Source organism: Epinephelus moara, chromosome 22 (assembly GCF_006386435.1).
Source record: "Epinephelus moara isolate mb chromosome 22, YSFRI_EMoa_1.0, whole genome shotgun sequence".
Classification (NCBI taxonomy): Eukaryota; Metazoa; Chordata; class Actinopteri; order Perciformes; family Serranidae; genus Epinephelus; species Epinephelus moara.
This window is the reverse complement of record NC_065527.1, coordinates 18,961,563-19,081,806: the sequence shown is the minus strand read 5'-3', so window position 1 is coordinate 19,081,806 and position 120,244 is coordinate 18,961,563. Positions and strand designations below refer to the sequence as shown.

General features: G+C 40.1%; 8 protein-coding genes across 22 annotated transcripts in view; 5 read left to right on the top strand and 3 right to left on the bottom strand.

Annotated features, from left to right (window-relative positions):
* The first annotated feature begins 7,721 nt into the window (after positions 1-7,721).
* On the top strand, positions 7,722-26,827 carry zgc:136493 (uncharacterized protein LOC692276 homolog). Of its 12 annotated transcripts, none has more exons than XM_050034686.1 (9): positions 7,722-7,778; positions 7,894-8,023; positions 10,452-10,507; positions 10,831-10,952; positions 13,527-13,905; positions 14,206-14,377; positions 15,218-15,396; positions 15,509-15,605; positions 16,092-16,456. In XM_050034686.1, the coding sequence occupies exons 4-9, from the start codon at positions 10,836-10,838 to the stop codon at positions 16,246-16,248; spliced, it is 1,101 nt and encodes a 366-aa protein (XP_049890643.1). In that variant the 5' UTR covers positions 7,722-7,778; positions 7,894-8,023; positions 10,452-10,507; positions 10,831-10,835; the 3' UTR covers positions 16,249-16,456. The 12 variants fall into 12 exon arrangements, with proteins under 12 accessions (XP_049890643.1, XP_049890642.1, XP_049890641.1 ...); XM_050034685.1 differs by having other exon boundaries at positions 7,734-7,817; XM_050034684.1 differs by having other exon boundaries at positions 7,743-8,023.
* A 2,105-nt stretch (positions 26,828-28,932) lies between these two features.
* Positions 28,933-32,901, top strand: psmg2 (proteasome (prosome, macropain) assembly chaperone 2). The gene is made up of 7 exons (XM_050034355.1): positions 28,933-29,143; positions 29,749-29,920; positions 30,012-30,070; positions 30,236-30,354; positions 30,433-30,612; positions 32,248-32,368; positions 32,545-32,901. Exons 1-7 carry the CDS (start codon positions 29,087-29,089, stop codon positions 32,623-32,625), a joined length of 789 nt encoding a protein of 262 aa, XP_049890312.1. The 5' UTR covers positions 28,933-29,086; the 3' UTR covers positions 32,626-32,901.
* Positions 32,902-34,808: 1,907 nt separating this feature from the next.
* ptpn2b (protein tyrosine phosphatase non-receptor type 2b) lies at positions 34,809-52,490 on the bottom strand. Of its 2 annotated transcripts, XR_007569189.1 has the most exons (11): positions 52,254-52,490; positions 51,625-51,715; positions 51,413-51,513; positions 47,184-47,282; positions 44,125-44,262; positions 43,216-43,425; positions 41,477-41,638; positions 40,544-40,752; positions 40,324-40,419; positions 38,806-38,967; positions 34,809-35,732 (listed from the first exon to the last, which is right to left on the bottom strand). XR_007569189.1 is itself a non-coding variant. In XM_050034481.1 (10 exons), exons 1-10 carry the CDS (start codon positions 52,308-52,310, stop codon positions 35,711-35,713), a joined length of 1,185 nt encoding a protein of 394 aa, XP_049890438.1. In that variant the 5' UTR covers positions 52,311-52,490; the 3' UTR covers positions 34,809-35,710. The 2 variants fall into 2 exon arrangements, 1 of the variants encoding a protein (XP_049890438.1); XM_050034481.1 differs by lacking the exon at positions 38,806-38,967.
* Positions 52,491-56,613: 4,123 nt separating this feature from the next.
* LOC126383624 (E3 ubiquitin-protein ligase RNF19A-like) lies at positions 56,614-83,764 on the top strand. 2 transcript variants are annotated; one of them, XM_050034190.1, is made up of 10 exons: positions 56,614-56,772; positions 70,226-71,096; positions 76,339-76,547; positions 76,697-76,841; positions 77,169-77,331; positions 77,575-77,689; positions 77,951-78,109; positions 79,182-79,401; positions 79,533-79,676; positions 80,368-83,764. In XM_050034190.1, the coding sequence occupies exons 2-10, from the start codon at positions 70,489-70,491 to the stop codon at positions 81,182-81,184; spliced, it is 2,580 nt and encodes an 859-aa protein (XP_049890147.1). In that variant the 5' UTR covers positions 56,614-56,772; positions 70,226-70,488; the 3' UTR covers positions 81,185-83,764. The 2 variants fall into 2 exon arrangements, with proteins under 2 accessions (XP_049890147.1, XP_049890148.1); XM_050034191.1 differs by having other exon boundaries at positions 56,620-56,772; positions 70,230-71,096.
* A 1,596-nt stretch (positions 83,765-85,360) lies between these two features.
* Positions 85,361-100,014, bottom strand: spag1a (sperm associated antigen 1a). The gene is made up of 8 exons (XM_050034218.1): positions 99,555-100,014; positions 97,119-97,218; positions 95,484-95,636; positions 94,350-94,507; positions 91,702-91,843; positions 90,315-90,441; positions 90,096-90,233; positions 85,361-88,481 (listed from the first exon to the last, which is right to left on the bottom strand). Exons 1-8 carry the CDS (start codon positions 99,922-99,924, stop codon positions 88,476-88,478), a joined length of 1,194 nt encoding a protein of 397 aa, XP_049890175.1. The 5' UTR covers positions 99,925-100,014; the 3' UTR covers positions 85,361-88,475.
* A 2,068-nt stretch (positions 100,015-102,082) lies between these two features.
* polr2k (RNA polymerase II, I and III subunit K) lies at positions 102,083-104,192 on the bottom strand. Its single transcript, XM_050034219.1, has 4 exons — positions 104,077-104,192; positions 103,786-103,854; positions 102,452-102,544; positions 102,083-102,340 (listed from the first exon to the last, which is right to left on the bottom strand). The coding sequence occupies exons 2-4, from the start codon at positions 103,844-103,846 to the stop codon at positions 102,318-102,320; spliced, it is 177 nt and encodes a 58-aa protein (XP_049890176.1). The 5' UTR covers positions 103,847-103,854; positions 104,077-104,192; the 3' UTR covers positions 102,083-102,317.
* Positions 104,193-104,367: 175 nt separating this feature from the next.
* Positions 104,368-111,921, top strand: stk3 (serine/threonine kinase 3 (STE20 homolog, yeast)). The gene is made up of 11 exons (XM_050034217.1): positions 104,368-104,554; positions 106,189-106,269; positions 106,459-106,587; positions 106,845-106,959; positions 107,406-107,570; positions 107,709-107,876; positions 108,082-108,219; positions 108,384-108,509; positions 108,592-108,796; positions 109,046-109,239; positions 110,985-111,921. Exons 1-11 carry the CDS (start codon positions 104,532-104,534, stop codon positions 111,141-111,143), a joined length of 1,503 nt encoding a protein of 500 aa, XP_049890174.1. The 5' UTR covers positions 104,368-104,531; the 3' UTR covers positions 111,144-111,921.
* Positions 111,922-115,714: 3,793 nt separating this feature from the next.
* The window catches only part of rida (reactive intermediate imine deaminase A homolog), a 7,065-nt gene continuing 2,535 nt past the window's right edge, over positions 115,715-120,244 (top strand). Inside the window, exons 1-4 of one of the 2 annotated variants that reach the window (XM_050035067.1) lie at positions 115,715-115,875; positions 118,064-118,169; positions 118,256-118,310; positions 118,412-118,480. In XM_050035067.1, coding sequence (XP_049891024.1) covers positions 115,811-115,875; positions 118,064-118,169; positions 118,256-118,310; positions 118,412-118,480 — 295 coding nt within the window. In that variant the 5' untranslated portion in view covers positions 115,715-115,810. Of the gene's footprint in view, positions 115,876-116,027; positions 116,189-118,063; positions 118,170-118,255; positions 118,311-118,411; positions 118,481-120,244 lie in introns of those variants that run through there. The other variant, XM_050035066.1, reaches the window with a different exon arrangement.

The window sequence follows — 120,244 nt, the reverse complement described above, 5'->3', positions numbered from 1 at the left end:
AATGTTTTAAATACCTCAGGAATGTGAAGAAATTGTGACACTTAATAGTGAAACCGGTTTGTTTTGGCACATACCACCTACAATACTGCACATACAATAGGCCTACATTGTATATAGCTTCCCTTTTTCTGTTTATCTTATATATTTTTTTCTACATATACTGCATAATGTCCTGTATTTAATTTATATCTCTATGTCTTTCTCTTTAATTGTGATTCATGGTGCACATCTCCCCATTTCCTTTGCTGTTTTATCCCTTTTGCACCTTGAGGATCAATTAAGTGTTATTTTTTTATGTTGTCTTTACTACTTACTTTTATTTTGATGCAAATGTAATTTGATGCAAATGCAATTTTTAGCCATAGTTTTGCATGCATTATGTGTATTTATCCGCCTTGCTGTTTTTCCCTAATGAGGAGTATTTGCAACTTAATCCTTTGCAGGGATTCAAATGATAAAGATAAATAGTTGTAGACTTTGTTTAGTTTTTTTTTCTTCTACATTATCTCAAATTACCTCTGGTTGATATGTTCTGTTGGACTGACAACATAATAAGCTTATTCATTTCTGAGTACTGCATGATAATGATGATGAAAGAGATTATGGTGATGATAACCATGCATTTGCAGTGGCCCAGTACAGTACAGGTGTTCCCTTACAGGCACATTGGGAGCCACGCTTTGCCTAAGATGATTAGTGGAAGTCAAAGCCACGGGGCTTATTCAGGCGGTGTTCCAGGGAGCATTTTCTTAATGGCCTTATAAAGTACACTGAGAACCCCTCCAGCCAGCTGAGTCAGCAAACTCCTCCTGACCTCAAAAACTAAAATTTAAAAAAACTAAACATACTGTAATAAAGAAGTTATAAATGTCTGAAAAGCATTCAGGACACATGCAGACAGGCATCATCTTACCTTATGTCAGATAAAATTTCATGCTGCACTTCTCTGTAATACCGCAGTCCAAATTAATGACCGCTATAACATTGTCCCTTAAAATTTTGGTGGTAAATGATCTTATATAATCCCTGATATTGCCACAGTGAGTTGAAATGCATGTATGAATGCATACACCAATGGTGACACATGCAACATCATACTAAGGTCAGCATGCAGCAAGCAGTCATGCTTCACCAATATGAAAACAAATCTCATCATAATTAGTCAGAGGTGGAATGTGTGTGCATCCAACCCAAAGTGAATATGGGTGCAAAAGCATTTTTTAGGGAGTCATGTCAGGCCTTTATTATAGACAGTAGGTCTATAGAGAGATAAGAAGAAATGAGGGGGAGAGTGATGCATTTGTACTTTAAATTTTAATATTGTGCCAGAGTGAATAAAAAAACCTAAAAATAGAGCTTGTTTTTCAAAAGACAGGCCAGGGGAGGATCCTCCGAACCCCCCAACAGAGGTCTGTGCTAAGGCACGAATGTTCCCGATCCTAGAAGCACCTTTGCGTACACCTGACCTGTGCTGCAACTCAGTTTGCCTCTTAGCAAAGATGAGTGAAGACAGCAAACTTGGAAACGTGAAAACAGACAATTAATTTACTGAACTGGCCCCTGGCCTCCTGTCATTTTGCAAAAGTGACCACCGGGCCAAGTAAGTTGAGTATCCCCACCTTTAAACATAGTCCTGCATTCAGAGAAAACATCAAGTTCTCAAAATATTGTAGAGTGTGGCATGCAATTTGTGATCATAACAATACAAACCTTAAAGGAACAGTGTGAAAGGTTTAGGGGGTTTAGTGGCATCTAGTGGTGAGGATTGCAGACTGCAACCAGCTGAAACTTCTCCTGCTTAGAATTCCTTCAGGAGGTTTTTACCAGGAGCCGAATTATCTGCAGAAGTCTCCTCGTCTCCAAAACAAGGAGACCCAGTGATAAAAACCAGTAACAACACTGAATTAGCTGTTTCACATTTCAAATCAGTGTTTCTCCTACGCTGTTCGGCATGTTGCAGACGGGCTGCTAACCCAGCACCTGCTAATCTGTGCTCACATATGTTCTTCGATAAATTAATATGCTCACCTTATTTCTGATCCAGACGTTCAGGAGGTTTTTAGCGGGAGCCAAATTATCCTCAGAGGTCTCTTCCTCTCCAAAAGCGGGCCCAGTGATTTAAACCGGTAAAAACAATGAACAAAGCAGTTTTATGTTAAAAGTCAGTGTTTCTCCAACACTGTCATTGCTGATGGTCTACAGAAACATGCTGGTGCAACACAGCAATCTCCATGGCTGAGGACCTGCTCGCTATATTGATATAAACAGCTCATTCTGAGGTAATGACAACACAGCAAGTCTTATTTTCAGGTCATTAAACACAAGAGAAAACATGCTTATTATATATATTTCAATTCTGCCAATATATGCTCCTAAACCCTACACACTGTACCTTTGAATTTACAAATAATTTTGTCTTGTCCTGTCTCATTTAGGCCATCTATATGTTTTTATTCCACATTGTTGTAATTAAAATTACACTAAGAAAACTTGCATGTTTTACACAATAGCTTATGAAATGTCAGTGACTCAATTTTCAATCAATCAACTTGGTATCATGATTCTCTGACGCCAGCACCAGTGCAGTTTGAGGGTGAGCCATTCAGCGTCATGGTAGCATTATTTGGTATTGTAATGCTGTAATCCACTGTCATTGGCTGTAACCAGCAGACAACATTTGTATTCACTCTTACCAGAAGTGAGAGAGCTCATCAGTGAGTTTGACCCTGAGGGAGAGTCCCTGAGTACTGTGGAGCTAGCACTGCAACCTCTCACTAATAGGTTTGCATAACATTGATCTGACTGGAGAGCAATCCCCAACTCTGCGCGCGCACACACACACACACACACAAACACACACACACACACACACACACACACACACACACACACACACACGCCAGTGAGTTCTGGTTCGCCACAGCTCAAACACCAAGAGGCTTTGAACTGAAGAGCCACCTTCTAAATCAGCCGGCCCATGGCTCTACACGGGCTCTGTCATTAGGTAACAACGGCTTTAGAGACGAGCCTAAGTAGCTGGTGCTGGATGGAGAAGTACAGTAGAGGACCAAACACCTCTTCTCACTGATTATCTGTTATCTAACAACACACAGCGCTAACCTTGTACTGCTTTGAACCCGCTGAGGAGTGTGGCCAAAAGTTCTAAGGTGAGCTAAGCTCTCTGGCAGCCATCCCTGAGGCTGAGGACTGTGATCTTATGAGGAAAGGTCTCTGAAAGTTACACTTTCTGAAAAGTTCTCCACAACAAAAGTAGAAGTCTGCATCATAATGACTTTGTTACTGTCTCTGTTACGATTTTGTTTTCAAAGTTTCCACTGACTTTCCACTGAAAAGTACTGAACAATATGTGATATCACGATCTGCTGAGTGGTTACAGTTGTTTAGTGAATATTATAGTGTTCCCTGTACCAGAGGACAAAGCACTGGACATCAGTGAGGAGTAGGTGATCCTCCAGCAGTCAGAGAACAGGGCCAGCTCTACTGAGTCGACCTGTGCGTCATGAGCAGCAGACTTATGCTCAGGCTGACTGGATTACCCAAAGGGTGAATTTATTCTCAACCAGGACATGCTGAGCACTGTGTGTTGAGCCTCTTCAGAACCTCAGAAGGGAAACAAATGTGAACTCCCTGTTGTATTCCTGCGAGACAACAGCACCTACAGGAGGGGATATCCTCTAAACTTGTTCAGGAACATCCCGGGCAGAAAACCCTGTGGGGGAAGCCTGAGTCACTAAAGACATGCGCTTTTTTATTTAGCACAGAATCGGTCAGAACAATGACCTGCAGATGTCTGCTAACAAGTTCAGCAGGATTTGGACACAAGAAGTTAGCTCAGACATGAAAACAGCAGCAGATACACAGTGAAGGGAACGGAGATGTTTTTTCACAAGACAGCACAACCACTTACATTATATTTTCAATGTCTAGAGAGCTTAACTGGAGTTAAATGCATGCAACACACCCGTGCAAATCCTCCGTTTTCCTCAATGCAATCACACATGTGCTAAAAGGGTCAAATTAGACACACTCTTTATAATATTCCCTGCTGTTTCACTATACACCAGGATCATGAATGACACATGATTGGAGGACTGCCAGTTATTAATATCAGTTTTAAAAGGAGACCAAATGTAAGAAAATAGGTTTTGCAAGACTGCGATAATGTACTTAAAAGTAACATGATAATATATCACTCACAGCGGCCATTTTCTGCATAATTAATACTTTTTCTTCAGCTACATTAAGAGCATTTTGCTGACAATACATTCTTGTAGTGAGATCTTGTATTTCTCCCATCACTGTTTAGTGGCACCAGGGTCTGGAAATATGTGTAATACTTTGGGAAGTGCCAGCTATTGCTTACAGTTTTAAAAAGATGCAGCAACATGAAAAAAAGTAAAAATGCTTGCACAAAGTAAGTTAAATCTAGCCATAAGGTTCATTCATTCATTTCCCGCTGTCTCTATGTGTCAGCCCTGTGATAGTCTGGTGACCTGTTCAAGGTGTACCCTGCCTCTCGCCCAATGTCAGCTGGGATAGGCTCCAGCCCCCCCCATGACCCTCAAGAGGATAAGCGGTTAGAAAATGGATGGATGGATAGATCCCCCTAAATCCTACACACTGGACCTTTAAATTACATTCATACAATGATGAATGTAAGCACCCCAAACAAGTCACCATACAGGACTCTTTCTGGTCCAGTTTGATAACCCATTTAATTTGCTGATTGTTTGCAAATATAACCAGCATTTACCTGCATCATTTCTGACTCTTAACAGATCATTTTTATCATTCTGTCTCTGGGAGTGACAGCAGAAAACAATTTTATATATATATATATATAGAGAGAGAGAGAGAGAGAGAGAGAGAATTTCTCCTGTCTTGTTTCTTGTTTCACTGCAATTTCCTTCTGCCAGAAAACACAAGAAAGCAGATACCACAGCCCTAACACCATTTATAAATCCTACAAAGTCATGTGCATTGTTTGGGAGTTTTATTTATATCTGCTCTGAGGAGGCACAGTGAAAAGCAGCTACACCTTGACTTCAAAGAGCTCTGCGGCGCCGATAAGCTGAGTCAGGATGAAGCTGTGGACGCACGTCAGCAAGTCTCCTCTGGGCTGTACCGTGACAACTGTGACACCACAGGTCAGGTATAAGTCCTCACCTGTCTGCTGACATGAGACCATGACACGCAGCACAATAAGTTTGTACTGAGCCACCATGTGAAGTGTTTATAAGGAGGGGTGGTACTGACACTTTCAACTCGATAAAATGTGTGATGCATTACTCTTAAAATGCAAAAAAAGAACCTGCCCTTTGACCTCCTGCTATGACATGTATCATAATTCCATGTTTGCTTATTGATCAGAGCATTGTCAACAATATCCAAAATGCTGTGTGATGGCGTAGATATAATATTGCTGTGTCTAACATGTGAGTCAGCACTTTGCTCCAAGGCCACCTGCTGTATGGCGGCAAATCAAACTGGAGATCTGAACTGGCTTAATGAAAGCCTTAATGACTCCTGGCCAGAAGAGATAAAACAAAGATGAAGGTTGCAGCTTCAGATGCTTGAAGGAGAGACAAATAGAGGGGGCTGGTAAACATACCAAAGAAAATGAGAAGAAGATGGAGAAGACACAAAAAAAGGTAGATGAGAAAATGTGGAGTGTGGATGGGAAGGTTTGGTGGAGTGCCCAGATGACAGAGTAGAGACAGGGTAGAGTGAGAAGGGAGAGACTGAAGGAGGTGAAAAGGAGCAACAGACACAAGGGTGGAGGAGCTGTGAAATGACAGAGGGAGGTATAAGGAGCTGCAGGGAGGAGAAGAGGAGCAGATTTAAGTTCAGGTGGTTTCAGATTACATAACGGTGAAAAGCAGGTAAGCTGCTGATCTGCAGCTGCCTCGCACACATGGCCTCCCCTGATGCTCTGGCTTGTTGCAAGAACACACACACACACATTCACAGCTAACTTTGAATTACCAACTTTTCACAAATCTAGTGGGAAGCTGCATTTTAAAAGTTTGACAAGTGACCTTGTGACGGTGCAGAGTCTCTCGTCTGTTTTTATTTACAGACCATGTGAATGCAAACTTTGCTGAGCACCAGTGAGTCACCTTATTGAGAAACAGTGAGTCGTCAAAAAGTGGCAATAACAGATTTCAGATGCAGATGTTTGCACCTGAATGTAAACAGCATGTGCAGCTTGAACACAACAAATGTTCCACTAAAAAGATTCTGGAAAGAACCCTGATCATCTTAAAGGCTTTAAATTCACATAAACAGCCAATTCAACCTGCTCTAATCAAAGATAAAGAAGCTACATTCAAAATTATAATACATTGTTTATTAATATCAGAAGTATTATAAACAATTACTGTTTCCATAATGTTTACAACATGACAACAAACAAACTAGACATTATATAATAATACATTCAGTAAATCACTGTTAAAATGTGTTAAGTGTGTTCAGGGTTCAGTGTGTAGGATATAGTGACATCTAGCGGTGAGTCTGCAAAACTGAGCTGCTATTCACTTTATCATGTATGACAGACAGATTTCTGATTTAAGAGCACTTGAAAGTCATCACAGATTTAAATAGATTGCACTTAAAATGTATTTTCAACACATTTTACTTTAATTATGAACATATTTATTGTATATTGTTAGTGTATTAACAGCTTTCTTTAAAAAGATTTTAAAGTTTTAGTAATAAAAGATGTTTAGGCTATGTTTAAGTGCATCTCAGTGGTGCCAATATGGTATCATGTCACACTTATCCATCTGTCTGTCTGTCTGTCTGTCTGTCTGTCCTTCATATTACTCCCCCCTTTCATAATATTCAAATCTAACATTATCTTTTACCTTTCGACATTGTGTTGATGCAAGGGTCCATACTTTTGCACATGCATGGTCAAAAATTAAGTTAGTTAACTGCCAGTGTGCATCTGCTTAGTAAACTGCATTTACTCCTTTTAAAAATATCCTCCTGAGACCCTGTGTCCTCATATGAGGACATCACATTTTGGATTTACTTGACCTTTATACTTTATTCTACTTAACTTAGACCTGTTGTCCTCGTCCGTGGGCACTTTTTTGTGCCATCTAGTGGCAATAGGATCACAATACACCAATCCATGTAAAAACAAGATGGCAGCCATCTCTGCCAAGTCAGGCTGCAGCCCATCCTGACACAAAAGTGGACAAGGTCCAAAACCTGATCACATTTTATGGTAGAAACTTGTTAATTTGATTGTTAATGTTTGTAGTTTGATATGGCAACAAATTAGACCAACAGTAATAAGCTGAGACACAGTAAATTGTGAAGTACTTGTTTGAAGACATTGGGACTTATTGTTGACAGTGTTTAGGTTTTTATACTTATTGGGTCCTACTGATCCCAAATGGCTAGGAGAAATTAAAAATGCATACCAGACAAAAGTTTGGGTCTCAAGAGGTTATTATTCTCTTCCAATTATTATGTGCTGCAACAGCTTAACTTGCCCTTAGAGGAAAATTTGTTTCCTCAGATCAAATCAGAATTTTCCAGTGAACTGGGGGGACACCTGGATGACACTGACAAGCAGATACAATAGGAGGAGAACTGATTTGAAAAGTACGTTTTTTTTTCTGTGTACTGTCTCTTTATGGGTGGTGGGGAGATTTGTGACCATTGGTTGCTGTGTTCAGTCTTGTGCAATCACCGCCCCTCTGCCTGCCCGGTCAATGTACCCAGTGACTTCCCTCTCTCAGGTTGTTCTCATGCACCGTTCATAAGTTTTGCTGTGGAGGGTAATGCACCAAAACTCATACATATTCCACGTAATATCGCGGCAGTAATTCATGCATAACCCCTGTATTTTGGAAGGCTGCGACCACGTGCGCTGACGGGAAGGAAACGGCCCCTAAAGGTGCGGTTAGGAGGGAAGTTTTCATGGTGGACGGGTCACAAAACACAGACCGTCTCTGGAGCTGTGTGAGCTTGACGTCATCATAAGGTACGTCCTCACCCTGTTTCTTTTCCTAAACCTAACCTCAGTAACTTCACATGCCAAAACCTTTTTTTCTCAACTTTATTGAAACAAGCTAAATGCTACAGTCAGACATGGCAGAAATCACATATTGTCATACAGACATCCCAGTCAACATCTGTAAGTGGGCCCCGTGTGGTTAGTAAATGAGCCCTGTATGGGATTGTCAGTGGGTTCCAAAATGGCCACATGCCAACTGGCCACATTAAGCCAAGTGGGCCTCACATGGGTTATGCTACAACTATCTGGGTACTAAGTGGGTATGAGCCCAAAATGGGCATATTATCATCAACCCACTTGGTTAAAAACACCCATGTAGGCAATATGCATGGGGCCATTATGGAACCCTTGGACAATCCCATACAGGGCCCATTTTTCAGCTCATTTACTACTCACATGGGGCCCACATGCACATTTAATACTAAGTAAATAGTAGACAAAACTACAGACATAAAAACAGCCTTTTAAAATCATTTAGAAGAGAAAGTACCAAATAGCTGGTTATAATATTGTATAGTAGATACACTTTTCTTGTTCCACATGTTCCAGAAACTGCATTAGACTACAAAAAAATCAATCCAGAAACCTTTTAAACAGGGGGATGATTTGGCAAATTTAGATTTGTGTATATGAAATTTACCTATACAGGATCATGAGGTTTATCATAAAATTAAATGCATTAACATTGCTTTCAAAATGAACAATAACATCTTTAAAACTGATTTTAACAGAGTGATCACTGTTCTTTAGAACACGTGTTTTCAAATCAGTCCAAAATTGAATAGAGTGTGAGCAGCTGTAAAACAAATGTATTCGTGTTTCAGGTTTATTATTGCAAAATGTACATTTTCATCCAAGTCCAAGTAAACCTTGACACCATTGTGTTAGAAGGGTTGTAATTGTGCAAAATTTTAAAATGAATATCTCTAATCTTGTTAGAAATGCAGACTTTGAGGGACAAAGCCGTGCCCTCTGCCATACAATGTCAAACCCTAACCTCTGTTGCTTTAAGTTAATCACGTAACTAACTGCTAATTCGTGGGATATCATTCGTAAGGTAATATTCTTACACCTACTTTCCTTATTACACAGTAAAATACAACAGTGCACTGTTTGAATTCATGTTTCTCTCCTTTACCAAACTAAGACGAGGTTAATTGCCTTCCCAAACTGTTACTCTTGTTAGTCTTTTAGTTAATTAGTTTAATGTTCCAACAATAAATAAAACCTTAATTCACCGAGTTAGATGTGAAAATGAGCTGTCATGTTATCTCCATCACTTGTGGTCAGCTCAGCTGTCTGTTGCACTGGAGTGACATCTGGTGATTTGTGATATGTACTACAAAAAAAAAATCCTCATTACAGCCTCTCTAGTTTGAGGTTAACCTGAGCAAATTGGCTTTATTTTTTTTAAAACATGGGAAGAGGGCAATGAGCAACAGAAGAGGAAATCGCCCAAAGAATTAGCAAGTAATTAATAAAAAGTGAAAATTAAAAACAAGAAAATTAGTTAGAAAATAAAAAAAAAAAGAAGTTAAAAACAAACAAGGAATTGACCTGGAATACATGCTTAAAAATTCTAATAATTCTGCAACAAAATTTTAAAGTTTAAAAATGATAATTATTGCTATTATTTGAAATATAGCCTTTCTTTTTACCTATTTTTTTATAAAAATAATAATTTTCTAATTTTTTATTTTTTTTTTAATTTGTAGGACATTTCTTACCAAGTTACTCAACGCCTTTGCCTGGTTTTTTAAAGAAATCACACAAATTTGCTCAGGGTTAAAAAGTTTAAATACTTGTGAAAGGCATCTGAAAGCAGCAAAAAAGTGATGTTGCTCCACGTTTCAATTAATAGAAAGATGAACCTCCGTATTTGTGATGGTATTCAAAATCATATCATCCAGATATCTCAGTTTCCCGGTATACCATAATACCATGATACCGCCCAAGCCTGTTCTCAAGTTCCAGGTTCCCACGGTCATGGAAAACCTGGAAAAGGTCATGGAATTTCACAATCACAATTTCCAGGCCTGGAAATATTATGGAGTTAATAAAAATCATTGAAAGTTTTGGAAAAGTTGTGGCATTTTGGTGTGTGTAATGAAATTGTTGCAGTAATCTACAATGCACATGTAACATACCAGCTAATTTATTTTCTGTAGCTGCCAACGTAACATAGCTCTAATATTCCTCTATGTGTGACGTAACTCATGGCAAGTGGGGCAAGAAAAAAAATGATTAAAGGTCCTTGAAATGTCGTGGAAAACTTTTGAAATTTTGTCCATGAAAATGGATAACTCTGGTTTAATCTTCATCTAAAGCACATAGGAGGTTGAATATTGTTAAAGAACAGCTATGTCTTCCATCACCCCCTCCCTCTTAACCTCAGGTTTGACTCCTTATAGCTGAGAGGTTAGACGAAAACTCCTCCAGCTCCAGCTGAAGGTGAGAACTCAACTAACATGAAGTGAAATTGATGCTATTTGAAAGAATTTACAGCAACATGCATATAAAATTCTCAATTCTTTCTGAGCACCCATATGCTTTTTTGTGATTGTGCAGTTGACACACAAGTTAATAATCTATCACAATTTGACCTGTGGACTTTCACTGCATGCTCATTTTTACATACATGACACATACTTTGCTTCACACGTTGCATTTTGCTGTTTCTTGTTGACTCTCTTGAGGATTATTTGCACATTAGATCAGCAGTAATTATTGATTATTGATAAAACTTTAAATTGACAATATCATTAACCTGCCAGCTGGAATGCAGAGCATCAGCTATGTCCGGTGTGTGAGGAGACTGTGGGGTCCAGCACAAGCATCCCGGCTTCTTAAAGTCACAAACCTGCACAGATCTGTACGTCAACTGCAACACAAAAAGGTATTGTCCAATTTGCAATTCACAGATTAGACATTTAGCAGATGTGACTTTGGTCGGGGTAAGAAGACAGGCTTGGGTGCAGGTATTTCAAGTACTTAATTCAGCTGGATCAAATCAGTGCAACCAAAGACAACTTTAAGGTTAAGTGCCTGTGAAAACAGTTGCATTAGGTCCTCTGTGGCTCTGAATGTGGCTTTCAGAAGTCTCAGAAAATAACCTCAATGAAGTCTTGGGCAAAGCAGGGATAGGTCAGTGAAAAACACGTTTCAGTGGTTCAAGCGCTGATGGGAAACGCCACAAAAAGTTAGTAAAGATACACGGGATTGGTGGCTCAAACAGCACTTATGTGGTTTTGGAATTTAGGCCTAAAGACATGTGTTATGACTAGGGGTGTAACGATACATCGATCCACATCGATACATCGATTCATTGATTAACGATCCGATTATATCGATGCAAAATGAAAACATCGATCCATATCGTCATCTTAAAGATACACATTTATTTTGAAATTCACATAGCACGTCTGTGTCACCATTTCTGGGCAAGCGCGCCTCCGCTCAAACAACAAACAGAGCTCAGAAATAAAATGGTCAAATCATATTCTAGTTGTTTTTGTGAGTTGATGTAAATGATTGTGTTAGATGGGCATATGATATCGCGTCATATCGATCGCAGGCTCTTGAATCGAATCAAATCAAAATCGTATCGTGACAGACTTTGTGATATCGGCAAACATCGTATCGTCATCCAAACAAATCGATATAATATCGTATCGTGATGAAGCTGGTGATTTACACCCCTAGTTATGTCCCAGGCCTGGAAGAACCTGGGCCACACACGATTAGTACCCCCAGTACCCCCCCTCTTCCCACTCCCTAGAAGGTCAGCCAACTTCAATGTCAAAGTTCAAAGTAGCAGTTTTATTTTTGTGTTCAGAGGAGAGCAATGCCAAAATAACAAACAAAACTAAACCAAGATCCCTACCTTACCTGCAAGAAAATAAATGGGGAAACAAAAGACAATGAAGCTAACCTAACTCCTGACTGAACAACAGGAGAAAAAGGAATGATCAACTAAAATGGCCTCTCCCTCCTCTTGTAGTGCTGCTACTGGATTAGGAAGGCCATTTACAATATTTACAAATGGTATAATCTACTAAGCTCAGTTCCTTAATCAAAGTTGCAATTAACCTTTATACAAGAACCAAAGCTGCTAAAAGCTTCTACACAAAGATGCTCTAGTTCACAGAATGCTATTGTAACACACAAAAGATCACTATCACAGAATATGTTACACACAGGCTGCTGACAGGTTGGGCATGGGAGAGTGAGAGGGGCCAAGTTTAAAACTCAGCAGCCAGCCAATCAGCCTGCAGCAACCCGGTCACATGGTCAGTTGGTAAATCACACACCTGCAGCTCATCTCACACACACACACACACTTACACGGACTCTGATTGCCACAGCAGAGGAGGGGAGGTGAGAGAGAGCTGTCAGTACAGAAAACGAACATAAATGACCACAGTCAACACATGGCACAGAGCACACATCCCCTGGGCTAAGGAGCAAGTCATTTATGAACACAAATCCTCTCTATGTCATTATTGTTGTTATTATTATTTTCAGTAGTAGTACTAGTGTTATTATTGTATCATAGTGGTAATAATAGTAGAAACAATCAATCTAGGAGTATTAGTAATGGTAGAAGTAGTAGTAGTTGATGTGCTAAGGAAAAACAAAGCTCTTATTTTGAAATCCTCCACATAGCTCAAGTAGCCCTTCCTTCCTGGTTCAACTGCAGAGAAAACAAGGATCACTTGTGAGTGCTGCACATTGTGTTTCCAAGTTTTGCAAGTTTTAAACTTCCTGCTCATTTTCTTGTTATACATAATATGTGACCTTCTAATGTGTCACTGGTTATTATTGATAACAGTCTATTCATGTGTGTAATTAATGAGTTACTAGAGGCAAACCTGTGCAACCGGTCCTGGTTTTAAGTGATCAGTAATTGCGAAGGATGCAATACTGTGACGTCATATGTAATGCCCCTTGTCATATCAATCTCATGTCTGTGTAGTAAATATGCAGCACCAGCCAGCAGCTGGTTAGCTTAGCTTAGCATAAAGACTGGAAACAGGGAAACAGCTACCCTTTTTCTGTTCACAGGGAGCAGTCACTGCCTGAAATCTCTGCAGGTTGCCTGCCAAGAAATAGTGTGACACAAAACCTCCCATATAACAGTGAAATGTATTTTTACAGTTCAGTTTTTCTATGGATACAACAAACAATGTGATTTTTAGTGAGATTTCTTTCTTTTAGACCGAGCCAGGATAGCTGATTCCCCCTTTTTCTGGTCTTTATGCTAAGCTAAGCTAAGCTAAGCTAATTGGCTGATGGACACAAGTGGTATAAATTTCTCTCATTTAACTCTCCTCCAGAAAGTGAGTAAGCATATTTCCTAACATGTCAAACTTTCGCTATAAGGAGTATTTTTTGAGTTTATAATGTGATTTAGTTTATACAGTAGGGGAGACCAAGGTTAGTCCTTTTAACTTTTGTTTCGTCCTTCCAGGTAATGGAGGACAACAAGCCATGGGCTCTGATCTCAGAGGTGGGAGAACAAGGTTACCTTGAAGAGTTCGTTGACATAATAAAACAGCGCTTTCAAATCATCTGCCTCAAAGACTTCCTTCAAAACCCTCAGCTGCACGGCCCTAAAATCCAGGCCATGCTTGTGTGGGCTGCCTGCCCTGCAGCCGAGCCATCGCTGCTCAGTTTGCTTCCCTCGCTAAAGGTGGTTGCCAACGGAGGAGTGGGCATCGACCACCTGGATGTGCCGTACATCAGCAGTCTGGGAGTGAAGGTGACCAACACGCCTGGTGTGGTGAGCGATGCCACTGCAGATATGGCGATGGGTCTGCTTCTGGCATCGGCACGCAAGATCGTTGAAGGTGAGTCAAGACCATAATCAGGAATTTTCTCAAAGAGCTTTACAATCTATATGACACCATGTCTCCAAGACTCTCGAGGTCAAAGGTTAACTGAATCCTTTCAATTACAAAACCAAGACCTGCATCTTTTCCACCTGGATTTGACAGCAAGTCTGACAAAAATTAAAACATAATGTGCTCATAAATTGTTTGTTGCTGAAGGCAAAACAAGAGGCAGTATAACATTTTGAAGAACAATCCACATTGTGGTACTGGTCTTAAAGAATAAATAAATTTGTAATAAATCTGTTTTTCTTGTAGGTCACCAAATAGCTGTTAACCCCAATAGCACCCACATGTCACTAGACCTGATGGGAGATGAAGTCACAGGGTCGACGATGGGGATCATTGGAATGGGAGATATTGGCTGCAAAATTGCAAAAAGAGGCAACGGATTTGACATGAAGATCCTGTATCACAACAGGAACAGGAGGTAAAGGTTTGATAGTTAATTTGGTTAATTTAGAAAATCCCGAGTTCTTAGTCATTACATTTTCAGACTAATTCACAGTGTTGTAGTGGTTGAGTTCAGTCTCGGTTTCAAGACCACTTTTTGAGGAGTCAGAATTTCCTTTCAGGGATAGGCTCCGGCCCCCCCGCGACCCTCAAGAGGAAAAGCGGTGACGGTTACTTATTCAGTCTCACGTTAAACTCGATGCCAACTAATTTGGAAACATGTCTGAGTGCTGCTTGCACGGAGATGTACAGTATTTAGTGGTGGCACATCATTACATTCTGTTGGAAGAGGGACAAAAATTTGCACTTCCACCTGGTGTTCCACCTTGTTGTAAATTTTGTTGGTACCGAGTTTGAAAGAGAGACTGAACAAGTAATAGGTATAAAAAAGTAGTAACCACCATAACATTTTCACTGGCCTCCACACTGCTTTCTGCTGTTAACTAACCTGTTTGCTGGCTCGTCTGTGACATTGAATGTGACGCATCAGAGAAAAAAAAAGCAAAACAGAAAGGTATACTGATCTACTGCAGAGCTATGAACTCGGCTCTGGTCTACTGGTAATGGGAAAGGAGATTATCCCATAATTTTAATGAATTTTCCCATGTTTAAAAAAACCTGCATACACATGCTAATCTTGGTGGAACAGGGGTAGGCGGGTCTTGGGTCTTGGCTCGGTCTTAACCCCTTAAAATCTTGGTCTTGTCTCGGTCTTGACACACTGGTCATGTACTCACTACTATAACCAGATATTTCAGAGCAATGAATCATGAGAGAGTGTTAATGGTGAGCTTCATGTTTTCTCTCTGCTGTCCAGGAGCGTTGAAGATGAGCAGGCGGTGGGTGCCAGTTACTGTGAGAACATGGACGACCTGCTGAAAGAGTCGGACTTTGTCGTGCTGGCTGTCAACCTCACCCCTGAAACCACAGGACTGATTAGCCACAGAGAGCTGGCCCTCATGAAACCCACAGCAACACTGGTCAACATCAGCAGAGGTGAGGTTAATGTGTCTCCTTGTCTTTACTAATCTTGGTTAAAGAATTATTAAGGTTTCTGTGAGGTCATAATGAAACACTGATGTCTGATTTTTTACCTTTCATGCCTCAGGTCTGGTTGTGGACCAGGATGCTTTAGTCAAAGCTCTGCAGTCGGGAACAATCCGTGCGGCGGCATTAGACGTGACTTACCCTGAACCTTTACCGAGGTCTCACTACACTCTTAAACCACAATCACAACTTTTTAAACTGAGACTATGTCACCTCTAAAAATATTCCTCCTCCTTAAATTTAACTTTGTACCCATGAGCAATAAAACACACTGCTTGACATTACTTAGTCAGTTCCCAGTCAAAGTTACATCATCTCACTTTTACTGAAAAATGAGCCTTGTCACATCAACAGATCAGAAGAGCACAGTATGTACTGATACATGAGGTAATCAGGGACCTCAGCACCTTACATACAGTGTAAAAGGACAGTGCAGTTATTGTGTTAAAGGGACAGTCCACCCCAAAAATCCAAAATACATATTTTTCCTCTTATCTGTAGTATTGTTTATCAGTCTAGATTGTTTTAGTGTGAGTTGGTGAATGTTGGAGATATCAGCTATATTCAGCAATAGCCTATATAATAGTTACAATCAACCAACTCTTTGCTGGCTCCTAACATCTCCTCTTCTTCATCTTGTGCAGGGATCATCCTCTCCTTGGCCTTCCTAACGTGGTGATCACACCCCACTATGGCACCAACACCTACACTACAACAAGAAAGATGGTGCAGAGGATGGTAGAAAACGCCATGGCTGCAGTGAACGGCCAGTCTGTTCCTAATGAAGTCAAACCAAAATGACTTCACTGATGGTGCTTCATCTGTCTGCAGTTAGGAGTGTTTTCCTGCTCTAAGATGATGTACATAAAGTTAACCTGTTAGGTTGTTTGATAAACATGATAATTATTGTTACATCAGGATAACTAATGCACCAAATGCATTTCATTGTGCAACTCTGTCTTGTAGAATGAGTGTTGAGTTTGTAAATAAATTTTCACTTTTACACTTCTACTCTGACTCCTTCAATTATTTGATTGTTGTGTTTTTGTCGTCTTCTGTCTCCCATCTTCAACAGTGATCATAGCTTACAGCATTAAGTGTTCAACTCCAGTGTTACACATTAAATTGTACGAGGGAGATGAAAACCCAGATATAATACACCTTATTTGTTTTTATCAGATGTAATTTTATCAGTTTTTTGAGAGCTCATAATAGCTGTCTTGTTTGTTGTTATGTTAGAAACACAGTCAAAGAGTAACTCAACACAAAACAGATCTTTGGTGTAATCTGAAACGCTTGAGCATCATGGATGTGATATTTGCCAGCAAGACATATAAGCTTTAGAACATTGTTAGTAGGTTGTGAGCCTGACCATGTCTTCTGATATTGGTGTTAATCTATTGAAAGATAAAGAGAAATTAACAGAGAAGCTTCTAAACCTTTAGTTGAACTTCTTATCTTTGCGATGAGGAATTAATTGTGGTCTGACCAAACTTTCTCTGCAAAGATTTCCAGAAAATTTAGTTTCCATAAAAGAGTTCACTTTGGAAAGTAACTGATCTGAGGTCAACATTTTTCTGATATGGTGATTATAACGTGTATGATCAAATAGGTCTTTCTTTTCTTTGTCCCTTTATGTATCACGGGAGAAGGTACAGAACAAGTCGGGGAATACAAGTACACAAGTTCAAGGATGGAAGAAATTGGCAGCAGTGGTCAAGAGCAAGGACCAAGATGTGTAAAAACAAACTAGAAAGCTGGGGAGCGTGCCTATGTTCCCACAGCCCTATGTTCCCACAGCTCTATGTTCCCACATTTCCTTTTTGCGTATGTATGTATATATACATAGCCGAAACCCTTTTTGATCAGCCTATTTTATTTTTTCTTGTAATGATTGTGATTGTGATGATTTCTGCTGCTGCTGATGGAAATAAATTTACTCAGTCATTCATTTATTATAAAGTGCTTCCAAAAAATCTTGTGGGAGGATAGGGCTTAAATTGAAGGGAAATGTAGGAACACGACCTAATTTTGAAAATGTCCTAGAGATGTGGGAACATAGGGCCTAATTTTAAGAAAAATCTTAGAAATGTGGGAACATAGGGCTGTGGGAACATAGGGCTGACCCCGAAAGCTACCGAGTGTGTAAGTGTGGAGTAGATGGCTGTGCGCTAACGTTAGGCTCTACACCCAGTGCTTAGCTCAAGGCCTCAGCTAACTGGCTAACCAAAGCTACTGTTTTAAACTGCTTTTGCTATGCGGTGTACAGTAACTTAAACTGCTGGTCTCAGTAAGATGAATTTAACAGTTAAACTGTGGATAATCTAACAGAGCTAACAATGTGCAGCAGGTTCATATTGACAAAAGTTGACACATTACTGATGCCCGAGCTAAGCAGCTACTGCCGCTAGCTCGCTAGTTAAGCAGCTACTGCCGTTAGCATGAGCGATTAGCTGACAGGCAACAGTCAGACCTTGGGAGGAAGTAAGAGCGCATTTATTTGTCAAAATGTGTAGCTGTACTCAGAGTTTGATTGTGAATTGGCTTTTGAGGAGGACCTTTTATGCTTTCTCCCTTTTCCTCTGTGTTTTACACAGAGTTATAGCTGTAGGTCTCGGCTAACCAGCTAACCAATGCTATTGTTTTGAAATGCTGCTATGTGGTGTACAGTAGGTTAAACTGCCAGTCTCAGTAAGATGAATTTAACAGTTAAATTGTGGAGAATCTAACAGAGCTAACAATGTGCAGATATTGACAAAAGTTTCAACATGTCTTTCTGTGATGCCTGATCTGAGCAGTTAACTGCTGCTAGCTCAAGCGATTAGCAGACAGGCAGCAATCAGACCTGCATTTATTTGTCAAAATGTGTGGCTGTACTCTGAGTTTGATTGTGATTTGGCTTTAAGTATACGTTTTATGGCAAATGTACAACTCACCCGTATGTTAAATAACCTCTCTGCTGAGAAATTCTCATTCGCTTTTAACAGTGTGGCGCAGCCTGTTAATAGTTTTAATGTTGACGTTGACTCCCAAGTTTTAACTTTTAACTCACACTGCTCTGCTATTCTTGATAAGATAAAGCCTCGAACTATCCCCGCAGCTAATCCCACTCCCTGGCTGAACGACGACATCCGCTGCCTTCTTCGTAAATGTCGGAGAGCTGAGCGCTTGTGGAAATCAAGCAAGCTTCATGTACATCGTCTTTATTTTAAAGAACTGTTAGCTGAATTCAATTCTGTTGTTAGGGTAGCCAGAGCCTCTTATTTTAAAAATCTCATCATCTCCAACAAGAGAAATCCCAGGGTCATTTTTGACACTATAAGTAGCATTACTGGTGCGCAACCGCCTGCTCTACCTGTGTCCTCTGATGAGGACTGTAGCAATTTTTTAATGTATTTTGTGAATAAGGTTGCCAGTGTCAAGGCCAGTATAACACCCTCCTCCTCCTCCCTTCCTGATCCTCCCAAACAACAGTCAATTATTGACAATTTCTCACCTGTCTCCTTACAAGACTTAGCAGATCTTGTGTGCACTATGAAGATCTCTTCTAGTCCGCTGGATATCCTGCCCACAACTTTGCTGAAAAATGTTTTCAGCACTATTGGTCCATCTCTGCTCTCCATAATCAATAGCTCACTGGTTTCTGGTCGTGTCCCGTCCCATTTCAAGCAAGCGGTTGTTCAGCCGCTTCTCAAAAAGCCCAATCTGGACCCCGATGTTCTTAGTAACTACCGGCCCATTTCCAAGCTGCCCTTTGTATCTAAGATTCTAGAAAAAGCAGTTGCAAACCAGTTAGTGACAGCGTTGAACAGTTACAATATCTTAGATAAATTTCAGTCCGGTTATCGTCAGTTACATTCCACAGAAACTGCTCTTCTCAGGGTCTCCAATGACATCATGATGGCCTCCGATGCCGGTAAATCCACTATCCTGGTTCTGCTTGATCTCAGTGCAGCCTTTGACACTGTTGATCACCACATCCTTTTAGACAGGCTGAGGGACAGGGTAGGAATCTCAGGGACCGCTCTTCATTGGTTTAAATCCTATCTGTCTGATCGATCCTTTTCTGTGGCTGTTGGCCCTCATAAATCAGAGTTTGCCCCCCTTTCTTGCGGGGTGCCCCAAGGTTCAGTGCTTGGGCCTATCCTCTTTACGCTATACATGCTCCCTCTCAGAGATGTCATCAGCAATTTTGAAGGTATCTCATACCATATGTATGCAGATGACCTCCAGTTATATTTTTCTTTTAACCCTGATAGGACCGATGGAATTGACTCACTGTACGATTGTATGAATGTAATTAAGGACTGGATGTCTTCTAACTCCCTTCAGTTGAACGCAGCTAAAACTGAGATTTTAATTATTGCACCTGATGCCTCAGCATCTAAAGTGGCCAGCTGCTTAGGGTCCCTCAGTGCAAATGTGCGCCCCAAGTTGAGAAACCTTGGGGTCACATTTGATCAGGCCATGCTCTTCGATGACCACATCAAAACTGTCACTCGCTCCTGCTTTTTCCACCTCAAAAACATTTCCAAACTCAGATCCATGTTAACTTATTCCGAGCTAGAAATGATCATCCATGCTTTTATTTCCTCACGTCTGGATTACTGTAATTCTCTTTTCACCTGTCTCAATAAAACTTCATTAGACCGCCTCCAACTAGTCCAGAACGCTGCCGCCAGGCTTCTGTCCAGATCTCATAAGTTCACTCACATCACTCCAGTCCTGGCATCCCTGCACTGGCTCCCTGTTAATTTCAGGATCCAGCACAAGATTCTAACCATCACTTACAGAGCCCTCCATGGTCAAGCACCTGCATACTTGACGGATCTGGTGTCCTTTCACTGTCCTGTCAGGTCACTGCGGTCCGCTGAAGGCCACCTACTTACTGTCCCTCACACAAGATTAAAGACGAAAGGTGATAGAGCCTTTAAGGCTGTTGCACCGAAATGGTGGAATGCACTACCTCATGAGCTGAGAGCGGCCTCTTCCGTGGACATTTTTAAAAAGCAGTTAAAAACACATCTGTTTAGGCTTGCATTCCATTAATTGTCCATTGTATCATCTCTGTATTTTGCTGCACTTTGCTTTTTATTTGTTTTTGTGTATTTTGCATTGTTTCTGTTATTGTATTTTTTGTATTTTATCTTGTGAAGCACTTTGTGAGTCCTCTCTGTGAGAAGTGCTATATAAATAAATTTACTTACTTACTTACAACGTGTTTGATTACTTGGAGCTCTGTTACATGGAGGCCGTTCACTATATCGTTACTAAACATGTTAGTCTGATTTATACAGCCGAGGAGATCGTCCTAATACCATGATACCACCCAAGCCTGTTCTCAAGTTTCGGGTTCCCACGTTCATGGAATACCTGGAAAACTCATGGAATTTCACAATTTCCAGGCCTGGAAAGTTATGGAATTAATACAAATCATTGAAAGTTTTGGAAAAGTCACGGCATTTTCTTCTGTGTAATTAAGTTGTTGCAGTAATCTTCAATGCATTACCTTCCAGATAATATAACATACCAGCAAGTATTTTCTGTAGCTGCCAATGTAACATAGCTCTAATATTCCTGTGACGTTTGTTTACCATCAAGTATGTTTCTTCATTTTCTCCCCACTAGCTAAAATTATGTTTGAATAGAGTTTGAATCTGATCTGTGTGAAAAACACCTGGCAAGTGGGGCAAGAAAAAAAAAATCAAAGGTCTTTGAAAGGTAAAATTTTGTCCATGAAAATGTGTGGGAATCCTGGTTTAATGTTCATCTAAAGCACATAGGAGGTTGGATATTGTTAAAGAACAGCTTACTGTTTTCTTTCACCCCCTCCCTCTTAACCCTCAGGTTCGACTCCTCATAACTGAGAGCTAGACGAAAACTCCAGCTCCAGCTGAAGGTGAGAACTCAGCTAATGTGAAGTGACATTGATGCCATTTGAAAATTTTCATAACATGCATATAATATTCTTGATTAATTTGATGCATTTTCTATCTAAACACCCATATGCTTTTTTGTGATTGTGCAGTTGACACACAAGTTAAGAATTTATAGCAATTTGACCTGTGGACTTTCAATGCATGCACATTTTTATATAGCTACATGACACATATACTTTGCTTCACACATTGCTTTTCATCTGTTTTATGTTGAACCTCTTCTGTGTGACATACAACTCTACACTGACAATGTCTTTAACTTGCCAGCTAGAATGCAGAGTGTCAGCTACGTCCGCTGTGTGAAGAGACTGGGGGGTCTAGCACAAGCATCCTGGCTGCAGAGATCTGTATGTCAACTGCAACACAAAAAGGTATTGTCCAATTTTCAATTCACAGATTAGACATTTAGCAGATGTCCTTATCGGGAATTATAGGTAGAGTATTTTTGGGTGACATGCAGGAGACAAACTTTGGTTGGTGTAAGAAGACAGGGTTGGGTGCAGGTATTTCAAGTACTTAATTCAAATCAGTGGACACTCCACCAATCATGACCAGTTAATGATATCATGGTAATGTCATCAGGGTTATCTTAGATTTGGCTTTACATTTAAAATTTTTAGCAAAATATCTTTGTTGCAAACTTTGTGGATAGTGATGTTAGACTCATGAACGAGTCATTCTTTTTGAACAACTCTTGAAGAGGAACGAGTAAACTCAAATCACAAATGGTAGTAAATCCAAAGTCCTGATTCTGTACAGTGCATGTGCCGTTGTGCATAACAGTCAGGTTAGCTCTTGTTTCTGTGACTTTCAAAGGACCAGAAAATAGCTGTGTGCCAACCAACCCCGATCTCCCTTATTAACAATCAATTGAAACCTTTGGGCCCCTGAGGGTCTGGGGGCCCAGGGCAGTTTCAGACACCATATACTTCACCTTTGCCCTCCTCCTGTCTGACTTGAAACACGGTTCAGAGGAGAACAGAGAAGATTAGAGACCATGAGAACAAATAACTTAATTTCTTTCAAACGATGAGATCTTCTATACCTAAACAGAAGTCTGTCCTCATCACACACAATCAAACCAGGGGCACTAATTTCTTTACATCACCCAGGAAGGAGACCCTTAAGGTTAACTGTCTGCCACCCTGATGCGGGAAGAGCGTGACGTGGTGGGTGTGGTGGCTGACAGCGAGGGTTTAAGTTGTCCTTTTAACTTTTGTTTCGTCCTTCCAGGTAATGGAGGACAAAAAGCCATGGGCTCTGATCACAGAGGTGGGAGAACAAGATTACCTTGAAGTGTTCACTGACATAATAAAACAGCACTTTCAAATCATCTACCTCAAAGACTTCCTTCAAAACCCTCAGCTGCACGGCCCTAAAATCCAGGCCATGCTTGTGTGGGCTGTCTCCACTATAGTACAGCCACAGCTGCTCAGTTTGCTCCCCTCGCTAAAGGTGGTCGCCAACGGAGGAGTGGGCATCGACCACCTGGATGTGCCGTACATCAGCAGTCTGGGAGTGAAGGTGACCAACACGCCTGGTGTGGTGAGCGATGCCACTGCAGATATGGCAATGGGTCTGCTTCTGGCATCGGCACGCAAGATTGTTGAAGGTGAGTCAAGACCATGATCATGAATTCTTATATGCCACAGTGTTTCCAAAACTCCCGAGGTCGAAAGTTAACTGAATCCTTTCAATTACAAAACCAAGACTTACAGCTTCCACTTGGATTTGAGAGCAAGTCTGACAAAAATGAAAACATAATGTGCTCATAAATTCTTTGTTGCTGAAGGCAAAACAAGAGGCAGTATAAAAATTTGAAGATCAAAGATAAATAAATAAATCTTTAGCTTTTCTGAGGGGATGTTTGTTTTTCTGTAGGTCACCAAATAGCTGTTGCCCCCAACAGCACCCACATGACACGAAGGCTGATTGGAGAGGAAGTCACAGGGTCGACGATGGGGATTATTGGAATGGGACATATTGGCTGCAAAATTGCTAAAAGAGGCAACGGATTTGACATGAAGATCCTGTATCACAACAGGAACAGGAGGTAAAGGTTTGATAGTTAATTTGGTTAATTTAGAAAAATTGTGGCAAGTTCAGTCTCAGTTTCAAGTCTACTTTTTAAGGAGTCAGGATTTTATTTCAAGACCAGTCAAGATCGAAACTGCGGGGATATCACTAAATTACATGTGCAAAAAAGGAGTTTTGAATAAAGACGGTTAAGCTGATTTGTCATAACCTGGCTCTTGGGCCATGACAAATATGAGATTCACCATTTTGAAGGATTAAGCAAAGTATTTTACAAAATAGACCCCTCCCCCACTGCCAGTAGACCAGAGCTGTGTACATGGCTCTGCAGTAGACCTTGCCTTTTTGTGTGTGTATCTTGGTCTTGTCTCGGCCTTGACACACTAGTCATGACTTGGTCTCGGTTCAGGTGGTCTTGACCACAACACTGCAAATTTATAGCAAATCTTGAAACAACTGGTTGTACAGCCAAAACATAAAAGAAGGGGAAAAAAGATTTTGGAAATCCTATAATGGACCAAAAAATAATTGCCAAATTGTGTACTCACTACTATAACCAGATATTTCAGAGCAATGAATCATGAGAGAGTGTTAATGGTGAGCTTCATGTTTTCTCTCTGCTGTCCAGGAGCGTTGAAGATGAGCAGGCGGTGGGTGCCAGTTACTGTGAGAACATGGACGAACTGCTGAAAGAGTCGGACTTTGTCATTCTGGCTGTCAACCTCACCCCTGAAACCACAGGACTGATTAGCCACAGAGAGCTGGCCCTCATGAAACCCACAGCAACACTGGTCAACATCAGCAGAGGTGAGGTTAATGTGTCTCCTTGTCTTTACTAATCTTGGTTAAAGAATTATTAAGGTTTCTGTGAGGTCATTATGAAAAACTGATGTCTAATGTTTTACCTTTCATGCCTCAGGTCTGGTTGTGGACCAGGATGCTTTAGTCAAAGCTCTGCAGTCGGGAACAATCCATGCGGCGGCATTAGACGTGACTTACCCTGAACCTTTACCAAGGTCTCACTACACTCTTAAACTACAATCACAACTTATTAAACTGTACCTTTAGCAGCAGAGCTGAGTATGTGGGTTGTGCCCATGAAAAATTTGCCAAGTCTTCTCTGCCAACGCCAAACAGCTTTTTCTTTTTGCTGTTGACTCTTGTTTGGTGTTGTTTGGTGGATTGGATGATTGAAGTCTGAAGAAACAAGACATATTGGCAATTTAACAATTTATTCATTTAACGAACAGGAGCCTCAGTAGCGTGTGGACGAACCATACACAGCCACAACAGCCTGGTACCTCCTCTTCATGCTGGTCACACAATGCTGTGGGATGGCATCCCATTCTTCAACAAGCATTTGTTACAAGTCAGCCAACGTGGTTGTGTTGGTCACTCTGGCACGAACAACAAGCCCAAGCTGATCCCACAAGTGTTCAATGGGGTTGAGGTCAGGACTGCTGGCAGGCCATTCCATCCTCTCCACTCCCAAATTCTGGATGTAGTCTCTGATAAACCCCGCTCTGTGGGGGCGAGCATTGTCATCTTGGAGGATAGAGTTCAGTCCCAGACTGTGGAGATATGGGATTGCCACTGGTTGCAGAATTTCATCTTGATATCTCTCTGCATTGAGATTGCCTCCAATGATGACAAGCCTCGTTTTTCCAGTGAGGGAGATGCCACCCCACACCATCACACTGCCTCCACCAAAAGATGTTACTCTGTCGGTGCAGCAATCAGCAAAGCGTTCTGCGAGTCTTCTCCACACTTTGACCCTACAATCCAGCTGCTGTATGCAGAATCTGGACTCATCGCTGAACATAACTTTCCTCCACATGTTCAGGTTCCATGTATGTGTTGCCGACACCAGCGCAAACAGGTCTGACGATGAAGGGCAGTCATGGCAGGCCTCCTGGCAGCCCTATGAGACCGGAGATTGGCTGCGTGCAGTCTGTTCTGGATTGTCTGGGCAGAGAGCCATCGGCCATATTGTCCTGCGAACCTTGACTGCAAATCTGTAGAAGACTGCCTACTGTTCCTAAATGCTGACAGGATGAGGAAATGGTCTTCTTGGGGTGCCGTCTTCTTGGGACGCCCACCTCGCGGCCTGTCTCTGACATCCCCCGTTATATAGAACTTGGCCTTCAGTTTGCAGATGGTACTAGTGCTCACTCCAAATAATGCTGCAACTTGGTTTTGCGGAATACCAGCTTGAAGTTGCCCTATCGCACAGGCCCTATCCAGATCTGTCAAACGTGAATGCTGATTCTTGGAGCAGACACCAACTGACCACTGTAGCAGGGCCCATGCTCAGCACCTGGGGGTACCAGAGGCTCAAAACAAGAGTCAGTAGCAACAGCAAAAAAAGCTGTTTGGCATTGGTAGAGAAGATTTGACAAATTTTTCATGGGTGCAACCCACATAAGCAGCTCTGCTGCTCATCCCACAAATGCATGTTCCTTACAAATGTGGCACCATTTAAAAGGGAAATAAACAGTCTTTCCAACGGTATAAGATTTATTTCCAAGAAGCATTGTTACAACAAAGAACTAACCTACCAAACACAAATTTCCTTACTTTTTGTGCTTAGTTTAGATTCATAAATAGCACTACAGGTAAGAGGTAAAATGTGCATTTCTAATTTTGTGGTGAACTGTTCCTTTAATATATTAATATAGCTAAGAAAGATGAGATGAAATTGTTTTCCTTTTAGGATCAAGGCTGTTTTTTGTATTTCAACTACAAATATTATGATGTTGACTTTTCTTTAAGCTGCACTTGTCAGTATGTTTTATCGATCAAATGGGTTTGTGTGATGTGAAAGAAGTCACTTGTAGTTCTAACTGAACCAAGAATTGTCACTCTGCATCTCTGCTGCAATTTTTAGCATCCTTTAACTCCTTGTTTTGGTTTGCTGACCCGTATCTTTGCTCTCATCAACCATGTTTCCAGCTTTAGCTGACAGCGAGCTAACAATAGTAAAAGGAAGCAGAATTGAACATTCATCAACACTCAACCAACTCCTTGCTGGCTCCTAACATCTCCTCTTCTTCATCTTGTGCAGGGATCATCCTCTCCTTGGCCTTCCTAACGTGGTGATCACACCCCACTTTGGCACCAACACTTACACTACAACAACAAAGATGGTGCAGAGGATGGTAGAAAACGCTGTGGCTGCAGTGAACGGCCAGTCTGTTCCCAATGAAGTCAAACCAAAATGACTTCAGTTAGGAGTGTTTTCCTGCTCTAAGATGACGTACATAAAGTTAACCTGTTAGGCTGTTTGATAAACATGATAATTATTGTTACATCAGGATAACTAATGCATCAAATGCATTTCATTGTGCAACTCTGTCTTGTAGAATGAGTGTTGAGTTTGTAAATAAATTTTCACTTTTACACTTCTACTCTGACTCCTTCAATTATTTGATTGTTGTGTTTTTGTCCGTCTTCAAAAGGGGACATAACATACAGCATAAAGTGTTCAACTCCAGTGTTAGGAATTACAATAGACCTGTGAAAGCCTTACTAATCTCTCTGTGATCAGTGGTTAAAGAGGACATTCTGTATTCAACGGTCAGTCCTGGGTTTAGACAGCTTTGCATCAAAGGAAAATAAATGTACCAACACAGTTATTAGAAACTTTATATTAAAGCCATGTTTCCCCAACCCAGTAAGAGGAAATTATATTGTCAAGCAATTTGATGTCGAAGAGGTTCAGAAAATAGGGAAAGAATATATTTCTTTTCAAACAAAAAAGGCAACAAGAATAAAAAGGAGAAACAATTAGGTAAACAAAAAAAGAAGCACAAGAGAGCAAGGCAAGATACTTTAAAAGAGCAAGGACCAAGATACAGTACTATTTAATTTGTCCATATATTTTAGCAACTTAAAGAAGTTGGCAAAGTTATTTATAAACACAATGAAAGAGGGAGTACATCCTTTCCACTTACAAGCATGATTGTGGTATTTACTCCAAATAACGACAAGACCAGGGGCGTAAATATAGACAGTGCAGGCAGTGCAACTGCACTGGGGCACCTGGGAGAGAGAGGGGTCCCTAGAGAGAGTGGGCCCTTTCCAGCCTCCACGACGGACTGCTTCAGATATTATGACATGATTATGGACTTTGACAGGACAATGGTCATCATGTAACTAAATGGGCATTGAACTTTAAGAACATAATTAATTATCATCGTGTAGTTGTTCTATTTTTGGCTTCATTAAATCTCATTTATATAATTGTTTTGCTAGAGCCAACAATTAGGGGCCGGGATGTTGGAGCCAATTCATATTTTTTCATATTTATTAATTTTTTGCAAATCAAAATAATGCTGGTAATACTGTTGATTTAATTATTGGAAGTGGTAGATTATATATTGCAGATAAATGATAATTTATTCTGATTGTTTTCTGCCAGCTCACGGCCCTCCTCCTCCTATGATTAAGGATAGAGTGCAGCTGGGTCCTCCGCTGTCGGCTTTTTGTGTTGAAGGAGTGAGGAGTGAGACATTTTATCTACCGCTAAATTAACCTTTTGTTTTGTTTATTGTATGAAGTCAACCACGGAGATTATTTTTGGTTATGTAAATAAATTGACCACCCTTTTTGAACCTGGAAAGATCTCCGTGAGTGCTTATTATTTAGCGAGTCATAGACCTCCTCCTCAGAAGACTACTCTGCTAGTTTTACATTTTTTTTAACGCAAGAGTAGCCAGAACATTCAGATTGCGACCTTTGAAATATACCTGTGTTCAAAGATAAATGATAAAAGAAAGAATATTACTAATAAAAAAATGGGAAAATGGGACTATTTTTAAATAGTCAGTATCTATCTAAAACAAAAGCTTATGCTTTTTTCCATATAAGCTCAAAAATCTATAAATCTACCATAAAAACTTAAATTAAATGATTAATTACTGACTTATTTTGATATTTTTTGTCAGATATGCATTGATAATTGCTGGGTAATATGTATGTTGATGTCCAATATCAAGTCTCTATTTGTGTTAGGACAACAAATGCATGATAGTGTGCACTTGGGGCCCGTCAAAATGCCCTTACATCACTGAACAAGATTAACGGTGTCTGAAATGTTTGCATCCAGGTTGTCCATAAAATAAATTTTATCAGTGTAACTGAATGGAGGTATATCATCCATTAACAGCCAGTTATGAATATCAAGCAAAAAAAATGTACACATAGACATTTAAATAATAGCCTACAGAAACAGATCTTTCTCACCAATAAAGAGAATTTCTAAGTTGCAGATCTTTACTACGCAAGAAATCTTTGCGGAAATGAGATTTGACCGTCAATATGCCTGATTAAAATACAAAATCCTAAAATATTATTTCAAATATACGTCCTACAGGATAGAAATAGGCCGATATAGACAGATATTGACAGATGGTACAGATATTTACTAAATAATTCCCCAAACTAAACCTTCACAGATACATTTCATTCAGGCGTTTTACAGGAAGTACTAAAGCCGCTCAATCATCAACAATCGACGTGACGTCAGAGCCCAGAAGGTCCCCAGCAGCAGGCATGAAAACAGAAGCTAAAGCTGCCGGGAGAATATAAATTTAGATAATACATTTAACTTAAATCTCTTCCTCTTAATATTTTAAGCTCCGTGTGTCTGCTCGCTAAACGGCGCCATGTTTATCTCTTCACAAAACTCACCGCCCTGCTTCAAAGATTTCACCCTCGTCATGGTGAGTGACACATCTGGAGGTTTTTACCTCCACCTGCACAGAGACAAAAATACACGTGTTAATGTTGTAATTACCAACGAGTCGGTGCTTCAGCCTTTTAGTTTCGTTCTTTACTCAAGTGTTTTATCAATACCAGCCAAGTTGTAACCAGTTGTATTGAGATATATGACTGAGAATCACAGATTAGCAGCGGTACAGGAAGTGTCCAGACACCTCTTTCAAAGTAAAAGCACCAGTACTGCACTGTTATGTTACAAATAACTTTTCATGCCTGTTGAGTTGACAAATTTGACCAGCCTAACAGAAACTAAAACTAAAAACATTTCCTGTATAGTTTCATTTTAGTTCAGTTAGTTTTCTTTTTTTCCCTAAAGTGTAGTTTATATTTTTATTTCATTTTCACAATTTCTTTTAGTTTTTTAGTTTAGTTTTAGCTAACCTTTTTACAGTGGTACATATAAAAAAAATCTATCTATTATATTTTTTCTGTTCTACATTTGTGTTTCTTGTCTATGCACCAGTACACCAAGGCAAATTCCTTGTAAGTGAAAGCCTACTTGGCATTAAACTGTATTCTGATTTATTGTTGTTTATTCTCCTCCCAGCCAGCAGTGGCTGTTGGTAATGTGGGCCAGCTTGCTGTGGATCTCATGGTGTCCACTCTCAACATGAGCAGAGTGGGCTACATACACACAGACTGTCTCATCCCCATGGCTGGAAACAACCCGTACGCCACCTGCAAAGAAGACGCTGAGGAGCTGCACACCTCTGCAGAAGGTACCATCTGAGTGAATGTGCACATTTCTCTTGTGAAGTATGTTCTTTATTAGACCAGCATATTAATCTGTCAACTTTTCCTTATCAACAGTTTACACAGCAGCAGAACTGAAGGTGGCAGTTCTTCAGATCAGGGCACCAATTATTCAGGTAAAATCACAGTCTACTGGTTAGCATTAAATCTTAATTTATTTATGACCCTAAGAAGAGGGGTTTTTTAAGCCTACCTTCTATTTTTTTGTCAGCTGTTTCCATGGACCTACAATGGAAGTGGCTTTACTGTATTTGTAGTTCTAACCTTTGTTTTAATTGCAGAATAAATCGAAAAGGTTCCGTCAGCTGCTCGTATCTTGGATCAAAGCCAGCGGGTTCTCCAGGACGGTCGTTCTGTCCAGCAGCCACGCCTACCAGAGGGATGACCAACAGCTGCAAGGGTAATTAACCTGTGCTTCCAGTTATCGCTACATTTATTTTCCTCTACATCTTTACTGACAAATATGTGTCCATGTCAGCACTCCTCTGAGGTACCTGCTCACTCCGTCCCTGCTGAAGGTGAGTGCGGAGGCGTTGAAGGAGCTCGGCTGGAGGGAGATGGAGCGTGTGTCGGCCTTCCCAGGAATAACAGACGCCAACACAGAGCCTCGCCTCTACATACCTGGAGGAGGCATAACCAAAGGACTCTACACAGACAGGTACACAGAGAGAGAGAGAGAGAGAGAGAGAGAGAGAGAGAGAGAGAGAGAGAGCCCCACAGCAACCTGTCGGCAACTTTACACAGACCTCAAATCATCAATCAATGACTCACTTTCATAAGTTTAAGAAGTAAAAAGTTGTAGCTGTCCTCTGTCTTACAAGACATGAGTCATCGTTCCATATAATTAACAAATTACAGCAACAGACTGCATGATGAGCTGCTTACGTCGCATTCTGATGTAATTTACTCATTAAATGCAGTCATAATTGTGCACCAGCTGTGTGTGTGTGTGTGTGTGTCTAACAAGAAGCATGTGATGTGTAGCCATGTGATGACTGGAACCATGACTATGAAAAAGTTTGTTCTTTGGTGAATACATTGCTCTTTTGTACAATTCTAACAAACTGCACTGAAAAACTAACGTGCGGAATCCATAGAGAGAACGCTTCTCAAGCCTCACACTCATTCACTCACTTATGTTGTGCTACTGAAAAACTGTGCGTGTCTACTACTAGATGTTTACTGAAAGGAATACTCAATCCACAAAATGACCATTTGTATATCAGTTACTCACCTTGTGTTACCATGGATTCGTATAGAAAATGTTGTTCGTCACACATGCCTCCACAGTGAGCGGAGAATCCAAAAATGGCAAACATCCATCATGTTTAACGGCAGCAAAACTATATCAAAACATCCGTATACAAACTCTCGTTCAACGAGTGGAGTCTCATTTATCCAGCTGTATGCCCAGTACTTCCCACATATGCATTTAAGATTTAAAACACATCGGTATAAAACGTCCCGGGCAAGGCTAAGTAGTGTGCCTGGGCATACGCATGCATGATTCTGCTCAAGCTGAGCTCATACCCACGTGTGTGCTCAGGCATCCTCATGGTACGCTACTCATTGGCAGACGTGTTTTGTATCGTAAAGTTAGGATTCCTTCAGTTTTCAATGCTCAGGATGATATTAGTGGGAGCTGAATTATCCGCAGAGGTCTCCTCCTCTCTGAAACAAACAGACCAGGTGATTAAAAACAGTAAAAACACTGAATAAAGCAGTTGCACGTCACAAATCAGTATTTCTCTGATGTTATTGGCTTGTCACAGACAGGCTAGTAGCCTAGCACCTGCTTGTGTGTGCCCACCTCTTTTCTCTAGTAACTTAAGATCCAGACGTTCTGGCGTTTTTAGCAGGAGCCGAATTATCTACAGAGGTCTCTTCCTCTCGGAAACAAACAGACCTGGTGATTTAAACCGGTAAAAACACTGAATAAAACAGTTTCACATTAAAAACCAGTGTCTTTCTGAAGCTCTTTGGTTTGTCGCAGAGGGGCTGATTACTCTGGTGGCCAATGAGAAAACATGAATTGCCCAATCTAGAGCCAGTGTTTGGTTTGTCCATCCTGGGCTACTGTAGAAACATGGTGAAACATGGTAATCATCGTAGACAAGGACCCGCTCCCTATTCAGATATAAGCGGCTCATTCTAAGGCGACAAAAACTAAAGAAAACATACTTGCATTATATCTATTTCTACCAATGGGTGCCCCTAAATTCTACACACAGAACCTTTGAATGTAACAGCTGCTTTTTATACATCTGACCGTGTGTGCTGGATGTGTGTTCAGTTGTGCAGAGGATCTCCCGCTGGCTGTGCTGCTGCTCTTCTGTTCGGAAGGCGACAACATCCCAGACGCCTTCACACTTGTCAACCACCTCAACGACTGGCTTCATCTGTTGGACAATCCTGTAAGTCACAGAGCCACTAATACTTTACTGTGCTGTAGGAAATAAACTTGAAACATGCTCATCAGTCATGGTATGACAGCATGCTTAGTTTGGTCCAGTATAAATCACTGTGCACTGCCATGTGTGGCTTGAGATTGTAACTTTCTAATTATGGTTTTGTCTCATTCACATTTCAGAGCCAAACGCCCAACAAATGGAAGATCCCAACGTCCTGGAGTCTTCTTTTTGGCAGTGGCATCCCTCCAGCTCTGTTCTGATACACACGAATTTAGTTTGTGCTTTTTTTTAACAGATAATTAGCTTCTGGAAAATACACCTAAGACTTATAAATGTATTATACTGAGTTTATCTGGTCTGAACCTAAAACTTGGTTGTAAACTGACCCCACAAGAACCTCTCCTTTATTTTGATAATAATCTTTAGATGTACAATCATTACATCATGTACAGGAAATGACCCAAACGTGCACTTTTGGATTATTATTTCCTTGTAATTGAATGATTTTTTTCCTAATAAAAATATTATAAAAAGAATCCAGGGTAAATTTATCCAAACCGATAAAGACTTTGACAGTGTTACTCTTAATGGACCCTGCCCCCGCCTGCTTGACTGAAACTGGTTGGCCAGGTGCCACACTGTATTCCTGGCAGTCCCGCCCCCCCTGTAATTTGATTCCTGTTTTACAAACACGTTACAACAACTTACGTAGTGCTAACAAGACAGCGCTCTGATTCACACTGTGACCATGAACTGTTGGTTTGCCAAGTTTGTGGTTTTCCTTTCTGTCTGCATCATTGTTTTGGGTGGTTTCTGTGTAGGACTGTTTGTGGGAAAGGAATGTACCGACAGCGTTTTTTTTAAAAGAGGGAACCATGAAATGAAGGTTTGGCTCTCAGAAAGACACATCCATCATTTGAGAAATACTGAAGTTAAAATCAAAATGTTACTAATGTTTATAAGCCACTAAAAACATTTGCTTAAAAAACACTGCAAACATGGCTCAGGAATGGCCCAAGGAATGTGACAAAGACCTCAAAGTGTCAACCTGGCCTCCAAATGCCCCAGATCCCAATCTGAATGAGCATCTGTGGCACGTGCCATTAACCCACCTCACAACCCACTGGACTAAATGGATCTGCCGCCAATGCACTGGTGCCAGACACTCCCAGAGATCCTGTGTCATGCCTCAACAGGTCAGAGCCAAGTCCGATCCAAGGACCACCTTGGATTAGGGGTACATCTGGGGTACCGGCACATCACAAGAATCCTTGAGCAGATTGGGACCTGGGAAATTTAGAGTCCAGGTTGACACCTTGAGAATTTTGTCACGCTCCACAGGCCATTTCTGAACAGCTTTTGTAGTGTGGCACACTGCGTTTTTCTGTCTGGGAGTACTGTTGCCATGAGGGGGGGTACTTGGTCTGCAACGGTGTTTGAGTGGGTGGAACATGTCAGGTGGTATCCACATGAATGCCAGAACCAAAGGTTTCCCAGCAGAACAATGCATTGGAACAAAATAATCAAAGTTATTCACTTGACCTGTCAGTGGTTTTAATGTTTTGGCTGATCGGTGTATCTAACTAATTTTAAGACAAAGGGTAAAACTTTTAATCACAAACATCACCATGAAACTTCCTCAGTTGATTGCTTAAGACAATTCTTTTTGTACTACAATTATTGTCTTCAAAGATATGTTAAAGTATGCAAATGTGCATTATCTGATGACATATGCACTGATTTGCATCACGTTCCTAAACAAAAATCTGCTGGATAAAGTTTAATTTTGTTGACATATCTCTCTTAATCCCTCCATAAATCTGATATTAAAAAAGCCATGTTTTTAGGAATATGTGTCGTATAATATAAATATACGTAGATGGGCATAATACTGGACAGTTTGGTGTGTGTAAGTCGCCATGAAACTCCCCCAGTTTATTACTCATAAAGACAATTTTTCCAAGTTTTCTGAGATTTTGTTTAAAAGCGCAAATGATGCACTATTAATTTAAAGGTCCAGGGTGTAGGATTTAGGGTGATAAATTGGCGGAAATGGAATATAAAAAGTGTTTTCTTTAGTGTATAATCACATGAAAATAAGATTTGTTGTGCTTTTGTTGGCTGAAAATCAGCCGTATCTGTCTGGTTTATAAATGAGGTGAGCATACATTGGCAGGTAGTGGGCAAGCAGGCTGCCTGGGACGTGGTGAACAGCATATGAGAAAAATGTTCTTTGTAATGTGAAACTGCTTTTTTGTGTTTTTTTTTTAAAATTTTTTAATTTTAATCATCTACAAACCTCCTGAACAATGAACACTGAGGGAATACTGACCAAAAGCTTCAGCCCCCTCAATCTTACACTGTTCCTTTAAAGTTTGTGAAGAAGCAGCTAACAGGACTGTGGTGAAATAACCAGAAAAGAAAGAGAAAGGACAGGTTGTTGTGTAAACTAGATAATACCAGTTTTATTTGTAGATTACACTCTAAGAGAAAGAGAAACTTAAGACGATTTCATTTCAAAAGGAGAACAAGTCATCAAATCAGCTTTCTACTGTATTCAAATATGTAACATTGTCCTTTGTCTGTTTTTTTTTTTTTTTAAACGAGCAAAAATATGTCTTTTTACACATCTTTTTAAAAAGAACACTATGTACATCATGGACATTACATGCCACTGAATTTCTCATGTGGGAGGAGGCAGTGCAACCCCCAACACTGTGAAAAACTTCAAGTAATTCCTTATAAAAAATAGAGCATATTTATTTTTGCCTCTGAAAAAGGTTTTTCTAAAAATACACATATGAACAGCATTACAAATTGGCAATGCATAGCTCCTAGTATCAGTCTTGAATGCATAAATGCAAAGAAGCATAACAGAATGACAAAGCTGCAAATAATATTATTAAAGCAAATTAAAAAAAATAATAAAATAAAATTATGACTCCAGAAGCAGCATAGGCTGTGGTTGAGGTGTGACGGAGGGAGAGAGCGCTGGTGTGTTCTTCTCTTCAAATGTGCTGTCTTCAAAGAATGTCGAAGTGTCTGCTGTAAACAGTTTAGAGAGGGTGAGGAGACACGAGGGACCTGTGAGGTGGAGGACTGAGGAGTGACATGCCGCTAACGGGTGGATGAAGAGGGAGGTGTGTATGGTGGCTGAATAATGTTTCAGGGCTGGGACAAAAATAAAAGCAATAACAAGAGGAGAACTGGCTGTTGAGGTGGAGGTGAGGAAGAATGGTTTGGAGTTGAGGAGGAAGGACACAGAGGTTGGGAGAGAGCTGGAGATCCCTGCCGATGTTGGCTTCGCTGCCAGAGCTGTAGGTGCATGGCTGCAGGTGGAGGTGGTTAGCAGTCACTGGTTTTCGCCCTGCCAGGAGACAAAAAGTATTTAAAGAGGTTGAACTCTGAACATTATTTTCTATTTATTTTCAGTGAAGCTCAAGAGTGATCAAAGGAACTCATGCCACACGATCAAGTTAGCATCTTCAGCTTGGTGAAGATGTAAGTAAACCACAGAAAGCAGAAATCTAAAGGAAGCTTTGCTCAACTGGAAGCAGGAGCTGTGGCACGATACGGCATCTTGGATCACTTTGATCACACCAACGTTAGATTGAGTATAAATGCAGCGAAAGCAGTCATGTTTAACAAGCAACATGTCACACCGTGTGCAGATGTTCACAGCTTCAACAGTTCAAGAAAATTTCCATTAAGAGCGTTAGAACACGATTAGATTATTAATTTTTGAGCTAGACTGAGACCAGCATGATGTAGCAGAGTTTTGAAGATAAGAGCTGAGCTTCAACAGTAAGTTGATTATTTGATTAGTTATGAACAGAAAATTTATCAGCAACAAATCTGACCACCGATTAATCATTTAGGTCGATTATCAAGCAACGATGTCAAATATTCTCTGGTTAATTTCTGTTTTTGTCTATTTAAGGGGTATTTCTGGATTTGGGCCTGCTGGTCGGACTCTCTGCACTTGAGATGAGCACCGTGGCCTACTTCCTGGTTAGAAATCCAACAGTACAAAGGTTATGCACTGAGGTCATTTAAATCTGCTAAGTCCAGGGTAGGTGATGCTGCCAAGCTGTTTGGCTATAGATCAAGCAGCAACCTCCAGGGCTAAAAAATGAAGCCAACGTGAAGTTCCAAATAGTGCAGTACAACTAAATAGCTACTTGAGGCGGGCTCCCAAAGAGAGTAAATCCCCATAGACTGTTTAAAGGAGGGGACGCAGCCACCGTGGCGTCACCCACTGGTGCTTCAAGTTTGGCATTTTGGCCGTCGCCATCTTGGATTGTTGGAGTCAGAAGTGACCATATTTGGATGGAGGGTGAAGCTAACCGTAATGCTAGCTGCCAGCTTGGTTAGCATGCTATTACAGCTACTGTATGTTTAACTGTAGTAATTATGCTAATGATAATTTTTGTTACCAAAAAAACTTATTACAACCATCAAAATAAACTGTACTAACCAGAATTACTGAACATCCAACTCCTCCAACACTGAACAAGACTTTTTTTTAGGTAACCAAAACATAACAATTAACTTTAATGGACTGGAAACACTTAAATAGCAACAGCTACAGCTACGCTATACTCGTTACCTAACCAACACTGTCACTGTGGTAGCAGACTGCACCCACCTGTCACTTAAAGCAGCCATGGCCTTAATATGCACAACTTTCAGTCTTAATAAAATGTCAATGGCCGAGTTATATAAAAATCCACCTCTCGTACAGTGAACAGGGAAATTAGCGATATAGACAAAAACGATTTTGTACCATTTTTATTTCTGCTGTAAAGTTTGGCATTTTAACACGGGCCTAGTGGATTGACTGGCTTCTGGAGCCAGCCTCAAGTGGCCATTAGAGGAACTGCAGTTTTTGGTACTTCTGCGTTGGCTTAATTTTTCAGCCCCACAGGTTGCTGCGTCGTCAATCATCATGTAGTTTCCTTACATGTTTTCAGTTCATTTACGTTAACTGCAAACTTTTGTTCAGTCTTTGGTTGTACTAAAAGACCCTCTAAGGAGTTGGATGTTCAGTTTTCTCTGGCAAGTGCATTTTGTTTTAATGAATTCATACCTGTTTTTTACTAGCGAAAATTAGCATTAGCATTAACACAATTAACTACATCTGTAAATGCACTGCGCTAACCAAGCTAACAGCTCTTGTCCAAACACGATCACTTCTGACTCCAAAAATCTGAGACTTCTGAGTCCACAAATCAGTGGGTGACGGTACAGTGGCTACGTCCATTATTTTTATACAGTCTGTGCTATAGATGTAGTATTTATACTGTCTTGTGCCTTCTACTGCTACAACCTACTCACATCAACACAACTACTACATTTAACTTGTATAAATAACAGCTTTTTGACAGGGTGAATATCTATAGAGGTCAAACACTAACTTAATTTAACAGAAAATTTATCAGTAACTATTTTGATAATAAAAGAAGAGTCATTTTCAAAGCAAATATACCCAGCATTCCCTTATTAGTTTGTTAATTTTGACGTTTGTCTGATGTGATCATAAACTGATTATTTTAGAGGTTTTGGGGGAAAAAAGAACATCGGGCATTTTCACTATTTCCAGAAATTCTGTAGACCAAACTGATTAATCAGCAGATAAGATTAATGATGTAGTTGCAGCCCTAAATATCTAGTTTGAAAAACTACAGTAAAAGAAACCAAATGCTTTAACTGTTCAGTAGTCCTCCAGCTTATTAAATCAACAAATGCCTAATGAATTTCAAACATCCAACTCTCATGTACAAACTGTAACAAGGCCAAAACACAACTGATGCAGTTTAAAACCAACAAACCAATTAGGAAAGCTGCCATGCTAAGGTGAAGAAACATTAACCTCATGAAACAACTCTGAGAGATAAGAACAGCCGTAAAACCACAGGAACATGCAACAAACTTATAGGCTTGCCCCAACACATTTAGTGTGTCGGACTGAACCAGGACAAGAAATTATCCTTCACTGCTAATTTATTTAGTTCTTCCTTAGTATAACTGTCTCTGTCCTAACCACCTTACTTGCCAACAAAACAACAGCACTTTAATGTTCAAAGAAGTGGTTTAGTGGGGTGAAAACTTTTGTGGTTGTTGATTATAATTGTGTTTTGCGGAGGCGGGCGCAATAACATTTGAGGAAAGAAATGCCACCAAATTTGAATATATGATGCATGGACTGATTTAGCACCTTTCATTATTCCAACCCAGCCTGACATTTAAGAGCTTCAACAACCATAAACCACAAATGTAAACACATACACACACACACACGCCATGCTAGAGTGCAACCAAAACTGACAACTCCAAACCACAGAGGACAAGCAAATCATGAAAAAAAGATCAAAGCCTCCACAAAAACAAAAACACAGCAGACACCAAGTACACCCCCACACACACACACACACACACACCTCCATGTACAAGAGTAGGCGTTCTTTTTAAAAGCTGTGGGTAAACTTCGTCCTCTAAATGTGCTCCTCAAGGTTGTTGTTGCTGTCACAGAGGGGGGTAACGATACACTGCCCCCCACTGGACAGGCCAGCTCTTGTCATGTGCAGCAAATGCAGCCCAAACTGTCCAAGAAGAACCACAACAGCAGAGTGAGAGCTTGTCAGAAATGGTGCAGTTTGGGCCGAATTACTGGAACAACACTGACATGTCACACAACAAAGGGGAGGCTTCTGAGAAATGACTTAGTGAGCCATTTTTGGAGGCGCACAGTCATCAGAAATAAGTGCTTCATCAGGGCTAAACATCCCGCCTTTGTGAGAACATGAAGTAGTTGTCAGGTAGCTACACTGGTGGTGGCTTCACACTAAATGACTGAGAATGTTGAGCGAGAGGGAAAGAGAAAATCAGCACTGTATGATGTCTTATTTCTGCTATTAGCGGGTTGAGTCATGCACTGGGAAAGCCTGCCTGGATCCCCTCTGTGGGGTTAAAAGAAATAAGGGTGAACACTGACTCATATCTTTTCTTCTTTGGCTTCACTTTTACATCACGAGAAGTAAAAATGCTGCCTCTCTTTCTGTCTAGAGGGAACTAGAAAACTAGGAAGCGTGCACAGTGTTTACACATTGCAGACTTCCTACATCTCCCATTAAGGATCATTATAACGTATATGTATTATTACAGTTATCCCTTTATTAGTTATATAGGGATTGCAACAACACCAGCAACAAATACAATGGATTAAATCTGGTTCTCACAGTCTCTGTTGACTATATAGTTGTGTTTCCACCAAACACTTTCGGTATAGTACCTTTACAACAGCATGTAACCCCAATGGAAATGCACCTAAACCCTAGATCTGTTTGGTGTTTTCACGGCAGACAGTACTCCTAAATGTGGGCGTGGCTGTTACCAGACAACAGCCGCGTCACTGCTACATCCAGCTCTTCCTAAATTGCCTCATCTCGCACCTCATTGATCGTCTACAGGGCTGCATGCCAACATTTTCAGAACAAAATGGAAAAGGCTGCAGCATTGAGAGTCGCAATTGATGGGATATTTAAAAATAGTGGATTATTGTCTCCTTGTAGAGCAAGAGTGGCAATTCTCTCCTGACCAAACAACGCACTACAGTGTTTCTAGCTCCACCTCTTTGGTATCAGATCAGTGTGCTTGGCACTTAAACAGGGGTAGGGTGAAAAAACAGGACGGAATATAACAGTTCTACTGGTCCTGTCAACAACTTTTGAAAATGGAAACGCAACGTGTAATGAACTGAAGTGAACTGAACCGGACTGCTTGGTGGAAACGAGGCTTGAATGTTTGCGTATCACATTTGGCAGTATAAAAAAACAGCATGTAATGAAAACTAGTGAGGCACTGTGATGGGGTTTGATAAATCACCCTGGAAGGTCATAACAACTTCACACTTTATACGTGAAAAATAAGAGTTGGTTTTGCCTGAAATATATAATCACCTTTTTCTCTTCTTCTCTGAGTCATTTGTCCTTGGCTTGCTTTGGGGTGTCTTGGCTGTGCCTGATTTGGAGATGCTGTCCTCTCTGCGTCGTTTGCTGCGTTAAGAGGAAAATGTTTAAACAGCTGTCGGTCCAGTGATCGAAAAAGAAAAACCACCAATGATCCATGCAGAACATTTATCGACTGATTATGAGTAATGGCTAGACTGAGTGTACTGACTTTGTTGTGCCGCCATCCTGTTCCTGTTCCTTGCAGGGAGACGGTGCTGGTACTTTGCTGTCCTGTCTATAGTCCTCTCCCTCCTCCAGCTGACCTCCCCATTGGCTGCCGTTGTGTCGCTCTGTCGGACACCTGGGCTGAGGCTGAGTTGAGGGCGGAGACTCTGATGTCGGCTCCTGATCCTCTTTGGACAACTCCCGCCACTGTTTCTACACAAAGAGAAGGGGAAGATAGTTTACTTAAATTTTTTTTCTAATGCTGCAATAAATAAATACAAAATAATTTGTGAGGGATATATTACAGACTTTTCATTTTATATTTTGACCATTAGTTTTTAACTTCTCAGATTGCATCAGTTAGGCAGCAGTTTCTCTTTTTGTCTATTGTTTCCCTTTAGGCAGCATTTTATTGTGATACTTTTCCATTTTCATGAAACAATTAACATCTTTATAAACTCAAATCCCCATGAAGTGTTTGGTTCTTTCTCTGTGATTAACACTGGAGGCCTGGCCAGTAGCTTCTGATAACAAGATGGGAGATCTATAACAGCCTTCTTTCATCTATCTCCTGCCAGTGAATTAATGTAGTGAATCAAATGGCTTTAACTTGTTCTCAGTCTGCCGTGTCACAATAATTATCTGATGCAAATCAATCTTAAGCAAGTAAGTTCAATGAAAACTCCACAATACCATCATGTCAATGATCCTTTAGATTGAAAAACTGTTCACACTGTGGCTCATTTGCTGGCAAACTTTTATTTCCCTTTATGTGCAGTATGTGGTTTTGAGCATGCACAGACTGGATAAGTATAAAATAAACAACTGAGAAAACAGGACAGGTCTCTGGGTTTACAACTAGAGATATAATGGGGAGGAGGCGGTACTCAGGTGTACTGGTTGATAGAATTGGTGATGGTGTGTGTGGTGCAGGTACCTGTATAGACAAGTCTCCCATGATGTACTTGGATCCTTCGAGGACAGCCATGTAGGAGAAGCGCAGCTGGTCAGGGGTCTGGATCAGGCCCATGCGGTACTTTCTCATGTCCAACAGGATGCTTTTGATGTCCACTGATGAGGGGTCTTTCCTCTTATCCATCTAGATATGACAGCAAAGTAAATCAGCTCCACTAACCCACTTAAATTGAGTGCTTTTTAAGAGCTTTTCAGATTATCTATAAACAAACTTAAGACTGATTTTTGGATAAATCATCTTTCGTATTTAAGCACTGCAGGTCAGTGTAAAGGTCAGTATATATATGTTGTCCCATGCAGAGGTAGGTTTATGTAGGAATAATAAAAACCACATACAAGTTAAGTTATGTTTGAGGTGTTTTTCTTCAGTATTTTTCTCTTTTTTTTAAACTAACCTCTGCATCAATCAGAAAATTTATCAGTTTATTTAAACTTTAAACAATTTCAATTTGCCCTCAAATTATTTTTCATCTCAGGCGTAAATCAAGAAAATGGCTGTCTGTCACAAAAAAATAGAAAATGTTTGATGTATTTTTTCACGGAATTGGTTATTTTGGTGAAATATGTATTTAAAGATGTTAACTAGTATACTGTCTGTCTAAATAATGCATCAAATGACTGTGTCAAAGAACATAAAAAGCCTGTATTCAGCACTATTCGGACAGGATTAGTTTTACATAGGTACCTGGGGTAAAGTAATAATTACCAGAGATTTTAGTCCCGTCCGAATGTGCCATGTCAGTAATCATTACCGCACGATGTCAGTAAAGATTACCGCGACTTTTACCTTCTGTAAAAGGGTCCTGGACAATTACCTCAGGTAATACTAATCCCGTGCGAATAGACCAGCAGTAAATATGTGTGTTAGGGCTGGCAAAAAAAAAAATCAAAGTTAGAAATATATTCGAATATATATATATATATATTTTATAAGTTCAAACCTGAATTTGATAATTTGAATATCATTAATAATTAATTAATACTATCAATAATGTTGTAGATCACGGCGAATCCCGTTAGGGCGGAGATGGCTCGCGCACAAGCCGGGCCAGGACGCAGCGACGGAAGGAGAGACGCAGACGGAGGAGCCCGCTGCGCCAACACCACCCACTGCGCTGTCCGCGATGTGTGACCTGTTCGGGGAGACATACAGGGAGAGTGTTGCACCTGCTGCCTCCCTGCCTACCCTTTTTGAAGACAGAAGTTGGTCATACCTGGCACTTCAGTGAGGTCAGAACGGCTATTTTCATCTAAGTGTCACGTTCATATTGTGCCAGCAATAAGCATTTTATTTTTTGTGGGGGTTTTTTTTTTTGTAAAAAAAAATAAAAATAAATAATAATAATAATAATAATAATAATAATAATTACAATAATAATAATAATAATAATAAATTAGAATATTATTCGAACTCTACTAAATTAATTCAAAAATATTTGAACTCAATTTCATGGTGCTTTTGACAGTCCTATCATACGCACATGACGGCAGGAGGGGACGGCGGTGCGTGAATGGGTTTACCCCTCCCACTTGTGGTAGTTTTACTGATATTTCTTATCCCGTGCGAATCGGCCATTAATATTACTGACGTCCTGTGGTAAAGTGACATTACCCCACGTGCCCATGTAAAACTAATCCCGTCCAAACAGTGCTTAAGTCACAATATGGATACACTGATACAAACAAAGAGGCAGGACCTACCAGGACCACACATGTGTCGACTAATGAAAACGTCCCCGAGCGTCCGATTCCAGCGCTGCAGTGCACTACAGCCGGCCCGTGATCCACCCCCAATGTTCCTGATTCCCGCACTTTGAAGAGGAAGTTGAGGAAGGATGCCGGTGACTCTGGGACACCAAAATCAGGCCACGTGGTGTAATGAAAGTGGTAGATCTCTCTCTTTTCCCCCGTCTGTGGAAGCAGACAAACAGAGGCTTCATAAACAGGTACAACACTTTGTTACAAAAATGTCAGTGCTGATTTTTATCTGTCTGAGGTGACATGTTATTTCAGCAGTGTTTGCAAGCTACACTAAGCAAACATTTCCAACAGTTTCAGTTTCAACTGATGCAAGAAACCAGGTTCTGAAAACTTGCCACGCCAAAACAGCAAACCAAGACGTGTGTTTACTTCTTTCTAAAGCTTATTTTTCTTGCGATCACCTTAGCAGTTAAATTTTCTTTTTTTCCTTTTTTTTTAAAAATTTAAAATATATGTGATCATTTTTAATATAAAAACAGGTGAAAGATGGATAACAGAAATTAACAACATTAAAGTTTGCAACAGAAACACTGTAGTTTAAGCACAGGCTGTGTATTTTACATACTGAAATTGCTCCGCTGCATAATCTACAGCTCCTTTGCATTTTTTTTCCACACCTACACACGTGAATGTGTGGGAACATAAAACTCAGCTCAATCTGTTTGAAAGTCTGTGAAAATGTGCAAACAGAAAACAATAAGTGTTGGTGATGAATGATGATGTTCTCAGTTTTATGAAACCTCAGACAACATCTGTCCATGTGATGCGTCTTGGCGTGACACTCAAACGATTCTAGCTCTTCTTTGACACCTTAAACTGCTCTTTGTTTTACGTAATATTCTGGCCTACACTCATGTTCTGCAGCTCCAGCACTCTGGTGGTGTAGTAAGACTTGATGTCTTCCGACAACAGCGTGACCAAGAAACGTGTGTCTCTGAAGGCCGTCTCCCTCTCATCGGCTGTGGGCCAGTACTGGGCACACTTTTCCTGTCACACAAAGAAAAAGGAGACAAACATGGTGAGAGACACCAAAATAAGTTTAACCTCTGAAAAAGAAATCCATCTGATGAAAAGCAGACGTGGCAATATGCTACTTTCCCGTTAGCATTAAACAACTATACATTTATACACCAAATCCAACCTTTGTTTTGTGACACCACAATACTGTATCACAGCTTTCATATCTAGTAGTTTTTGTTGCAACTTTAGGCCCTGACACACCAAGCTGACAGTTGGCCGTCAGTCAAAGTTTGGGCCACTGGTGAGCGTCTGCTGCCTTCGTCAGTGTGGCGTGTCCCGCACTGTTGGCCCTTGTTGGCGCTAGCTGACTTTTTTCCGCTGATTCAGCATGCTAAACCGGCATCTGCGACTGCAGAGCCCGTCTGTCAATGCAATCACTCTGACTGGCAGATCAAATCAGCGCACGCAAAGAGAAACAGAAGTGAGGATTGTAAACAAAGAGATAAAGTCAGGAGGGAGTGAGACCAAAACAAACTAGTTACATAGAGATAAGACTACTTTTCTTTAGCCACTGAGCTCTTTAGCAGAAATATTTTGTGATGGTTTGTGTTAATGTTCACTGGCGCACTGAAAATATTATTTGTTCTTTCAACATTGCATTATGTTGCTAATGTGCTAAATGGCTAAATGGCATCAAGATGGTCTTCCGGTTTCCCTTTTTGAATGATGAGTACAGATTACCACCATCTGCTGGTGTGGAGTTATTTCCTCTTATGCAGGCACAGAACACACATGCTGGATGATTGTGGCTTAAAGGCTCTCTAAGTCTTCCTAAGCTTGAAAAGTTTTTGTCACATACAGCAAATATCTCCTCACGATCTGCTAGCTACATGTCCTCTGAATATGCTGTGAAAAAGTCCGGTCTCTGTTGGCAGCGCAGGATCTGCAAATGGCATCAAAAACACTTCCCTTCTGTTTACGTTCAACAATGTTATCAAACACAACGAAGCTAGCTCGCCTTTTAGCCTCATTGTAGCCTGTAGCTCTAACTGCCTCTCTGGGCACTGCATTCATGTGTGCACGAGACCATGAGACATTGGCACCGCGTTCATGTGTGTGTGCTTGCTTTCGCTGGTCTTGCACTGGCTGGTTGGTGCAGCAACCAAAATGTTTTTGTTGCCATTTGCGGAGCCTGGGCTGCCTACAGAGACCGGACTTTTTCACAGCTTATTCAGAGGACATGTAGCTAGCGGATCGTGAGGAGATGTTTGCTGTATGTCACAAAACCTTTTCAAGCCTAGGAAGACTTAGAGAGCCTTTGCGGTGTGCTCATTTGCAACTTCTTTGGACGAGACATGGCAATGTCAGGCGACGCAGCAGGGGGCCTTCATCACCGTTTTGGTGATTGGTTTGATCGGTTTGATTTTTTATTATATAAATTAATAATATTGCAAATAAAAATTAAACATTTGGTAGCATTCTAGAATAATAAAATAAATACATAAAAGATTAGGGTAAGAGAAGCAGACTGAATCATGCAAACTAACTTATTAGATAAAACAAATGTTGACTAAGGTTTCCTTTGGGGACATAATTTGCAGTTAAAAAATGTAAAATCGTAACATATTGCATTATATGTTATTGCAATACTCAGCATAGGGCTGGCACAATATCAGATTTTCACTACATGATCATTGCTTCCAAAAGTGTTCACAATAACGATATTATTGCTGCATCTATGAATTTTTTTTTTTCCATCTATAATTCCGTCAGTCAAATTAATCTTTAACTTTGTTTATTGTGAGTTTTGGCTCTTTCTTTGGCAAATGATTGACATTCAAAATACAAGTATAGGGAGGTGGAGAGAGAGTCTGTTACCGTAACTGTACAGAATCGTACAAAAAGAGCAAGTAAACTTCACAGAGAGTGAAAAGGCAATAGATGTCATTGGGGGAGGGAGGCAAAGCGAGAACGGAAAGAAAGAAATATTTTAGATGTGCTGAATTATTTACACGATGTTATCATATGTGTACTATTAAAATGTTATCAATATTTCATTTTTATTTATCACAGTGATCATCAATGACTCTAAATGGTGGCATATCGCAAAACATTTAAAGTCGCACTAATACGTTATCAGGACTTAAAGACTGTGATGATACTGTAACATGGGGCCTCTGGTGATTCCCATCCCTTGTTGGAAATCATCATCATTATTAATTTTTTTTAAAATATTATTTATTTATTTATTTACAGGAATTAATTTGAAAAAGGTGACTGGTTCAATCCTATTCAGTACCTTCTTAGTTAACAGACAATGGCCAGAATGTGTTGAGGGTAAGTCTATTATGCAACCTCCCCTCTGCAGGATTGGAGAGCTGGCCTACATAAAAGATCCTTGTGAGGTTAATAATATCTGTGGACTAGGTACTCTTTATCTTCTATTTCCAAGAAAACAGTGAGGGAATCTCATGACCCAGCGAGATCCACTCCAGCTGCTTTACTGAGAAAAAGAGAGATCACAGCTGTTCTGTGTGAGAGCGAGTGTAAGTGTTGTGTTAGTGTGTGTGTGTGTTTAATCGGCACATTGCAGGATCACTGGATTTAAAAGGAGGTGAGAGGTTGGGTTGCATCCCAGTTCCTCACATGCATCTGTGGACATGCTGTCAAAACACTGAATTCCTGTTATTTTGCTGACGAAAGAGTGGCGCTCTAGAGTGGACCGTTGGAACAGAAAATTAATCAGACAAGTGGCACTAATGATTTCACACAGCCAGCAAGGTACAAACTTTAACAAAGTGTGTATGACTAGTCTTTTCTGTGGTCTATTCAGTATTATTCAGCAGTCTATCTGTGTGTGTGTGTGTGTGTGTGTGTACGCACCAGACGAGCAACAGATGTCAGACCAGACAATATAATGTCTTGTTATCATTATGCAGTGCACTTACTGAGCCTTTCTCGATGACCCTGTTGAGCATGATGACCGCCTTGGTCTTCTGCTCCCAGATCATGAGCCAAAAGTGGCCGCAGGTGTTCCTGAGCGGGCCCTGTGGACAACAAACACACACACAGATACAAAAAACACTTTCATCAGTTACATGGCAGGAGGAAATGAGTCCAGTGGGGATCTGGGAAATAATTTGCAATGGAAATGTGTGTAATCTTCCAGGCGTGAGTGAACAATGAACGCATCAGGCGTGGGACTGTTTATTAATGTGATAGTTGTGCAGAGGAGATTTGCTGAATGATAACATGTTTATTTAAAGGTCAAGACTTGTAAAGGTTATGATGTGGTTGAGTTGAGAAAACTGCTCTCTGTGAGGTGCAATAACAAATGTCAAATATCTTATGATGGTGATAATACAGAGATAACATACACAAAGACATGGACACTGCCAACTGTAAGCAAGTATTTGCTTTGCTTGCTTTTCCTGTCATGTAAATTCAATGAGATGTATAAACAGCATTAAAAGTAAAATCATCATGCACAGCAGCACAGTTTGCTGTTGTGTATGTTAGGATGCAGATAATTAAAGGGCTGTGGACCAGGTGCAGAATAAACTCCTGCACTTTTCTTGAAGGATCCTCTATTTCAGGAGACCAACATTAATTGGACATTAGCAAGCACTGCCTCCAATGTTTGGCTTTTTAAACATTTTTCTTGTATTTTTCAATGTGTAACAAGAAACCTGATGATTAATTACAGACTGAATTACCTTAAAGGGATACTTTGTTGATTTTCAACCAGCTTTGTATCATAACAATGTGGGTAGTATGTGTAAATGAAACATTTTAAACTTCCCTTCATTTAACGAGCAGCCAGATCGACCTAATTATCTGCCAGCTGATTTTTGCTCTTGCTCGAACTATAGATTGTACATCCACATTAGGGCACAAAGACTGTAGAAGCTGATTGAGAGAGATAGAAACAGACACCCCTTTCTCAAACTCAGATTGAACTGTAAAGCCAGATAAAGCAAGATTCTGTTACTGTATTGCCTATCTCCCGCCTCAAATGTTTTCAGGAAAATATTTTAGTGCACTGGCTCTGTGCAGAAGAAGTGGGCTCCATATTGTTTCTTCTATTGGAAAAAGGGAGGCTGAAAATACTGAGATCAAACAGTATAAACAGACAGTGCTGATCAAATATGAACTACAATTCTCACCTAAAATGTTTTTAGAAATATATTTTAACTTCCTGTTTAACAGTAATATGAGATTGTTTTTTACCAGCCAGCTGTCCTATTGCCCAACTCCTTATGTCATCCACCACTGGGAGCATTTGTTGGTCCAGTGTGGCACAGAGCATTCCGGTAGTTGTAGGTTTTCTATCTCTTCTTTCTACCTTTTTCCTTTGGTAATGTAGCACCAATTTCAAAAGTACTTGTGACTTTCTGCTGCATAGACAGCCCAGATTTATGAAAAGACCATCTTTCCAACAGTGAAATACTTGCTTTACAAACCACAGATGAATGGTACAATCTTTACCTCATCTCAAAAGAACCAATGCACACAAATCGTGAAAAGAACTGCCACCAAAACTGTTGTGACACGAAGTCACAGGATGTTACTGAACATCAAACAAAGCATTTCTCAAAAGGCTGACATATTTTTCTTGGATAGCATCCCAGAAATGTCTGCCTGTTATATAATTCTTAAATCACTAGGGAGGGCTACAATTCACTATTACCGTAAGAATTGACATTTCAGTCTTGTCATGTTGAATCACGCAAACTTCCTGTGGCTTTAAATGACTGAAGCAGTGTTCAGTGTACAAGAATGAACAAGAATCAGATTTATCAGCCCGGTCTCAGTTTTCTGTGGTCATGTTAGCAAGACAAAAAAAAAAAAACATCACATGAAAAAGTTAAGTGGTTTTTTGTCCTTTCATTTCCTGAAGATATGAGAATATTCAAAGTTGTGTGGGATGAAGACGCTCTTATGTTGAGTTTCTGTTTAGGGACCACTGTTGATTACTTTGGCTTTACAAATTATTTCACATTTTGTCCTCAATAATTTATACACACTAATTTTTACACAGCAACACCCATGAAAAACCACTTACGAATACAACACTGTCAAGACCACAATTTGCTTCTAAACTTCCATTTAAGCACTATTTTCTCTTCGTATTTAATAAAATAAGAAAACCTCTGTGTTGTTCTTCCATTTTTACTAGTTTCTGTGACAATGTAATCACACAACTAGTGGTAGTATGATTTCAATAGTAAAGACTAAAAAATACAAACATCTCAGTGATAAGGAACATGATTTCAACCCAACAGCCAATGACGCACATAAAGCTGATCCTTAGATAATAGTTATCTTAAAAATAATTGTGAGAAGTACTCAGAAAATATTTATGATCCTACAAGCAGTTGTCAATACCAAGCAGCTGACTAGGATCAGTCTATCATGAGGTAACCAGCAAAACGGAAAAAGCATCCAACCAGGGCTGTCATGACATAGTTTCTCCCCAACAGGTTTGTCTCTTTACCGTTAAAACGTTAAGTCGGAGATATATTTTTAATAGCTTTTCTCTCTACTATGCAAGTTAAAACTCATCACTCTGGCCTGATAATTAAGACTGTTGCTTGTTCTGTTGTAGGCATGGTTACAATCAATAACAATAATATATTATTATATTAGATTCTGGATATCGTACTATCGTATGTGTTGTATTTTCCTGGTTTTAAGGGCTGCATTACAGTAATTTTCTGAACTTACCAGACTGTTCTAGCTGTTATATTAGTTGTGTTTACCCACTAATTATAGGCATAACTATTGGTTATTTATCAAAAATAATATATTGCAAATATTTTGTGAACACACCAAAAGTCAACCCTACAATATTGTCTCTATATTGATAGAGGTATTTGGTCAAAAATGTTGTGATAATAAATTTCCTCCTTGTCATCCAGCTCTACTGTACACTAACATCATAGTGTGTTGTGAGGACAGAGCATACGACAAATAATATTGATTCATATAGAAAGCTATTACTTAACTATGTATCACCTCGCTTAGTCTTCCTCCAGTCTATGACAAAAAATGTATAAGAAGATATATAACTGAGCCAGTCTAACTGTCTGAGGTTTAAAAATGCCTGACTAGAGTATATTTGTATAAATATTGAAACATTTCCAGATAACTAATCATTGTAACATAATTTTATTTTGTGTGTGTGTGTATTTTATTGTATTATTTTTTTGTGTGGATGTTGTGGTGTTCTGTTAATACCTCTCCGAAAAATCTAATAAAAAGTTAAGTGAGAAAATAAATAACTTCCTGTGCTCATGTGTATATTAAAACAAGTCCACAATTATTGATAAATATTACAATATTATGAGATTATCATTTGCTTGTTAGAAACGGAAATAGGCTACTACTAATCAGTGAATTACTAAATATTTTAGAGATATAGCAACAGAGAGATCAGACATTCCCCAGATCTACTTTACTTTGTAGCTACATAAACACACACACAATGTGTCTCATAATCACACACACTCCCTTCAGGTAACTTAAAATAGTGATGCAGATACTTTACAAACCACTGAATGATTTCAGTAAACCAACAAAGCTCTCCGTATCAGCCTTGGCACTCAGTGACATAACATTTACACACACAATTCAAAATGCGGTCTGTAAAACAGAACTGACCTGTTCAGCCAATCAACACAGTTATTTGCTTTTCTGGCATATCGATCTGTCAGCCACAAGTTTTCTGATAACACTAAACTGACTTGACTTCTACCAGTGGAACTAAACTGCTGTTTACCATACGGTGATGGCAAAAATTTATTTCTAACAAGTACGAATGGTGAGCTGTTAAAATCTTGCATTAGACTTCTTAGGTTGCTATACTTTTTGTGGTTTTTGTTAAGTATAGTAGTGAACTGTTTCAGAGCCGGAATGATTAGTCAATGAACTCATTAGTCAGTTGACGAAAATTCCATTTGCAACTACTAAGATAAAATTACCAATTAATAGTTTCAGCTGCTGGTTCCCCAACTGTTAGGAGTTTTCAGATTTTCTTTGATTTATGTGAGAGTAAACTGAATATCTTTGCAATGTGGACTGTTTAGTTCGACAAACCAAGCAATCTGAAGACAGTTTTATGGTTGTAATAATAGCGCATGCTTGTTTATACTGGAATAAAAAGCCTTGGACTTGCCTGAGTCAATATGTAACTTCTCTGGGCTTCCTCCATGACTACCAGACTTGCGTTGATGTAGTCATTATCTGCGCTCTTCAGCTTCACCCGACTGTGATCAACTGCAGGCGGCATGAGAGGGGAAAATGATTTGGGGATTGACAGACACTGTTTGAGGTTTAGAGGAACATCAGATTGTAACCTGGCTGAACTCTCCACAAATGTTTACCTACATGGACTGACATCTCTGTATCTGTTTCGGTTGCGGTTCTCTGGATACTTTGCCACTTTGTAGGAGCACTCGTGAGACTGATTCCTTATTTCCTGGGGAAACAACAGATTATTTACGTTAGAAACAAGAAAACCCCAGATGCACAAGTATTATATCAAATTTTAAGGCACACTGACAATCACACCACTACTTGTACTTGTATGAGCCAACATGAAACCAGTAACTTCCTATTGAAATGTGATTGTCCATTAATCACAGTGTGCAGTTTACTTTCAGTCCCGAACATTATACAACTTATCAAAATAAAATGCGACTTGAAAAATGGAGTATACAAGTCAAACAAGTGAATAGCGATAAGGTGTAGCTTATCACAGTGAGCTTCTACCACATGCACAAGCCTATAACATATCTTACGGTAACATTCACGTTATCGTATTAAAGTGTGTCAGTGTCTACAGTAAAACGGAAAACATTAAAACCGACGAAAAACAAAAACATTCAGAAAATTGAGCACAAATAAGTTACATATCGGATATTTAATGAGCTAGCCGAATTGTTAGCTTGCTAAATTAATGCGCGTTGGAAGTACTATCTCTATTAGCTTTGTGCTAGCAATGCTAACAGACTTACTAGGTACAGTTTTTGCCACCGGCCCTCTGAGTCTATGTCTTCAAACTCCTTGTCCATTTTCACCGTGGCACTACCAGTCTATTGTACTCCAGGAAAGTGTAGTCAGCTGTCCGACTGTCTACCTCATTACTTTATTCAGGCTGGAGAAGCTTTTGGTCAAAGAATCGTTACTTCCCCACCAAGCTGACGAGCTCGCGCTCAGTGTTTGTCCGTTGTCTCTCTGCTCTGGTGCAGTTGACATCTGAAGAAGTACCGTGTGCGCACGCGCCAACAGAGGTCCTCCAGTGGCTGTCAAAAACAAACACAGCAAAGATATTCAGTGAACACACGAGATGTCAAACAACCTGATCACTTAACCTCAACATCTCTGTACATAGGTGTTGATATATCACAGACATACATCCGTTGTACATCTACTCTGTTCTATTAGATTATCATTACAACTATTACATTGCACCTTACACGATATCTTCTATCTATCTATCTCTCTATCTATCTATACCTCATACTATACTATACTATACTATACTACACTATACTTTACTTTAGACAAGACTAAACTGTTCCATACAATACAATACAATACAATACAATACAATACAATACAATACAATACAATACTATACTAAAGACCTACTTTACTATACTTTAGACAAGACTAAACTATGCTATACAATACTATACTGTACTACACTATACTGTATTGTGCTGTACTGTACTATACTGTACTGTACTGCAATGTTCTGTACTATACTATACAATGCTATACTGCACTATACTATACTGTACTGAACTATACTATACAATACTGTACTGTACTATACTATACCATACCATACTGCACTATGCTATGCTATACGATACTGTACTATACTGTACTTGACTGTACTATACAAAAGGCCTACTATACAATACTATACTACAGTATACTATACTATACTAAACTATACTATACTATACTAGACTAGACTAGACTAGACAATACTACATGCTATACTATGCGATACTGCACTATGCTATGCTATACGATACTGTACTATACTGTACTTGACTGTACTATACAAAAGACCTACTATACAATACTATACTACAGTATACTATACTATACTAGACTAGACTAGACTATACTATACTAGACAATACTACATGCTATACTATGCTATACTGCACCATGCTATACTGCACTATGCTATACAGTATTGTATAGTATAGTTCAGTACAGTATAGCATGGTGCAGTATCGCATGGTGCTATACCGCACTATGCTATACTGCACTGAACTATACTATAAAATACTGTATTGTACTATACTGTACTTGACTATACTATACTGTACTGTACTGTACTGTACTGTACTGTACTATACTATACTATAGTACTGTACTGTACTGTACTATACTTTAGACTAGACTATACAATGCTAGACAATACTATACTATACCATTCTATACAATGCTATACTGCACTATACTGTAATGTACTGAACTATACTGTACAATACTGTACTGTACTGTACTATACTATACTATACTATGTTATATGTTATAATAATATGTTAATATGTTATACTGTTTACTATTAATAAAGACAACACCAAGTATCATCATTTAATCAGCATACAATAATAATATATATATTATTCTGGTGTATGCTTTTTACATAATAAACTCACTTCCATTAATAATACATTAACTTTGTTTTTCTTCGCTCTTGTGTTGTTAATATTTTTTTTACTTCTACTCTTATACTAGTTGTATATACCTATTTGGTATGATGTTAGGGTTTCATTTTATAACTTGTTGACTTTTAAGTCTATCAGCACAGCCACAAATGACTATCTTCATTATTTTTACTCTGCTGATTGTAATTCTTTTTCTTTTCTTTTAATCATTTGGTCCATAAAAATAAAAGAAAATAATAATGATATTTAAATCAAATGCCCCACACAACTTTGCCAAGGTGAAGGTGACTTATTGAAATTGCTTGTTTTGTCTGACCAACAGTCCAAAATCCAACGTGTTCAGTTTAAGAGACATGTGATGCTACTAGACTACATGTCAGTAATCTGATTTTCATGAGACTGATTACAGGTCAACAGGGAGGTCAAAAGCAATATAGGTTTGTTTTAATGCCACAGCTAGTGGTTCAACAATCTTTTATCTTATATTTAAATTTTATTCCATTTACTCCTCTTTTCAGCCAGGTTACCAAGAAACAGAGAAGAGAAAAAGCCTCATGAGACTGACTGCTTGGTTAAATGGTGGACATGTTTCAACAGGTCTGAAAAGTAAAGACACCTACAGTGATGTGATGACCCCCCCTGGACTAATATTCAGCACCCAACAACCTTGTGTGGACAGGCTTTGTTGGAAAGCCACCGAACATTACTTCAAACTGAGATAAAATTATAAACCAAATATTTTCAAGAAAAGTCATCAATATTATGCTGAATTACACTGAAGTGATGTAGGAGATATCTATATTATTCCATTTATAATCATGTAAAAACATTACACACAATACAGTTACAGTATTGAATATAGCTTACAGTGTATACGATATGTTTGCAATGTTATCATACTATTTGGAAAACTGTTTCATCTAAATGTCAAAGTTTCTGAGGGAGGATTTAAGGGGGAATCAAGAACATTAAGGTCAGTTTTATTATCATACACAGTGTGCTGTGAGAGCTGAAGACATGAAATATAAAAACAAAAGTTCAGCACAATGCTGTCTCATAAACTACCGACAAATATCAAGAGGCCTCAGGGAATCTGACATTATAAGACACATTATAAGTTTTACTATGTCATGTGTCTTTTCTCAAAGTTAAGAAAAGGCCAGTGAGGAGTCTGCAGGCCAATGTGTGTGTGTGTGTGTGTGTGTGTGTGTGTGTGTGTGTGTGTGTGTGTGTGTGTGACAGGAGTGTGTGTGCTCATGTACTACAGTTTAATGTCCCTACGCAGTGGGAATGACATGATACTTGATGGATGTAAGACAATACTCTGTGGTGGCCACATGGTAGCAGTATTTCCATTGCTACACAAACACTGGCAACGTGTCAAAGTCATCTGCTGCTATCAGGAAGAAATGTTTCCTCTGAGCAACGTGGCTTAAAATTAAGATCAGATTAACCATTTTATGTCAGGGGAATTTGATATAAGTAGTCTTCTGTATGTTTTAGTTTTTCTTTTTTTATATTTTTGAAGGGAATTAGTTAAAGTACCTCTACATGGCATGCATTTAGGTAATTGCTGAGTTGCAGTGACAAATTAACTGTAGGGCATAAAAATGGTTGCACTAGTAGAATCACCTGAAGTTGTTTGGTGTTGATTTTGTGTTTTCATTATTTTGTAAATCATGTTATTCTACACAACTGCATCTATTCTACATATATGTTTGCTATTTACATTGAGGAATAATTTAAAACATATGATCAGTGTATGAGATATCATTGTTATTTAAACAACCAAACAGTGCTACTGCAAACAAACTGATGCTTATATGTTAATGTGTCAACCACAATAACAATCAGCATCATCATTATCATCATCATTGTCTAATATTAATGTAATGTAAACAGTAATCCAACACTGAGGAGGGGCTGCATGCTTTTACTTTCACTTTAAGAATGATTTTGTTGTCAATATACATTTTACTTGCCAAATAAAAAAAATGCTGAGTTGCTCTTTAAGTGTCATTACATTGTTTTACTTAAGGGACTGTTCGTTATTTATAATAGGGGAGGGAGTAGTGAAAAACTGGGCAAGTACTTCAAATAATTTATTAAGCACTTTAAGGGACTTTCAAGTTTAGATTGTCCTATTTATTTTAAATACCCTTAGAGCCCTAAAAAACTGCAAATGGGTTTGAGAGGCATCTTTTCTTTAAATAAATAAATAAATAGAAGTGTGTGTGTCTATAATGTTTTGGCTTTTGTTGGTTTTGTGTATGGCTGTCAAGCACCCTGCTGTTTCTGCTGAAGTGTGAACACAACTTGTGGGATAATGTGATTTTTAAGGTGGATTTGCATTTTGCTTAGGAAATAAACAGTTTGTTTTGGTGAGAATTTTCACTCCTGTGCCGTTTACTAGTGGCCCCAGTACCTACTTTTGGTGTGCATATTCAAAAATGTGATTATTTGTGGGCGAGGGAGGGTCATACATTTTCCTCCAGTCACTCACTCAAACAAACAAACAAACAAACAAACCTCGTCCTATGAAAAGTAGTCTTTAAGTAAAAAAAAAGAAAAAAAGACTGTATTAAATTAGCCGTTGAAACCGGATGTATGTCTTTTATTGTGAAAAGCGGACAAACTCCGACCGGAAGTGTCGATATTGTTTGTAGGTGTTGCGTTCACTGACTTGATAACAACAGTCAGACTCACTCGGGGAATGTACCTCGGTTGTACTGGGAAGTTTGCTGTGACAATTTTTTAACTTCCACGGCTTTCTGAGAGATGGAGATAACCGTGTACACTTCTGTCTTCAAGTAAAAGAAAACCTGGTGGAAAATTAACGGTAGGTGTGTGTGGGATTAATCTTTGTAGCAAGATCTAGCTTACGTTTAACGTTAGTTAATATCACAGATCACAACTTCCTCCTCTTCGAGGCTGACGAGCAGCTAGCAGTTTTTAGCTTTGTTAGCTTGTAAATTATCTCGTTAAACTCTAGGTCGGCACTAAGCCTCTGCTGCTGACCCCAGATAAAGTTTTTAAGTTAATGTTGCTATCTTAGATAAACCTTACAGTCGATTTAACTGTTCGGCGATGAGGCAAACACTGTAGCTGAGCTAGTCAGCAACTCTTTGGGCGATTAAAGTTAGGCACTAGCTTCCCTGCTAGCCAAATCTGATTCCGTTAGCTAGCAGGCTAACGCCGACTTAGCCCAGGTGGAAAGTGTAAACAGAATTTGGTCCTTCCTGTGCCGAGCGTCAGATGACACATATGGTGCCGTCTTCGTGTTTTTGTGAGTTATTTTAATGTCAACATTACTTGCGAAAAAAGCCATTTTATGAGTTTTTTTGGGTGCAAAATCGTACTCGTTTCGTGACTGAACTCTCAGTTTAGGGCTTTAAATACGTGGTCACACGTGAAGTAGACCTTGTTATCCATACAGATGCTTGTGTAACGTTACTCTTTATTTATGTGTCTTTCATAACTTATAATCCATTTGGACTGATTAGTGTAGTGTTACAGCACAGGCTGGTTTGTTTGTTTTCAGTGGCTGCACAATACATTTTAAAATTAAGATTCTTATTTAAGTTTAATATGTTATTGACACTGATAAATGACCCTATAATAATGTAGACAGTGTCATTAGGTGTCCTGTTTTAGACATATAATTATTTTTGGTTCATACTTTTACTAGTGGTGGAAATTTACTAGTGGTGTCAACATCTGTTTTATCTGATAAGAGACAGTTTTCAGTCACTTCAGCCAATTATTTGTAGCAGCAAAATGTATCTAGTGGACTGAAAAAACAATTAATTACATTATTAAAGTGGGCTACTTAAAGATTAATTTGTATTTGTCTTATTAACAATTTACATTATTAAAAAAAATTGATACTTAGCATTTTTTGACGATACGATTTTGCCACACAAAAATATTGTGATACTGTGCTGTATTGATTCCCCCCCCCACCCCTATATTTTATAGTATGTAATCTTCATGTAAAATTTAGGTTCAGGTTATGTCTGAGTGTGAAATGTTCTCCTGCAGTTTTTCTTTCTGTTGTCCCTTTTTATAGCACAGTCAACAATGTTTTACTGAATAGATAACATATCAATTACTGGGAACTGCCCTTCCTTATTCAGTGTGTGACTTTTATAGCATGCCCGCTAAATTAATCCAAGCCATCCTCACTGGAAGCTTTCCGTTCGTGAGTCATAGTGCTTTGCTTTCTCCTAATGGCCTGTTACTGTTCATCTTTAATCTTAGTCTCAGACTCGCCTAAGTACACTGAATGAAACAGTTTATACTACTACGCTTGGTAACATTATGGGACCCCTGTGTTCGTTGATGTGATATTACTTCACACTTATCTCATGCCATGCTTCAGTTACCTGTCAGTGGCATTTCTAAACACCAAGCCAAGTGACATATTTTGAATTTTCATGACAGACAGCACATTGTCAAGCAATGTATTGGTCTTACCTTTATGCACACGTAACATGGAAGGCTATTTTTAAGCTCATGTTTTTCATTTTACATAATACACATTTTTCCTGAGGTAAAACCTGTGATGAAAGAAGCTCTTGTTTTTGTTGTCACTTCTTGACACAAGGGCTTAAACTGTCACCCCACCCCTAACTTGTAAAACAAAGCAAATAATCTTAACTAGAGTCTGAACTAGTTTTAGGTCAACTGACCTCAGTTGTGGAGGGGACAACATTAGGATCATACTTCATGTTGAAATAAAGTAAAATATTTTACATTAACATATGTATTTACAGATCTGCCATGTGATTAGCCCTGTTGTTATTTTCAGAGAAAAAAAATCAGTATTCAAATGGGAGAAATTCCTGATTTTATACCTTTGCCCAATCTGTGTGTTTGCCAGATAGGCTGTTTGATATTCATTTTTGAATTCTTTGTACATAGCCAACCAAAACATTTCATTTTAAGCCGTATTTGTATAATCCAGTGATCATCACCCTTCAGTCATTGGTGTGAATGTGACACTGACTGACAGCCAGACAGCAGCCTGCGACAGAGACACATGAGACTCATGGGCTGTGAATCCAGGGCAAACATTTGCTTTTTTGCAATAATGCTTCGTATCTGCAAACATGGACACTTGTCTTGACTTTTCCCTTGGCTTGGTGAATGAGCCAGGAAACATTGTGCACCAGGGACAGATAGCAAGCACGTTAACATAATTTCTGACTGCTTTGTCTTTCCTAGTTTCACTTGTGTGTTTTATTACTTGGGACCAATAAGAAGAAGTACTATCAGTCTGTGGTTATCTTGAGATTCCTGTTAATCTAGGGGTAATTCCAAAGGATTTAGGACCATGTGATCGCAGACAAGATCAATTTAAAGATAAAGTCTCCCAGGTATGAAGAGTACGTCTATATTTATATCAGTAAATATGAACAGCTGGGCTTTGTATTCATTACTTTCTCACACACCTCTCCAAATTTGCTAGCTAAATACATTTAAAGGAATCAGTTCAGTACCTCTGTGGCTTTGATTAAACACCAAGCCCCTGCACTGCTGGTCAGTGTGAGTAGCTATTGGTCTTCATTGTAGCACAAAATAGACCATGGCTGTATCCATCACACCACCCATCTGCCTCCCTCTCCTGCTGTTTTGGGTGAAAAGATTTAAGTAGAAAAGACAGACAGTGAGGAGACTGTCATGGTATGTATGTGAAGATGTGTGATGTAAAGGGTTGACAGAGTGGATTCACACAATAACACCCATTCTGTCACTATGTGAAATTGAATTTAATCCAACATTTGGTTCTAGCCACAGATGGTAGTGTGACAACAACAACAAAAAAACCTGTAACTATAGGCATTTGGGAAAATTCCCTTCACCATAATAAGGCACTACATACGCCTCACGTTTTGCATTTTCCCATGAGTTCCTGCAGGAATTCACATGGGTAGGCTTGCAGCAGGCAGACAGAACCAGAGGTCCAAAGCATTCATTAGTTTTTGACCTCTAGTAGTGCTTATTGAGCAGTTTTTTTGAGCAGGCCCCCACTTTGTTTGCCACATGCACAGACACATGCACAAGGGCGATCTGACACAGGTTCCCACCAATGGCTCGACATTATTCCTTTCACCTGCAGGTAGTGGTAATGTGCCAAGATATGCCGCAATATGCCAGCTAAGGCAGGAAAAAGGCCGCTAGTGGTGGAAAGGGCCCTGAACCTGCAGCTATGGGCCCTTGGAGCATAACTGGCAAGTGTAGGTTAGAGGAATAGTGTGGAGCCACTGGTGGGAACATGCATCAGGTCGGTAAGTCTGCATGTGCCCTTGCATGACACAGAGAGCCATTTTAACAGCAAATTTCCTGAACTTCCCAAAATTAAAAATATTTTTGACAAATATGACCAAGATTTTGCTCACTGATGTATGTACATCACTGGTTGCCACTGTGGTCCTGGAAGTCAGAAGTGCATACACAAGTACAAGAAACTCTTTGCTAAGAAATCAAGCTGTGACTGAACTGAATGGGTAGCAACATTGAGACAGAATACATCCATGATGTGGCTTTTTCCCTTTATTGCCCTTGTCAGAGCCCCACTGGACAGCATAGATGTCTCTCTATGCAATAGGCAAATGGTATATCCCCTTCTGTAGCCGGGGCCAAATACAAGCCATCTTTATTTGCTGTCTCCATGGTGCTGAACAGAGAAATGGCAAAATAACACAACCTTGTGTTTAAATTGCTTTTTGGCGTGATAGACTATTTTTATACTGAAGGGAATTTTCCTACCCAATCAGTGCATCCCCTGTTGCATCTTCAGTTTTACTGCCTCATTATAAAGTGTATCAGATACAGTGGAAAAGTACCTTGCCCTGTTGGCTGTTAGTCAGACTGTTTAGTAAATAGTGCCGAACGCAGCCACAGAGGCATTCACTCCAGTGCCTCCTGTTCCCACTCTCTGTTGAACATCAGGCATTATTATTATACTTTGGCTGGCAGATAATAGGCTAAATAGAGATTCATTAAGCTACAGGGTTATTTTGATGTCCAGCGGACAGAAAGTTGGGCCCTGCCTTATAAATGCTGGGCAGTCTATCAGTAACTTTTTTTCCAGTGTGAATTTGCCTCAGAGGGATGTCTTGTGCTTTAGAAAAGCTGAAATATTTCCTATCAATGTGGAAGATAAACAAATCATGTAAAAAGTGGCTGTGCTGTAGCGTTTATGATTCATTCTCTGGGCTGTTCCTCTGCCTCAAGCAGTAATAGCTGAATGGTATTGTCATGATCAGGAAGTCTGTACTCCGGCTGGAATGTCACCGGAAATTAGCGTACGTGATGAACACTTTGCAGATGAACGCTTTGAGGCTTGCGCTCCCTGTGTTGAAAGCTGATCATTGTATACAGGATTTCTTTGAAGGTAGGCATGGGCTACTAAACTCACAAAATCCCTGGAAGCTTACATCATCTATCCCTAAATTTAGACTTCTGCATTGAGAAACGCAGCAGGGATTTTTAATACACTCCTGATGACCGAGCTCGATAACACACCATTTTAAATCAACATTGTCAAACAGTAATTAAAATCGAGAGTACAGAGTGGAGGTGTGTCAGATGATGTGCACTTCCAGAAACTATTGTCAGGAATGTGATAAACTGGAGGTAGCTCAGCTACAGCTTTGTAAAGAATAGGAGAGGTGGATTAGAAAAGACCCAAAGTCCAATCAGCATGGCTGTAATCCAAAAAGACAAACTCATTTTCATATATTGTTGCTTCCCCTTTTTACGTGCTCCACAGTAAAACTGGATTACGTAAGTTAAGTTTCAGCCCGGTAGACTCAACACTACATGTGAACAGTTGTGATTAATTCTGGCTTTAACCCAAAGAACATTGTACATTGAAATGACATCAAGTATCTGTGGTAGGGATGAAACATCTCACTGATGTGTGCTGATAAATGTTCATGTCATGTCATGTTCATGTTTACTGCTCGTCTGTTTACTTTGGAAATAGAAGAAGAGCTGTGGAACGTTATTAATGGGAATATTCCGGACAGTATGTTTCTTTTGGAGAGGGTCATGGTCTGCTTATTAATATTGTAAAAACAAATACAAAACCTATTTATGAAGCAGGGTTTGCCATGATGGTGTGTGGTCACAGACCTGTAACATAAAATGCTCCATTGCAATTTGGTTATGCACCTAATTGTCTCTTTGCAAAATTACAGGCATTGGAAACCTGGATTTATCTTGTTTATTGTGATGCGAGAGCCAACATGTTATTGCTTTGTGGTCTGGAGGGCCATACTTGTTAAAACCATTACCACTGCAACCCCAAGTGACACATTTTGTTTCTATTTCTTCCCCATCCATCTTGACACGCAAATTATAGTGTGACTCCCAAAAAAACTCCAGTAACCTTGTGCTGACCTGTCACTTCAGAAGACACCGGCAGGTTTAAATCATTCTCCAATGGTAATCACAATGTAGCGTCAGCTGATGCAAACAGTGATTTCTTTCAAGAGTTGACGGAAGGTTGAAACCATTTATTCTGCCGCAGTGGGCTTCCTGCCCTGGGTCATCTCAGGAACTGGGACACCATCCCAGTGTGTGAGCAGTGGTTTGCATGTGATTGCCCTTGAGCCACAGAACTTGAATACATGCATGTGCGTGCACAAACACAAATGCACACACACTGACCGCAGTCACATGGAAAGTCCCACTCACTCTCGGTACAGTGCCGAGGCAGGCTTTTCCAGTTTAATTATGCCTTGGGAGTGTAATTTCACATTCACTTGTGGGTTGCTTGAAATTGCCCCTCTGTCTTTTTAAAATTTCCTCTTGCTCACATGACTTGGCTCGTCGACCCAATACCTCATCAAGCTTTATAACGATGTGGAATTATAGTGTTAGGACATCACTTAAGCCAGTACCAGATAGGCCTCACAGTGGAAGCTATTAAGTTAAAGGGAACCTATAATGCTTTTCGGTAATTTGAAATGTCACAGCAAGGGGTGTTTATATTAAAAAGGGCCAACATTTCAAATAATGAGATAAATGCTTGTGGAAGTAATCCCTGTGAGCAAAAACCTCAAGCTTTGGACCATTCTGAATACTCTGTTTCCAGTGTTTTTTTCTGCTATCGAGCTGAATAAAGTGTTTACACTACGTAGCCTGCCCTGCTAAATGAAGCTACATGCTAATGTCAGAGACACATGTAATCTTGGTTGCAACTGTTGCTAATTTCCCCCAAATTTTGAATCATATTTCCGCTGGAATATGTCCAGTTGTGTTTTTCATGGCAGAAAAAGCCGCTGTTCTCCGATCTAGATATTCCCAGACTGCGAGTACACTGCTGATGTGAACGTTGCTACATGCTAACATCAGGGAAACATGTAAACGTGGTTGCTGATGTTGTTCATTTCTCCCCAGATTCTTGCTGGAACATGTCCGATCCTTAAGATTTTAGTTTAGAAGCTTGTATTGATTTTTCATGTTAGAAAGTGCCAATATTCTACATTGTAGTCATTACCTGGCTGCGTAATTGTGCAAAGAAATGGGATTTACATTTGTGCGGCTGACCCTACGCTGTTGTAAGCATTTACACTTGTGCGGTGGTGTGTCTGTGTCACTCTGCAGTTACACCTTCATAACACTGGTCAGCGGCGGGGGTTTCTGTGAAGTGCTGTAAAGTTATGTTGAATCAAAACACACATTTAACACACATTAAACATGGCTTAATAGAGACAATTTCAAACACAAGCACACAAATCAGCTTCACTGTAACTCGCAGCATTCACAGACAAACACTTGTCTTTATCTGGACACATTTTCCCCACAAATACCACATGCTAATATTATTAGCACAAGCCTATGGCAATTGACATTGTATAAACTAGCCTAGCAGCTAGCGAACTTTTCCTCTTCTCATATAAAACCAGGGACAACAGCAACATTTAACAAAGGTAACGGCACATAATTTGGCTTCATTACAACTCACAAGGTTCACTGACAAAACAACTGTCTTATACTAAACGTTTTCCAAACAAATACAACATACTAACATTATTAGGGCCAACCTATGGCATTTTACATTGTATAAATTAACCTAGCAACGAGCGGAGATTTCCTCTGCTCATATGAAGCCAGGATAAATCACACACAAGGCTTAAAATGCTATTTTTGTGGAGGCTTGACTGTGTTCACAATTTATTGTTTCCTATCTGTGAAATTAAAGTAAATAAAAACTTCCTTTCCACTGAGGGAAATGGTTTCAGCTTACAAAAATCGACAGGAGGTCTGCGTTGCTGTGACGTGTAGTTACATTTCTGGGGAGGTGCATGTCAGGCTACGGCGTAGGATCCATGTTGACGCAGAGCCTCCACTGTAGCTACAGTGGCTGTTAAATGAAGGCTGGGACAAGTACTTTGACCCCATGGGAGCGATGAGGTATTACACACACAAGACAGTGCTAGAAATAAAGGGATGATGCTCTTTGAAGCCGTTCATCCTGGCAGAACTTTTTAGGTACACTTGAATGGATGGCGGCCGAAGTACAATAGAGTGTTTTTAAACAGAAAGCATCTATTGTGCATAACTATAATTGTTACCCATATCTTTGTTTTTGTATAAAATACATCCCAACCCAAGGCCAATTGCAGACGCCTCAGTGAAACAGCTCGATTGTCCCAATGTTCGATAATAGAGCGCCAGCTATTGAGCCTTTCAGCAAGTGCAGACCAGACTTTTCTGTGCATTTGTTGTACCTTCAGATACTTGAGGATGGCTCTGGAAATTTCCCGCTAAGAGTTTTCAGTAGCTGCTGTTAAAAGATCATTCTGCTTGACTGAACTGAGTATTTGAGTTTGCAAGTTTACAGATGTTACCGGATAATGTGAAGCTCCTATTTCATGAGAAGTTTTTACAGGCGACAGTATTGTGCCAGGTCTCCTACTCAGCACAGTCCATCTTTGAGTCAGTGGCATCATCGTCATGTCTTTATTTTCCGAGGGAGATCCACTTAGAGTCGTGACACGCCTCAAGGAACCAAGGAACTGTCTGATGTGTCGTCTCACGTCAACTCACATCATCTCACGTCGCTTTACCCTCTGGTGTTTTTGTGTTGCTTAGATTTCAGATGTCATATACAGGCTCTGGGTTTTAAATGTCGCTCTTAAACTTTCAGAACGAGCAATTAAAACACATTATTCTTTACAACTTGGCTGCAGTGCTAATGGCTTAATGACATGTAATTATGGTTTAGACTTTTTAAAACCTTATTTATCTTTAGTTTACAGTTAAACATTTAGGCTAACTTTGCATTAAATGTACTTATATTTTGCAGCTAAATGAGGCAGCTTTGTAACATCTCGTCTTTTTTACCTCGTGTTTGTTTCTTTTTTCCTCAGCAGATCCTATTTTTAGTGATACTAGAATTGCATGTGTATTGCCTTTTAAATACCTCAGCGACACTTAGTTTACTTATCTGAAATAATACCATAACCTTCTGAGAAAGTGAGCAGACCCACTGTTTCACACAGCAACGATCTTATAATGAATGAGTGAGGATTTTGTTTTAACTCATCGAGAACTAAATTTAACTGAATTGGAAGATGAGATACCGTCAGGATCTGTAAGGCTCATCTCAGCAGATGACAACAATTGATCCTGAGCTTTTACGAACGATATTTGATCTAAGCCCGCGTGGAAAACAAACAAAAGACTAAGGTCAAGAGGGCGCGAGATTGAAACATTTGTTATGAGGTAAAACTATTTTTTTTAGCCATTACCCTCTTAAGCAGAAATGGTTTGTAAGTGTTAGCAAATGGTAAATATCATTTGTTCTTTCAACACCAGCTTGTGTTGTTAATGTGCTAACTGGCTAACTAGCACCTTGAATCTGTCCTGTTGGTCTTCTGGTTTCCCTTTTTGAATGTTGAATACAGACTACAGCTGCCTGCTGGCCTGGAGAGTTATTTCCTCTCACTCAGGTGCAGAACATACATGCCAGATGGCCATTGCCTGTCATCTTTGCAGTGTTCAAGTGTAACTTTTTGGCCAAGACACAAGCAACGTGAGGCAACACAACAGTTGGCCCTTGTCGCCATTAGTTATTTTAATGTCGGTTTGGTGTGTCCGGGCCTTGGGAAGTTATCTTCCGAGCTTGTCCCACCTGCCATTCAAACTGCGGCCATAAATCAAGAGCGGCTCTACTACTTGAAGTGTTGTTTCCAAGTACTAACGAACTGTTATCACCTTTTATATCACAGCAGTCAAAGTGTCAGTACTCTGAATGTGACCTCAAATGAGATAAAGGACTATATGTTTACACTGCCTATATTTATAGCGCATTCATGCTAATTGTTGTATCCTGATCAATGATTGTGTGGAGCAGACTGAATGCAAACACTTCAGCAACTTGGTGGTTCATACATGATTGGTTGCCAGATAGTGAAAAGGTTGTGGCAATTGGCAATTTAATATGAAAGGATTTAGTATGTCAAGAGAAATGTCTTTAAAAAACATGCATAACAGAACAAACACTGTGGTAAAAGAAGCCCAAACCCACAGTTGTCCTCTGTATAGCCTACCTCTGCAGCTAGGTCCATAATGTAGTGCGTCATTGATTAATGATTCATTAGTTGACCTGGGTCAGTGACCTGTTCTCTGCTGAATTTTGTTCAATCTGTCTCTTTTTCTACACGTGTTTTTGTTGCATAAATATTGCAAAATGTAGGTCTTTCCATGGAGCTCATCTTAAGGCTTGAGGGGTTGATTGTTTTCCCTTTGCCCAGTGTGCTTACCTGTATATATGGACCTAAGTGTTGTCAGTGAGATAACTTCATACATCTTCAATCTCATTTACATCTGTGTGCCGGTATATTTCATTGCTAACAAATTGTAGTTAGCTTTTATGTAGCAGAGGTGATCAGAAAGTTGGGGTAGGAGACAATGAGATCTTCCCAGCAGGATGTAAGCCTTATTTACTTTGTGTCTCAGACATGTCAAGACTAGAGCCAGTTGAGATGGATTTCAGTTTACTTAAGCTTGAAAAAGCCTCTGAGACACACTGATAGACCACTTGTAATGAGATTCTGCTTTTCACTTTATATTTTCCTGAGGTGGTACAGAATAAATCAAACCTTCGGAGCTTTATTCATAATGTTGATACTTAAATTCTAAGGAAGGATAGGATTCATACCATTTTGTGTTGGTGAAAAGGACTGAAGTGTGGTACCTCAGCTTTGAAACCTTGTCCAAGTTGTTAAGCACAGATCGACTGTTAAGGAGCTTTGAGTTTTGTTTACACTGCACAATATACATTGGAGGAACACTTATAAAATGTAGCCTGAGTCAGTTTGTGTTGATTTCATTTACACCTACTAACGTGCATCTCAGTGTTGTTGTTAATGCAGAATTAATTCAGCTTTTAGTATTTGGTTGAAATGGAAGAAGGAGGGTCTAAACGTGCACTCTAGAAACGTGCTGCCTGAATCTGGCTTCCATTCTGCAGCTAAAAGACTGCTTTTTAAAAGTCTTCCAACACTAAAGTAGCCATAGTAAAACTTAACTGCCGCCTACATGTCATCATGAGGGGAGAAAAACCGCAGCCAGTCAGACGAAGGTTTGTAGGGTATGAGCACGTTTGTGCTTTGCAGGATTGCTGTCTCAGTTGAGATTTGCAACAGGCCTGTTAATTAGTCACCTTTTGGCTCCCACTGGAATTTTCCTGAAATTAGTCCCTAATGACAAACACACACACACACACACACACACACACACACACACACACACACACACACACACAAACACAAGTTTGGAGCATACAGAAGGGGAGGAAAAAAATCCTTTGTTCTCCTTTTTACCCATTTGGTATTATGCTTACGGACTTTGAACGATGAATCTGCAGCTTTAGTTTTGAGGACCTACCAGGACCAGAGAAAGCAAAGCCTCATGGTACCACACAAGACAGGGAAGTGAACAGTATATTATATTTGTCGGTTTGTCGGTCCAACTTAGAGTTGACTCTCAAAGTCCTGATTCGGGGATCAGCCCTAGTTCAAATTCCTGTGGCTTAAACTTAGCTAAAAGCTAAACTAAGGATGGGAACACTCTCTTGACCAGGGCACAAAATGTGTCTGTTGGAAAAGCGGTAACATTGTGCTGAAATGAAATAATAAACCCACATAGTAAATTGTTTGTGTGTCTCATGGTCAAACTATAAACTCCAAGGACATGCAAGTGTTTTTTTAATAGCATCACATAGCCCTCAGCTGCAGCACCTCTTGCTTATGTTTGTCTGCGGTGCCGTGTTTTGTTGTTTTCCAAATGAGAGATGAATTGGACACATTTAAAGGACATAAATAGAAATACTGTTTCTACACTTCAGCTGGGAACACACCACATTATTTAAAGATATAATATGTAACTTTTCTATATTAAACAGTCTAAAAATGACTACACCAATGTTGCATATTTTGATAAAAGAAATGCTGATTTTTAACATTAAAATGGCTTTATTTGATGTTTTCGGCAGTTTAAATCACCTGGTCCATTTGTTTTGGAGAGGAAGAGACCTCTGTAGAAATTTCGTCTCCTGGTAAAAACCTCCTCAATGATGAAAACTGAAGGAAAATCCTAACCAAGAGAAAATGTCTGCAATGGCAGTCAGTTACAGCATTGCTTCGTCTTATGTTATTGTTTTGATTGAGAAACCGCGAGCAGCAGGAAATTACATTTTGTACGTTTAAAGCCGTATTATAACCTGATTCAGCCTTGGTTATTGTGTCTAAAGCTGATCTTGGACTGGTCTGCAAAAAAAAAGAAAATTAAGTCACCTTGAAAAATCTACAGATTTTATCTCGTAGGGTTTAGCATTCAAATCTCTTATTTCCCAACTGAGTCTCTGACCAGTTCAAGCTGTCATTTATCCACCATTTTTTTTTAGTGCTGCTAAATCCTGAGACCTTAGCGCTTATTTTATTCTCCTCCTGCCATTAGTTTGTCTCTTTAGGAATCAGTCCAAGGCGAGGATGTTTATCCAAAACTAGGGATAGACCGATATGGATTTTTTAGGGCCAATGCCGATACCGATTTTTTTCCATCACCCTTAGCTGATGACCGATTATGGACTGACGATTTTCTTGAGCCGATATTTGGGGCCGATACTGCTTTTGCTCCCTCAATTTACATAAAAAAAATGACACAATGATAACAAATATTACAGGTCTCAAGTTTAAAATAAGAAACATTTATTGAACAGTAAAAAATACTAAAACAAGATGGAAAGTTGAGGTAGAACAGGTAGAATATTATTATTATTATTATACATTCAAATAAAAAAAAGAGTTCAGTGCTCTTAAATCTTCCAGTAATGTCTTTATAAAATAAACAAATATTTAAGCTGAAGCATAAATAAAACAACTACTACTGTACACAGTAGGATTCGCTGCAAGTGCGCTGCAGGGTCTTCCGGCAACACAGAGCTGCCCATGGATGCCTGTCTGTAAATCATGCCAGGGAAAAATAAATCCACGAACCCACGCGCATATCGGCCGATGCCGATACAAGTAAAAAACTCAAATATCGGCCCGATATATCGGCCGGCCGATGTATCAGTCTATCCTTATCCAAAACATGTGAATTCATTAGTTGGGTTGGGATCTGTTAGTTTGCACCACACCCACAAACTGGGTTGGGTTTTTAGTGTTTCTCCTTACTTGAAAGTTCTTGAACTACTTATACTTGTTTGGTTCTGTGTAGCATCACCTTCTAACATCCTTCACAACCACTACAAGAGTACTTGAACACAGCTCTTAGACATGATGAGTTAGTTGTGTAAAAAATGAGCATATGGAAGCACTTGAGGCAAGGTGTGGCTTCTCTAGAGGCACACTGACACAGCTGTGGCCTCATCTGAGATCTGCGATGGAAAAAAAACACCGGATTTTTGTTTTGCCTACTCATGACTAATACACACTCTCCAGGGAAAGCCTGCAGTCAATTTATGTAAGCAGTCTCACACACACAAATACACATACACAGAAGATGCGCCTGAAAAAAAATGCCTGAAGCCTGCCAGAAAACTGTTAATTGTCAAAGGGATGGTCGTTCCTCAACGCACAAGCCAGTGAAACGCCTCAGTGATAGCTGTCTTGTTTTAGATTTTGTCAGATTAGATGTGGTGCCTCCGGTTGATTGGTTGTTGTGCATCCTGAATCATCCAAATGTTTCTGTTTTTGCTGCAGAACATTAAAAGTTAATGTATTCAGCTTTGGCTCTGTACCTGATTTTCTTTTTTTTTTCTGTCTCAGGCAGGTTGGTGCTCTACATCTGAACATCTTCGTCTCATTACTGTGGTTTAAACCGAGGCACAGGACACCACAGACCTCCAGACCTTCTGTACCAGCCTCCAGCTACGATGTCCTAGCTAACAGCAACGCTGCCCCCTCCCCTGACAATCCTGTCCCTTAAACTTCAGTGTCTCTCTCCATCCTTGTCCCCCTCATAGTCCTTCATCTCCTCTCCTGATGTGGTGATTTCTGGTCCTGTTACCAGCGGCGCCCCGTCTGGCGTGATGAGCAGCCTGCCCCAGCAGCATCATGGCAGCACAGGCTCAGAGCGAGACCTTCACTCTGCCGCCTCCTCTGTCAGCCTCCCTTCAGTTAGAAAGCCGCCCAAAAAGCGCCGCCTGTCCATCCACTCACTCTTTAGTCGCCGCCGCCGGCCTGACCGCGATCCTAAGCGCAAGTCGAGGCCTCTGCAGGCTGGGGCCGGAGTGGATGGCATTGTCAGCACAGAAAGCGTGCAGGCAGAGACTGTGCACGATAAAACTTCTGCCCAGTCTGCACTGGGCGTAGCATCGACTTCATCAGCGTCAGGTTCGTCATCAGAGCTGCTGGAGTGCCCTCTGTGTCTACTGCGCCATGCACGTGAGCGCTTCCCGGACATCATGACCTGTCACCACCGCTCCTGTGCAGACTGCCTGCGACAGTACCTGCGCATCGAGATCTCAGAGTCTCGTGTCAACATCTGCTGCCCCGAGTGCTCGGAGCGCTTCAATCCCCACGACATCCAGATGATCCTGGGGGATCGAGCTCTCATGGAGAAGTACGAGGAGTTCATGCTGAGGAGGTGGCTTGTGGCTGAACCTGACTGCCGCTGGTGCCCGGCCCCCGACTGTGGGTAAGAACAAGAGCTCAGGGATTATAAAGAATACTCAGTGAAGAACACATTAGGTCAAGCTGCTCTTTACATAATACATGACTCACCAGCTGAATGAAACTGAGATCTTATTTGATTTGTTTTAAGTCCTCAGGTTAGAGAGGGTGAAATGATGGTTTTAAAAGGGTTTAAGTTTTTTAAACAAACAACAAAGATTTTACAGTCAGGTGTAACTCAAGGGTAGGAACAAATTTGTTTCATATTGAGTGATGTCCACATAACATTTGTAGCAACAAGGCCAGTTACCATACTAATTTCAGGCATCTGGGATTATTTCCACGCAGGCTGCAACTGATATTAATATTTTAAAACCTCTATTTTGGTTTACCTGTGACGCTTGATGTCTCTTACTCCTGATAGAACAAATATACGAGTCCCAAAATAAACATAGCAAGCAGCTACATTAAAGAAACTTCAAGGCTGCAGTCTGGCCTTTTGAAGTTCACCCCAGCTTCTGCATCGATGCCCGAGTTATAAATAACTCGTAGCAGTAATAGACCTGTTTATTCTGTCAGCCTAATGAGTCAGCTAAAAACATGACATGAGTAGCAAGTGATGATGATGCCTATTGTTATCAGGCTGTAGCTGATAGTTTTCTAACCATATAATGGTCATGCACTGCAGAGGGACTTAAATATATGCATCCCTGAATATAGGAGCATAGTAAACAGTGAAAAACAACTCAGACCCATTTGAATAAATAATACAACTAAATATAAATAGAAATTATTAATGCTATAGTGCTGTAAAACTATTTAAACTATTTTTTGGGGCTTTTTTTGCCTTTATTTGGACAGATATGGCGTGACGGGGGAGAGTGAACAGGGATGACGCCTGCTCTACCAAATGAGCTAGTGGGTGCCACGAAATCTTCGTTTTTCAAGTCAGATAGTCAGATATGATTAAAGCTGGTAGTGATTTACATGTTAAAAATAATAATTATCATCATACCTTCATATTTTGTTTTTAGTAAAGGACTTTCTTTACAAAGTCTAAAAAGTGCTTTGCAGTAACACAGACTAAACAATAAATTTTGCTAAAATAATGAGACTGCAGGACCAGACAAAATGAAACGATGAAGAAAATAACAAAGAAAAAAGTTTGAATAACCAAAGTGAAAAGAAAAAAAACACAAACTTCCAGGCATTGAATTTGTACGACGAAGTATTAGGGCCAAACTGAGAAAGAACAAAATTGAGATTTTCAGAATAAAGTCATAATTTCAAGTATAAAGTTGTAATGAATAGAAAAAGTTGTAATATTACTTGAATAAGTAAAAAAAAAAGTCATAAATAGATGCCAGAAAGTCAGGTGACATAGTACAAAGAGTGCCAAAATCCATGATGGACAGATGTGGTGGATGAATGGTTAATTCGGGAGACTTTTGCCGTGCAGTCAGGGGTTCAAATTCCAGAATTTAGTTATCAGGCTGTATGACGTTGCTGAATGCACACTGTTTACTTAAACTTTAGCAGACTGTTTCAGACTGTTGTTCTGGTTCCCCTCGTTCCCGAGGAGGTGACAGTGTAGGTGAGGGTCAGGTCAGGGTCTTGTATGTTTGGAGCCGGTGGGGATTCAGCACTTTGCTCACAGGGGCCTGAACATCAGCGAACATTACGCTCCGTGTGCTCACTAGGTCACCCTCAGCTTTACCTGGTGTTTACTGCACCTGTAGGCCATGACAACCAGCATGCACACCGTGTAATTAAAAAGAACTGCTCATCTGCATTTGCACCAGTCTTGTTTTCTAATGACGCAGATGCTGGCTGCAGTGTTTTATAGAAAACTTATAGAGTTTCGAAGCAGTTACTAACCATCACTTCAGTTTGAGTGATTGCTGAGTTCAGTAATGGGTTTACCCTTCAACCCTCTCCCTCTCTGTCTCTCTCTGTCCGTCTGTCTGTCTGTCTCTCGGCTTTGTTGCATCAACACTGCTGACCCTGTCTATTAGAATAATGGCTCTTTCATGAGGTTGTTTCAGCTCCTCTCGCTCTTGTCATCCAATCAGTTCAGCTCTGGCTCACTGTCACACTCTCCACTCGTTGATGCCGTCATTCTTAATTGTTGTATAATTACTCTCACAGATTATTGGGCTGCGTTTGTCAGCTCAGCAGTGAGGTTTGTCAAATGTAAGAATCCTCTGAACAAACATTTGACATGAAACGAGTCTTGACTTAACAGTGGTGTCATCATTGCACATGTACATACAATAAGGTCCATTTGGAAGGTCTCCCATCTAGTTTACAACTTATACAGCATTTGCCATGAGTTTGCCTCACTGAGGTGTTAGCGCAGACTGTCTGGGAGCTGTCTAGACTGAATGCTCTGTTGGTATATGGTGCCCACACGCATTAGCCGTGAATCAACTGTGCTGATTTCTAGTGAAACATTGAAAAAACACTGCAAAACGATGCTATGACATCAGTTAGCAGCACATCTGTTTCTGTTATCTACACAACATAGCACTGGAAACCACATTAAAGTATTAAAAATATCATGGAACTTCTACAGTATCTGTGATCGTATGCTTTTTTTTAATAAGTCCACTCTTACTCTCATATTGAACTTTGATCTCTTTATGACCTTTGCTCCAAATGTAGACCCTGTGAGGGTGAAACTAGTAGGAGTTTTTAACTGTAAGGCTTGTGATAAACCTCATCTCCCTGCTCTACTGTAAGCTGATCGCCCTGAAGTTTCTTTATTTCTTGTCCATTGCATCACTTTTTCCAGATGACCTAAAGGTTCTTGGCTCTTGGTGCATGGGAAACAGATTCAGCACTTTTTTTGTTTATCTCTCAAGAATGGCTGCAAGGGGCTTCAATTAATCTCCAAATTTTTGTTTATGAAACTTTTTTCTATGAAACATCAAAAACAGTAAAAGAAAAATATGCTCATCATGATTTTCAGTGCCCAGTATGATGCCCACAAGTCTGAAATCCAAAGATATTCAATGTATTATAATGTAAGACAAGCAAAAGAAACAAATTTCTCACATTAGAGAAGCAGAGAAGATGTTTGAAAACCAACTTAAACAATGAGTTGATTGTGAAACTGGTGGCCAGTAAATTGACTAATCATTCCAACTCTACTCTCAAGAATTTCTCAGTCATCCAGTCATTGTCAGATTGATATCTGTTTGTAAAGCAGGAAGTGGACCCAAAGTCTACTCACTGTAGACTTTGAGTAAATAAGTTTGTTTTTTTTGCAATTACTAGTACTGCTCGAGTATGGCAAAAATCATAATCACAGTTATTTTAGTCAATATATATATATTTTTTTAAAGATATTTTTTTGGGCATTTTTAGCCTTTAATGGATAGGACAGACAAGTGTGAAAGGGGGAGAGAGAGGGGGAGTGACATGCAGCAAAGGGCCACAGGCTGGAGTCGAACCCAGGCCGCTGCGGCAACAGCCTTGTACATGGGGCGCCTGCTCTACCACTAAGCCACCGACGCCCCATTTTAGTCAATATTGATATTAAAATCATTTAACATGATTACTCATTGACGGTTATCTTGGCTGAAGGTGAACAAACATGCCGCAGCCAACTTGAGAGTAAGTTTGGGCTTTGAGGGAGAGCGCTGTAAAGGAAAGAGGTGCGCTGGATTTGTAACACAAGACAAACTGAGAGCATCATTGCGATTGTGTCACAGTAATTATTTTATCTCAATTGTCTTGTTTTCATAATCATTGGAAACCAAAATTGAGACCAAATAACTGTCACCTTCTTCACAGCTGTTGTCACTGTTGCGTCTTTCTATCAGCTGACGATTGCATGTCTATTGGACTTATACTTATCTCAAACAGCTGTTTATCAACCAACAACCATGGTGAGCAGCTATATAAGCTAAACCCCCAATTTTTTTCATAGCTGAATAAGCAGCTTTGGCTTACTTTACTAAATTACATCTATAAATGAAGATATCTGGCTATTTGTTCACAATATTTTGATCCGCTGAAGATTTCCTGTAAGCTGTAAACTCTTATTTCCATCATTTACGCTGGACCTTCATGCTTAATTTGCGCACAGTGACATCCAGTCCAGTCCAGTTTAAACGCCAGCTGGAGTGTTTGTTTTTCCTTTATCTTCTGTTCTCATGTTCCCATGATAACCCTGCTATGGCTGCGGCAATCTCAGGGTTTAACTGAGGTTGTAATACATTCACTTAACGTATTAATAGGCCGGTTGCCCTGCACTCCTCTCTACCGTATCTAAGGTGTTCCTTTCGACAAAATGATTATTAATGTCTCATTTTATCTATCAGAGTTGCAAGGATTAGAAAACTAATCAATTAGGTGATTGAAGGAAAAATAATTGCCAACTATTATGATAATTGATTTATAGTTTAAGTAATTTTACGTATAAAAATGCAGGAAAATGCTGTTTTCAGCCTCTCAGATGTGGAGATTCCCTGCTTATTTCTGTTTCATAACACTTTAAAATGAATATATTTGGAATCTAGACTGAAAAACAAGACATTTAAAGACCTCACCTTGGACTTTGAGAAACTAGGATGGACATTTTTCACTCATCCTGACATTTTATAGACCAAACAATTAATTGATTTATGTAGAAAAAAAAGCAACAGTGAAAATACCAGACCAGACTAGGGGGACACAAGTAGGCCCGTGTGGCAGCAAGCAAGAAGAAACAGTACCTACCTGTCATTTTATTATTTTCACAGACAGTAAAGCGATTTATTTGAGGCAGTAATTGTGTCGCGGCATTTTATTACAGTGCCAGTTTGTCGAGTTGTTTAAGATTTGCATGTTTACAACTAAACTTGGACTTTGCCTCAGTCATGCCGTGTACTTTTTAATAACAGCTCTCACTGTTAGAATTGATGAGGGACACTCTGGAAATATGCAGTCATGCAGAACTGATTGTGCCAGCACTGATTTACTGTAACAGAGCTCATTGGTGAAGTCATCATGGAAAGTCAGCTAATTTCCTGTGTTTATGGAACAAACACTTCTCAAGGTGTTGGATTCCTGAGGACGTAAATAGCAGCAGTGTGTGCTGTGAAAGTTTATTGGATTTTTGAGTTTAAACACACTAGAAATTTCTCCTTGGTTTCACTTCCTCTACACTTGTCATTTTAGCCGTGCTGACCCCTAGTGTTGTGCAAAGCTACTACATCCATGCTCTCGTACCAGCAAATACTAACCACCATTTTGGCTGTTTATTTTTTTTCCTCTCTTAGTTACGCAGTCATTGCGTTTGGCTGTGCGAGCTGCCCGAAGATCACCTGTGGGCGAGAGGGCTGTGGGACAGAGTTCTGCTACCACTGCAAACAGCTGTGGCATCCCAACCAGACATGTGACACCGCGCGGCAACAAAGGGCCCAAAGCCTCCGGTTGAGAAGTTTCAGATCCTCCTCCCTCAGCTACAGCCAAGAGAGTGGAGCCGCAGGTAAATACACACGATCTGTACCTTCAACACACCTGTCACCTTTGTCAGCCACAATATACAGGCCACAGTACAATACGCACTATAAATATTCACCGGAAATACTGTGTGCTAAATGCGCCTCTTGCTTTCCCTTAATTAACACCAACTAGGTGATGACATCAAGCCATGCCCTCGTTGTGCTGCCTACATCATTAAGATGAATGATGGAAGCTGTAATCACATGACCTGTGCTGTCTGCGGCTGCGAGTTCTGCTGGCTCTGCATGAAGGAGATCTCTGACCTGCACTATTTAAGGTGAGACAGAAAAAAAATGGCTCAGTAGCTCTAATTACTACAGCTGTGTTTCCTTACAGCATTTTATGGGTGTTTTACCGATAATTTTTTGGCATTTTGCCTTCATTTTGGAAACAGTGTTGAATTTCTGTTTTGTTTGAGTTTGGGCATTCATCTTGAGCAATGACTAAATAGGATTTATTTTTAAATACTGTTAGATCAGTATTAATAACTTATGTTTTAGTATAAATAGTTATGTTAACCATGATACACACACCCAGAAAAATCTCCTTTCTTTCTTTCTGTTTGTCTGACAATCCGATTTCTCTCTCCCTCCAAACCTCTCAGTCCGTCAGGCTGCACCTTCTGGGGGAAGAAGCCCTGGAGCAGAAAGAAGAAGATCCTCTGGCAGCTCGGCACGTTGGTGGGCGCACCCGTGGGTATCGCCCTCATAGCCGGCATCGCTATCCCTGCAATGATCATTGGCATCCCGGTCTATGTGGGTAGAAAGGTGAGAGGTAACACCAGACAGTTGAGGAGGGAAATGAAACAACAGCAAACTGTTTATTCGGATCAAAGGAAAGCACAGAACTACAGTGTCACATTTAATACACATGTATAATCTAAATACATTGCACTGTATGTACCAGTTTGTTAACAGGACATTTGTCAGTTTTGAGAGGTGATTTTCAGTCACAGTTGCCAACACTGTGATATAAATTTAAAGGTAATGAACAATGATTTTCCTCCTCAGATCCATAACCGCTATGAGGGCAAGGACATCTCTAAACACAAGAGAAACTTGGTGATAGCTGGTGGTGTGACACTCTCAGTGATCGTGTCGCCTGTGGTTGCAGCCGTCACTGTTGGTAAGAAAGAAGTGCTCAGCGCCTCTCTTTTCCCTCTTAACTTTCTCTCCTTCGCCATCTGTTTCTCGACAACGTTTAAATTATTTAAAAGGGTGTCTTTGGTGGGTCACAGAGTTTGGAAATTGTCCCAAAACATTCCTCTCGTCTTTCTGCTTTGAATTGTCTAAAAAGGTGGATATGCTGGATTTTTATTTACAGTTTACCTTTGAACCCTGATGAAACTTCCATAGTTAAAGTGTGTGTTTACTTTATGTCTTGTAGGCATCGGCGTCCCGATCATGCTGGCTTACGTTTACGGAGTTGTCCCGATCTCACTGTGCCGGAGCGGCGGTTGTGGAGTGTCTGCTGGCAATGGCAAAGGGGTGCGAATCGAGTTTGACGACGAAAATGACAACATAGGTAGCGGGGCAGCAGCCACAGGTGAGCATCTCTAACAAAAGTAATGCCGCTCATTTCCGATGTGTTCCCAGGAATATGCAGAATATACAAAAAAAGGCAAATAAACAACTTCAATGTTAACTTCAGCTTAACTTATTGTCACCATGCAGGAATTTGTTTTGCCATCTGAAACACAACACAGACCTTTTATCACTCCATTTAATTGTAAATTTATACACAAGTAAGGTATTCTAATGACTGAAATTGGCTTATTCAGTATATAATAAATGCTTACTCTCCTGTCCTACAGTCCCTGCAGACCGACTTATGTGTCATTGTTATTGGTACAGTCATTTTGATTTAGCACAACACCTGAATATTTCATACCAGCAGCATTTTAAAAACCATAACAGTGTTGGCAGCTGTGTGTGCTGGCACATTTGTGTTAATGCCACTCTGTTTGGCTTGCAGAAGCACACCTACACCTGTCAGTGCCTTTGTGTATACATATGGATTATTCATAGCCGGTGAATCGCCAAAACAGTTGATAGTTGTTTGATGTGTGTGATGGTGTGAAGTGACTGGCTCAGTATTGGGGGTTTGTCCTGTCATCGTGTGTTTGTCACTGTCAAACTGACGCCTGTGCGAGGTTGAGCCTGTCTTACTTTCCCAGGAGGCGTTTAGGGAGACAGATTGTATTTCTCACAGCCTGTGTCAACACTGTGAATGATGATTATGAATCCAAATGACAGCAGGGACTTTGACCTTTCCAGGAACATAAAGGTGTGAGACACGATGACACTTATTCACACCTACAAATTCATCACTCGGTTGATTCGGGGTAAATTTAAAGCCGATAAAAGTCAATAAAGTCATTGATATAACATCAGAAGAATGAACTTTGTGGCCTGACTTCAGTGTTGTTGTCTGGGGTCCCCTGCCCCAATTCTTCTTTATGGCTCAGTCTGTATTTCCCTCCGTCTCGTTTTAATCTATGTCTTTCTGTTTAGGTTTCCTCAAGCCAAATAATTATTTGCTGCACATAAATTACGACTCTTCTTTGCCTTCTCTTAATTAACAAAATGACAACTCTTGTTTCCCTCGTTCTCCTCAGACACGACCTCGGTGGCTGAGACTCGCCTCAACAATCCCAGCCTCGGAGACGGAGCGAGTGTCGGTGGCCTGACAGGCCTGAGCCTGAGTGTCAGTGGGAGTCACATGGAGCGCTGCGGCATGAGCTCCGCTCAGCGGGACAACATGAGCGACAACGCCAGCACCACGGCCCTCGCCGGGACCAGCATCACGGGCAGCCTCTCTGGCAGCTGCTATAACAGGTAATTCGTTAAGGTTCAATGGATGGATTTCCTAGTTTCTGCCATTGTGTTCTCCTGTACTTTGTGAAGCAAACATGCAGTGACTCATCATGAATTACATTTTTTATATTTTATGTCTATGTTATTTTCAGAATGGAAGTGCAGGCTGATGTCCAGAAGGAGCGCTGCAGTCTGAGCGGGGAGTCGGCCACTGTCAGTCTCGGGACGATCAGTGACAACGCAAGCACAAAAGCCATGGCGGGGTCCATCCTCAATGCCTACATGCCTCTGGAAAGGTCAGTAGTCGAAGCAACCTACTTGTTGCGTCAACACATTTATGACCTATTTAAAAAGAAATCCCTGCCCTAGTTTATCTAGCATGTCTTGCCAGACGCCCTGTGGTCAAGTTGTATGAAGGAATGTCATTGTGTGTTTTTATCAGTATTTACTGAACTGCAGGCTTTCTGCTTTAGTAGTGATGCTGGAAGTAGTGGGGGAAATTCCCCTGCGGTAATTACGAGAGGCTCAACTGGTCGCTTATATACAGAATATCCACACAAGTACAAATGTCAGCGCAAGATAGAGCACCAGCTCTGGATGAAGCGAAGGCTGAAGCACATAGGGAGAGAGGACGGACCTGTCGCTCTGTGGGTCCTGTATTAATTTCTCCTCTATTGTTGTTGTTCAGCGATGAGACGGTTGGTCTTTTTGGTAATTGTCCCGCTCCTCCTTCATTATTTTTGGACGGCTGGGCAAAAAAAGACATTGACAAGCGGCTGCACTGTTTCACCTGAAGTTGAATATTTTATTTTGAACATGAACACAAGTGTTGTGGTAGTTGCTCGCCATCCCCTGCGGTTGGCTTGTCAATAGCATGGTAGTGAAGTTTTGTTTTTATCGTGACAACCTCAGCTCGAAGCACACAAAAACTGTTGATCTTAATAAATATGCAAGTGTGTATTAATCTTTAGTTTTCTTATTTTGCAGAGACAATAGTCTGGAAGTTCAGGCAGACGTGGAGTCCAAACAGGAGAAGGTGAGGCACGGCAGCGCCAGCAGCAGCCTGGATGAAGCCAGCTGTAGCAGCAGCACTGCTGGCCTTAAAGGTGCCAGCGGTGGCACATGCGCATGCCCCTCCACCTGCTGCTGCGTGCAGCACGACAACCACTGCTGCCCGTCGTCACCCTGGTCAAAGGAACCCTCCACCTCAGGGGGCAAAAAGAGCAGAGGCAAGCTTTGGAAAAGAGCCAGCAGCAGCAGCAGCAGCAAAGGAGACACAAAAATAAACGAGACACGCGGAGATATGGATGCTCAGCTCCTGGAGCAGCGCAGCACCAACTCCTCTGAGTTTGATTCACCATCTCTGAGCGGCAGCCTGCCCTCAGTCGCTGACTCGCACTGTAGCCACTTCTCATCAGAGCTCAGCTGTTCGGACCCTGAAACCTCAAGACCAGCTCAGCCGCCCTGCTCTGCCCCAGGAGACCCCCACCCTCACCATCCCGCCACCACCTTCAACGACGTCACCATCACGCCCATGCCCGAGGTGGAGAACGACCGCCTGGAGCATTATCCACCTCAGAGTAGCCACACAGCCTTCACCCACCACCGCCTGCTATCGTCATCTCCACCTGCTTCACCAAAAGAGGGAAGCAGCGGGACCTTTCTATACATCAGTGAGGAGAGTGGAGGCGACATCGCAGACACAGAACCAGAGACAGACGGGAAAATGAAAGAGAGCATCAAAAACACTGCCGCACAGCCTGTAAGCCCAACAAGGAACCGCTGTATACAAACAGATATTTAGAGGAACTGTTCTTCTGTTGCTAGCTCAGTTAGCCTTATCACCTGATTTCACTCTAAAGTGAAACATCTTGGGAAGCTGGTAGTCAAGTTTATGGCTCTAAGTTTAAATCTAATTATATTTTTATCTGCTGTGGAGGCAGGAGTATTATGTGAATGTCGATGTATACAGTTACAGAGAGGATCGAGGTCTAAGTGAGAGAGAGAGTTGGGAGTATAACGAGTAAAGTCAGAGCAGATAAGTGGGTTCTGTTCTTCAGCGACGGAACAAACAAGATGCGTGTGAGCCAGAAGTTTCAGCCTGTTGTTGAAGTCAGCTGGAGCAGCAAGGCCAATAGTAGGTGGAGTTGAATGTCTGTGGGCAGGTCGTAAAGTAAGTTATCGGGGTGATCTGCGGAGTCTGACCCCTGAATGATGTTCTGAATCCGAGCTTGAGGCAGATCTTACCTATTTTCCTGATGCTTACACAAAGCAGAGGTGATGACGCCGGATAGGATCAAAGAAGACATCTGATAATCCTTTAAATAGTGAGTCGAGCTGCTATTTTAAAGCCTGAACCTATCCTCCCTCGTGACATCTGCAAATATCTGGTTTGCATGAATCAGGGATCATCACTGTGGTCCACCACTGTGCCACCACTTCATCCTGTGACTTCTTCAAACAGCATGAGAAACACCACAGCTAAAGGATTGTCGAACCTAAGAGGGACCAGTCCGTGCAGTAGCAAAGTCTATTTTTCCATAATCACCTTTAAGAAAAATTACTATTGTCGCTTATGTTTAAAATGTGACTCCTGTTTTTTGTTGGTTTGTTTTTGTGCTTTGTCTTTGCCTATTTTTTATTTTCCATTTTGGGAAAGTTGGTTTTAATGTTGAAGCCCTGTATTGGGGTCCACACTTTTCAGTATGATCAGGTGGGAATTGTGTTGACAAGTCAAAACGTAGCCCTTTTTGAATATTGTGGATTTAAAGGTCTGGTGTGTAGGATTTAGGGGGCATATTGGCAGAAATGGTATATAATATTCACACTTGTGTTTCCATTAGTTTATAATCACCTGAAAATAATAATTTTATGTTCTTTACCTTAGAATAAGCCATTTATATCTACCTATGGAGCGGGCCCTCAACCACAGAGTCAGCCATGTTGCACCCTCGTGTAGCTACAGTAGCCCAGAACAGACAAACCACACATGGGAGAAGTTCCAGCTGGTCACAATCTCACCACTAGATTCTACTAAATCCTACACACTGCTCCTTTGCCGTCATCACAGGCCTGTTCTGCACTGGTAAAATAATAGTTTTTTATGTGGTTGCACCTGTGCAAATGTAACAAAGTCTTCACTGCAGTCTCTAGTGCATCACAGAGTTACGAGAGGTATATTAAAGGAAGGGAATTTTAAGTTATTCCTTGTAAACGCAACAGAGAAAAGCCCAATTTTAAAATGTTAAACTGTAGCATTTCGTACAATTTTACAGGGCTTGTGTTAGTTATTATTCACTACAACTGGAAAGTCAACCAAACGATGTATCAGCAATAAGATAATTAAGCTTTTGAGTGCTCAACATGTGTCCAGTCAAAGGAACACATCAACTTTATAGCAAAAAAAATAAATAAAAAAAGAAAAGCTCTGATATAGTTGACGGTGCAATGGGAACTCCTCCTATGTATTTGAGCACATCTGTCAGTGATTTAATATTCAGTAGTGAATGTATAATTATAATAGGATTTTTGTTTTTCCCTGAGTAATATCCAAATCAAAATATAATTTTTGATTCAGAGCTTTGGGTGTATTTTAACTACAATGTGTTTCAAGTTGTTTTTCTTAAATTCTTGCAAATGATTAATGCAAATAATTTTATATTTTTTGGACCCACAGTGCCTTTTTGGGGAAAAATCCTTTGTATAGTGTTTTTTTTCTTCTTATTTCCTTATTCTGTATGTCTTCAAATGATAAACATAAAAATCACGAGAGAACAAATTATATTTGCCTCGTCAAATGCTTGAAATGCACTAAACTTGATATCAAATACTCACTTTCCCCTCTGTGCTAAAGCTAACTGTCCCACTAGCTTGTTTAGCCCACCAACCGGCCACAGCTCTCAGTACTTAAAATCTTAAGACCAAAATGTTTTTTGTGTCCTTTTAAGGAATAATTAGAAAATGTTTCCCTAAAGTAGCCAAAGTCAGTTCACTTGTGTTGTTAGTCAGCTCCTGTTGGCAATAAAAACATTTATCCAAAGCAATCAGCATTTTGAGTATCAGATGTCGACCAGCCGAGCTCAGCAGGAGTTGTCTGAGAGAAAATAGTTCATCAGAGAAGCTGTGATGTCAACTAAAAGAGCTTTGGTGCACCTCAAAGGCCTCCAGCTGCAAGATATTCCCACCCCGTTAATGTTCCTTCTGTTAAAAATGCCTGTTAAATTCCTGTGAGTTTTATATTATTATTTGAAGACGAGTGCCAGGTCTGTTTTCTAACTTGGTCAACAGAAGCTCATGCTATTTTAAAAAGTATATATTCCCTAATTATTTGCTTTATAATGTGCATGCAAATGCATATCTTTAAACAATAAAATTCTCAATCAAGCTTTGTGTCTGTATGTTTTGACAAAGAAACGTTTTTCTGACGGGGAACCGAACTGAAAGTGAAACTTATCCACGCTCTCTTCAAAGCCAGACTTCTTTGACAAAAACAGCAGTTTTGCCTCACTCAACACAGGAGCTGCTGCTCTACCACTGCCTCTATCAGTTAATTTGTTTGGGTTATCGTGTGACTTTGGTGTTTTAAAAGGATCATTCGGATACACCAAAGTCAGACAACAACACAACCAACTAAATCGAGGCAGTGGTAGACCAGCAGCTCCTGTGTTTAGCGAGGCTAAATTACTGTTTTTGTCAATGGAGTCTGGCTTTGAAGGAAGTGTAGATAAGTTTCACACTGTTGGAAAGTGCTGTCTGTTTGTGAAGTACTACGCATACGGCTGGATAAATGAGACTTGGCAATACTGTATGAGTTGTGTGAGAGTTTGTAAACAGATGTTTTGATAAACACCAATCAGCCAAAACATTAAAACTACTAACACATGAAGTGAATAACTTTGATTATTTTGTTACAATGCAATGTTCTTCTGAGGAACCTTGGGTTCTGGCATTCATGTAGATGGCACTTGACTCGCACCACCCACTTAAACACTATTGCAGGACAAATAAATCCCCTCATGGCAACGGCACTCCCTGATGGCAGTGCCTCCCCAGGCAGGACAATGCACCATGCCACACCAGGGCTCAGCAGACGTGACTAAGCTCAAGGCGTCAACCTGGCCTCCAAATTCCCCAGATCCCAATCTGATTGAACATCCACTGGGCATGCCAGTACCTTTCCTGACAACCCACAGGACTCAAAGGTTCGTCAACAATGCCTTGGTGCCAGACACCACCAAATGTCCTTTGTCTGGGCCTCGACAGGTCAGAGGCTCCACTGTAGATCAGACTTGGCTCTGACCTGTTGAGGCCCAGACAAAGGACCTTTGGGGCACCGGTTTGTCCCACAGATGCTTGATCAGATTGGGATCTGGGGAATTTGAAAGCTTGGTTGATGCCTTGAGCTCTTTGTCAGATTCCTTTGGCCATTCCTGAGCAGTTTATGGTGTGGCATGGTGCATTGCCTCGCTGGGGGGCCACTGCCATCAGGGGCACTGTTGCAGTGAGTGGGGGTACTTGGTCTACAACAATGTTTAGGTGGGTGGAGTGCGTAAAGGGGCATCCACATGAATGCTAGGACCAAAGGTTTCCCAGCAGAACAATGTATTGTAACGAAACCATCAATGTTATTTACTTGTTTTGCCTCATTGGTGTAGTTTTGCTGTTGTTAAAATACGGCTCTATGACTTCAATTCATGTTCTCAGTTTTTGGATTCTTTGTTCACCATAGAGGCATGCGAGAAAAACAAATTTGTCTTCATAAATTAAATGTAACATAGGGTGAGCAATTGATAAACAAATGGTCATTCAGGGGGTGAAGTATTCCTTTAACAGCTGTGGGTAGTGGGTAGAGGTTATTATAACACACCACGTAAACAGAGATCAGCAAAACAGTGTCAATGTTTTTACCAGTTTTCCTGCAGTGTTGTTTCCCTCTGGCTATTACACATGCCGTTTACAAAACAAACAAAGGTCTCATTAAAGCATCCACAAAGCAGTTTATTATTTACATTTGCATCCAAACTATTTACATACAGTACATGCTCTTACATTCCACGAAGCAACACTTCAAGCCTCAAGTGTTTCGATTTAGTTGAGATTTTTATGCTTTTATTTGGACAACACAAGGAAAACAATGGGTAACAGATCAATTCAGATTGGATCAAGTGTAATAATACATAAAAGTATGAATGAAATAAACGATGTGGCACATTGTGCTATACATAGATTTACATTTTGTTTTGTGTTACAGGGCTGACATGGGATGTTCAGAAAGCACAGGAATGGATAGGATTCAAAAGACAGATATTTAAATGCCCTGCACACCCACACAGGTGTTTACAGTGATTTTGGTAAGTTAGATCTGCTGCTATTGATGTTAAGTGAAGGCACGAAACTCAGTCTGCTGCCAAGAGTGACAGAAGTCTAATGTCCCTCAAACAGGTTTGAAAATACAACCAGGCAAGTCAGGTAACTGTCAATCAAGCACTGACCTGGGGGAAGCTCTAATTAGGCAAATAAAGTGAAAACACCTGTGTATGTGGATCATGGCTGCAGGGCTAAACGTCTGAATATACACCTGAAGAGCTCATAGAGGAGTTATGTTGTTGTTGTTGTGTAGGTTCCCAGCCTGCAGCATCCCGAATCATTTTAGTTTAAGAGACTTAAATCAGTTGATGTAGAGGCCAGACAACAAGCTGTGTCATCACCCTGCAGATTACGTCTCTTGTGTCCCGACTGTTGAGTTCAAAGCCGTTAATAAAACTGTATATTCTGATGAGAGACTCTCCAAACGTAAATACTGTACACCTGTTCACACACAAAGACACGCAGTCACCGTGGTTACATTCAAGATTGAACCTGAGACCTACAGTAAGTCTTACAGTAAGTAATTATGTAACGCTAACTTATATTTACTAAACCAATCAATTGACAGTTAAATGATTAACAATAACTGAGCTCAGGGAATATTTTAAAGGGACAGTTCACCCTTAAAATCAAAACTACATATTTTTCCTCTTACTTGTAGTGCTATTCATCAGTCTGGATTGTTTTAGTGTGAGTTGCTGAGTGTTGGAGATATCAGCCATAAGATGTCTGCCTTCTCTTGGATATAATAGAACTAGATGGCACTGGGCTTGTGGTGCTCAAAGCGCCAAAAAAAAACTTTTGAAAAACTCAACAGCAATGTCTCTTTCCAGAAATCACGACCCGGTTACTCAAGATAATCCACAGACCTTGTTGTGAGCAGTTTCATATAGGAACTATTTTCTTTCTATGGAACTACACACAACAATCGTATCACTACTAGGATTGGGTATCGCACTGACTGTATTATGTTGTTACTACTGAGTACCAATTAACGTTAGATCTATTGGTGCCAAATGTCAGTACCCGGTACCTGGGTGAAAGCAGCTGGTTTTGACAAGAGGCAGAAGGGCCATGAAGCACCCCGAAGCCTGGAAGCCAGCCACAGAGCTTTAAAACTGCTTCATCGGTCACTCCATTGGTCACTTCATCAGACACTTCATCGGCTGCTTCATCAGACACTCCATCGGCCGCTCCATCAGACACTCCATCGGTCACTCCATCAGTCACTTCATCGGCTTCCCAGCGAGCCAAAACTATTGCTGCAATGCCGATCTGCCAACATAGTTTTGACATCTGGTCTATTTTCTTTTCTATATTATTTCAGTGATAGCCCAGTATCACTGCTAGACAAGCAGACGCACATGCACACACAGACAGACAGAGAAGATTAGCTCTTTGGATAATTAGAAAAGAGCAGAGGAGCAAAATTGAATTGAAGTGTACTACGTCACCCCTGCAGCTTTTTAAACGATTATATTTTTGTTATTACAGAGAAATGTAAGTACAGAACCAGTACTGGTATGACAGCATGCATCTACTGCTAGTTCACATTACAGCTCAGCCAAGGATAACACCTTTAATATTTACATCTCACGCTGTCACAAGCACAAGCCCCCACGCATGAGTAGATGCACACTTTCTTCTGTGCAGTGATACGATTGGCAGTGTAGTTCAGTAGAAAGAAAATAGTTCCTACATGAAACTGCTCACAACAAGGTCTGTGGATTATCTTGAGTAACAGGGTCATGATTTCTACAAAGAGACATTGCTGATGAGTTTTTCAAATGTGTTTTTTGGTGTTTTGAGCACCACAAGCTGAGTGCCACCTAGTTCCATTATATTCAAGAGAAGGCAGACAATTCTATGGCCGATAAAATATGCACGTGAAAAATAGCACTACAGGTAAGAGGAAAAATATATGTTTTTGATTTTGGGGTGAACTGTCCCTTTAACTGTGGGGATTCTCTTAAATTGTATTTTCAGCGCCTCACTTCAGAGGGTGTTTAGCTGTAGAAATATTTAGTAAGTAAGTAATTAGTAAGATGTTGGCTTATCTTTTTTAATAGCAGCTGAAAATACATGTAAACATGACAAATATCTTGAAATAGCTGAAACTCTGGATACACAAAGATTGAACCAGATGTCATTGAACTTTTTAAAACTGTCTGGGAGTTCCTTATCTTCACACACAACACAGCTGAGTCGGATCAGATTCTGTCGGCACTGTTTGTTTTGAGCTCAGTGAACCAAACACATCAAAGTAAAACTTTTAATCTTGGCGTATTTCATCCTTACTGTGGTAAAAATCTCAATAAGGCACACATAATACACACATATAACACTTTCCCCGTGTTACGCCACCATAAAACAGCGCTGTGCAGCCTGTTGCATGAACCTGTATGTACAGTACGTTACATCATAATGTGAATGATTTATAGTGCAAAGCAGGCCACGAGTACCTTGATGTTAGCCTTTTTTAAATAAAGCTGCCTGTTATGTAAGGTTGTGTGTGTGTGTGTGGTTCGTACACGTTGCAGATGGTGCAGAGCTGAAAAGCTGGTCGTCCAAGGAGCCCGTCCCTGGAGTCAACGCCAGTCATTTCCATTTGAACAGGTCTCACTTACTTCAGTTGATGGCTTTAAGAGTCCTTTTCCTCCATAGCTGCTACAGTACAGTACGTGTCCACGCCTGTTTCATTCCTCTGCCTCCATATTCCTCCACAAACATCAAACCTGGAGGAAATGAGCAAAAGTCAGCCTCTTAGTGTTTGTGTGTGTGCGTATGTTTTAACTCTTTGGGGTCAAGGGTATAATTGGCCGTTTTTGACTACTTTTGATTTTACCTTTAAAATTTCACCTTATAAACTGTTTAGCTTGCCTTGATTGGTGTCATTGTTTCAGCACAACCTCACCTGTGTGACTTTACAGTTAATTTTTTCATTTTGACTTACTGTATTAACACATTGGACCTAAAATCACACAAAAACACCACCAATAGGAAAGGGGGTGTCATGTTTGTTCCTGCATGAATGCGCACCAAATGTGACGACAGATATTCAGGAAAAAGCATGGCGTAAATTATCTATCATAAGTCTGGTTTTACTTGGCCTATCAACACAATTTAAAACTGGTATATAGTTTGAAGTTCGCACTTTTGACACAAAGTTGAAACAGAGACTCAGCGAGGCTGCGTCTTGCTGCTATGTCATCTTAAATCGGTCATGTGATGTGGACATACTGGTGCGTCCGTCGACTCCAGAGGACACAATATATCTTTTGATATATTGTCATTGGCACAATATATCTTTTTTATTTGTCTTTACAGTATCAGTGTTTGCTTATTGTTACAAGCTGTGACAACACGACTGGTGTAGTTTATCACCTTGTAAGTCTATGTGTATGTCACCACAGCAAATGCTGTCCCAGGTGTTTATATGTCTGTTGACAGCGTGATAACATCACAACCGTGCAAGATGCAGTCACGAAACTTTACAAATGTGTAGTTGAGATCAAAATGAAGGCCAGCTTCACAGATGGGTGTGGTCGGAGCAAGGGTGGTGGAAGTAGGAGGGTAGGAAGTCGGGAAGGGGCCACTGTCCCACAACTTTACGCCCCTGGCCCACATTTGTTTTAATACGCAGATCGCTGGTGTGATCCTGAAGAAACATGGCCTCTAATTTGTCTTTAGCGTTTGGTTTTCCAAAATGAATAAGGTGATAAGTTAATAAGTAAGTTTGTGCTTTCAGGGATTTAGCATTTTCTCCAATAAATAAAACAAAAGTAAATTCGTCATTTTAAGTAACTAATTTTCCTAATTTTTCTTGTCTCTTATGTAATGAGTTTTTTTCCACAGATGTCGTTTCAATAAATCAATATTTCTTAAAATGTAAAAGTTTACTTTATTAAAAAAACAAACAAAAAAAAACTAGTAATGTTTTACCTCTTGGAAGTTAAATGCAAATAAGAATTATCTGAGAGCTTTTCAAGTTAAATAAAAAATTACAATTGATAGTAATTTGTTAATGTTTCACTCATTTTAAGACTTTTATGGATAATTTAAACATGAGAAAAATGTTTTACGTGAATAATATCTCTGCTGAACTTAATTATGACAATTTTTGGTGTCTCAGTGTTGACAAAAACCTAATACTGTTTTCAAAACATTGTTTCAAGACATATTTGATAACCTATATCTTGCTTTTTACAAGTATATATTAGTTTTTTTTTTAAAGAGATCAACTACAAATATTTTTTTTAAATTTAAAACCAGTTTTTTCCCTGTTCTTTAGGCTCACTCAATGACTACTTGCAGAGGTTTGTGTGTGCGCACATCAACAAATCTTTTACCCTGTGTGTGTGTGCAGTGCTGTCCATCAGGCTCTGTCTCAGCAGGCTCGTCACCACCTCAAGCTCCTGCTCGGCCTCCCGAACCTTCGGATCCAGCTGGAGGACTTCCTGGAGGTCACTGCTGGCCGACAGGTAGTCCTGGAAAGAAGAAATTAAGAGAGTGAGTGGGGAATATCATCATGAATAAATGCACAGATCCTGAAGGTGTGTGTTGTGCACCTGTAAACCCTTAAAAGCCAGGGCTCGTCTGTAGAAGGCTTTCTTGTTGCTCGGCTCAAGCTGCAGCGCAGAGTCACAGTCCTGTTTGGCCTCTTCAAAGCGATTTAGTTTCAGGAAACAAATGGCTCTGACGAAAAGTACAGAAGAAGAAAAGGGACAGTGAAAGCAGCATGTCCACTGCTGACATTCAGGATGCCGCTGCAGGTAATGGAAAATATGGATGGATGGTCATGTGGTGCCCTCTACTGTTTCTCACATTATACTGTCCTTAAAGGAGATCAGACTGTTGTAGAATCAACATTATGTTACATCCAGAGCTCTGATCTCCGTTTTTCCAGTCTATGGAGCTACTTACTGGCTCAACAGCAGATATTGTAGACTCACTTACACCGTTTTTTTTCCAATCCATTGTACCTACAGTGTTTACCTGTGCCTCTATTGCCTACCATACACTAGAAGACTGGAGTTTTTAGTCACACATCGTAAGATTTTGCAAAGACATGGGGATCTTGCAGGGTATATTTGCACTATTTGCAAGATTACAACTAAATTCCTTTTGAGATTATTTCCCATCTCGCTCCTGGTAATAAAAATTACACCACCCTACCTTTAAGTAAAATGACATATTTAAAAATTCCTCACACGTCCACAAAAACACATATGTCCAGCAACACACGATAAAAGGTGATATATGTTGACAGTACTGTTGTCAATTCAGCATCAATATAATCAGGAAATTTAAACTTTATTTGCGTACAAACTTTACATTTTGGATTTTGCTGCCTCAACTCGACTCCACTGGTTAGCTGCTCCGTTTCAGGAGGCTGGGAATGAGAGGCCAACCTTTTCAAAATATAAGATTTCTCAGTAAAATAAGTGCTGGTTGGTGGATCAGATACAGGCTGAATTAAACACTCCTCCACCAGTTTCTCCTCCTTTTCCACAGCACAAGTTCACAGTCCTGCACCTCCCAGAGTCCCCTCCATGTTTACTGTCTACCTGTTTTGCTGCTTCCTGTTTGGTGCTGGAGAGAGCATGCCTTCTGGTTGTTGACAATGTTCACTGTTTGCATGAGCCAAGACTAAAAACTTGCAATAACATTAAACATGTTTAATTTTGTCAAAACGACAAGAAGCAAAAAAGACTTAAAACAGCTGGAGCTGAGTTTTATGACCACCTTACACCAAACAATCAGGATCACAGCTCACAGACTTAAAACTCTCATGAGTGTATTTCTTGTAATTTTGTTTGAATTTGTCTGTGACAGTGAAAATGCCTTAAGTCTTAAAGTGTAAAAGGCGACACACAGTGTTTAATTCAGTGACTATGTTCCCATGTGTTTGCAGTCAAGGGTCAAAGTTGCACGCCGGGGTTTTTTCATGCCTACCTGTTTGTGTAGACGGCACATTCGTCAGGTTTCAATGTGAGACATTCACAGTACTTTTCCAGAGCTTCCTGAAAGTGGCCTTTCTTGACCAGGTCGTTGCCTTCTCGTTTCAGTAAAGTAAAGCGGGCGTCTTTTCTTCTGGCTGTGGACAGAAAATCGCAATTTAGCATCAGTTCGGGACTGAAACATCTGAAAGAAAAAACAATCTCCAGTTTCAGTGGAGGTTAATATGGAGATGATACACATGTCAGGGCAGACTGTGTTGAACATTGTTTGTCTTCTAAGATGCTTTTCCATCAGCTCAGCGAACAATCTTTTCTAAGAGTGATCAATAAATCCATCAGCCTGTCAGCAGCAGCAGAAGTCTGAATGGACCAGAGGGGATGAGTCAACTCCCGCTTACTGAGCTCTCTGCTGTGCTGAGAAAGACTTGGGGAAACACACAGACGGTTTAACATATCCATAGACCCATACACACACACACACACACACACACATAACCCTGGCCTTTATCGAACAACCCGATTCTAAATCATTTATCTAGTGAGAGAAGAAAACTGACACATCATGGCTTGAAATGTGTGCTTGCTGTGTAGTACATGTACCCAAGGTTATTTTAACTCTGGCTTAGAGGCCTGTCAATAATACCACATGCTGCTTTGTTCAATATAACACCTGTCTTCAGACTTTTTAATTCCAAAAATACTCTGTAGCTTCAACTGATGGGCAAAGCACCAGTATTCTTAATCAATCACCTCTGAGGCAGATAAGACATGGTTGAATGTAACACTTACTGGTTCTCTTCTTTTAGTCTTAATGTATGAAATGCTGCAGTTTTAAAATAAACAAACATATTAATCCAACATAATAAACACAGTATATATTTCATTTTCCTAAATCAGAATTTTTACGGGGAGGAAGACACCTTAAATAAGAGGAAAAAAAGTACTATCATCTAAAACCTGCAAATATAGTGAGATGAAACGCTAAATGAGAGTGAATCTGAGGCTGGCTTTTACTATCTGAACAATGAAACAATACAACAGTATAGTATCAAACGTGCAGGCAGCATCAGGAGAGTAAGAGAACTGTGAATTGTAATAAAAAGTTCACGTATCTAGTTTTTATGCAAACCATTATCTTCTGAAGAGAGCACAGTGACCAGACCTGATCTACATTAAGTGAAGCTGCTTGTTTTAAACGGTCACAGTGACATGACTGGGAGGTCAGGTGACTGGGACTGGAGGGAAAGGGGTTAAAGCAGTGCAGACGAGGGAAAGTGGAAACAGGTGAGCGTGTGGACGAGGGAGTCAGGTAACTGGAGCAGGTGGAAAGTCAGGGGGGCATCTGGTGGACAGGTAGAGAATTGCTGAATGGGTGTGGGAAGACTGTGACACCATTAAAATTATCATTACAGAGGACTGCCTCTTTGGAACAACCTCCCACCATCAACTTGCAAACAAAGTTTTTTGTAAATTGTACATTTCTATTAATTTGGCACGTCTGCTTCGTCATGAAAGTCTTTGTGACTCTTGTTGCAAACAAGACACACTCGCAACTACTTGCATTACATCATCTGAAACATGATAATCAGTTAATGACCATATCAAACCTCCATGTGGGTATCAAAACCAAACAAGCGAGCATTACAGTCTGACACAAATGTATGAGCACTGAATCAAATCTAGAGCACGTTATATTTGTGCATGTGTGCAACTAAACCAAACTAAACACCAGATGCCAAAAAACACAGCATTTCAGTTTGATTATCAAGATACTGACTTAGAGTCTGTGGTCAGAACTACAGAGGTTGGGATCTTCTGGTATTTTTCTTCATCTAAAAGCATAAAATCTGCTCTTACAAAACAGGATTTAATCAACAAATATGAAGAGTTTAATACTGATGAGATGGACCACTTCCTATCTGTTTCCCCAGCAACAGCAGTGTGCTATTCAGAGATTAGCTCTGTTCTGTCTATGCTCTATATTCGTTAAGTGTTTATGGACATGTGTGTGTGTGTGTGCTCATTTTTATAGTGTGTGTGTGTGCTTTTTTATACTGGACCATATGTATTTTAATATGTGAATATATGATACATGTGGAACCTCCTGGTCTGTGTGATGAGCAGCAGCAGTCGACAGGAAACTTGACCTGGATTGTTCCATTACAGCAGAGCTACACTCTGTGTGGATCGCCTTCCCGTCTGCATTATTGATGATCCACCCAGACACACACACACACACACACACACACACACTATATCTCCCAGCTGGAGTGCCTTCACCACTGCTCATCAGCACTGACACACTGATTCTCACTGACCGACTTCTGCTGCTGCTGCTGCTGCCTTATGATTCCATGATTTAAGGGTTTTATTTCAGGGTTTACCACCCAAAACTCATCAGGCAATATTTGAAATAAACAACTGTGTTCAAGTAAAACAAAAAAGGTAGAACAAGACCTTTTTTAGGAAACAAGTAAATCACAGATATACATAATGATACAAATCCTAGAATCCTGCAGAGTGTTGGTGCATGTGCTTGTGAACAGTTTAGGGGACACACTTGGAGGTTATGTGCCCTCAGCGCATGTTTGTATTTAAAATGCACCGCTCCTCACTGAGCTAAGAGGAAGTGATGTCACTCACCTTCCTCCTGCGCAGCCCTGGCGGCTCGGGCTTGAGCCACTTCGGCGCTGACCGGTTTGTCTCTGTGTTGCAGCTGGACAGACAGAGGGACGGTGGGAATCTCCGGAAGGTTCTCTCTCCACTCGGGTCCGTCCTGCTCGATAAGCATCTTGGTGATCCTGGCAGAGGACGCGGAGAGTACAACGTGCAGTGTGAGCACGGAGAGTGTAATTAGCTAGAATAATGCTGGGCTTCACTGATGCTCAGAGAGAACATTAACTACGGCTCAGTGAAATGTTCCAGTAACAGTGACAGTGTGACAGTGTGACAGAGAGACAGCATACTAGGACCCTGAAACTAAAGTAGGAAAATGGTACTTCTACTCATAAGTGAGTCGGCCCTTTAACTACAGTGGCTGACGCGAAAATACAAATAGCCCTATTTCGAGCCAGTGTTTGATTTGTCTTTTCTGAGCTACTGTAGAAACAATATGGCAGACTCTGGGGAAGAGGACCTGCTAATGGATGTATAAAGAGAACTGGATACAGTATTGGAGGCGGGGCTCTTTTCATTCCTATGCCCTTCACTACCTTGAATGTGGATGAAAAAAATTCAACCGTGTGGCTCATCTAGACTTTTCCAAATGTTGTTGGACCAAACGGATCAAATCCTGACCGTGAAACGAGTCACATGAGGGTTGTGCGCTCAAAATAAATTCATCTACTTATTTATAGACCTCTCTTTCACAATTTAAGTCGATGAGAAAAAGTCATTTAGGGCCACGTGGCATCACATGACGGACCCGGATGTTGTGACTGCACAGTGTGACCACCTTGTAAATTGGCTTTAAAGTCCGGCGCTAATCCCGGGAGCTTGAGCCTGCTCCATATGTAGATATAAATGGCTCATTCTGAGGTAATGAAAACACAATGAGTCTTACTTTCATGTGAATATACAATAATGAAAACACAGGTATGAATTTTGTATTTAATTTCAGTCAATAGGTCACCCTAAATCCTACACACTGGACCTTTAACGTAGGGTAGTTATGTATAAACCAGTGGCTCACACAACCAATGATTAATAAGCTCTTCAACCCTTATTAAGTGAACACTTTAAACTTTAGTTTATAATGTGTGGTTGTGCTCAGCTGACCTGTGGACGCTGTCGTGAGCCGCCTGCACCCCGGTGTCTATCTGCAGGACGGTCTTATAATCCACATAGGCCTTTCTGTAGCGCTCCAGTGACTCATAGGCCATAGCTCTGCGCAACAGGGGCTTCAACGAGAAGGGCTGCAGCTCCAAAGCCCTAAGAGGATCAGAGAGAGGCACAGACAGAGGATCAAACCGTCTACACCTGCACACTGTGTCGCAGGTGTAACTGGGCTGATCTGTAGCTCTCCATTCATAAACATGTGAGGGAGTATGTAGACAAAGAGATTCCTGCAGCTGAAAACGGGCATGTAGCATGTTTATAGTTTATAAGGGGGGAATGAAGGTAAAACTAAAACTGAATACACAATCATGAAGGAATTATATGAAAAATTAGAAGCTGTAAGAACTTATAATGTCTGCCACCTAAAACTTGCAAACATCATCTTAAAGCTGTCGTTGGTAACTTTTATAAAGGCAATTTTGTGTCACATTTGCTGAAACTGTCACAACGTCCAAACAGTAGTACATGAGACAGATAGTCTGTGAAAATCATCATGTCCCTCCTCCTCTGCCTACTACCTCTTATGGCATTTTCCTAGAATCTACTGCCGCCCACCAAAAACAACTAATCAGAGCCGAGGATTCTCGAACGCAGCTGTCAATCATGTCGATCACTGCTCATGAACTGTGGTCAAACTGTCAAACTAGGCAGCACTGATCTTATATGAATCATTATTCTGGCACTGCACTGCCTACTCAAATGTTTTAGAAACATATTTTAGTGTACTGTTTAGCTGTAAAATGAGAAAGCTGGTCCAATCTGTGGGTGATTCGTGGTGCTTCAACTGTTTTCAACATGGCAGCAGGGTCACAAACTCTCATTTTACAGCTAAACAGTACACTAAAATATGTTTTTGAAAACATTTGAGCTGAGAAATAAGCAATGCAGTGAAATAATCTTGATTCATATTTGACTAGTTTGACTGCAGTTCATGAGCAGTGATTGACAGCTGCGTTAGAGACCCCTCGGCTCTGGTGGGTTGTTTTATTCTCCTGCAGTGAGGCCATTAAAAGCACTACAACGCAGTAGTGCAGGCAGACAGTCTCATTTAGTGCTGTGTAAATATAGTGGCAGTTTCAGCAAATATAACAAAGCGTTATTTTTAACAAAAGTGTCCTAATGTAGCTTTAAGGGGGAACTCATGTAAGCCTTCAGTAGGTGCAGAGGGAGCTGCATGAAATCTGATAAAGTGCCTTAAGTGATGTCACTTGAGTCAGTGGGTTGGGGTCGAAGACTAAGAGTTAGAAAATGAAAATAAAATTGGCGGTGTAGAGTTTGAAAGGAGCGAGGTTACCAGACGTCTGTGGGCAGCTCCTCATCTCTGCTCGCGGCTACATTAGCTACTACAGCACATCCAAATCTCTATCCTAGCTGTTGCTGGTTAAGTTGCATTGTGGGTAATGTAGTTTCCAGACAAGAAAGAAGAATGTGTGGAGTAAAAAATACAATATCTCTGGTCTTTTTAAAAACGCTTTCCATCATAAGCCTGACAAAAATATACAAGTGCAATGCCACACTGGTGGAATGGTGTTTTAAATCTGACAGAAACACACATGTGCAGAGCTCATCACATACTTGGTACAGTCCTGTATGCAGTCTGTGCTGTTTCCATCCTTCAGGTAACAGGCGGCTCTGTTGGAATAGAGGATACACACGTCCTCTGGGCTGTCAATGCCTGCAGGGGAACAAAACAAACCCACTTATCTGAGAGACCAGATGCTGACAAAGCAATCCTGCCACCAACTTTTACTGTACTTTGTGGCTATAGAGAGAGAATATGACAACAAAAACAGTTTACTGTAAAGTGTACACTGGCCAGAGATGCCGAGGGAGTGAAAGGCAGACACATAAATTGTAGAGTCATTTTCTGCTTTGTCCTTTCTGCTCCGAGTCTCCACTGCAGTTTCACAACTGCCAGCAGAGCATCAGTCATTAGGTGCTGCTTCAGTGCCTGAAAGCTGATGTCAACACAGCAGTGATGATACTCTACTACATTTCTGCTTTCAGTTTTACTTTGATAAAAAGACATAACTGCATATTGTTTTCATCGCTTTCCTTTCAGAGTCCCGCCGTCAAGTCTATGAAAATGAGTCTTATCAGCCTGTCTCCAGTGCTGCAGAAAAAAAGCGATCTCTCTATGAGAGTAAAAGTTGGCTGAGTGCTCTTAAAGGTGCAGCATGACATTCAATCTCACCTAAAAGCCCCCAATCACCAGCTCATGACTCCTATCTACGGTCAGCAGTGTTGTCTCGTGCCAACACTGCACTCACAGATCACCAATGATGCCTCATGTCTCAGCTGCAGTTTTTAGATGTTAGAGTGAAAATCCAGACAGGTGACAGATCTGAGGAGTGACCTGTACTCATCCTGTGCTAGAATTATAGTCTAGGATCAGTGAGCACTTGCATGCAGATTTGGTAAATGGAGGAAATTGTGCAGCATGACAAGCATGATGGATTCAAAACTGACATGGGATACTGTGGATTGTGGAGCCAGAAGACTCTCTGAGTCAACTTGTATCTGATACTCTAATAAAGGCTAGTACGCAGATGCTAGGAGAAGCTTCCTGTCTGTCTCTGTGCCACCGATTTGTTATTGTTTCTACGTTATTGACATGGCAGCAGAGGTGGGACCAAGTCATTGTCTTGCAAGTCACAAGTAAGTCTCAAGTGTCTGCATTCAAGTCCCAAGCCAAGAGCCAAGTCAAGTCTTAATTCCTGAAACTTGAGTTTTGAGTCCTAAACAAGTGCTAATGCGCTCCTCAACCAATGTAAAGCCATTTTAACGGAGTAAAAATGAATTAAATGTGCAAAAATCATAAATGCTTTTTTAAAATTTGCATTCATTTCTTAAAACTAGTTTGTCAAAAAGTAACTTAGCTGTTAAGCTAAGGTTTGCTAAGAATTAGCTCACTTACTATCTTAATATTAGCCTCGACCTCATGTTCTTTGTGCAACTTCAGATGTCAAAGTTGGAAGTTGTTGCGTCTTTTGCTGTAATTTTCAAAATGCACGTTTTGTATATACTGCAGTTTGTGTTTTTATTGACCTCTGCATAGTTTTAGTACGGGACCAAAATTATCTTTGGTATCATTTTATCCAAAAGGCACTCAGGAACGTAACGTTAGGTCTTCTCCTGCAACTTGACTTGTTGCTGTGGTATTGGTTCAAACTTCAAAGTGCTGGGGGTGAATGGCGTTGATGTTAATGCAGGAAATGAAGGGAAATGAATGGATTTGTAGCACACTTTTTGAATAACATACTTTTAAGTCTTTGGGCTTGGAGGAAGCTATGACATATTTTCAGGTCAAAGGGCTCGAGTTCAAGTGAAGTCACGAGTCACTGGTGTTTAAGTCCAATAAATTTGGTCACGTCAAGTTTAAAGTCATCAAATTTGTGACTCCAGTCCACACCTCTGCTTGACAGCCATCAGAAGTTGCACAGCAGAGTGACACATTTTTACTGTAACGATTTTAAAACATTATCACTCAAGTTTTGACTGTGTGACTTTTTACTAGAGTTAAAATGACGTCTTTTAAAAAATATATATTTTTAAACTAAACACCAGAATAACACAGACTTCATCTTCACAAAAAGTAAATTGTGTAATTTCTACAACAGTGAACTGAATATCTCTGGGTGTCGCACTGTTGATCAGACAAATATCTCAGCTTGTGTTTTAGGAAACTGTACAAGGCATTTTCACTGTTTACTGACATTTTAAAGACCAAACAAGTCATAGATTAATTGAAGAAAATAAGCCCTACTCATTACTATTATTTACTTTGACATATTAAGCTCTTATATGGCATGCAATGCAACTTAACTGGCACTGACAACATCAATTCCATTTTTTTTTTGGTTGTACAGTATATTGTGTATGACAAGTTTAACAACCCAGAATTGTTTCTACAAACCAGAGAGATAAATGTGTCTAATGAACAGAGGTGTTCTCCTCGGATGAAATGCTGCTCATGAGGTGAATATACACAACTGGTCATATCTTCCCCACCTGCTTCAGCACATCCATCAATGGCCTGTGTGTACTTCTCCAAGGCGTCTCCAAACTGCCCATGTTTGAAGAGGTGGTTCCCTGCATTCTTGAGCCGGGCCAGGTGAGGAGGAAGAGCGCCAGCAGGGGCGTCCAGATAACTTGTGTCCACTGCAGGGCTGTCCTGCTTCCCTTGTCCACCAGCAGAGCTGTTTTCCCTCTGAGTGCCATTGGCCACCCCCTTCCCTGGAGCTCTCTGAGTCTGGGGCTTTTCCACACCGGCTCCACCCCGGCTTCTCGTCCCGGTCCCTGCTGTGGCCTGATCTGGTCTTCCTCCTCCTCCTCCTCCTCCTCCTCCGCTGCCCGGAGGCTTCTCCTGTGCGTTCCCCATAGCTGCACTCCCTCTGCAGTGTGTTCAAACTCTTCCTCCCTCCCTGCCTCTCCCTCTCACGAGCTGCAGCTTCATCTGAGCCTGGTTGGGGATTTCTGATGGACACGCCCCCTGGATGAGATGTGAGCTGTGACGTCACAGAGGGGGGAAGTGCCACAGCGATGCAGTGCTGCAGTAGGACAGCTCTGATGGGAGAGCCTCAGATTAGGCTTCAGATGAGAGGCTTTGGTGGCTGGACAGACAAACAACAATACAGACAGAAATATATATAAAAAAAAACGGAGGGACCAAATGGGCAGACACAGATGCATGACACTTTGATACAGATTAAGAGCAGCCATGCCACATAACAGGAATGAACCCATTACAATTTTAATACTGTATATTCTTACATGCTCTTTTATTGTCACTGATCAAATTCAGTATTTGCGCTTTACACCTTCACAAAAAATGCATTGTATCTATTTTTTATTTCATGATACATTAAAACTCTTTTTAGGCGACAGTTTGACGTCACAGTATGAAAAGCACTGCTGTAAATAATAATAAATTAGCTGCTTCAGTTTCAGGGTTTATCGTGCATGCTGGATTAATGTCATGATGACTTACTGGGCCACTGGAACTAAACTAGGCCAGCATTAATGTTATTAGTAACACCTGTGCTGTTCACACTGTAACAAGTCAAAATATCTGTTGTGAAAATATCAGAAAGCAAAACAAGGGAAATAATTTTGGACACGTCTTTTATTATAAAACATTTTATAGATTAATTAAAAAAAAAAAAACTATGATGAAATTAATCATTAGATGCCATCTTGTTTAAAGCTGTGCACCACTCCATTGTACCTTAAAAAGGTGCAAAAGAAATACATGGCTATATATATATATATATGTATATATATACAGTATATATACATTTCAGGGATGCACAATAATATTGGCACGTCATCGGCTTTAAAATAAACTATCATAGCACAACAGTCCAACCCCAGCACACTGAAATGACTGAAGAGTGATGGGTCTCTGTGGATGGAGGGACGTGGGAGGAGGTGTGGGTATGAGATGTAGCCCTGTGACTTTGGGGATAATGCTCAGCATGTTCTTGTTATTTTTCCTTTTTCATCACATTATTTTATGTTGATGTATTTCCACTTTATTTTACTGCCTAATTTGACCCTACGTCTGTGCCTACTACAACATTTGATCTCCTATTGATCTCAGGGTATCCTGCACAATTGTAAAGTTCAGAAAAATGAGCCTTTAATGTATTTGTTGATTATATGTGGAATCCGTCTGCTCAATAAAAGATATTAAAATAAATTAATAAACTATCTGGATCGCGTAACATGTTTTGTCTTATGTTGCAAAATGAATGATTACATACATTGAAAAGCATTTATTTCCTGTCCCCATCTGCTGGTGGGCCGTCATGACAGGAGTACTATGCATGCATAATATGATTTTAATTCCTCTACAGAAGAGACTTCATGATCAAAAAAATTAGGTGGGGAAAAAAGTGGACATGTCGATATCAGTATCAGTTAAATACCGCCACATCAGGTATCGGCAAAAAATCCACTATCATTTTTGTATGTTCAATTGACCTTAACCTGATTACATGCTGGTGATGCTGACAGTGATTTAGAATCAATTAATTATAAGAATCAAATACAGACAGTATTTTCCCTATAACTGGTGCCATATTACATAGATCTCTCTCAGTATCCTAAGCAATTATTCAGCTTCACAAAATTATGTTCTAACATTTCCCCAAGTTGCTGGATAGTTTTAGGCATTTCGGCCTTTCAAGAATATTTAAAAAAGAAAACAGTCCGTGGTTTCACTGGTGACAACTGGTTAACATATTCAACCAGCAGAGTAGAAACTAGTTGGTTTTATCGAGCCAAAGAGGTTGTACCATCTTACAGTGACTGAATGAAAATTATTTTAAACCCTAATTATAGCGTAAAACAAAAACTAGGAAAACAGAGGAATAGGTAGAGAAATAGAAATTTGCTTTTTAAAACATTTCACGTATCCATCTAGATGTTATCAAAGATGATAACTGCTGACTTGTTGAGGGCATTGAGGATGTGTGGGTGAACTCATATTTATGAATCATGGGATCAAATGAAAAAAAAAAGTCAACATAGTCAAAGTCAGTGAAAATCTTGTTTTTTAATAACCAAAACCTTTCATCCATCACTCCTGAATAAAACAAACAGCTGTATTTGTGCAGAAATGAAAATATTGAGCTTAAACCATAATTCAGTGATCTGTAGCTGGGCCTGGAGGTCTGAGCGTATGGAGCTGTCATTCTATTTATTTACATGGTCATACACTACAAAAATAGTAAACAACAGAAATCATCAAAACGGCTGCTCTCGTCTTCCTCATCTGGCATCAAAGACGACCACTGAAATCACAGAGTCAAGGAAATGTAGCCGTATTATGGTACTCAGTTCATACATATAATTCATTATATAAAAACATTTTGCCATCACATAATATCACATTTAAAGGATACATCTCTTTGTTCTCTTCTTGTACATGATCCTGTAACCGCACTCCCTGCATCGGATTGGATCACGGGCCTTAATTTCATTTTCAGTGTGACATTCTGCAAATAAAAACAGGAATATTATTACAAAAAAATATCATATATATCCAATGTACCTATTAGAGCTAGAATAATTAGTCAGATATTAAATTACTGCAGAAATCAGTATCAGAGTCTATGTTGGCTGATAAGTTGAAAGAAAGAAACTGCAGTACAGAAATGCAAAACTATATTTGAGGACATTTAGAAACAGAATCACCACTACATAGTTTGTCCAGCAGAGAGCAAGAACAAGATGATTTTTCAACTGTATGTATCTTGGTCACAATTCTAAAACATAGGAACAAACATAAAAACAACAACTAAACAAATCTAAGGGCGCACTATTGAAACTGATGTTTATATATTTATGTTTAAAAGTATCAGCCTCAAAAACCCATTATCAGTCAGGCTATAATAACTATGTAATTATTCAGTTTATGGCTTATTGACTTATTAATTACTTATATTTAGGACTTTTACTGTGGTATTAACAATTTTGCTATTAATAATTAATCTAGGGGGCAGTGATTTTGGTTGCAGTTACTTTGTCAGATTCACAAACGTTGGAGGAAAAACAGATTGTGTGACCTGTGTGATCTGTAATCTGTGAACTTGTCATGAAATGGCTCACCAAAGTTTTAAAACATACTGTGTACAGACAACTAAAAACTCCAATGGTTGTTTTATTATGTGTATTAACTTTGGCTGAAACGTCTGAAAAGAAGGAAAGATGGACCACTCAATGAATGTCTATTTTAATTTTTTGGTTATAGTTATAGGGTATACATTCTGGCAGTGATTTTGTTGTAGGCATCAAAGTCTAAAGATTGTGAAAAATGTGTAGTTTTGTCATATATAATTACATATTTTGAGGTGTAATCCAGTGGAGTCTAAGCAGAGCTGTGTGCACAACATATTAATAGAGAACTGAATTCATTAATTGTGTAACATCATGCTATTTGGACTTCGGAGTATTCATTCATGCCTTTGGGAACTGAGGGACACATAATAATGCTTTCAAAAAGCAGCAGCAGTGCGAACTGTTCACTCAGTTCTGCTGGAACCGTGTGTAATTATACTGTAATACACAGAAGTTTTGGTAGTACTAGCAGTGATAGAAGATGTGAAAGCAGTATCAGTTGTAGCAGTCATAAGAGTTGCATTTTATAACAGCACAAAGTGACGTTAGGGCTGTTCAGTTAGCATTGTTAGCAGTGGTAGCAACAGTACCATCAACAAAAACAAAAGCTGTAATGTACCTCCACATATGTAGATCATAGGCTGCTGTTTGGGCGGCTGCAAATCTTTCTGAGCATCCATATCTGTTTCTACAAAAGACAGGGGAAGCAAGGTTGACACCATCACATATTGAATATTGTTAAGCATGCTAACACAGAAACAGCATGGTGGTACCGACATGATTAGCCTAAAACCGTCACAACTGGTGCGTATAGTGAACAACAGAGATATTCAAGATATTTCAAAGTACTGTATACGTTTAGCAAATGCGACATACACAAGAGGAAGTGATAATAAATAAGACATCTCACCTCTTTAGCACGTTATCTGCCCGCTGTTTACCTCTCTTTTCATATCACACGCACTGCTGCCTGCGCGCATGCGTACAACCGACCGTCGTCCACCCCGAAGCAAAGTGGTTTGTGATTGGTCAGACGATACTCACTCATATTTTTCTTTTTTGCCGGACATTGCAAATACTATGAACATATTATAGATTCCAGCATGTCTGTAGCTAATTTATTACAGGTTGTTAATTGTTCCTACATTTCTAAGGGTAGAAGTTGTGTTTTATTATTAGCACTCCGGTCCACCAGGGGGCGCTGTACCCCAAACTGCCCATCATCTGACGGACACTCAGCTGGCCCTCCACTAGTTTTTGACAACAACGATTCTGTCGACAATGTTCACATCTTGACTATCGGCCCCCAAAATTACAACAACTTCCTATTAGTCTGTTGCCTTTTGTTCTTTGAAGTTATTCACCATGGAGCCGTCTGCGCCCAAAAGGTCTGTGTACTTCCGACTGGTTTAAAACGTGCTTGCTAGCTATTAACTAGCTAGCTAAGAGGCTAACGTAGGCGGTAGCTGTCGCTCAGCTAGCCGATGCTAACTTAGTTAGCGTTTACCAGTTTTCTGTCAAACTTTTTACTTAGTTAAGACGAGTTAACGGTTTGAGAGGTCACTACAACCACAAGCCGTGTTGTAAAGCTGCTAATTGCTTCCTAGCCTGTTTCATGGTTAGGTAACTGATAATGTTAACTTCGAAAGAGCCTCTGAGAGAACATTTTGATCTAACGTAGTGTTACGTTACCAATTAAGCATTAAGTTTAAAATGAGAAATGATGAATTTTGTGTTAGTTGAAACCATCTCACACATCCTAGTAAAACATATTAGTATACTTGGTAACCATTTAATGAGTTGGTGCCATTGTGATTAGTGTGGTTGTCTTGTCAACTAAACATCACAGAGGCTAATTTCTTTGAAGATCATTTTAACCTTAAAAGGAGAAAGAGCTGGGCGATTTGGTAGCAACAACATGACATATCTTAATAGTTACACTTATCCTAGTCTTACATTTTATATCTTACAGTACTGTCAATTAGGTCTAAGGTGTGAGATTGCAGTTTATTATAAGGTGTACGATTAGGGCTAAAGCTAAAAAAAACAGTTTTCATTATCTGTTGGTCTGTAAATTATTTTTCCCTCATTGATAGATTGATTAGTTTTCAGAATGTTAGAAAGGGTGAACACATGATGATGATGATGATGATGATGATGATGATGACGATGATGATGGTATCTTCAGAGGGTTTATTTTGTTAGACAAACGGTCCAAAACCCAAAGCCATTCAATATATGTAATATACAGTGCTATTAAATGTAGAATAGCAGCAAATCCTCAAATTTCAGAAAGGGGAACAGCAAATGTATCGCACATTTCGCTTGTATCTTGAATTAAAAAATTAATTGATTATCAGAATTGTTGTTGATTAATTTTCCCACATGATTAACGTTAAACAAATGATTTCAGCACTCTGTAAGATAAAAAAGTGTCAGGCTTATATAACTAAACTAGATGAAAACAGAGACTCCGCTAGGTCGAGCTTTTTCAGAGACCACATCATCCACCTTAAATAAACCAAAATATCTTTACATAATAACCAATACAAATGAGGCATAGTTAGAAGTGTACAGATGTACAAACATTTATTATTCATGTTTTTTGCACACTTCATTTTCCAGTGTCACCACTGCGCTCTTCTTACAGACCCAGAGATGGCCGCTTTGTCATTAAATAGTTACATTGCACCCTTTGTTTTCTAATGTCAGGCACTGAAATGTGTTCTCAAAATAAACTACTCAATTGATAGCCAGTAGGTAATAGGAGAATACACATTGTTTAAATTTCAGTCACATTTATTTGAATAAATTCTTAATGGCCAATCAATTCGTAACTGGTTAATCATTATCCTACCTAGTTTACTGTATGTGTATAACTGAATGTTAAGTGCTGGAAACCACTTTGTCTTTCATTTCAGATGCTCTTATGTGGTAGTGTGTTTTAGTTTGGTTTCACTACTTGTTTTTAGTTACACGATTACACTGGAGTTACATTTGATGTGTCCCTTTTTTTTTCCAGCAAGCTGAAAAAGCTGAGTGAAGACAGTTTGACCAAACAACCAGAGGAAGTGTTTGATGTTTTAGAGAAACTCGGTGAAGGGTAAGATGTTTTTGTCATGACTAACTGTTTCCATTTGTGTGCCATTGACTAAGACTATTAAAAGTCCATCAGACCGTCTGTACTTTTTAGATGCACCTCCTTTGTTGTGAAATGCATTAATTTCTTAATAATGTCAGATATAAAATGCACTCTGGACAAACTGTGACTTAACTGTGTGTGTATGTTTAGTTCCTATGGCAGCGTGTTCAAAGCCATCCATAAGGAGTCAGGCCAGGTGGTGGCCATTAAGCAGGTTCCTGTGGAGTCTGATCTGCAGGAGATCATCAAGGAGATTTCCATCATGCAGCAGTGTGACAGGTTAGAGGAGATCACAGCTTTCCCCAAACTTCCAAATCCACTGCATAGATTAGATCAAAACATCTTGTCCTTAAAGCATCATATTTGCCTCCATAGTTCACTTTCTTCTACGTTCGACTTTTGATTTAAAAGCAATGGTGTGCTGCTGCAGCCTGTACCGCTCTCCATCTTGAGTTTTCTCACTTCTGCTGATTTTGTTCTTAACGAAACTTTTGTCTTCCCTTCTGATAACCACTCTGTTTTGCCTTTCCTCCCAGCCCTTACGTAGTGAAGTACTATGGCAGCTACTTCAAGAACACAGACCTGTGGATTGTCATGGAGTACTGTGGAGCAGGCTCTGTGTCTGACATCATCAGATTGCGCAACAAGACGGTGGGTTCTTACAGAGACAGTTGTGGTGTTGTGTTTATGGCTGTACTAAATATTTCTAATATATTTAACTCAGAGCAATTTTTTATAATGGATCGGCTAATATAGTTTGACGAAGACATTGACATTAACAAGCTTTTTAGAACCTATGATGGTGACAAAGCCTCACTGCCCAGACGACCACCCACACTTTTATACAGTACTAGCCAAACTCTGTCTACTATCACTCTTTGATCCGTAATGCCCAGAAAAATTGTAACGATAATTTTCAAAGCTTATTTAGCTGTTGAGTAAGAGGACAAATGTCTTGGACGACTGTCTGTGACTGCTGATTATACAAAATAATATAATCAGTCACATTTGTGTCGCCAACCTGCGCTAGTGTAGTTTCTTTAGTTACTCTTGGATTTTATTTCATCCCCGTATTTTCTTTTTCCTTCTCTCATCAGTTGACAGAAGATGAGATTGCAACTATTCTGAAGTCGACACTGAAAGGTCTTGAATATCTTCACTTCATGAGGAAGATCCATCGGGACATCAAGGCAGGAAACATCCTCCTCAACACTGAGGGACACGCTAAACTGGCAGACTTTGGAGTTGCTGGACAACTAACGGTAACGTTAAAGCAGTTGTTTGAGGTTTTGTACTGGTGGCAGCAAAGTAAATATTCTCATAAAATTTCCACATATATAATCTTTCACTAATTTTGTAAATCCATTATAATATCAGCATTGTTTTGTTTTTCTCTGAAGGACACAATGGCAAAGAGAAACACTGTGATTGGTACTCCATTCTGGATGGCCCCTGAGGTGATCCAGGAGATCGGATACAACTGCGTGGCTGACATCTGGTCCCTGGGCATCACGTCTATAGAGATGGCAGAGGGCAAACCTCCCTATGCTGACATCCATCCCATGAGAGTGAGTGTAAATATAGCCACTTTACCGCCTATTATAACATAATTTACATTATGAGTGAAGTATTCCTATACAGTTTTGTTCGTAATATACCTTGTGAATGGTCATGAAAAAAATCATGGAAAAGTTTTGAAATTTTGTCCGTAAAAATGAGTGGGAACCCTTTTAAATGAATCTTTCCACCTGACTTGTCTTTGCTCTGGAATAGGCGATCTTCATGATCCCCACCAACCCTCCTCCAACATTCAGAAAGCCGGAGCTTTGGTCAGACGAATTCACAGACTTTGTCAAGAAGTGTCTGGTCAAGAATCCAGAGCAGAGAGCAACCGCCACGCAGCTCCTACAGGTTGGAGAAAGGAAGGGCACACACACAGAGTAGAACATAAACACCCAAGTGTATGCACTCAGAGAAAAACTCAAAACAAGTACATGCTAGGGTTGAACAGAATAATAATTTGTGTTTACACAGTGACACAAACCCACTTGTTTTCCATTCTTGTGAATGCCCAGCACCCATTTATCAGCCAGGCCAAGCCGGTCACAATCCTGAGAGACCTGATAACCGAGGCCATGGAGATGAAAGCCAAGAGGCAGCAGGAGCAGCAGAGAGAGCTGGAGGAGGAGGACGACAACTCTGTACGTAGGCTGAGATGTTAACGATAAACTTGACTCTATTAGACGGCTGTATGTTCACGCTACATGACTAAATGTCTTACAGGAGGAGGAGACGGAGGTGGACTCTCACACTATGGTGAAGTCGGGCTCAGAGGGCGCAGGAACCATGAGGGCCACCAGCACCATGAGTGATGGGGCGCAGACCATGATTGAACACGGCAGCACCATGCTAGAGTCAGACCTGGGCACTATGGTCATCAACAGTGATGATGATGAAGAGGAGGAGGAAGACCAGGGATCCATGAGGAGTGAGCACACACACGATGTTGACTCAGTTATGGGGAGAAAAGGGAATTCAAGTGTAATCACATTCACAAAAGCCCACATTTCCAATAAAATATCACTGCTTATGTGACAAAGGTTAAACAGGAGAGCATCAGTGTTGTCAGCTTTGTGGTCTCTAATAATATCATACAGAGGAGATGGTCTGGCAAAGATAGGGTACTTAGGAGACTAATTAATCCAGGTTGAAACACGACTCTCTCCCTCATCCACAGGACACGCCACCCCCCAGCAGCCGATACGTCCGTCCTTCATGGACTACTTTGACAAGCAGGACTCTAACAAAGCAGCCCAGCAGCAGGAGAACTACAACCACAACCAGCCACAGGAGCAGCCTGGCTACCATATCCAGTCCAAGAATGTCTTCCCAGACAACTGGAAGGTGCCTCAGGACGGAGACTTTGACTTTGTGAGTAACATCTTTCATGAGCATGTGATGGTAGCGCCGCTCAGTGTCATGGGTTTCCCTGGAGCAAACAGAGAGAGAAGCTGCTCCGCTGCTGAAGACATATTATTTTAAACAACATAGTGGAGCACTCGGCCTTTCCCTTGTTTTGTTACTCTCATACAGGCTGTTATCTATGCTCTCCTCAATGCCACCAGACGTCCTTGACATAAAAACAGTAATTTTACCTCGTAGAAAACAGGAGCTGCTTGTCTACCGTTGCCTCGATTAGTTAGATTGTTTGTGTTATAGAGTGACTTTGGTGTTTTAAAGAGTTAGTTTGCATTCACCAAAGTATCACAATAATGCCTGGTTCACACTACACGACATTTCTGTCCATTCCAACGGTCACTGTCAGATTAGGCGATTGTGGAGTCATGAAATCATGCCGTGACTTGGCCGACAGACATGACAGACTACACGATGGTCCACACCAGTTATCCCTAGTCGTCTTTCATGACGTGTGTGATGTCATCGGGTTGTTCTTGTCCTATTTTTATTACTATTGCTATTACTTCAGTCACTGTGTCTGTTCATGTGCCAGCTGAAATGTTACTGTAGTAATGTAAGACCACCAGATGGCAGGAGCTACATTTGAAGTACCGTACGCAAACATACAAGTCACTGAATCCTTCACAAGTTCCTGCAAATGTTTCACAATAAAAGCCTTTTTAGGAAATGGAGGGATTCTCTCAACCAAAGTTATAGAAGGCTTTTAATTTTATACAGATACAGGAAGTGTTGAGTTTGAAATGACGGCGCGATGCATTAACTTTATCAAGGCAGACAGGAGAGGATAAAAAATAGAAATATAAAGATACAGAGGGATTAACAAATAACGGCCCGTCTATAATGTAGTCTGTTTCAAATGAAGCTGGTAGCCTCTGCAGTTGTGGTGAGTAAAAGCCACTATTTTAAAATTTTATTCCTTTATATCTTCCATTATGAAGAAACAACAGTCTTTAATAGCTTGATGCTAATGGCAGTACTCAGCAGGTTGACAAAGTGCCTCTGCTGTTTCACACCATCATTTTCCCCTTTTACTCTGTGTGGTAACATCCCGAGAGAAAATAACAAAAACCCTGGGGTGTTGTGGTCATACAGTTGTCCACGGCAGCAGATAGCTCTGTGTTTCTATCGGTCAAAGTGACTGCTGTGACGAGAGCAGTCGTCAACACCAAAAAGAAAATCAAACATGCTAGATTTTCTGTTGGAACGTCGTGAGGCGTCCCAGGCGTGGCGTCGGTTGTCGTCTACTATGACACACTACACGAGATGAAACAATGGATTATCACGTACGACACTTGTTGTCATTCACAATCCATGCCGACACCGTACAACGCTGCATCAGGCTATAATCGGGCTGATATCATGTATTGTGTACCCAAGCAACTTCTGTGTTCTGTGAAGTAAAATTGATGCTGTTGTGAAAGGACTCTGGTGGCTTTGAAGAGAGCACAGATGGAAATAACGGCTCCTTGTCTGAGGTAATAATACACTGACTATGGATAAGCACCTGCTACAACCCCGCTTAAAAAATTAGAACTATCCCTTTAATGGGGCTTGATCTATAGGAATATAAAGCAGCACCTCAGTGGTAAAAATAGAAAAACAGAGGCTGTTCTTACAGTATTATTCAGACACTAAGTGTGACTCATCCCTTCTCCATTGTTGTTTGCCTGTGTTTCTATTTGTGTGCTGCCAACCAGCTGAAGAACCTGGACTTTGAGGAGCTGCAGATGCGCCTGACTGCCTTGGATCCCATGATGGAGCGGGAGATTGAGGAGCTCAGGCAGCGGTACACAGCCAAAAGGCAGCCCATCTTGGATGCCATGGATGCCAAGAAGAGACGACAACAGAACTTCTGAGTGTCCCACCCTCTAGTCTCCCAAAACCACCATCACCACAAAACTTACGTCCCATTGACTCAGAGGAAGTACGATGACCTTAGTGTCTTTGTTGGAAGCCCACTGCTGTTCTAACTGACTGCTAGTTGGCCTCTGAATGAAGTCGGATGCTACTTTTACATCCATTTTGGCTCCTGGAATCTACACTCGTCTGCCTTGTTTCTATCTACACCATGTCTAGATGCCGTTCCTCCATTTTAAATCTTATATTTGTTTCTACAAGTCCTACAAAGTTGCTTTCCCATGAATGATGCTCAGGACTGCGGCCAAAGAAAGAACAAAGGCCTCGTTGTTGTACATCTGAAAGTCACAACACGAACTTCCCCTTTTCCAAATGAAATCAAGTTCCATGTCACACAGAAAACCCCTCGGGGAATCCCCATTAACACGTAAGGGAGCCTGTCGTCTGGCAGTAGCAGCAGTATAATCACAGTGGTCGACGGCAAGTGGTCGTCTTTTCCTCAGACTTTTTCAGTGTAAATATAATATAGAGCCTAGTTTGGAAATACCTGCAACACAAAGCTGTGGAGGCTTGTCCATGACCAAAGACAATCAAGGTGATGTTGATGAAGTTGAGAATGCCTTAAAATGTTTGAAACCTGGTTTTAAAATAAGCAATGTAAAAAAACAACAACAACCAAGTCATCAGGTGTTAAAATCCATACCCTCGCTTGGAGATGAGTCGGACACGGACTGTGGAAAGCTGCGAGAGTGGACAGAAATGACAGAAATCATGTGGGCAGTGAAGAACGGATCGTGCATGTTTTTCATGGCGGACCAGAAAATTCCCAACTTTCATTCGTCTTATCATTTATTTAATTGTGTTCCTTTTGAGTAAGATGTTCTGGGCTTCTTTTAAACACCCAGTGCACTGTCTACATTGACTTCACGCATATTAGTGCCTCATAAAACACCTGTCCCACTCACCTACCGCTCCTCGTGAACTTTAAATGAGCTTTTCCTCGGCAAAATGATCCACCATACTCAAATTAAAGCTAGAGTTTGCACCCAAATTCATTCCTAAGTAAAAAAAAAAAAAAGATTTCCATACAAGTGAAAGCATTCCACAATACTGTTTAACTTTTATTTAATGTCCCTGCAAAAAAATCCTGCAGATTTATTTCAGGGTTTTAATGATTTTGTTTTCTTTGATTGCTCCAAATTATGATTGAATATGATTTTCTAAAACATTTCAACAAGATGCAAAGCAGTGAATAAAATGATAACAGGTCAGCACTCAGTGAGGGAAATTAAGTAGTTGCGCATAACTGGTCCTGAAAACGGTTTTTATATCTGTAGTCCAAGAAAAACACATCAACTTCAAGCAGTTAGAATTGAGAATGTGCTGTTTTTGTTTTCTACAGTGCAGTTTTCTGACATTTAGGTGACATTATTAATGAAGGAATGAAGACACACTGTTGGTTCATGCTGTGTTTTGTGCACAGGCTAATTTTTAACTGCTAAAAAATGTATGTACACAGAACTGTTCAGTGCAGTGGTCAGTTGTGTTGTTCCTTTACATTTAAAGGTCCAGTGTGTAGGATTTAGCGACATCTAGTGGTAAGGGAATTACAGTGGGTGGCGCAAAACTGCAAAAGGCCCTATCTAAATTCAGTGTGTGGTTTGTCTGTTCTGGGCTACTGTGGAAAAACATGGTGGACGCTCCACATGTAGATAAAAATTACTCACTCTAAGGTAACTAAAAGACAATGATTCTTATTTTCAGGAGATGATACACTAATGAAAACACGGTTATGAATGTTATATTCCATTTCTGCTGATGTATATCTCTCTAACTCCTACACACTGGACCTTTAAGGAAAATCAGAACAGTTTTTATGTCATGCATTTATCCTGAAAAATATATCAGTTTTAAAATTCTGAATGTTGAATTGAAAACTGTCTGCTCTTTTCACGAGGGAAACAAACTGTTCTGTTGTGGTTGTAGTTTATTTTTGAAGTTCTGATTTTACACGTGTGCTTATAACGACCCTTTGAATGAATTCTGACTATCTTTAAGAACATGTACAATATGTCTGCAGGTTGCTGTTACCTATGAATGTTAATATGCAGCGGTGATGGTTCAGCCCACACGTACTGCATATTAATCGACATTTTTGATAATGCTGTTACACTATCGTATGTCTCATCTGATCGGACAATGTGGCCAAAATGAGCTGACATCTTTAAACACCAAATTGCAATCAGTGTTGTCTCAGCTTTTGAAAGATCACGTCTGTATGTTTGAGTTATTTTTTTTAACCTGTTCTTCTACATAAATCATTAACGTTGTTGCCATGAATTGTTTTCAAGTCTGCAGTGCATCGGCGACTTACACACAAGCATTCACACTTTATTTATTAAACGTGTTTAAAACTTTCTTTTTGTGACACTGGTTTAAATATGGTAGCTGATTTGGCTGTTAATATTTCTGCCCTTTGTCAAATATACGTGGCTTGATTTCTGCGTGTTTTAGACTATGCATGTTTATAATTACGTTTGCTATTTAGTGGAATGCTATCGTAGTAACTGTACGGGTGACAGCACTGTTAATATGGAAGCTGGATTTTCAGCTTTGACAGAACGTATTCGCTTTGTACAATTTAAAACGCTCCATTTCAAATATGACATTGCGGAGAATCTGCCATAATATGTATAGTTATCTGAAATCACTATTTGATATATAGCTATCTGATTTTGTTTGCATTTATTTCACTGTTATTTCCGCTATATAATGACTTGAGGGTGTAGAGTGGAATGTAAGCATTTATGTTTGAACCACCTAATTTATTATCTTTTGTTTGTAATACTTTATTTTGAAACGGTGCAAGAAATAATAAAAGTTACTTATAGTTAACAATGACTGCAGTGAATGCCTTTATCTTATCTCTAAGCTTATAAAAGGAGAGTTGAACCTCTGCATCATGTATTTACAATGTCTTTGCTAACTTCAGTGAGCTGTGTGCAAAATGTAACCTCCCAAAATCTCATTTATTCCGATACTTCCAAGTCCGTGATGTGTTCAAATAACGCCACTTTCCCCAACATTCCTCCTATGTCTGTAACTGACTCTATCTTGGATATCCCCATAAACCAGAAAGGCTTCATTTCTAAAGCTAGGAGGGTGCATTAATTAGAATAAATGGGTATGTCCGATACAGTTTAAGGTTGTCCACCGGATATATTTTACCAATTCTAAGCTCTCTAAAACATATCCTACTGCCATTAATGTTTGTAGTAGATGTCACAAGTCACCAGCAAACAGTACACACATGTTGTGGTCTTGTTCCCGTCTTCATGGTTACTGGACAGCTATATTTAAACACCTTTCTGAGGCATTCAGCATAGTGGTGACACCGTGTGCAGACATAGCCATTTTCAGAGTAATTCCAGGCCTCCAAATAATTAGGAAAACAACAAAAGACAGCATTGCCTTTGCATCTCTACTAGTGGCTAGGAGAATACTACTAGAATGGAAGTCACCATTTGCCCCCAAAGCATCTCTATGGCTTAAAGACCTCGTGCTTTTCTTAAACCTGGAGAAAATAAAGTATGGTCTAAGGGGGTCATCTGGAAAACTAGAGATTGTCTAGGGCCCTATGATTGACTACACAAGGAAATTGAGGGTTACCGTTACCGTCTCCCTCTACACCGTTCAGCCAAAACATTAAAACCACTGACAGGTTAAGTGAATAACTTTGATTATTTTTTTCCAATGCATTGTTCTGCTGGGAAGCCTTTGGTTCTGGCATTCATGTGGATACCACCTGACATGTTCCACCCACTCAAACACCGTTGCAGACCAAGTACCCCCCCCCTCATGGCAACAGTACTCCCCAATGGCAGTGATCCCCCAGCAGAAACAAGCAGCATGCCACACTGCAAACATGGCTCAGGAATGGCCCAAGGAATGTGACAAAGACCTCAAAGGGTCAACCTGGCCTCCAAATTCCCCAGATCCCAATCTGAATGAGCATCTGTGGCATGTGCCATTAACCCACCTCACAACCCACTGGACTAAATGAATCTGCCGCCAACGCACCACAGGACACTCCCAGAGATCCTGTGTCCATGCCTCAACAGGACAGAGCCAAGTCCGATCCAAGGACCACCTTGGATTAGGGGTACATCTGGGGTACTGGCACATCACAAGAATCCTTGAGCAGATTGGGACCTGGGATATTTAGAGGCCAGGTCGACACCTTGAGCTTTTTGTCACGCTCCACAGGCCATTTCTAAATAGTTTTTGTAGTGTGGCATACTGGACCGGGGGAGGAGTGTTATCTATGTTCACTAAATTTCAACAAATACATTTAAGTACATATAAGATGAATAAATAAGTCTGTTCAAAAAAGAACCATGAATGAGCACCTGTTGTACCGTAACTCTTCTACTATTGGCGCATTCTATTTGTACTGGGAAGTTGGAATTTGAACTGGACCGCCCCCCTGAAGTCAGATAAAAGGAAAGTTCTTAGAAACGCCTCCAAAAATGCAGCGTGCTCCTTTTGATAGACATTACGGTAGGCTTTACGACACACAGCAACTGTTCGTGCTCTCCATAAACTGTTGCACAACCACCTCTTTTATTCACAGCCGCTCCGCAGGGTAGAAAGGTTTCAGGAAACCATGTCTGCGCTCAACAGAAAGATCATCAACACTACATCGGCCCCTGCTGCCATCGGACCATACAGGTGAGTAGCCTACACTTTATAAAACAGACACATGCACCATCTGTTTATAGCGACACGTGGGGTGCAGGGGGGCACAAAATGTTTGAATGAATGAATGGATCTCAGGGACAGTCCAGTGTCTGACCAGGGGCGGGTCTTAGCGTACAATGAACTCACCTGCCTCACCTGACCCCGTTACACAGTGTCAGGGTTGAGCTTTAGCAGAGCAGAGGGAGCACCGCAGGATAGAGACAGACAGCTGACTTGATATGGCATCTATTCGTCGACATTGCCCCTACACACCTAAAGCCCCTGTCAGACAGGGCATATACAGGTAAGGATTAATGTCCTGGGATTAGTTTTCTCTGTACTTTCCATGGGTCTGAAGCTGTTGAAATGCAAAAAAAAAAAAAAAAAAAAAGTTCCAAATTTTGATTAAAACCAAATTATCTGAAATTATTAGAAATCATGAAATCCAACAACAAAAATACAACATTATAGTGTATTTTTTTTTGTTGTTGAATTGAGCCTGTGCACAGAGTGAGGGGTGGTCCTGCTCCGGCCAATTGGCTGTCAGTGGGTGGAGTTACTTCAGACTGAATGGCCTCTGATTTATTTTGGATTCAGCTTTCTTAACCAATTGTTGATGTCTCCCCTGAAAGTGTTCATATCAAGTCTTAAATCACATCCTAGTTACAGGTGTTCTGTTTTTGTTTTTGTCTCCCTTTTCTTTGAAGGTAAAGTTATAAAACATTAAAATACAGATTAAACATTTGTTATATGACTTTGCCTTCAAAGACAGTCCTAGTGGTATGATAAATAAATATATTTCTAACCCATTTGAAAACTTCTTAGTGAAATAAATAAAGTATTTTTCAGGAAGAAATACACTAAATTAAACATATCTTTCTTTTTTTCGAACATTTGACTTAATAAACAACCACAAAAAGTGTAGCACAGAGCGACTGTGAGGCTTTACGTTATGGATTTCAGGTTTCAGGCTCATCAGACTGATGCTTCACTCATGTCAATGAGATATTTCAGTTGCAGATACAGGGCTCTTTTGTGTGCTCATCACTTTTTTTTTAGTAATGTTCAACAGTCATAGATCAATAAATCAATTTACATCTCCATAACTACAGTAACATGCACATCTACATACTGAATATTCACTCATAAGTTAGAGAAATAAGATATCATGAACTGATCAGCTGAAAAAAGGTACATTAAGTAGATTACAGATTACACGCACCAAACTAATACTACTAATAAATATTATAATCAACACCATTAAAGCACCTTTAAAAACAAAGTTTAACAAGTGCTTTGGCAAACAAAGCAAAGCAGGACCAAGTCACCCCAAAGGCGGCATAGTAGTAGAAAGTCAAACACTCAAAATCATAGCAAAGACAAGACAGATGATCATGAGAAATAAAACATAAAAATGTTTTTAAAAAAAACAAACAAAAATTATATAAAATAAAAAAAGGTAAACACAATAGTAAAAAGGTGAATACAATAAAAGAATAAAAGCAAATAATTATAATTATGTAGAATATGGAGTGTAAATCATCACAAATGATATTTTATTTAATCTACAATATTCCTTTAAAAAAGATATGCATTTTTTTTGCAACTTGTTTTATCTTGACGTGTTTCATTTCATTTTTTCATATATTTTACTCATGACCGTGTCACATGGTATGGAGTAGTTTACAAATTACTTTGGCTCATCTTATTGTAATAACAACATTAACTTAAACATAGATGGATGGTTAAAATAATTCTTTGGCATACTATTGACTTTCTCTGTAAGTTGTTAAGCCAGTCTGACATTCAAATAAAATATGATCCTCATCTCCCACGTGATTATCGTGACAGAAGTTGCAGATCCTCTGCTTTCTGTCCAGCTCTTTATATCTTCCCCTGCTGGAATTCTGGTGTTATTAAATCTAAAATTACAAATAGCCTGTCTGTACTTTTGGTTTTAATGCAATAGATACTTCTCCAGTTTAAACCCTCGTTTGATTATGACATATATATATGTCACATGACGTCATACTTCTGAGCCCGCTTTGCCACTTTTGTATAAACTGATCTTTTAGCCTCTGTTAAACTGTTTAAGACACATGAAATTAAATGTCCAGTGTTTAGTGTCCAGGTCTAAGCAGTGTATTTATCTGTCTGTGTGTGTCTCTCTCATACTCAGCCAGTCGGTGGTTGTGGACCGAACGATGTACATCTCAGGTCAGCTGGGGATGGACGTGGCCTCTGGTCAGCTGGTAGATGGAGGGGTGCAGGCCCAGGCCAAGCAGGTGAGGACATTTTTTTAATCCTAGAGTAGTAACACTATTTCCATTAGTAATTTACATTAAAAACTGACTGATCTCTCATCCCTCAGGCTCTCATCAACATGGGGGAGATCCTTAAAGCTGCTGGCTGTGACTACACCAATGGTGAGATCTCAGTACGAACTCAGCTGCTGCTCATGTGTTTAATATGATCTAAATGTTTAAACGTGACAGACTCTCTGACAGAGTCAACTCTTTGATTTCAGTGGTGAAGACGACTGTGCTGCTCGCTGACATCAACGACTTTAACAGCGTCAATGAGGTCTACAAAACATGTAAGGCAACACTTTACTCCTTTTCACACTCAGATTATAATGATAAATGGTAGCTTTGGTCTTCTAATCTAGCCACACAGGGGCAGCCTTTAACCAAGATTGTCCTTGCTGCTGTCACATTCTTGGCCTGTCATGTCACAGATACACACAGTCTACTTTATTCACTTCATGTAAGCATCATCGTTGTGGTGCTGTCACAGAATAATGACTGTTCTGCTTGCACAAACACCTGAGTCACCGTTTGCTGTGGGACTGGGTCATCGGTTCATTTCAGTGAAGGGAGGTATGATCAGAGATATTAAAGAGATGTCAATACTCTCAAATTGTCTTTACTGATGGTCATGTTTCATGTTCCTGTGTGTGGAGACAGGAGTGGAGATAATGGACCTTTTTTACATTTTGACTTGACACAGTAGGAAAACTCAGGTGAAACTATTAACAATGGCTCAGTTCCATTGAGTGTCCCAGTGAGTCATGACAGTAATGCAGTGTAGTCATTTATAATGTCCTTAGTTACTTCTGTGCTTTTCCTCTATGATGAACCAAAATGTCTGCTGTGGAAAAGATCTGTTATCGCTGTTATAAATTTATTTATTAAATTTGCATTCAAACAATGCATTGTAAAACTGAACATATATGTACTTCTACTTCCTTATTCTGACTTCAAATAATGAAATGATATTTTGATTTCAAAAAGGAATAGCTGGAACTTTTTGTTTTTCCATTTCCTAATGTATATGCATATCATATTCTATCTCACAATACATGTGTTTCTTACTTTAAATTTAAAGTTTCCATTTCATGATTGCTGTAAATGTAAAGGTCCAGTGTGTAGGATGTAGGGCAGAGTCCTATAGGTTTGACACGCAGGTACCCGATGTGATGATCGACCTACAAAAAAGTCCATTTGCATGTGGTATGTTGTCTTGATTTTATTTCTGTGTTTGGTTTTTGGTAAAACAAAAAACATGCAGCCAAATTATGGGTGTTGGATGACAAATATATAAAAAAAATAATGAGACTAATAATAATTTAATTTAATATTCAAACATTTTAACCCTCTGACTGCTGACGTTGTGTGTTGGCTCTCTCTTCTGTGTCAGCTGGAATATGAGCGTCCCTGCAATCAGGTGCGTTATAAACAGGAATGTGAACTGTGGAGACATGCTGCTCAATATTATGAGAATAAGAAAAAAATATTTTAGACTATATTTCCTGAATTACGTTTGTTTTAAACTATATTATCTTAGTTTTACACGTATTAAATATCCCCAAATTATCACGTTGAATGTGCTGCCTAACCATAAATTTTAAGCACGCATGGTTATTATAGGATTTATGTTTTCATGTCAGGTCACAAATCTTGTACCGGCAGGTCTGGTCGGGTTGTGGAGCTTATTGGTCATATGTGCAGGTGGCAGGCCAGGTGTGGTATTGCAGATTGTAGTTCTGGTTCTTTTGGCAGAAATGGTTTATAATATTCATAACTATGTTTTCATTAGTGTATAATTACCTGAAAATGAGACGAGATATCTACATACGGAGCGGGTCCTCTTCCATGGAGTCTGCCATGTTGTTTCTACAGCAGTCCAGAGCGGACTAATAAACACTGGCTCTTGACAGGGCCATTCCCATTTTCATGTCGATCACCATAGTTCTCCTACACTTTTGGCACATGTGAAAAATTTCCGTTTTGCAACCTCACCACTAGATGGCATTAAATCCTCCACACCTAAACTTTAAAGATGTGTAAATAGTGTTCCA

What these genes read in the sequence shown, in the direction of transcription:
- psmg2 (XM_050034355.1), top strand. Translation starts at nt 29,087, where the DNA reads ATGTTTATCTCTTCACAAAACTCACCGCCCTGCTTCAAAGATTTCACC. An exon ending in GCTGCACACCTCTGCAGAAG is followed by an intron (nt 29,921 to 30,011) that starts GTACCATCTGAG and finishes CCTTATCAACAG; the next exon opens with TTTACACAGCAGCAGAACTG. An exon ending in TCAGGGCACCAATTATTCAG is followed by an intron (nt 30,071 to 30,235) that starts GTAAAATCACAG and finishes TTTTAATTGCAG; the next exon opens with AATAAATCGAAAAGGTTCCG.
- stk3 (XM_050034217.1), top strand. Translation starts at nt 104,532, where the DNA reads ATGGAGCCGTCTGCGCCCAAAAG. An exon ending in TTAGAGAAACTCGGTGAAGG is followed by an intron (nt 106,270 to 106,458) that starts GTAAGATGTTTT and finishes GTGTATGTTTAG; the next exon opens with TTCCTATGGCAGCGTGTTCA. An exon ending in TCAGATTGCGCAACAAGACG is followed by an intron (nt 106,960 to 107,405) that starts GTGGGTTCTTAC and finishes TTCTCTCATCAG; the next exon opens with TTGACAGAAGATGAGATTGC.
- polr2k (XM_050034219.1), bottom strand. Translation starts at nt 103,846, where the DNA reads ATGGATGCTCAGAAAGATTTGCAGCCGCCCAAACAGCAGCCTATGATC. An exon ending in TATGATCTACATATGTGGAG is followed by an intron (nt 102,545 to 103,785) that starts GTACATTACAGC and finishes TTTTATTTGCAG; the next exon opens with AATGTCACACTGAAAATGAA. An exon ending in CAAGAAGAGAACAAAGAGAT is followed by an intron (nt 102,341 to 102,451) that starts GTATCCTTTAAA and finishes CTGTGATTTCAG; the next exon opens with TGGTCGTCTTTGATGCCAGA.
- ptpn2b (XM_050034481.1), bottom strand. Translation starts at nt 52,310, where the DNA reads ATGGACAAGGAGTTTGAAGACATAGACTCAGAGGGCCGGTGGCAAAAA. An exon ending in ATACAGAGATGTCAGTCCAT is followed by an intron (nt 51,514 to 51,624) that starts GTAGGTAAACAT and finishes TGCCGCCTGCAG; the next exon opens with TTGATCACAGTCGGGTGAAG. An exon ending in CAGGATGGCGGCACAACAAA is followed by an intron (nt 40,420 to 40,543) that starts GTCAGTACACTC and finishes CTCTTAACGCAG; the next exon opens with CAAACGACGCAGAGAGGACA.
- zgc:136493 (XM_050034686.1), top strand. Translation starts at nt 10,836, where the DNA reads ATGCAGAGCATCAGCTATGTCCGGTGTGTGAGGAGACTGTGGGGTCCA. An exon ending in GTCAACTGCAACACAAAAAG is followed by an intron (nt 10,953 to 13,526) that starts GTATTGTCCAAT and finishes TCGTCCTTCCAG; the next exon opens with GTAATGGAGGACAACAAGCC. An exon ending in TATCACAACAGGAACAGGAG is followed by an intron (nt 14,378 to 15,217) that starts GTAAAGGTTTGA and finishes TCTGCTGTCCAG; the next exon opens with GAGCGTTGAAGATGAGCAGG.
- spag1a (XM_050034218.1), bottom strand. Translation starts at nt 99,924, where the DNA reads ATGGGGAACGCACAGGAGAAGCCTCCGGGCAGCGGAGGAGGAGGAGGA. An exon ending in TGCATACAGGACTGTACCAA is followed by an intron (nt 95,637 to 97,118) that starts GTATGTGATGAG and finishes TGATCCTCTTAG; the next exon opens with GGCTTTGGAGCTGCAGCCCT. An exon ending in TGGCTTTTAAGGGTTTACAG is followed by an intron (nt 90,234 to 90,314) that starts GTGCACAACACA and finishes TCTTCTTTCCAG; the next exon opens with GACTACCTGTCGGCCAGCAG.
- LOC126383624 (XM_050034190.1), top strand. Translation starts at nt 70,489, where the DNA reads ATGAGCAGCCTGCCCCAGCAGCATCATGGCAGCACAGGCTCAGAGCGA. An exon ending in CCAAGAGAGTGGAGCCGCAG is followed by an intron (nt 76,548 to 76,696) that starts GTAAATACACAC and finishes AACACCAACTAG; the next exon opens with GTGATGACATCAAGCCATGC. An exon ending in GGTTGCAGCCGTCACTGTTG is followed by an intron (nt 77,690 to 77,950) that starts GTAAGAAAGAAG and finishes TATGTCTTGTAG; the next exon opens with GCATCGGCGTCCCGATCATG.